Raw genomic sequence first — 144179 nt, 5'->3', positions numbered from 1 at the left:
AAGAACCTTCATTACTTACTAAACAAGAAGTGTACAAGTTATCCAGTCAGGGTTGTTTCAGCAATTGAGTGATGCCTTCAAGGCCCCGGCTGTTCTTCCCATCTGCCTTGTCGCCCTCAGCCCACTGGCTTCTGACAGTGTCAGTTTATGACTGCGAGACCGCTGCTACAGCTCTAGGCATCACAGCCACAGTCAAAGGCAAAGCGGTGGGTGAGGAAGAGCAAAAGCAAGCTCTCCTCTTGCACTTGATTCTTTTATCAGAAAGCAAAATCTTGGGGTTGGGGGGAGGGATAAATTTGGAATTTGAAATAAACTGATACACACTACTAAATAGAAGGTAGATAAACAGCAAGGACCTACTGAGTAGCACAGGGAACTATATTCAGTATCTTATAATAAGCTATAATGGAAAAGAATCTGAAAAAGAATATATATATACATACATATATATATATGTAGCTGAATCAGTTTGCTGTATACCTGAAATATTGTAAATCAACTATACTTCAAAAAAAAAAAACCCACAAAGAGATATCATCTCACGCCTGTTAGTATGTGTATAATTTAAAAAAAAAAAAAAGATGTTGGCAAAAAAAGAAAAAAAAAGAAAAATCTTTCCCAGAAGCCCCTAGGAGACTTCTCCTTCCACCTCAGTGGCTAGAACAGTCAGAGGCCAATCCTAGCTACAGGGGGTCTGGGAAATGCCATCACAATAAGTGACTTACATCAGTTGTGATTTATCCCCTGGGGCTAGGGATGCACTGTCTCCCAGAGCAAGATTGACGTTCTGTTAACAGAAAAAGGGGAAATGGCAGCTATTTCCCATTTGTTAAACATATGCTCTTTTTCTCTAGAAAGGATATGGTTCTGCTTTACTAGGTAACAGAAATGATTTTAAATGAAAGTAGAACCAAAATTCATTCTTCACTATATCCTGTTGCTGTTTAACAGGAAAGTAAATGGTGCCCAAAAGAGACTTTAGCTTTCTTGTCTTCCTGGACAGGGTCTCTTTAGTCCAGTGAAATAGAAACTCTAACCAGCCTTGAAATCTATCTTTTGTTTCACTTTCAAGTTTTATAATACATTTCAATATACAGTTTGCTTTTAAAGCTTGTCCTCATTGTGATGGACATGAGGCAGCAGGATAGAATATATACTACCGCTCATCCTATTTTTAGCCACAGTTGATCTAGTGTCCTCTCTTTGCAAGGATTTGTGATAGGTGAGTTACATGTTCTCTCATTTGTGTAAGAAGGATGTGCTTGCCTATTGCAAAAAGCCCCAATTCAGTCTGAGTCATCAGACTTAATAAAGAGAAAACCAGAAGCTTTCAGCAACTGTTCTAACTTCTACTTTCTCCTCAACCTGTGTGAGGCCAATATAAGATAATCTCGACATCTGGGCTGTTTAAATGGAAGTCCTGATCAGAGCAAGTAATAGTCCTAACTAGAGTTCCCTCCTGTCCTCTTCCCTAGCCCTTGGCCCCAAAGTAGGCTTTCTTTTAGAAAGAATGCTGCACACTCATTGTAGATGGATTAAAATGAATCCCCAGACCAATAATAGCCACCTAACCATCACTGGGAGCTGTAGTCATGTGTCCTTGGGAGGCAGACATAGCCTTGCCTGGCCTGGGCCAGAAGGTCTTTGCGTGTCCGGATGTCCCTCAAGACCACATGGCACATTTGTCTGATGATTTAGCATTTGGTGTTAATGGCTGGCATTGTGCTCAGGTATATCATGGCTGGCTGTCCCCTGTTTCTGGGTACCTTCTGGATGTGGCTGACTGTGACACTGACTGCTACACCAGGGCTCTGTGACAGGGCTGGCTTGGAGCAGGCCCAAGAGCCCCCTTTTCTCTACTATGTCAACCAGCACCAACCCCATCCCCCCACCCAGGGTCCCTGACTCAAGTATCTTATTGGGGCTGCACTGTAGCCTATGGCTTGCCTGTCTCCCTGCGGTGACCCCTGGGAGACGTCCCATTGCTGATAGAAGCCACGTGACTATTCTACCTCCAAACTTAGATTTAACGCTTAGGATAAATATTTCAGTGATTCTCTCCAGTGTTTTATATGAAACATTTCTCTCTGTTTTTGCATTCTTATTTATTTATTTTTGGCTGCACTGCGTCTTCATTGCTGTGCACAGGCTTTCTCTAGTTGTGGCGAGTGGGGGCTACTCTTGGTTGTGGTGCGCGAGCTTCTCACTGCAGTGGCTTCTCTTGTGGAGCTCTAAGTGCACAGGCTTCAGTAGTTGCAGCATGCGGGCTCAGTAATTGTGGCTCGCGGGCTCTAGAGCGCAGGCTTAGTAGTTGTGGCACACGGGCTTAGCTGCTCCGTGGCATGTGGGATCTTCCTGGACCAGCGATTGAACCTGGGTCCCCTAAATTGGCAGGCGGATTCTTAACCACCGTGCCACCAGGGAAGTCTGAAACATTTCTCTTTAACTTAAATATAGTAAGGGCACATCACTTAAAAAAAAAAAAGGATCAATGTCCTGGAGGATGGGAGAGAGAGGTGTGGTGAGGAGTGGCTTTGCTGGGCGCCCATAGAAACAGGAGGTAAAGGTGGAGCCACAGGTGTGGGCAGGTGGGAAGGTGTAATGGTGGGAAGTGAAGGAAGTCCTCTTCCACTGCTTTTATATCTTTAGTGGCTTAGCAAACAGGCTATCAGCGCAGAGTGAGGGTGGGAAATGTTCCAAGAGAGAAGAGAAATCAGGAAAGTAGGAAAGTAAATGGACGAGAAAAACACAGTGTGAGGGTGGGCAGCCTAAGGCCCCGCTTATGTTTAGTGATAACGTATTTGAAGGGAGATCAGCCAATGGCGAGTAATGTACCCCCGGCCAGAACCTCTCCTCTCACTGGGCCAGATGGAAGATCGAATAACAATCCAGAGAATTCCTGATATGAGGGGCCAGCTCGCAACAAATTCTTGCTAGTAGCTGGGGGCCAGCAGGGCCGGCCTAGAGCAGACTGGGCTACCAGCCAAAGACCCTGCTCTTCAGTGCAGTAACCGTCACTGGAAGATTTGTCCATTGCTGGGCTGTGATGTGGATAGCAAAGTGCTGATGCCTCAGGCATTGCTGAGGTGGTGAAGAGTGGAGGTGCACCTGGGGAAAGGCCACAGGGTTGGTGATATCTGCGCATGTGAAGACCCAAGGCACTAGTTTTCCAGCACTGAGCTGCGTGGCTGGGTGGTGCTCCTGTGTCAGGAGATGGTATGTCCAACTTTGACAGCTTCCTCAGTGCCTTCTGTTGCCCTTTGGGTTCCAGAAAGCCTCCTAAGTGACCTGCCATAGTTCCTCCATGACTGGCTTGTGGAGTGACTGGGTGATACCCACCCCCGTCTAACAGGAAACTCATCACACTAGGTTATAAGTCATTGTCTGTTGTTTGTTATCCCTGGATAACAGAAGAGTGAGAACCCTAACATTTTTTTACCACTTTATCTCTAGTGCCTGGCAGAATACCTGAAAGATAGTAGATGCTCATTAAGTTTTGAATGTGTGAATACATAAAAGAGGGCTGGCAGGAAGGAGGGATGGAACGGAGGGAGGGAGGAAGGGAGGAAGGAAGGAAGGACGGAAGGAAGGAAGCAAGGAATTCTTGTTACTATATCAGGGCTATTCTGGAGGAGGGTTGTTTAAATTGGTGGTAGCCTGTATAGAAGTTATAGCAATGCAGGTAGGTGGAGGGTGGTGGGAGCTGATGAAAAGGGCTTTAGCAGGGCTCTCTAAAATGAGGAAGACACACTGGAGGTTGCAGCGAGAGACCAGAAAGACTGGGACGTCAGTGGCTGGCACAGATGGGGATCAGGTGCTATTTTGGTGAGGGTGTCAGAAAGGTGAGAATAAAGAATGATGGTCAAGATGGGCAGGAGGGAAGCAGGAGAGGGTTCCTGGGTGAAGAGCTGAGACAGACCCACAGCTCAGCAGGTGTAGTGGGTGTGTTTGAAAGGCCCCTGCAGAGATGAGGCCCCTGCAGCTGGGCATCCACAGAGGAGCCCAGTGGCTTTAATGATCGGCCTCTCTTTCCTATTCTTTCTGGAAAGAAGGGATCTCCCCTGCACTTGCTTCATCCTCCCCACTTCCTACTCTCTCTGACTTGGTACTTTACACCCCAGCCTCTGGATTTTCTTGTTTGCAGTTTGCTTTCTCTTTTCTCCAGACCTTCGAACCCATGGTTCTCCTGACCTAGAAAGCTAGCTCCACCCTCAAACCTCCTTCCTAGTGACTCCCTCTTGGCCCTCAGATTTTGCTGAGGGGTAACGTCCCCTTGAAGTCCCTGCTCTGCCTTCCCAGGTTGAGTGGCTGCCATTTCTATGTTCTTCATCACACTCTGGGCTACTTCCTTTAAAGCACATATCTCAGTGCAATAGCTTGCTTACTTCTCTGACTCCATCTCTAGACGCGAGAAAAGGGATATGGTTAAATATTTCCCTAGTGGTCACTCAACGGCAAATAAATCAAAGGAAAACAAAGCAGAAGCCTTGAGAATCCTCTCACTTGTTGAACAAAACCATGTGCTTTTCTGTTGCCTGTGTTTTTATTTCGCACCAGGCTAGTGTCTGAAAGCAAACTCATGCCAAACAGGATTTCACTTTCTCTGAGTTAACAGGCAAAATTTGCTTTAAAGAAATATAAACACATATTTCCAAATGATAAACATTATGAAATAGTAAAAAAATATACATATATAATTTTTTTTTTTTTACTATTTCATAATGTTTATCATTTGGAAATATGTGTTTTAGGAGCAACTTTGACCTACCTCATCAGTCCAAGATTTTTGATTTATGTAAGCTGTGCCTTATCAATACGGGTAAGATGAATCAAAATGAAATTAATATATTTTGAATGGTTAAGAGAACTGTAATAGACAATTAGAATGTCTTGAAATAACTGATGCAAAATGTGTGTATATTTTTGTTAAAAAATGTTTTGAATTACAAACTCTAGCACAAATAGAGGAAAGTGCATCATGTATATATATCCATATATATATGGAACAATTATAATAAATACTTATAAAGTGAATACATGAAACCACCACTCAAGTCAAAAGCTAGGATGTAACCAGTACCCAAGAAGTCCCTCATAGGGTCCTTCTCAATTATACCCCTTCCTCACAAAGGGAAGTAGCCAGGAGCCCCACTTTTCTGGCATTTACTTCCTTGCTTTTGTTTATAGTTTCACCACTGATGTAGGCATCCCTAAATGATATAGTTGAGTTAATTTCAAGTTTAGTTTGCACTTTCCATAAATGAAGTTCTACCGTATATATTCTATTTTATCTTGCTTCTTTTGCTCAACATTATGTATGTAATCCCATGTTTTTGCAAACAGCCCTGGGTTGCTACTTTTTATTGCTGTGTAGTATTTCATTGCATAATAAACCACAGTTTATTTTATTAGTTTTTCCAAAGAGCCAGATTTTGGCTTTATTAAGCTTTTCTATTGTATGTTCATTTTCCTAGTTCATTGATTTCTTCTCTTACCTTTATTATTGCTTTTCTTCTATTTTCTTTGGGTTTAATTTGCTGTTCCTTTTCTAACTTTTTAATATAGATACTTAGCTCATTAAACTCAGCCTTTCTTTTCTAATATATGCATTTTAAACTATAAATTTCTCTTTAAACATTATATCAATAGCATCTGACAAGTTGATATACTCTGTTTGAAATATTTTATAATGTCCTTTCTGATTGCCAGCTTGACCTATGGATTATTTAGAAACGAATTCCTTAATTTACAAACATATGAGGAATTTCTGATTTTCTTTCTTATTGATTTTAACTTAATTGCCTTGAGGTCAGAGAACATTCTCTGTATGGTTCAGTATTTTGAAAATAAGATTTGCTCTAAGATCCATTATCTGGTCATTTTGTTGATTTGTACAAATGTTTCATGTGCTTAAAAAGCAAGTGTATTCTAAAGTTGTCAAGTACACTGTTTTTTATGTAAACTTTACATAGAACACACACACATATATAACATATAAGATATATATAAGTGTATATTCTTACTATATATATTTTTTGTTTATTCTATCAATTACCAAGAGGGAGATGGTGAGTTAAAATCTCCCACAATGATTGTCTATTTCTTCTTTTAACTCTACAGATTTTTTTTTTTTTTCCTGTGGTTGATTTTTGAGTCATATATTTTGAGCCCTTGTTATTAGGTACATACAAAATTGGAATTTTTATATCTTCCTGATCAATTAAGCCTTTATCATTATGAAATGATTCTCTTTATTTCCAGTAATCTTTTTTTGCCTTAAAGCCTACTTTTGTATCAATTCAGTGACATGGATTCTTTTTGGTTAATTATCTGTCATTTTCTTCAATCTTTCTTATTCTTTTGTTTTAATGTGTCTCCTGTAAATAGCATCTAGCTGTATTTTTGAATCCAATTTGTCACTCTTTATCCTCTAATTTGAACATTTAGCTTATTTATACTTATTGGTAGCTTATGATATATTTACGCTAAATCTACCATGTTATTTTGTGTTTTCTATTTGTCTGGCCTGTTATATCTCCTTTTTCATTTTTGTTCCTACCATGTTTCCCTCAGTTTGCCTTTCTGTGTTTTATTGTGGGTTTTTCTTCATACGTATCTACAGTTAACTAATTTTTCTTTAATTATAACCTCCTATTGAACCTATCGATTGAATTTTAAATTTTAATTTCTATTGCTATATTTTTCAGTCCTAGAATTTCTCTTTAGTTCTTTTTCAAACTGACTACATCATTTTTTACAGTTTCCAATTCCCTGCTCAGATTGTCAGAATTGGCATTTATTTATTTAAATAGAGTAAGCATTATTATTTTACAGCCTGTGTCTGGTAATTTAAATATCTGAAGTCTCAATTGGTCTGTTTCTATTGTATGTTATTTATTGTAGATTTTGCTCATAGTGTTTCATTTCCTTATATGACTGGTTATCTTTGTGTGCTGGGCATTGTGTTTTAAAATTATTATAATAAATATTAAACATACCAAAAAATAAATAAATAAAAATAAAATTATTGTAGAAGTATTTTGAAGCCTAAGATGATAGTATTTTCTTTTAGAGAGGATTTTAATGCTTTTCCCAGATGCATAGTGAGCAGTAGCCATTTGGAACCAGTTTAATTCAAGCTCAAGGCTTGAGGTTTTCTGGGTCATCAGATGAGGTAAAGCTGGACTACAAGTCCATGCAATGGTTAGCTTACTTGTAGTTTACTCTGACTTACCCTAAGGGTGGAGTTATAGCTCAGCCTAAAGTAAGAACTATTTTTATCTTTGTCTTTGGTGAGCATAGACTTCCATCTTCTGACTTTCTGAGGCTGCTAAAACTGCAGTTCTGTTTCACAGTTGTTTCTTCTGAATCAGCAGATACCTCAGGGTAACCTAGGCTTAATTCTTGGGCTTCTCATGTTCTCCAAGTGTTCATCTGACATTCTCTCCTGGGCTTCTTGACTTTTTGGTGTTTTAAGATTTTAAAATAACATTCTGTTCAGTTTTTTTTTTTTTCTGTTCAGTTTTTTAAAGTATAATTGTATTGCATTAAAAATTATGGGCTTCCCTGGTGGTGCAGTGGTTGAGAGTCCGCCTGCCGATGCCGGGGACACGGGTTTGTGCCCCGCTCCGGGAAGATCCCACATGCCGCGGAGTGGCTGGGCCCGTGAGCCATGGCCGCTGAGCCTGCGCGTCCGGGGCCTGTGCTCCGCAACGGGAGAGGCCACAACAGCGAGAGGCCCGCGTACCGCAAAAAAAAAAAAAAAAAAAGTTATACTTGTACTACATAAAAGTGTAACTTTGTACATTCTGGTTTTAAATTCTGCATATTACATGTCATTTGAGAGAAATGCATCTTTCTGGATTTTAACTTTGTTCCATCTTTTAGGTCAATGATTAAAACATGCTTTGCTTCTACTGCCTTGCAGGGAGACTGAATGTGGCACTTTGCCATATCTGTGGTCCTGATAAAATTATATGGATACAATCTTCTACTAACAGCAGTGTTTGGCTTAGTGGTAGCTGGATCTGTATTAATATTTAGGGTATTAATTGGTGATTGGATCAACAGGAAACCAAGAAAAAAAGGTAATACATATATAATGATACGGTAAATTATGACCTCACTAGCTTTTTTGGTCTACTTAGTGAAATAAAATACAGATATGAACTTAATAATGACAGGGCATAAGTTTTAAAAACTAGAAAAAGCAGTATCCAGCTTTCTGTCATTCTCTGGTACTATATTTAAAATATTTTATTGTAGTTTTTAGATATTTATCCATCACAGGTTTTTAATATTAAATTCCGAAAAACATGTTTCATTTTAATACTCTGGTATTACCTATGTATAATATACTCATGTAATTTCTATTAAAGACAATTTCTATGTGTAAAAGATAACTTTTATACCAAGTAATCTGTCTAAACTGGGAATTACTATCTGGAGACTTATTTGTTCAAATGTCAATCCATTTTTAGCTTTTCCCTCTAATATCTCTTTAACCTTCCTTTACCCAAGCAGAATGTAGGATTTCCCAAGTTTTTCCAAGTCTTTTGATTACCAGTCAGCCTGATTGTTTTCATTTCACCTAGGAGGTTTGGCAAGGCATTCTCTGAAAGCACAGCACTGAAAAGGCTAACTTATTTAAAATCTGGACTGTTGGTCCTTAGGCCGTGTTGATAACTTCAGTCACAAATTAAAGAAGAGTGTGATATATCAGTAGAAAAATGTAAGTGCTTTGATTTATCTAATATCCTGCTTTTCATATCGTCTTACTCTCAAAGCATGTTTTCATTTGCTTGCATAACCCAGCTTTTTTTTCTTCTTCTTCTTCTGGTTGTAAAGGCTTTGCCTTTAGTGAGCACACAAGCCTGCTCTTTGCTTCCTACTCAGCCTATGATTGCTGATGGGAATGATAACCCTGGTTGGCACAGGGGTTTGGTCAACTGCAGTCACTCTGCATTAAACGATGATGTAATTGTAACCTGTCTCTTAAAACCAAGAATAAATATTGTTTCCCTTTGCAGTTGGCCATGTCTTGCTCTTCACTCAGAGTGCCTCTATCACCACCGGCTGTGCGGTCCTGATGCTTGTGTTCTCATACAGAAGGGAGCCGGAGCAAGTATGGCAAGGCTAGTTCACTGTGAGTGTCTGCCATCTCCCCCCTGTGCTGTGAGAGTGAATGTCACAGGCAAGACCAGAATGCCCTTCAGTGAGTCATCTCTGGATGGCCCTGCTCACTGATCTGGGATCTGGCTAATCTTTCACCAGTGTTCTCCTTACCCCTAATTTGTTAGTCAGAGTCTAAATCTCACAGTCATGAAGGCAATAGAACAGCAGAGTCTCTGTCTGCAAGGTACAGATTAGCACCGGATCTGGTGCTACTGGGGTGGGAAGAAGAAAACACTGAGAATAAATACAACAACATTTGGCTTCAAACCTGCATTGAACCTCTTTCTCTCAAAAGTCTTTGGGTTCATTTAGATGCTCTTCAAACTGTCAGATAAGTAACTGTATGTATTACAATGGGCTGAGAAAGTCTATCCCTGGGTTCCAAACTCCGTTTACGCTCCTTCCTTCAGTGGTCTGCTTCACAGCTGTGATCACCCTGGCAGCCCTGGCGAACCTGGCCAGCACAGCACTGACCAACACCATTCAGAAGGACTGGATTGTAAGCCTCACAGGTGACAACAGAGGCCAGCTGGCTGGTGAGCTGTGGATATAACAGGGCATCACATGTTCTCTAATCTGCTGAGAAGTAGACCTGATTTAGTGAACAGAGTTGATGAGACAATTAGCGCTCCGAGAAAGGCAGGAAAGTAGCCTTTAATAGAAGGTATTTGGAGTCAAAGAGACCTGCATTTGAATGCAGCTAAAACCAGCTATGGCTCTTACCAGCTGCAAGTTACTTAACTTCTCTAGACTTTACTTTCCTCATCTGTAGAATGAGAGAAATTATGACAACCCCCCACCTTGCCGCCAGCTCACTTTTGGGAAGGATTATGTGACATACAGGATTTGTAAAGCACTTAGCACTATATCTGCACATGGGAAGCATGTAAGAAATGGATGAGACTGTTATTATCAGAAGAATATATAGACCATACTTTCGGGAGAGAAATCCCTCTGAATATACTACAGAGGTTCTTTGGTCATTTTAGATTTGAAAAATAAGTGAATTAAAAGATTTCTTAATTTTTGTCTGTGATAAGCTTCTACGTTCCCCAGAAAATTCATCCCCAAGTGTGACTTGATTATCACCTAATCACTAGTAATGAGAGGTAGAATCATTTTTTTCAATAATGGAGCCAAATGGAAGAATCTGGCATCTTTTTATTTTTTCTTCCATTTATAAAACTTGGATCATTTTCATTGTGAGATATTCAAATTGCCAAACTAAAGCAGGAGATCTTGTCTTACCCTATATTTGTGCAGTTGGTACTCTTGGCTAGAAAACGTTCATGAGAGTTGATAGCCAAGATAAAGGAAGCTATTACAGAGGACTCTATTAAAATATACTCCTTACAAAGTGTAGAAGCCCCTTATAATCATGTTTTCTTCTAAACTACACTTATTTGGATGTACTGTGGCTTAAATAACAACACCCAAAATAAAACAGCTATGTGGGTACAAGCCAGGTGACATGGTGTTGAAAGTGTCCTGTCTCTGGGTAAAAGAAAATCTTCCTGCTTGCTGTTAATTAATTTTAAAGAAATCTAAAATAAAGCACAGATTCAGATCTGAGGTTTATTCTAATTTTAAAAATCATCTTGTAAATATGTTCTTTAATGATGGTGGAATAGTTAAGAGAATAAGCTTTAGGGTCAGACTGCCTAGGTTTGAATCTCTGCTCCACCATTTACCTTCCCTGTGACCTTAATTAATTTCACTTCTTTATGTCTCAGTTTCTTAATTTGTAAAAGGGAGATACTACGGACCCCTTAGAGTTGTTGCGAGGGTTGAGTGAGATGAATATGTGTAGAAGGCTTAGAACTATGCGTGTGGCAAAGAGTATTCAACTATTTCTGTCCTTCGTCCCCTGTTTTTTCCCTCTCTGTCCTGTCAACGTGTGAGTCATAATGGCTATTAATACTATTGTTGTTCGGACAGTGGGATGTGATAGAAAGAGTGCTGAGACAGGAATTGGAATAATTCCAAGTTACCTAATCTCTCTAGCCCTCAGTTTACTCCTTGGTTAATTGTTCAAATTCCAACAGAACTGATCTCAAAGGTCTTTTCCAGGTTGAAAATCCTATGATTAATCTATAGTCAGACTAAAAGGGATCTTTCCTGTTTTCACTGCCATTCACCCAGTGCGGGCTCGCAAATCTAGCAAATACACGACATTAAATTCACCAGGAGGAGAGACTCATGCACTGAGTTGCAGTGTTTCCGTCCTGTCACTTACAGGGATGAATGCAGCTGTCTGGCGGCTGGACCAGATCATCAATATATCTGCTCCCCTGTTCATGGGCCAGGTGATGACATGGGCATCTCATGTGATCGGTTGTGGTTTCATTCTGGGATGGAGCTTGGTTTCACTTCTTGTTGAGTTTCTATTTCTATCCAGGGTTTTTCAACTAGTTCCCCAATTGGCTGTAAAACCCCAGCGACAAACGGGGGCACTTCCTAGAAAGGCGACAGGAGGCTGTGAACATTCAAGGCAATGTAAACTCAGAGACAGCGCTTGCTTTTTTTTTTCCCCCTCCTTTATGTCAATGCTTCATTTCTGCTTTTCAGAGCTTGTGTCTAACTATAATCTTAATATTCTGTCTGCAAATGTGCCTCAAACAGTGAGAAGTGAGAAGACTCCAATAGTGCCATTTGTTATTCAGTTCATATGGTTGGTGGAAGCAGGGGGGTCTGCCATGTACAGTTACACAGATTGTACACTACACAACTCCAGGGGCTCCATTAAGTGAGTTTCCACTGTGAGTAGCACTCCCTGGAGACCGTGCAGTTTACAGCCTGCAAAACCTATTCCATGGTCCTTAGGGCATACTCCTTCCTATTTTATCATAAGCCTCTTTCCTAAAGACGCTAAACTAGAGAGACAACTATGTCAGGGAATATGGGCTGTTTTTTGGTCAAGACAATAGATAAATTGGCCATCCCTGCTATCAGCAGTGTTTTTTAAATCAGAAATTGCTTATCATCAGGATGAGGATGACAGAAAAGTAAACCTGCCAGTAAATATGACCCCATTCTCTCAAGATAAGAGCTATACCTGCCTATTGACAATGTTGCCCATCTGCCTGGGCAACACAGCCCAGGCATTGCTTCTGACCTCAGTTTCTCTTTCTGGAATTCTTTCTTTTTTTTTTTTGGATTGGTATATCTCTGAAAATGGATGCTCACTTTATTTATGGTTATTTTTACCTATTACTTTATTTTAAGCATGAGAATTTTAAAGAGAAATGTAATACAGTACCAAATGGGAGAACAATCATGGAAAAAATACAGCCAGTCGACTAATAATTTTTCAAAAATTGTATCTTTAAGCAATTTTGCTTTATTGTTGATTATGTGAAACTAAGTTGCAAATCACAGACATTTCAGGTAAGCACAGAAGTTGAGTTGGTAAAGTCAGTTTCAAACAAAAGCTAAGTTTAAGACAAATGAAAATGAAATCATATTTTTATCTCAATCAATAAACTCAAGAATCCTAAAAACAGATAGAGATGAGGGTCTTGCAGTTGTGATGTCTAATACTGTACTGAAAGCTAGGGTTGATTTTCCCAATTTGGCCAGTTTAGATAGCTTCCCATTATTCCCACATTCTTGATCCATGGTCCCCAAATTGTGCTCTTAAGTGACAAGAAAAATCCTCCTTCTTGATGGTCTCCTGTCAGGCATGATTGAGTAAGCCTGGTATTGACACCTGACTTAAACTGGACAAGTGAGATTATCACTTTGGATAGTTGTAATTAAGATGAGGAAATTCTAATTCAGTTTGGTATAGTTTCTTGAGGAAAGATGGGTAGGCTTCTTTTTTTTTTTTTTTTTGGGTAGGCTTCTTTTACCGACTGTCCAGACTCCAGAACTCCACACTCCGAGGCCCCCCTCAGGCTGTGATGCCTTTCCTCCTGCTGTGCAGGTCCTGGACTTCTTATAATTATATTTTCTCTCAAGTTGTTTTGCAATTAAAGCTCACCAGATCTCACTGTATGGATAAAATATAAGTATTTATAGATATAGGTAAATAGATATACATATTTAAGTGATGGATGGATGGATAGATAGGTAAATAGATAGATAGATAGGACGAGCTATATCTTCCCATCTATCACTTTTAGTTGTGTGACCATGTGTGGCTAATTTATTCAAATTCGCTGTGTCTCACTATCTGTAAAGTAAGGATAAAAATAACAGAACTGATGGCAGGGAAGCGATTAGATACGATAGTCTACATAAAGCCCTAGGGAAGCGATTAGCTAAGATAGTCTACATAAAGCCCTATTTCCTTCTGCATAGAGTAGAACTTAAGGCAATGTTGGCTGTTTTTTTCATTGTTATTGTTATCTTTACCAAAAAACCCTGCTATGGCAATAAATTCTTTTCTATAACCAAATTCACCCTTCCCACAGTTCTTGGGCTAGAGTCGATTTAGCATACCTGACCCTCTCTCCTTCCTTCATGGAATGGCCTTATTTGGCTCTTCTAGTCCTTTTTGGAGTTTGTCTTAATTTGTGCTAAATACTTCTTACAACTTGTTATGTACTTTAAAAATCTGTTTGCAATCATTGCCTATTCTGTCCTGGAAGATGGAAAGGTATTTGTCATTTCCTTTTCATGAATATCTGCTTCTTCAGAAAAATAACCAGAGGAAATATCCACCACTCTTTCCAAGAGTTCATTACCACATCTCAAGCATGTGCAGTTTTGTCTTTTACTCTCTCCCGTGTCTTCCCTCTCCTGTCAATGTCCACCTTCCTGAATTTACTGTTTGTCTTAGTCTGGGTTCTTTCAAGAGCAATTCTGGGACTTCCCTTACATCTCCATCACCTTGCTCTTCTCGGGTGTGATCCTGGCAGGAATTGTGAGCGGTGGGTCATGTGTGGCACAGGATTCTGCAGCCTGTGATGTTGCTAAGTAATCGTAGAAGCATTTCATGGTCTCACCACTGTGTCGTTGTCAGTCTTCATCATTCATTCACTAAGAACCCATTATGTGACAAGAACTGTCCTAGACACTGGGGATACATGAGTGGTTTAATCAGACAAGGTCTTAGCCCCACTGAGTGTACAGTTTGGATGGGAGACCAAAGAGTGAGTAAATAGCAATGGCCAACAACACAAAGTGACAGGAGCGATGTTAGAGAAGGACAGAGGATTGGAGACACATAGGAGGGATACCAGATCTGGTCTTGGGAGCCGGGGAAGCCTTTCCAGTGGGAGGCACAATTAAGAGATCCCTGAAGGGCAAGCTCGGCAGGTGACATGAAGAGGGAAGAGTGCTCTAGGCGGGGTGGGAAGTTGTGCAAAAGCCGAAATGTGGAGATGTGGAGATCTGGGGAAGTGAAAATAGTTATTTCCAGGAGTTAAGCATGTAAATGCTACAAATGGCATCCACATTGAAGGAATATTTTGACCTGGGTCCTTTCCCCGCGGAAGTGGGATGGGAGAGGGGAAAGAAGACAGCTTGGTGGCGCCAGAGCTTTCCTTAGCTGCCTGGGGAAGGGGAGGGAAATCCTTTCCCAGAGACAGGGTGCCTGACTCTGAACATCTGCAAGCTTGTCTCCCCTGAGAACTTGGTCTTGGAACTCTGCCACCAACCAAATGTCATTCATACCTGGCAGTGAGGACATATATGATTTGGTTAGGGTGTTTAAAAAATTGTTTTGGTCATTTTATGCCTGATGAATTCAGCAGCAACATATTGGGTATCAACACTGATGGGGATTAACAGCATATTGGCCCCGAGTGATTCGACCTGCAGATGCCCAGTCTGGGAAGAGTCTGGACCTTGCTCTTAGACATGGACTCCCTGTGATCCGGTTTCCACCCAGGAGCATCATTTCTTTGCCCAAGCCCTGCTCCCTCCCCTCAGTCCAACCTCAAGGCCACAGCTCAGAGCCAGGGGATCCCCCATCCCCAGAGCAAAAATGAGGGAGCGGAGAGTGTCGTGGCGGGTGGTGGAAGGAGAGGATCAAAGGCTGAACCGACCGTGTCTTCCCCCTTCATTCAGCATCTCCCTGCCTGCCTCTGCTGTGAACCTCAGCCCCGACTCCAGGTGTTGGGCTCCTGCAAGGTCCCTGCCCTCCTGGGGCTCAGAGCTTCCCCTTCTCACCCTTGGGCCCACAGTGGGGTGGGGGCATGGGGTTTGGGGATACCTTTCTGCTTTCTATCAAGGAGACCCAGAAGCCCTTGGTCCACAGAATCTTGAGAATATTGGGAGAGGAGAAATGAGAGTTTTGTCAGTCCAATTCCAGAGGTTATAAAACCGCGGGCTAGCTTGGGAACCTCTTTCCTCTGATGTAATGTGCATGTATGAGAAAGGAACTGTTCCTAATTCCAAATAGCTGATTTAGAAACCTGTTCTTTCATCTGGAGATGACCCAACCTCTAAAATATTTTAAGTGAAGGACCTGACAGGTGAATTATCTTTTATTAGGCTATTTGGCTTGTACTTCCCAGCCTTTAATTGCATGAACGACAGAGGGCAGGTTGGCCATTTTTAAGATTTACACAATTCACATAGTATTATGATAATAAACTAGTTCTAAGGGGGGGAAAAAAAAGAAGAAGTCCAACTGGCTCTTCCTGACACAAAGGAAACATCACATTTAGAGAACGTGAAATCTCATTGGCAATGCCTACAGTCTGGAGAAGCATTCAGTACGAGAGAAACTTCGGGCTTTTCTCTATGGCAATAGCAGTTCTTTTTGCTGACCCTTGATAAGGATGCCAGACACACCATAACACCTTTGACACTCACAAGGGAGACAGCTCAGGATGTGGAGCCAGGCTGCCCATGATGTTCGCACGTTACCTAAGCTCCCTGTGTCCCTGTTTCCTTGTCTGTAAGACGGGATAGTAATGATAGTACCTACCCATCAGGGAGAGTGTTGTGGCGGGTGGTGGAAGGAAAGGATCAAAGGCACAGGTATTGGAGCTATTTGTTAAAAATGAATATTAACTCTCATCTTCAGTCGTCATCATCATTTTTATATCTTGGCTGTGATTGCGGTGCTTTCACAAGCGTTGTTGTGTGAGCGTGGAGTGTGGTGTGGACAGTGAGATCAAGAACCACGATGCCGAGTGACACGGATGCTGACTGAATCCCGCACACCCACTGCCAGCGAATGCCATTCACATTTATTCCCAGCAGAATTACAAATCACTCCAGGGTTGGTGGTGTGGTCAAAACTGCACCCGATAAAAGTACCAGTGCCCCCAAAGGATATAGTATCGTCCCTGTGTTAGCGTGGTTAGCATGGTCAGGCCTGGTGGCCGTGATGACGTGTGTCTCACCAGGACCAGTGGCCTGTGGCCACCTTGCTGTCTACCACGGATCCCCAGACACAGAGCTCACCCGAGACATTGGCTCAGTATATACTTGTTGCCATTCTTAGTGGAAAGGAAGTTACAGAACTCTGGCTACAGCAGGATTTGACATATTACCCCAAAGTCACTTTGCTTTTGAAAATCTAAGAACTGCGACTCTGTATGCCCTCAATTTACAAATAATTCTGTCAGTGCAGAATCAGCCCTCACTTCCAGAGCTGCACATTGTGCAGCTGCAGCGTTTTATAAATACCTCTGACCTGTCCGCACTGCTTGTTAGGGGCCAGGCGTGTGGGTTTTATAGGTGAGCTCCAGGTCAGAGTCCTTTGGCAGACCAAACCCTGAGGCTTCGAGGCCATGCCGGGTGGTTGGGACGGCCTAGAAGAGTGGGGAGCCTGGCCCAGGGTCCCAGGTGCGGGCTACCGCAGGGTGACAAGGGCAGCCTAGGAGGACAGAAGGCCTGGCCAATGCTCTGCAAAGGCAGACACTGGAGGACACGGCATATTCAACCCAAATAATTCTTGAGTTCAGAGCTCAGTCCAGAGATCAGGACAGCGGCACACGAGAGGCCTCTGCAGGGCCAGCGCTGGATCTCAGGGAGAATCCAGAAGGAAACCAACTATAGGGGGAAGCTGGGAGCAGGCACAAGAGCCCCCGGGACTGGCCCTCAAGGACAGCATTGCCACCTGGTTTCTGACTTATGTGGTGCCTGTACGGCAGGTCCTGAGGCTGCTTCTGAAGTGTAATCAAATGTAGCCTCTTAATGTGGTTACAGGTGGGGGAGGGGAGAGGAAGCTCATTCCTCCTCTGCCAGATCAGGAGGGAGGAGGAAACACGCGGAACTGGAGCAGGATGTGAAGCTCAAGACTTTGCTCTCTGTCCGAACCATTTTTGGAGTGGAATGGAGACATACATAGATACATCTAAAATGAAGTTATATCGCTACCTAGTGATAATGGTGGTGATGGTGATTCAAAAATACAATTTACACTACCACAAATTATTGACCGTGCCAGGCATGATGCTGCCCACTTCACAGCACCGTCTCATGTAATCCTCCAGTGAGATGGGATCTAAAGAGTCCCATTTCACGGCTGAGAAACTGAGCCGCCGAAAGCTTCATTGACCCAGCGTGACCGTGCCAGTCAGTGCAAGAGCCAGAATCCTCCCCGAGGTCTCTGACATCTCTTTCCATTTCTTCTCCCCCCACACTGCTGCCCTGTAGGTCTTTGGTCCTTTGACCTCACTGTGACCCAGCTTCTTCAGGAGAACATTCTGGAAACAGAGCGAGGAGCTGTGAACGGTGTGCAGTGTTCCCTGAACTACCTCACGGACCTCATCCACTTCGTCCTGGTCACGCTGGCCCCGCAGCGTGTTCGGCATGCTGGTCTTCACCTCCATCCTGTTTGTGCTGTATTTTTTTAATGCAAGGAAGAGTAAGGTTACAAATGCCCATGCTCAGAAGACAGCGAAGAAGAGCACTTCAACCTGAGAGGTAGGCAGCACCTCTGACCACTCAGAGCCTTACTAACACTGGCCCCATCTCACTGTTTCCGGTGATTTCCCCCGAGTTGCTACTGGGTGCTTACCTTGTTCCACTGCTACATTTGAGAGCAATTATGTCACCATCACCTTTGGCAATAGCATCAACTGCTTTAAATGCATCTTTGGGGCGATGGCTACTAGCCAGAGTTTGACTGGGGTCTGACTCGTGGCATGCCCATTAACAACTCAGATTCCACTCCAGACAACTTGAAGGGGCTTGTTTTAATTTTACCAACACAATTCAACGTTTTCAGGTTTTTATTGTTCTTTGGGTTCTAAAATTAGGCAGGATCTTCTGGTCAGTATTAAAATTAGAGTTAGATCACGGTCAGTGATGTTTGGTCTCAGTTCCTTGGGTTTTTGTTCTACAGCTGGTTTGTGAACGTCCTTTTGATGGGCTGTGTGCCCCTCACAAGGACTGAAGCTATCTGTTGAATTCAATCATGGTAACAACCTTTGGGTGGTTTCTGGGGTCTAGCGTCAGGCCATGGATCTGAGGATCCCTCAGCTGACGTGGGCAGGCTTCGTCTCAGCAATCAAGCTAAGACATCCAGTTTGACCATCTCTGATTAAGAAAACCACTAGTTTGTGATGAGTAAAATTTGAGTTTCTGGCTGCTTAGAAGCAATCAATCAACACTAAAACTATCTTCTGGGGAGCCTAGAAAACCCATATAGCTCTTTGCTTTAAATAATGAATTGCTTCTTTGTAAATGCTGTGGAATAGAAATTCACTTAGCAGTGAGAACAATGAGGCTAGCAATGAAGGCTCCTCGGGCCTCAAAGTACAGAGAACCTTTCTGGGGGTCGTGGGGGAGTCACATTTGGGGAGTAGCCTGTAGCACACTCAGTACCACCTTAGCAGGTTGGTGCTGTTGGGAATGATTTTCTAAGACAGGGTTTCTCAAGCTCTGCGCTGTTGACATTTTGGATTAGATACTCCTTTGGTGTCGAGGCTGTCCTGTGCATTGTAGGACACTCTGCAGCATCTCTGGTCTCTACCCACTAGATGGAGGGAGCAGCCCCCAACCACACACTTGTGAGAATCAAAGGTGTCTTCAGACGTTACCCAGTGTCCCCAGGGAGGGTAAAATACTCCTCCCCCCATACCCCCTCTTAAGAACCACTGCTTAAAGGAAACGTGAAACCTAAAGGAAAAAATCCACCTATTGTTAAAAGACAAAAATGACCAAAAGTCATTCATAGTAAGGAAATTACAAAAGGGAATTTTACACAGACCTGCTTCTTAGAGCTGAGTTGAGTGAAAACAAGGGAAGGAGAGAATTTTGTGAACATTTTGCTTAACATAAGGTACTTTGAAAAAAATTGTGCTGTATATAAGTTCTGGTAGTACTTATGGTGCCACCTCCCCCAATCTTTCCTTTTCCAAGAAAAAATCTGAAAGGCTACGTTACTACACACACACACACACACACACACAACCAACTAGGTCGGGAAACCAGAACTGTTCCTCACATGAATTCTTCACTAAGGAGACTGTATTTTGAGGAGGTAGCACATCACATCTCCTGGCCCTTGATTATCCCAATGAACACACAAGTACTTGCACAGGCGAGTCTCGGAACGAGTGTTTAATAAATCCATCCTGAAGTCTTTTATTTAAAACCTCCAGAAGTGCTAGCAGCTTGAGTGTAGAATTTATGTCAAGTCTTCTATGTAGAATTTATGTCAAGTCTTCTAAGTACCACTGGCTCCCTACACCTGCACCTCCTGCCCTTGAAAAATTAGCTGCTTACCTGTAAATTCTGCATTTTAAGCGCAAATTTTACTCTTGCTTTTCCTCCAGGCCTTGTATAGTAGGACAGCAACATGTTTATATTGGATCATGGAATGACTATCTCCATGTTTCCATGAATATTTCATGTTTTAGACCAGTACTACCCAACAGAAATATAATGCAAGTCATTTATATAATTTTAATAATATATTTCTAAAATACTATCATTTAACTTGTAATCAATATAAAACTGAGATTTTACGTTCTTTTTTATTGAAGTATAGTTGATTTATAGTATTGTGTTAGGTCCAGGTATATAACATAGTGACTCGGTATTTTTGCAGATTTTATTCCACTCTAGGTTACTATAAGATAATGGGTATAATTTCCTGTGCTATACAGTATATCTTTGTTGCTTATCTATTTTACATATAGCAACTTGTATCTGTTAATCCCATACCCTTAATTTGTCCCTTCCCACTTCCTTCTCCCCTTTGGTAACCACAAGTTTTGTTTTCTATATCTGTGAAATCTAAAAAATAATACAAATGATTGTAGATGCATCTTTAAAAAAGATTAATTCTTCCAAAGCTGATGTTTCTTACACCTCAGCACGTCAGTTTGCACTAGATACATTTCAAGCGCTCAATAGCCACATGTGGCTAGTGGCTACTGTACTGGAGTACAGTTTGGGAATCATCTGTGATGATTCCCAAAGTTCCACATATTTCTCCACTATAGGAAGCCTATAAATGATACAGTGGGCTCTCTTCTGCCGGGTAGTGGAGGTAACATGCCAGAGCATTTGTCCAACTGGAAAATCATTCCATCAACTACAACATTCTGATCTGTTTTCCAGAAACAAATCATGGTGACATACATCAACCTGAACTGACTGGATTTTGTCTGTTTACCTCTGAAACAGATTGATGTGCAGCTGTTCTGGAAATGCAGATGGCAACTGGGAAGGGTACCTCAAGATAATTGGCCCTTGCCGTACAGACAAACTCAAGCAGGGGGCTTTCTAGCCGTGGTTGCATAGTCCCAGATAAGTCACAATTTTATAACAAAATATCAGAATCAGAACTTTTCAGTTTATGAACACAAGGTAAATTTTGGAAAGGCAATCCTTATGAGTACAAAATTAAAATAAGCCTTTCACACACATCTCTGGCTGTTTATTTGTTCTCAACATGGCTTTCCTCTTGAGGTGTTATCCCTGACCTTGGCTCACAGGGGTCACTGGTTGACTGACCTTACTACCCTGGTCAAATGCCTCAGTCTTTACTATCTCTAGATCCCCCTGTTTCGTTATCTGGACACCTTCTCTGTTCTACTTCTTCCTTCAAGGTACTTCAGATCATGAGGGAGAAAAAGCATCTTCTCACTTGAGTTCCAGGGAGCCTAGAATGTAAATGACCCTGCCCCCTCCACCTTGTCCATTTAAAATTTATATTCAAGTGCCAAATGACAAATTTGCCAACCGGATTTCCTCTGGCTCCTAGGAAGCTCAGAGCCAAACTGGCGGGAGCCTAAAGCATGAGGTCTAATGGTTTGGTTTTATACCCTGCTCTCTTCTTGCTGAGCTTTTATTCCCTCCTCTAATTATTGTACTGTTTGCCATTTGTTTATAAGCCACCCCAAGTCATTCTGGGAATGTGGTGGGGGTATACATAGATATAATAGTCTCTTTATAGTTTGTCCTAACAATTGAATCTTTCAGATATTGACTCAGATACTGAGTGAAGTTATTCCTTAAAAGAGAAGTTGAGGGAGGCACATTCTAACCAGCTTCATCTTACAAAGTGTCACAGATAAACCACACCGTGTAAGTTCCATAAAGGCAGGAATTATCCATCACAGGACTTAACACACAAGGGAAACATAGTAGATATTTACCAAATTATATAAATATTTGTTTGTGGAACCTCAAAAAAAAATACATACCTTAGTTTGGAATATTCTCTTGAACTATAAAGACCTGTTTTTTAAAAAAAATATTTATTTATTTAATCGCACAGGGTCTTAGTTGTGGCATGTGAACTCTTAGTTGCAGTATGCATGTGGGATCTAATTCCCTGACCAGGGATTGAACCCGGGTATCCTGCATTGGGAGTGCGGAGTCTTATCCACTGCACCAGCAGGGAAGTCCCAAGACCTGCTTGCTTTTAAGAAACAAAAACTACTTGTCTTTAAAAATGGAGTATGCACATTCTTGAATCTAATTATATGACTCAATCTACCTGAACTGACATAGTGATGGCACTACTGCCAATACCAGGCAAGTCACATCTGGGGAGGTTAGTGACTGGAGTTCTTACATAAGATTTGACATTTTCAGTGAAACCATAACCATTGAATAGAATTATATTCCAATCACATTTTCTTTTATAGTCATAAAGATTCTCTTCATGACCATAACTCCTCCCTTGGAACTAATAAATCCTCTGAAAACATTTCATTTAGCTCCAGATTTGCTTCACTTCTCCTCTTTTGCACCTGAGCACAAAAGAATGGCCTGGTAATTTTAATAGTCATGCTGGCCATCTTTTCACTCTTGCTTTAGCTCTTCTCAACATGCAGGCATGTGCTATGCCAAGGAGGGCAAGTTGACTGCAGCCCTGGGACTGGCTGCAACTCACTTTGGTGACCCTGGGCTGTACTTAATCAAGGTGCTAGATAACTCTGTATTGCCACGGTACAGGGAAGGGAGTTGGGGGGAGATGGAACAGGTTAGGTACCACACCTGGAAGCACAAGGAGGCATCTGAAGGCACTGCTTCATCCTACAGGCAAGATGGCCCAAGGGTGGCCCATCGTTCTTTTTTTTTTTTTTTTAAGGAAATAACATCTTATTTAACTGTTTATTGCTTTAATTTTTTTTTTTTGGCCACACTGCGCAGTATGTGGAACTTCCCCAACCAGGGATCGAACCAGTGTCCCCTGCAGTGGAAGCTCAGAGCCTCAACCACTGGACCACCAGGGAAGTCTCCATCCCTCTTTTCAAAAACACCCTTGAATATCCCCAGAGAAAAAGTAATCCATGTGACTTATGCATCAAGCTTTGAGATTAACCCAAACCCAATTACTCAGCACCTAGAACCTCACTTACTCCTTAATTCTCTCACTTAATTCCCTGTTTTAGCCAGTATTGGCCAAAGCCCTTCTAAATTTTGTTGGGTAACAATTTTCTCACTTCATTTTCTGCTACCATGTCGCCACTAGTATACATTGTCAGGAGATGCAGAGAAGTGCCAGACCGCTCACACCCTGCCAAATGGGATTGAAAATGCAGCTGTTAAGACAATGAGTATGTGCTGTTGCCTGAACCATCCATAGAGAGAACCTGTGCACCCTTGATAGGTGAGGATATACACTGATTGTTTCTTGAGTATTTACTTGTGCACGAGTCACTTACATGACCCCAAGGTAATTTTGATGTTTTTGCCACTCTAATTTCAGTAAACCATTCAATTACTGACCTAAGACTGTCTTCCCACAGATTTCATTGGAAATGTCATTAAGATGCCAGAAAGGGTAAGTTTTTAAAGCCATGTTTATTGAAGTTGAATTTACATTCAGTAAAACTCACTCCAAAATTTGACAAAGGCAAACAGCACCATAATCAAGGTGTAGAGCAGTTCTTCAACACCCACCCCCGACCAAACCCTATGCAACAAACTCCTCCCTGATCCTTAGGAATCCACTGATCTGTCAAAGGGGTCAAACTTAATCAAAATAATCTATTATAGGAAAAACTGTAAGCACAAAAAAACAAGTTTTTAAAAGGATACTTTGAAACATACAATGTTTAGAATAGTCAAAAGTATGGGATTTAGAACTAACCTTTGTAAATTCAAGCAGCTGACAGTTTTCTTAAGATAGCTGTATTGATAGAATAGCTAGTCTAGTTACTATGTTGAGCTGCAGGCTGGGGCTGGCTGGCAGAAAAATGATTGTAAATAGTTTAAATGGAGTTGAATTCTACAGAAATTCTCTATGGGGCAGATACATGTTCTTGCAGATATTTGGCACCTTTTCAAAAGTCCTCCCCTGCTACCACCATGAAAGGGACAGTAAGCGAACACCTCTACTCTGTATATATCAATCGTCACATGTTCAAATACACCTTGTCTCCTCGAAAAGCTTTCAAGCACCAGCCCTGTAAGAGAAGTATCACAGTAGGTAATTAGAGCAGCAATTATAAGATGCTATTAAGAAAATACAGTGTCTAGACTATGTTCACAAAAGCAGTGCAGGTTAAGGAAAATGAATTCCCCAATGTACTACACATTGTCAACACAGGCATAGTAATGTTCTGACATAAAAATGAAAAAAAAATTTTTTTTCAACTCAAAATCCTATTTTACTAATGCTAGCAATTCACCCTCTGCCTCTGGAAGATTCTAACTCAAAATGGCCACCATTGCCAAAGATAAACATCTTGAAAGATTAGATGCCAATCACTTAAAAATCCTCCCCCCCCCGCAACCACCTTTTTCTGGGCATAATAAATTATTACCTATTTACTAGAGCCCCCCACCACCATTTTATTTAAAACATACTTTTTAAAGGTGGGGAGGGGTGTGATTGTACTTAATAAATTCCTACCTATCAAGTTGGCCTCAGGTAAATCCTTTAACCCATCAGAGCAGGATATCCAATCAGATTAGAGTTCTCATCCTTGGCCAAGAATTCTATTCGTATTTATTAACTCAAGCCAAATTCTTTCCATTTGGTCCATACCTGTTTGCCAGCATCTTGAACTGGACTGAGCCTGGTAGGAAATTGAGAAAAACAATGTTAAGAATATCATATGCTAACTTTTTATGGTTTTGTGTGTGTGTATATGTGTGTGTTTGGTAAAGAGTCTTTTATTGGGCTACCTACCAGCTAGCTACCTTTGATGAATAAAAAGCTACCTTTAAGTAGAGTTCCTTTAAAACAGCTACATTCTCCAAACTTCCTGACACTGGGAATCTACCGTCATTTCCAGCCAGGAGTAAAATAAGTAGTGAACTAAGTGCCAATACTCTGGGAATCCATTTTACAGAAAGCCAGCAGTCACCAACCTTCCAATCTCCCTGTTACAGTTGCATGGAACATTATCAATTTGGAAAAAATAAACATTACTAGCAGCAGTATTTACCTAGGAAAGAGGGAAATAAACTTTAACATTAAAAAAAACCAAAGGAAGCCTGAGACTTGCTTACCCAGAGGCAGAGCCCGGGGAGTGTACAACAGTCCTCAGCACTTGCTCAGTTTCCAGTCCTTAAACAGACACTGGCTCAGGCTGCTGCTTCCTTGACCTGCTGCCTGGCTCTCTCAGCCCATGTCCCTCTCCCAGAGGCAACCATTTGGCTCAGCAGGAATCCCCAACATCTAAACCAATTGTAAAACAAAACCTGACCACTGCATTTCTCTCTGTGGTAGTGCCATTCACCTGAGATCCAGGTAGTCGGGGCAGGGAAAACTGTGTGCTCCCACCCCATATATATGGCTGGAAAGGGGGTGCCTAGGACAGTTTGCAACGCTGCTCCTTGTTTCCTCTTTAAAAGCAGGATAAAATTGATGTCCCATTTGGTTTCCTAATTAGTAAAACAAGTTATTTTCTGATCAGTAAAACGGTCTTTCACCACTGAGGCAAATATGTAAAACATCCCACAAGCCTCACATTTCAAGAGAAGATTACTAAGCGGTACCAATGATACCTATAACGATTCCTTCATTTCATTCGCTCAACTCTAAATTTAGATCTCTACAAATTTTATGGAATTTAGAGAGTAATCCTTTCTATAGGAACGTATAGCAGTAAAACACAGTAAAAATGCCCACTGATGCCGAAGAGAGCCACACCGAAACTTAGAAACTCTTTTTTCAGACAAACTTTCTCTAGGGCAACCCTTCCTCTTTATCTTGGCGGACACAAAACCCCAACGGTGCCGACTTTTTCCCAGGACAGACAACCATGACGAGCCTCACAGCCTGAAAATGTTGGAAGAGGGTCCCATGCTGCATAACGCACTGTCAGTCCTGAAAAGTTGGGGGAGAAAATTGCTCCCTCATTAAGGCTCACAGTAGTTAACCGCTTCCGCAAGACTCAACGCCAGACCTTTTAAAGAGCCCAACCGCCGGGAGAAGTGGCAACTGTAAGGCACTTGTGGCAGGGGAGTGTCTGTGTGGGCGAAATTCCCTCCGTTTCTCGCCAACACCGGAATTAACACTTCTCTGCTCTGAAGCTTAAAAGTGTTTCAGGCGCGTGATCTTAACCCGCTTCCTAAACTGGCCGTTCCGGGGTCGTCAGAGCCACCGGGCAGGCGGGGGCCCCGCGTGCGCCTAGAACACGGACACCGTCCCGGGCTCTGCGCCTCCGTCCTGGGTCAGTTTCATTCTCGAAGTTTTGTTTGTTTGTTGTTTTCTTTTTTCATTGCAAAGGAGCTTGAAGCTCCCTGTGGCCTGGATCCCTTGGGCGTCGGGGTCACAGGTACAGAAGGTGCCGGGCGCCTCGGTCCCTGGGAGGTAAAGGGGGTCTTTAGGCGCCAGGAGGGTCATTCCCGGGGAGGAAGGGTCCCCGGCACACTGAGGACGTCCCCGCCCCAGAGGGGCCCTCACAGGAGCTCCCCTGGGGGCTGGGAGGCCTCTCCCGAGGGGGTGCCGAGCTCCGCCCCGACGGAGCGGGCCCGGGGACAGGAGGGGCGCGCGCGCCCGGTAAATGCCACTGGAGAGACCCCCCAGGCCACGTGGCGGGCTCTAACGTCGAGCTGGTTGGAAACCACTTACCGAGTCGTGCGCCGAGGCCGAAAAGGGAGGGGAAGGGAGAGACCCAGTTTAAGAGGGGCCTGGGCGGTCAGCACCCAGCGGCAGCCAACCAAAAAGTTGCCCCAGCGCCCCGCCCGGCTCGGGACCCGGCCCAGCACCAGGCCCAGCACCCGCCCCGCCAGCGGCGCGCGGAGTCCCTCGCGCGTCCCCTGCCGGCGGCCTGGGGCAAGCGGGGCAGGCGGCGACCGCCCGGGTCTACCCTAGCTCGGGCCTCGGGCCGACCGACCGAACTTTCGCCTCAGAGCCCTTCCTAAGCGTGGTGTCCATTTACCTCGCGGCAGGTTCGACGGAGCTCCTGGCACCCTAATAATGGTAGATATTTATGCCCGTCTCCCCTTTCCCCACCTCAAGTATCCCATGTTCTCCCCCAGGGGGGTCTGCAAGCCACTAGAAGTCCCCAGCCTTGCTTTTTTTTAAAAAACTATTTTTTTAAATGAACTTATTTATTTTTGGCTGCGTCGGGTCTTCGTTGTTGCACGTGGGGTGGGCTTTCTCTAGTTGCGGGGCGCGGGGGCTACTCTTTGTTGCCTTGCGCGGGCTTCTCACTGCGGTGGCTTCTCTTGTTGCAGAGCTCGGGCTCTAGGCGCGCGGGCTTCAGTAATTGTGACTCGCGGGCTCTAGAGGGCAGGCTTAGTAGTCGTGGCGCACAGGCTTCGTTGCTCCACAGCAGGTGGGATCTTCCCAGATCAGGGCTCGAACCCGTGCCCCCTGCATTGGCAGGCAGATTCCTAACCACTGTGCTACCAGGGAAACCCCGAGCCTTGCTTTTATATTTGGTTTTATCCTTAATCTGTCCCTGGAATTTTGAGATTTGAGGCTTCCTAGGTACTGGAGCACTTGAGAGCACTTTTGGTTGGAGGGACTGTATAGGGCAACAAATATTTACTGAGTGCCCACTCAGCGGTAGGCACCGTGATCCGTGCTGTGAAGTTGAATGAGAAACTGCCCCTGCCCTCAAGAAACATAAAGTGATAAAAGCCTATGCAACGTGCCAAGGGCCTAGCACAAAGCCACGAAGCCCAGCCTGCTAAGGGGATCAGGGAAGGCTTCCTGGATGAGGGGTATACCTAGGCTGAGTCTAGCACTACTAGCAGGAGGTTGGCTTCACAATATAGAAGCCAAGAGAGTTAAAGAAGGATCACAGAGTAGAGGGACTTTTAGATCATACAGAGCTTCTGGTGGAGTAGAGCCCACCTTAGGGTGTTCTCCAAAAGCAGACTTGTCTTGATCATGGAATGTAAGCTCCATGCAGACTTGCTTTCCCAGTCTCCTGGATCCTCTGAATTCAGCATAGTGCCTGGAGCATATTCAGGTAAGTGGGAAATGACTCCAGGGAAAGAGATTCGCCATTGAGCCCCTGCAGTAGTTGAATATTCATACTATAAAACTCTTCAAGGCTCATAGTGAGGATAGTGGTGGGGTCTTATCCCAGAATGTAGCTTTTTTGGGTCACCTTGAGTATGAATTTATCCCTGCATTCCCGGCACATGGCCTAGAGCTTGGTGCACTGTCAGTAATTGATAAAACCTGCTGTATTTCCTTTCTTGGTGTGTATTTGGCCTGCCTTTCACACACGCGATGAACTACTTGTAGAACAGGCATCCCGAGCCCCCGGGAGGTGTTGGGCACTTCTCTGGCTAGTTTTGCTGCTGCTAGAGGGGAGCCCTCACCCCCAACCCCGGCTCCCCATGCCGTGTCTCTTTGTGGAGGAACATCTGTGGGATAATGCCCTGAGCTTCTGTCCACCCTTTCCTCATTCCCTTCCAGCAGAGGAAGGCATTTCAATAAAATCCTGTTCTAACATGAATTTGGAGAGCATGCAAACCGGGGCAGGCTTGTTGGCATCTGTCCTCCACCTGTTTCCTGTTTTCAAGATTCTAATGTTCTCTGATGGGAGGGGGAGACGGGGGTAAGAAGTGACCATTTGGAATCCATTGAGGGTTTTCTTGGTTCAGTGTATAGTCACTCGGGAACATTAACTGTCACTCCCTTAAACTTTGTGCTTTTTCAATAGTCCAAACTGAATAAAAGATAGTATTTCTTACTAACCCTGCAATAACATGGTCATGCATTTTACTCATTTTAAATTTTTGGCCCGCACGTATGTTATGGCAGGTGATATCCAACGGCTTATCTTTCTCAAAGAAGAGCAAGTCCATCAGAAGGCTGTGAGCTGCGAAGATTCGTGTTCTTTTTCTTCCCTCGCTGCCCAGGATCAGTATAAGGTAATGGTGACCCAACGTCCAGACGGGGAAAGGGAGTAGAACAGACTCAGCTCTGAAGTCACTATCTTGTCAGTAGTAAAGCTAACACCTTCATTTCCCTTCTGTATCTTATCTTGAGTTGGTTCTGAAGGTGGAAAGGGAAGAAAGCACATTATTTGTCACCCTCCCCCAACCCTTATTCCCAGGAGATCCTAAGACTCATTTGTTCTCAATGGACTAACATCACACACAGAGCTGGGACATTCGCTCTCACAGATTAATTGGCCCATCCATTTTCTTTTGTCTCTGTGTTTAGTGTGCATTTTATTGTGTCATTGTAGAGTCAGGAGATAAAGCAACTGCAGACATCATTTATGATTTAAACGGCAGTTCCAGTTGGGTAACATTTTAATTGGCGTCGTTGGGCCATTTGCCACATGCAGGTCTCTGCCCAGCAGCCTGCCTTTTCCAAGCAGCTGTAGGCTTGTTTTCAAGCCAGAGAGAATGTCTGCTCTCACAGAGGCCTATTGGTTTCATTTGCCTAAATAGAAGTGGATGATGGCTGAAATGTGGCTGATTTTAGCAATCAGAGGGTGTACAGGTAAGCATCCTGGAAGCACTGGGATACAGGTGTGCTTGTTTCTGACCCCTTACATCGGTACAAAACAGACTATTAAAACAATGCCCTCTCGATTGCCATGTACTCACTGCCATATTTAACATGAATAACCAACAAGGATCTACTGTACAGCACAGGGAACTCTGTTCAATATTACATAACAACCTAAATGGGAAAAGAATTTGAAAAAGAATAGATACATGTATATGTATAACTGAATCACTTTGCCGTACACCTGAAACCAACACAACATTGTTAATCAATTGTACTCCAATATAGAATAAAAAGTTAAAGAAAAAAAATGCCCTCTCAGGTGTGTTGCCTACAGACCTGAGCCTTGTTGTTCACAAGACTTCTAGGAAATATAGGAATAAAGGTATAAAATACATTTCTATTTCGTATTTATGTTCAATATATCAAATATATCACCTTTATTGATAAGCATGATCTAGTTGTAAAACAAATAATTAAAAACATCCTTTAACTCCATATTCTTCTGCAACTAACCCTTCATTTCTTTTTCTCTTGAAAAAGACTCCTCAAAAGCACTGTCTTTATTTGTCTCAAATTCCTCTCCTCCATTCTTTTCTGGATCAAATTATGTTGGGCAGCCTCTGAGATAGTCCCCAATGGCCCCATCCTCCTGCTCTTCATGCCCTTGTATAATTCCCTCCCCTTGAGTGTGGACTGGACCTGTTGAATTTCTTCCAATGAATAGAATACAGGAAAAATGACGGGATGACATATGAAAAGATGCTCCCTGTTTTATATCACTAGGGAATTGCAAATTAAAACAGCAATGAGGTACCATTATATATCTATTAGAATAGCTGAATTCCAAAATACAACACCAAATGGTAGTGAGGATGTAGAACAATAGGAACTCTCAGTCATTGCTGGTGGGAATGCAACATGGTACAGCCACTTTGGAAGACAGTTTGGGACAGAGAATAATTGCAGATGAGCTTTGTTTAGTTGTATACTTATGGGATTGTTCAAATCAACATTGCCAAGTTTAAGTTTCAAGAGGTAGAAATTATGACCGCTTAATTTCTGCATATATATTCCAGGCTGCCTGAACCTCATGTAGGAGGTTGCTAATACATGCCTTTCATACGAATGATGATAAATATGTGAAGCCACTTGACTGCAATGTCCTTTCTGATTAACACATATTTATGACCCACATTTGGAAGCCTGGAGATTGCTGCCAGGCCCATCCAAATCTGTGCTGGGTAACTGAATGCCGCCATGCCACAGACAGCTTCTCCTAAATCATGCTTTAAGCTTTAGAAAAATGGTAATGGAACAGTGCATAATCCTTTTGGTCTCTCCAGTGATGTACTTAAACATGTGTTTCCTTCCTACCCTTTGCCGTGACTAAACATCTGTGCAACCATGACCGTACCATCTTAAAGGAAAGCAACAGATCCTTTTAGCTTCTCTTGCCGTTCATCCTGTGTCCTCTCTCCTCTCCTTCCCAAAGTAGCCTTCGAGTGGGGGGGCAGCAGCATCACAAATGCTCAGTCGAGAGCAGAGTCAGTCTAGATTTTTTCCATTGCTGATCTGTGTTCCCTTACGAGCCCGTGTCTGCTAGATAGGGCTCAAGGTGCCAAGGGGGTTTTACATTTTAGTCGAGTCAAGTAAATTTACTCAGATTCAATCATTTAAACAGGATTTTAGGGGGAATGTTGAGTCTATTTTTTTTTGTTGTTGTTGAGTCTATTTTTGTAGAAAGGCCCCGTCTTTCTGGTTTCTGCTCCCCTTCCCTTCTCTCCATGGCGCCTGGAGAATGCATGTGGGGAGGTGCTTATGGCCCAGGAAGGGAGGCAGATGACACAGATGGATCTTCTGCATTGCAGCTGGCCTTTGCTTAGACAGTGACCACTGTAATGGGACTGTTTCTAGCCCTGGTCTTCTCCGGGGTTTGCTGTTGAAGACCTGGGACCTGGTCACTCATGATCATACTTGCTTGTGGCTTAGCCAGGCCTTGGGAATCTGCCCTGGTCAACTCCAATGGTACCTGCCCTGGCCACCCTGTTCCAAGGCCAGCCCCCTCCCCCCACTGCTTTCTATTTTTTTTTTAAAAAAAAAACACCGCTTTCTATAAAATAGAAATAGATATATCTATAATAGAAATAGATAGCATGTATCTATTTTCTATCCATCTATCTTTCTCTCAGCTGGCTTCTAAGTCCCTTTCAAGATGGTTTACGTAGAGGTCTCCTGTCCTCTTCTCTATCTCTGTCTGTATCTCCCTCTCCATCTCCACACCCAAACCTAAACCCATACCCATACCTGTACCAATCTATGTCGATCAAAAATATGGACTCTAAAATTCAACTTCCTGGGTTCAAATTCTTGTTCTGTTACTTATTAGCTGTGTGTACTTGGACAAGTTACTTAGCCTGCCTATGCCTTGGTTTCCTTATTTGTAAAATGGGGATAATAATAGCACCTACCCTATAGGTTGTGATAAAAATAAAATGAATTACTATATGGAAAGGGTTTAGAAATGGATCTGACATGTGGAAAGCACCACCTAAGTATTTGATGCTTTTTAAAAATTATTGATTGCCTCCCCAGCAGAATATAAAGTCCATGAAGGCAGAAACTTTGTCTGTCTTTTTTTACTGTTATGTCTCTTTGTCCATCGGCAATGCCTGACCCACAGCGGGTACTTAGTAACTATTTGTTGGAAGAATGAATAAATGAATGTATGGAGAAACAAAAAAGAACAACACAATCTACTTCAAAAACTATTACCATCCTTTCACACTCCCTCTAGCAAAAGTTGATGTCCCTCTAAAGGTGACTTCCTCCTCTTTAGGGTTCTCCTATCCTCTGGGAAGCTGCGAACTAGGTTTTAGCTTTTGTTTTTGGCTGTACCACATGGATTATGGGATTTTAGTCTCCCGACCAGGGATCAAACCAGGCCCTTAGCAGTGAGAGTGCAGAGTCCTAACCACTGGGCCACGAGGGAATTCCCTTGGTTTTGGTCTTTAATGGAACTTTCTATCACCAAACTACCTTATCCTAGGGCCTCTGATCTTTTTTTTTTTTTTTTTGCGGTACGCGGGCCTCTCACTGTTGCGGCCTCTCCCGTTGCGGAGCACAGGCTCCGGACGCGCAGGCTCAGCGGCCATGGCTCACGGGCCCAGCCGCTCCACGGCATGTGGGATCTTCCCGGACCGGGGCACGAACCCGTGTCCCCTGCATCGGCAGGCGGACTCTCAACCACTGCGCCACCAGGGAAGCCCAGGGCCTCTGATCTTGTTGGATAACCTGGTCCTGGGGAAAGTCTCCCCTCTTGATCCTCAGAGGTTCCTCCTCTTTCTTCACAAAGTTTTGGCTACTTCCTCACATTGATACTAACACTATTCTTTCCTGCTCCAGGTGGAGTAGGGGGTACTTAGAGTTATCACATCTTGCACGTGTGTGCGCATGTGTGCGTTGTGTGTGTGCGCGCGTGCGCACGCGCGCGCGCGCGCTGTGTGTGTGTGTGTGTGTGTGTGTGTGTGTGTGTGTTAGTGAGGGAAGGCAGAGGATAATGAGCAGCTCTCACAGCTTAAAAGCAGCCATTTTCCCACCCTGCCTTCCTTCTTCCTCCTGCGATGGTATCTTTCTAGTTTCTGGCCTTACCTTGCCTGGCTTGAGAGAGAATTGGAGCCGGTTCTCCCCAGAGTCCTGTGGCATTAACCGCTTAGCTCTCCTGATGCCCTAGGTCCTGCGTTAGTAGCTGGAGGCTCTCATTTCAAGTAAGCCCCAGATCACTCCTTTAGTGGTGGGAGTTGCCGCTGATGGAAATGAGTTTCCTTTTTGGTTAAGAGGCTCAGAATTCAACTGAATGTGAATTGTGATGAATTCTACTCTCACCACTCTTTTTTCTGCTGGCTTTCCTCTCTCTGTCTTGGCAAGACACACCCCTTTGCAGGACTGGGTTCAAGATGACTTGGCTCTTTAATTTTTAAACTAGGAGTTTGTAATCAGCCCACAGGGCATGGAAGTGAGCCCCACGTGTAGTAGGGGAGGGTTTGACCACCATCTGGTCCCACCCTAGCGAAGCGTTAGGGCTCTACCTTCTTGGGCATTAAGGGTGCCAATTCTCTTAAGGGGTGTCCTGGGGCACCCAAGGTGAGCTCACACATGACAGTTTGGAAAGGCTCAGCAAAGTCTTGGTGCATGCGTGGGTTTTCTTCTGCTGGAAAAACCACGGGTATGAGGCAAGCCCCTGCTGACAGAGGCCCTCGCCCTACAGCAAAAAAGGAATGATTACATCGACTTTTCCATCCACGTGCTCCCAAGGGCGTAGGCTGGTTTGCAGATGTTGGCCTGCTGTTTAGGTTCCTGTGGCCTGAGCTGGAGAGGCCCCCCTCTTCTCGTTGCCAGGGTTTTATATTGTTAATTAATTGGTTCTTTTTAAGGCATTGAGAGAGGGGTTCTCTGGGAGAAAGATATATAAAATTTTCTGCCATTAAGAGAACATTTTTCCCTTCTGAGGGATTGCACATACTTGCTACTGGGAGAGATTTCCATTAGAAGATGGAGTAATGGTTATTTAATAAGACGTTACTCATGCCAGCTTCTTAGCTCTCTGTTGAGGTCACTTATGTTTCAAAAGTCTGAGTGGTGGAGAATCCCTGCCCCTCCATCTCCCTGTCTTAGGAGGGGCAAACAGAGGGTCTTCTGTGGTGGAGCTCTGTGGATGTAACATGGCCACTGCTTCCCATCGGATGAGGTGACCCAACCTTGTCTTTTAAAAACCAAAACTGCTGACTGTGTTGCCTTCTAATTTCAACGTTGCTTTCTTCATTTGGCGTCCTGAAAGGGGAACTTCCAGTAGAAATGTTACTCTGTAGCAGACATGCAGTAGAAGAGAGAGAAATGTATTAGTGATGTTGAAGAACCTTTTATATTTTTGTTCATCTCCCTTAGTTTTATTAGAAACAGAAAACAGGATCTTAGGAACTCTGGTGGCCATGTATCCCCTGACGTGTACTGTGTATGTTAGGAAAGTAAATAAAATCAGGGAAATGGACTCGAGGGAGATAGAGGAGGGGGGGTTCTATGTTAGACAGATGGTCAGGGCATGCCCTTCTGAGAGACAGTATTACTGAAGAGACCTGAAGGCAATGAGGGGCTGAGCCGCGGGAGGAGCATTCCAGGTAGAGGGCACAGGAGTGCGAAGGCCCCGAGCTGGGAAGGTAGGAACACGATGATCTCCTGATAGGATCCCTGCAACCCTGTGCCCCAGAGCAGGCCCTCTTTCCACTAAGTCAGGGTTCCTGGCCCCCATCTCTGACTTCCTTCCCCACCCATCAGACCTCGTCCGGGTCTCCTGGAAGCCGGGCCTCTTCCTCTTCTTCTCTCTCCCAGACTCCACTGCTTTGGTGTTAGCTCTGTACCCTGGTCCCCCTCTTCTCCCCACACCTGATTTCACTAAAGCACTCGTGGAAATTTTTTCTAAATACCTGAAGTCGACTGTTGCCATTTCTTTTCGCTTCAGCCGTAACAATCGTGCTTCTCTTTGAAGCGGTGTGATTCTCTACACCCACAAGGCAAGGGGTGGGAGGTGGACATAAATAATAAGAGTTGGGGCTTCCCTGGTGGCGCAGTGGTTGAGAGTCTGCCTGCCGATGCAGGGGACGCGGGTTCGTGCCCCGGTCTGGGAAGATCCCACATGCCGCGGAGCGGCTGGGCCCGTGAGCCATGGCCGCTGAGCCTGCGCGTCCGGAGCCTGTGCTCCACAACGGGAGAGGCCACAACAGTGAGAGGCCCGCGTATTGCAAAAAAAAAAAAAGGAATAAGAGTTGCCACTTTGGCTTTTCACCCCACTCTCCACCCTTAGTGCCTGAAGGGCTGGTGTGTGTACCTTTACGCTGACAAAACTGTCTTCTGGAATTGGGACCTGTGACTTTCCAATTTCCACGAGCAGCCGCTTTGTTCTCACTCCTCATATGATTCACGTGCAGAATCTGACACTGTAAGGCTTCCGGAAAGTGCCTCACCGACTAACTGGTTGACTTGTTAATTCACAGTGTGTACATTGAACGCCATGAGAGGCGCTGCTGCAGACCCTGGGTATGGAGGTGAATTACACGGTCCCCGTTCCAGGAGGACTTATAATCCCAGGGCGGTCACAGCCAGCCATGGGGCAGTGGAGCCGACAGGAGGTGCTGAGGGAGTACATGGAAGGGGCCCCTCGCCCGGCTGGGGGGCTGGGCTGCGAGGGTCTCCCTAGACCTCTGAGTGCAGGCGTGCTCTGACTGATTTCACACAGCCCCGGTTCTCCCCCTGCCTGAGCTTCCTACTCCACCTGGCTGCCTCTGTCTCATTGTCCTAGCCTCTCAACTGGGCATTGAAAAGAATTATTTTATTCAAGTATAGTTGATTTACAATGTTGTGTTAGTTTCTGGTCTATGGCAAAGTGATTCAGTTACACATATACATACACATTCTTTTTCATAGTCTTTTCCATTATGGTTTATCAGAGGATATTGAATATAGTTCCCTGTGCTATACAGGAGGACCTTGTTGTTTGTCCCTCCTATATATAATAGTTTGCATCTGCTAATTCAGTTGGGCATTTTATGTGAGTCCTTCTCTCTCTGCCTTCTGTCCCTTGCAGATCTTACCTTTTCTTATGACTTCTATGCTGGACGAGGCCCACGTCCCTGTGTGGGGTCTCTCCTTATCTCCAGAGCCAGCCTCTGACTCACCTGCTCTCTCCAGCACCTCACTTTTGCACTTCTACAGTCTCCTTTCTTTTGACTTAATTCCACCTCATTTTTGAATTCACCCTGACTGAAGTTTCCATCCTGGTTTAAAAGGGTTGTTGGAAGAGAGCATGTGCCATGGGCACTGGGCCTCCCCGTCTGTTCCTTCTGAGAATGCCAAGAAGGCAAGGCCCCGCTGGCTCTTCGTCCAGGCCATTATTCAGGGTTATGTGTGCAGCAAGCGACCTTCAGGGAAGAGGCAATGCCTCCTCCCAGACAAAGGTTTGCTACTGCTCACTATGAAAACAATGAATCCCTCCAGGTCAGTGTTCCTCTCCCATGGCAACCCTCTGCATGTGCAGGCATCCTGGATGGGTCCTTTGCGTCATCATTGTGGGATTCGGGGGACATGGGGAACCACTGCAAACCAACACAAAGCTCTGGCTACTTCTTTTGCCACATGTAATAAAATCCTCAGTCTCTGGCCAAGAGGCTCATGCCTCTTACCAGTGTCCATGAAAGAGTAACTTGCAAGCTTGGAAATGGGGTAAAACTTTAGACCGTGCACAGTTTTTAACAAGTGTTATCTAAGCTTCTAACTCCAACCTACCATTTGATGTCGCCAGGTAACCAGGTTTCTTCCTATGTCCTGAATGGTGCTGAGCACTTTTTTTTCTATTATATCCTTCCCCCCCCTCGCCCCCCGCCCCGCAACTACCACCATTGTTGGCCTGCTTCAGTTCTCTTCTAGGGTTAAGCTGAGTATTCTCCAGTTATTTCCTGTCCTGGCATCCTGCCCCTTAAACTCAACTTTGAACATTCTCTAGGAAACCCAGTGTGAGCTGTTGCTCAGATCTCCTCTGACCTGTTTACTTGTCTGCCTGCATGTCCAGGCCCTGGTGTGGCTTAGGCTGCCTAACTGGACTCTCCCACGCTTGCCCAAAGGTCCCTAAGTCATCCCTAATGCCTTGACCTGGAACTAGCAGTCACGGCAAGTAGTCCTGCCTTTCAGTTGGCTAATAATAAGAGCTGACATTTATAGAGCACCTACTACGTACCACCTGAGACTCATCCAAGAGTTCGTAGCTAGTGAGAGCTGCAAAGCTAAGGTTTGCCCCAGCAGTCTGATTCCATGTGCTATAGTGCCTCCTGCTGGGAGGAACTTTCATTCCTATGTCTTGCCCTCATTTCTAACTCTTGACCTATCTTGATTAGAAAGGAAACCATTTTGGGACTTCCCTGGTGGCACAGTGGCTAAGACTCCGTGTTCCAAATGCAGAGGCCCTGGGTTCAATCCCTGGTCAGGGAACTAGACCCCAGGTACATGCCGCAACAAAGACCCCATGTGCATGCCGCAACAAAGACCCCATGTGCATGCCTCAACAAAGACCCCATGTGCATGCTGCAACAAAGATCCTGTGTGCTGCAGCTAAGACCTGGCGCAGCAAAATGAAAGAAAGAAAGGAAATTGTTTTAAAATGCTATTTGGTCAGTTACCTGAACAACTTGTCAACCTCCATAATCACTTTATGAAATCAATATTTTTAAATAGCAGTGTTTCTCAGGGAAGAATCTGACAATGAAATGAGAACTTAATTTATCAATAGGTCAATGAGGAAAGGTCTGCAAATCAAACCTATTATATCTTGGCTTTAATCCAGTTTTTGTATATTTTTATGAAACAATGGACAGTATGGTGTATATATGAAGTTCACTGGCCTTGAATTTTAAGAGCCTGGATCTGATAAGTCTTGCTAGATGGCCTTCACCTCTGGGGACCTCGCGTTTTCCATTTGTAGAATGAAAACCAGAAGACCTTCAGGTTTGTGTTCAGATGTGATTCTGTGTCTAACAAAGCATGTTAACTCTCCCACAATAGCAGAGCCCTTGTTCCAGGACTGTTATATTCCTCTTTTCCCTCTTTCCTTTCTTTTGTTTTTCCCTCCCTTTCCTTCCTTCCCCTTTCTTTGCTATTTGTGTTACTATCACCAAATACCATCACCCAAACTTGAAATCTCATAGCTGATTTGAATTGCCGCCTTTCCAGTCAATGTTTCGTTCAATAGGCCATTCACATCCTCACTTTCATTTCCATTCCCAGTGCCATGTTCAGTTTTATGTATTTATCACCTCATATTTCCACATCTACTTTTTCTGCTCTGTTTTCTCTTCTCTTCCAGCCTTTGTCCATCTTTAGACATATTTTGTATATAGCTGTAACCCCGGTGCTCATAAAATTTTGCTTTATCCTTGTATCAGTTAACAACTCTTTAATCCTGTTGCTACATGGTCTATGTAATCTGTGTTTTAAAAGGCTGCACACCTGTGTATGGCAGCACTGACAATGATTCTTCTGCTGCTGAACATTGAGGTTGCTTCCAAGTCTCAAATCATGCTGCAATGAGTATTTTGGTGAGCTATTTTCCAGTTAAATTCTTTAGTTGCAAGAGACCAATTCAGGTTATCGTCAGCCTTTCTTTTTTTTTCCCCCCTTGGCCGCACTGCACGGTGTGTCTTGTGGGATTCCCCGACCAGGGATTGAACCCGGGTCCTCAGTAGTGAAAGCACGGAATCTTAACCACTGGACTGCCAGGGAATTTCCTATCGTCAGTCAATTAATGGACTTTTGATGATGATAGAGGGAGTGTCACAGAGAGGGAGGAAAGGCGAGGGGCCCAGGGAAAGGAATGGACTCTGTAGCCAGGTGGGCCTCTTCTGGGTGCTTCCCTCTGGGTGGGCTTCATTTTTCTCCCATTGCCCAGCTTCTTCTGTTATTCAAGCCCCATGGTGGGAGAAGATGGGTCCCTTTGCTCTTTCAACATTATATCTCTATCTTACAAGAGTCTATTTTTGACTGAAGTGGAATCTCTTTGTCCCAATTCCAAATTCTGGGAGAAAGACTCCGACTGGCTCTTTTTGTGTTGGGAATCTATGCTTTGTCCAATCAGCTGGACCAGTGGTGGGTCAGACTGGATAGAGCTGCTGGCTGCTGGGGACCCATCCCTATAGGTGGGGAGTGCAGCTAGGATGATCCGTAGTGAGCAGATACCTCCCTTAATGCGTCCATCCTTTCCTTAGGGTAAATTCTGAGAAGTAGAACTCCTGGATCCCAGGGCATAACCATTTACCTGGTTAGTATCATCAGTTCAGTCCCAGTGAACAGCAGGCCATGGAAATTTAAATAAGCTGGTGTTGCCACTGGGATAATAGGCACCCACTGTGAGCAGGCTGTAGGCAGCAAGCAACTGCACAAGGAGCCACACATTTCCTCGGAAAAAAGACATTGAATCTTTCCCAGTTCTGCTCCATAGAATACTGAGGAGAAAATGTTTAGCTTGAAAAATTTAAACATAGGTGTTGGCTACATTGTCTGGTTCTTGGAGAAATTCAACATGAAGTTCCCTTTCAGGGAAAACAAGAAACAAAAATAAAACCTGCACTATGCTTTCCAGCCCAGGTGAGCCAGTGTGGGTGTGTCTTTTGGTGCTATTCTGATTGGTGGAAGCTAATACTTTGACTATCGCCCTTGAGTGAGACCCCTTTAGAATGTCTGGGTGTTAACTAAAATTGCTTCTTGATGTGTCCAACAGGATGATTTACCTGCAAAATGTACTAATACCAAGGAGTCAACCTGTTAGATGGGTTATTAAACTGTACATTGAAGTGAGGCAGAATGGCTATTAAATGCAAAGGTTTTATTTATCATTATTACTGTGTGGCACCCCCTCTGACAGTCATTAGTGACTGGATTAGAAAACAGAAGCGCTCAGGAAATAATTTTATTTTAAATCAAAAATAATATGGGGTAAGACGCACCTTTCTTTGGCACTCAAAGGGAGACTAAATCTGCCATGAGATAACTCCTATTTCTTTTTTTTTATTGAAGTATAGTTGATTTAAAATGTGTTAGTTTCAGGTGTACAGTAAAGGGATTCAGCTTTATATATATATTATGTATTATATATATAATATATATGTGTGTGTGTGTATATATATATATATTTATTTATTTATTTATTTATTCTTTTTCAGATTCTTTTCCCATATAGGTTATTACAAAATATTGAGTATAGTTCTCTGTGCTATACATTGTTGTTTATCCATTCTATATATAATAGTTTGCATGTGCTAACCCCAAACTCCCACTCCATCCCTTCTCCACCCCCCTTCCCCTTGACAACCACAAATCTGTTCTTTATGTCTGTGGAGATAACTCCTATTTCTGATTGTAGGTAGAGGATTCTGATATAGGTGACAGTCATACTTGCCAAACTTTTATTTTTATAGTGGATTCAACTTAAGTAAGTCATGTTCCATTTATCATCTTGTCTAACCCTCAAGATAATTGAAAGGTAACCAAGGCAGGTAATCCCAATGTTGCAGATGAGAGAGCCAAAACAGGAGGGTTAAGTGACCTACTCCAAGTCAAACATTAGTGAGCAGAAGAGTAGGATGAGAACTGCATGCTCCTGATTTCCCAGCCCCTGATTTCCCACTACAGTCTTTATGGTTACATAGTTTGGTACCTAGCCCACTCTTAACCATCGAGTCAAAGTCTGAGTACACACGGTTGGACACTTATTAATTTTCAGGAATTTAAAGGAAATCTGAGATATTTGGCTTCACAGGGGACAAGTTAAATATTTTATTCATGAAAAGTATGACTATGCATCTGTAAATAGGGAAGCTATTTATGTACTGATCTGAAATAATTGCCAAGAAATATTCTTAATACTTTTTATTTTGACATATTTTAAGACTTCCAAGAAGTTCCAAAAATTGTACAGAGAGTTCCCGTGGGTCAGGAACTCTCTCTTTACCCAGCTTCCCCCAGTGATAAGATATACATAACCATAATCCATTGTTAAAACCAGAAAGTTGAGATTGGTACAATACCATTAATTTAAGTAAAGACTTTATTTGGGTTTGTAAGAAATATTTTAAAATAAAGAAAGAAGGTGAGATAGTGTATATTATGCATCCTATTTGTATATTTTTAAAGGGGTGAGGAGGATGCGTGAGTTTGTGTTTATTTGTTTCCATATGCGTAGAATATCTCTGGAAGGTTGTATATGAAACTAGAGACACTGGGTTGCCTCCAAGGAGAGGATCTGAGCAGCAAAGTGTAAAAGAAATAGAATTATGCTCTTTTGTACCAATCCATCTATTTTTTAAAAAGGTAATGAGAAATCTTTTTATGTGTTCATATAAAATAATCTTTAAATTACATTTTTAAGGTAAGTAAATCTGACTGTATTCCATTTGCAAAACATATACATAGATATCTTTGGAAGAATATATAGGAAATCGGTAACATTGATTTGCTTCCAGGGATAAAAATGGGCAGCAGGGGACAGAAGCAGAGGGAGACCTTTCACTGAGTACCTTTTGTACCTTTTAAATTTACACGATGTGAATTTATTTCCTTTTCAACAAAATTAAGAAAGCTGAAAAAATTAAACCCTAAAAATAAATTGCTTTTACCTTGTAATTTTTTTTTTCCTCTAAAATATTCAGTAGCTTTCTAGCTACTCTCTGGCTAAAATCCAAATTTCTTAACATGACATTTACGTTCTTTTTATAACTTGGTCTCATTATTTCCTGCCTGGAGCTTCTGTTCCACCTAAATCGTTTTATTACTCTCTCTTTCCAAATCCTGCACCTTCTGGCATTTCTTTATTCTTGTCTCCCTCTTCCTCAGCCATCAGAAACTAGCTCAGGCTCAGTTCTGTGACGTTCCCCCCGAACAATCCAGCCCTCTGTGGCTTGTCTCTCATCCAGATTTCCATAACAGTATACTGTCTGCCCTACACATTTGGCTCTTATCCCATACTCTCTTGTCTTTCAAGGGTATGTGCACTCTGTCCCCAAATAAGATTCCCAAATCCTTGCAGGCAGGAGCTGAGAAGGACAGTTTTCTGAAACTCCCTTTTCCTGGCAGAACCCTACACTTGGTAGATGTCCCAGTGATGCTTTTTGGCTAATCTCTTCTTTGCAGAAATTTATTCCATGCATATGCTCGCTTGATATGCTTAAGAATCCCAAGCTGTATCATGGCAGTAAGAAATTATCCATCCACCCAAAACACCCTAGCAGAAAAAAAAGAGGACAAAGTAAGAGTTAAAAACTCAAGAAAGCACATGGTGTTTGAATACTGATATATTTTTAATATACCATTTCTGGAAAACCAGATGCATGCTAAATTTTTTTCCTCTTTTTCATTTTGGTGCATATATTTGGCTGCATTTTGGAAAATAGGCCCTGTTTTCCTGGTAACCATGGTGAATTAACTAGTTTTTCTGATATATTATCAATTAGTTCTTGCAGTTCTTGTTTTGGGGAAATGACAGAGTTGGATTCAAAGGTTGACAAGTCTGCTGTCAGATCCACGTGACTTCTAACTCTGTGTTCTTTTTTTTTGCGGTACGCGGGCCTCTCACTGTTGTGGCCTCTCCTGTTGCAGAGCACAGGTTCCGGACGCGCAGGCTCAGCGGCCATGGCTCACGGGCCCAGCCGCTCCGCGGCACGTGGGATCTTCCCGGACCGCGGCACGACCCCGTGTCCCCTGCATTGGCAGGCGGACTCTCAACCACTGCGCCACCAGGGAAGCCCTGTGTTCTTTTCTTTATAGCAATGGATATATGTTAGGCTCCCTCCATGGCACAGCATTGTATTCAGATTTAATGGGCACAAAGTATAAACTCTCTTCCTTGAGGAGCTTACATTCTGTTGCAGGTTGTATTAGTCTTTGTGCACTCTGTAGCTCTGTATGTAGTAGGTGCAGCCAGTTCCTGGAAGGCTGTTGATAGGTAGCCTTAGAACTAGAGAAAAAACTTCTGAAAAAGGTTGATCTTTGAAACAGAAACCAGTAAGAACGAAGACGCAAACAACAAACAATGATAGAAATAGCTTACCTTTGCCTAAGTCTTTTAGTTAGGCCCCATATTTCAAGCATATTCTCTCTTCAACTTTACAGTAACTGACTGAGGTGGATATTATTGTTATCTTCTTTTGTAGATGAGAAAAGAGACTCAGAGAGGTTAAATAACTTGACCATGATCACACAGCTAAGTGACAGAGCCAGGTATCAAATGCAGAGCTTCTGCCCCTGGGTCCCTGTGTTTAACCTTGATGTGATGTTATTGTTTTTCCAAAGATTAGTCACATGGACAAGTAACTTATTAATATACTTGTCTTACTCTCTCTAACTAGATCACAGAGTCTCTAAGTGGAAGACTGTACCTCATTTTCTTATGGGTCTCCACACATAATTATCCATAGCACAAGGAGCTGGACATTGTCAGTACTCAATACGCCAGAATCAGTGAATGCATAAAAACAATTATGGCTTATAAATGTTGTGTTAATAAGACCATGATGTTCAGATTCAAAATTCAACAAACCAACTACACACCAAGCAGTGTGAGAGGTGCAAAGAGCATGAAGTTTTCGAGGACTGGAGATGATGTCCATGAAGGGCCTGGCACAGGGAGGTGCCCAATACATGGTACTTTTATTAATACATTAACATGATCTAATTTTCCTTACACACAACCCTGTTAGGTAGTATATTAGTCTGCTCAGACTGCCATAACACAACACCACAGACTGGGTGGCTTAAACAACCAAAGTTTGTTTTCTCACACTTCTAGAGGCTCAAAGTCCTAGATCAAGGTGCTCTCTTCTCACTGTGTCCTCACATGGCCTCTGTGTGCACGAGGGTGTCTCTTTCTTTTCTTATAAGAACAGGCCCTATCAGATTAGGGTCCGCTCTTAAGACTTCATTTGATCTTAATTACCTCCTTAAAGGCCCTTTCTCCAAATCCCTCCACAGGGGGTTGAGGCTTCAACATATGAATTGGGGGGAGGAGGACAGAATTCAGTCCATAACAAGTAGTTATTCCCTTTCCATTTTACAGATGTGGAAATAGACATTTAAAGGAGTGGTTCCTGTTTTTCTGTGAAGCCTGGCTGTGCTGTCAGAAATGTCTATCACCCATATTTCTGTAGGTTTCTTTCCTCTTAGCAACTTAAAGCGTTCAACCATCTAACCCTCTCTAGAGGTTTTTTCCCTAAGAAGACAGAGTTAGTATTATCTTTTCTCTGGATGTTGCTGGTGAAATCCTGACAGTTGATTTTTTCCCCTGAGTTTCTCACCTTCATGCCTTCACCTCTCTTCTGTTATTTTATAATTAGCTGAGACCATGGGGGTTATAATGTAATTGATTAGTTCCACTTTCTTCTACCTTACAGAACAGGAACCATGGCAAGGCCAGGCTTACCAACTCTGGAATAAGGCTGGGGAATGGAAGGCTGTTCAGCTTACAGCAAACTCCAGGTGGGACTATCTTATTGCGCTGTCACCAGAAAGCATGTGTGACTTCCCTGGTGGTTCAGTGGTTAGGACTTCTCGCTTCCACTGCAGGGGGCATGGGTTTGATCCCTGATCGGGGAACTAAGATCCCAGAAGCCCCACGGCAAGGCCAAAAAACAAACAAACAAAAACAAAACAAAAAGCCCCAGAAAGCATGTTATTCTTTACCTGAGGGCTTTAATATCATTATAACTCAATATTCTCTACTTCACTCTTTCTGCCTACTTGTACCTTCTGCCACTTCATGTCTTCTATTCTCTCTATCTTACCAGCTTTGGTCAAATTGTTATTTCTATCTTGAGTTCAAAACTCATTTAGGGAGAGTCTGGTTGGTTCAGCCAGTCAGCATCCCTTTGGGTCACTGGCCAGCATTTGGTCTAGTCGTATGTGTTGCTTCAGTACAATGGAAAGAATTCGTTTATCTATCACAGCATGAGGAAAATATTTTTTGAGAATATACGATTTCTTTTCTTCTGGTCCTGTGTTTACTTCTCTTCTATAACGCAGTCTAGTGTCATGGTTAACATTCAAGTTCTGGAGTAAAAGCGTCTGGGTTTAGACACTACTTCCACCACTTACCAATTCTATGAACTTGGACAAATTTACTTCACTTCCCTGTGCCTCAGTTTTCTCAAAATGAGATTGTTAATACAGTCCCCATCTCACAGAGTTGAGAGGATTCAACGAGTTAAGGCATGTGAGCAAGCACAGTGCACGCATATAGTAAGCACCCAGTAAGTATTAGTTATTTCTAATTGGTTGTCTGAGTGTAGTTGCCCTCTTGGAAGGAGAATGTCAGTTCTTTTGCCAAGAATATCTCTAATCATAAATTTACAAATAAGCATTTTAGATACCTGTTCTGTGGCTGATTAAGTAGCATTATTAACCAAGGCTGTTAGTTCCTGATGACATTCATTCAACAATTCCACAAGTGTTACATATACAGTAACTTTTGTATTGAAACACTTAACACAGGCAGAGTAGACAGGTTGTTATTATCATGATGATGAGCTAAGCACAGGAATATCCAGAAAGCTAGGGGAAATTTTTATGTGCCATTGGGCACCTTAAGAATTTAAAAGACGGAGCACTTCTGGTTTGGAACTGCTCGATTTAAACAAATTTTTGCTCAAATAAACTAAAAAAAAAAAGAATTTAAAAGAAAATATGATGTATCTTGAGGGTGAGCCAGGAAAGGCATCAAGGTCAAAGCCTTAGAAATCTCTTACAGCCTTAGAAATCAAGAAGTCCTCGACCTGGGGTCAAAAACTCAAACACCAACTGCGGCCAGGCAGTTACTGAATCAGAAGTTGGGAACTTCAATGGTAAACCAAAGCCCAGGCCCCACCCCCAAACTAATGATAATTCGTAGGATTTGATTTCCAGCAGCAGTAGGTCCAGCAAGGAGTAAGCCTTTACAACGCCTCACTGATTCTATTGTGCAGCCAGGGGTGAGAACCACTGCAATTCTAAACCAACGAGGGCAAGATGGGTGTTGATTGCAATGAGATTCGCCAACTTCTCTGAAAAAGTCCAGATCTGCATGGGAACTTTCCCAAACTTTAAAATGTTGGCAAGTAATTTAAAATGTAAAAACTAAATAAATAAAAAAAAAAACACCCTGGGAGTCAAAGAAAACATGGATAGGGGCTCTGTTGGGCGTCAGTTTGTAACCTTCCTTGCAGTTCAACCTTCAGCTTGAAGAAGCAAACTGAAACAGAGATAAGTTAAATAACTTGGCCAAGATTAAACGGCGAGTCAGAATAACTGAGTTGGGACTAAAACCCGGTCCTTTTGAATTTAGTTAATGTTCCTTCTATGTTAGGTAAAGAACACTTGGAGATACACTTTAAAAAATGCGTAAGACTATGGGCAGAGAGAGGGCGTTCCGGGCAGAAGGAATCCCAAGACCAGTGCCCCCAGGCATCCTGCAATCAGCGAAACTGGGCGGTTCCTAAATAGACGAAAGTGAACTTGGGCCTTTGAACGAGGAGAATCAACCACGCATGCGCCTTCCACAGGCGGGGCCGCGGAGAGGCAGGTGGAAAGGTGACGAATTACGACCTCCGCTGGCGACGCTCACGTCTCCTGCCGTAAAGGCTGTGTGTTTGGCGCATGCGCATCTCCTTTCTTTTTCGGATTCCCGACGCGGTTGCTGCGGTTGCTGTAGTTTCCTTAAGTGTGTTGCCCGGGCCGTCGCCATGGTGAAGCTGAGCAAAGAGGCCAAGCAGAGGCTGCAGCAGCTTTTCAAGGGAGGCCAGTTTGCCATCCGTTGGGGCTTTATTCCTCTCGTGATTTACCTGGGTCAGTATGAGAAGAATCTGGGAGGAGTCGGGAGGGAAGCGGCTGCGGAGGCCGAGACTCCATTTTTGGTTTGGGGCGGGAGAGAGAAACGCGACCACGCCGCGCGTGCCGTTTGAGGCTATCTTGTCGAGTGGGGTCGTTCTGAGTTCGAGTTCTTGTTCTGCCCTTTACTTTTTTTTTCGGGGGGGGGTCTTTAACATGTCACGTAATGTCTCCCGTCCTGTTTTTACATCTGTAAACTAGAGGTGACCTACTTTTCTGACAGAGTTAGGACGACCTGACGTATGTGAAAACAACGAATTCACTCTTTGGCACTAGGTAGGTTTTCAGGGCGTTAATCCTCACCTTTCCAGGTGGGCCTAAGTGGAAAGAGACCGGTGAACCTCGTGGGTATGCAATTGCTTTGAGGCATGATTAAGACAATAGTTGTTGGTTGCCTCTGCGTTCTCACCAGGAGTAACGGGTTTACTGGTGAGGAAACCGAGAAGTAGAAAAGTTCTGTTCCTTGCTGAAGGCCACACAGCTGTCACGTGGGGGAGTTATGAACTCAAGCATTGGGGCATCAAGGCCCATACTCTTCACCACTATGCTGTAGTGCAAAGATTTGTAAGTGCTCAGGCAAATATTTTCACCTAGGGCTGCACATTGGTAATTTATCCTGTTTCTAGCCTTGGATAGTCTTTTAATTTTAATCTGCCCTATTCAGGCAGTATTGTGGAAAGGAAAGAGTCTCAGCTCTGTCAGTTTGACATTTTCTAAAACCCAGGTTCATATTTCAGAATCCTATGATTTTAACTAGGTGCTGCTTCTTGTTTTTCTTGCCTTTTTTTTTTTTGCTGTAAGATAAAGTACATTCACTCAGTCTTGACAGAGTGTTTGACTGTGCTGGACATTCTCTAGGTAGCTTTGGCTCCCATTTCCCCATGAGTTGCAAGGCAACTGATAACTTGGAGATACTTCAGTATGCAGGACTTAAACAGATCCTTTTCCGCCCTTATTTCTAAAATAATTTTTCTAATATTCTCCAATTGGAGAATTTTAATAAATCTTTTTTTTAAAAGATTTATTATTTATTTATTTTATTTATTTTTGGCAGCGTTGGGTCATAGTTGCGGCATGTGGGATATTTTGTTGCGGTGCGCAGGCTTCTCTCTAGTTGTGGCGTGCAGGTTTTCTCTTCTCTAGTTGTGGTGCGCAGGCTCCCAGGGCACATGGGCTCTGTAGTTGTGGCGCGTGGGTTCCAGAGCGTGTGGGTTCTGTAATTTGAGGCCAGCCAGCTCAGTAGTTGTGGCACTCGGGCTTAGTTGCCCTGTGGCATGTGGGATCTTAGTTCCCTGACCAGGGATTGATTCCGCGTCCCCTGCATTGTAGGGTGGTTTCTTTACCAGCGGACTGCTGGGGGAGTCCCTCCCTGATTTTGAACACATTTTTAACAGAAGCATTACTTTGCCAGATTTTAGTGACTTTGTATAGGTATCAAAGGTTAGGGCAAGTAATTGGGACACCCTGCTCTTACAGGCTATTCCCCTCTTTCTTCCAGACTCATCCCCACCTCAGCTTTCACTTAATGGTAGAATGGCCCAGTTTGGCTAGTCAAGCACTGGGAGGACCTCTTCTTTTAGCTAAGGAAGGTATGGGGGCTTTGATGCTTCCCTGTCTTTGTGCCATCTCCTTTTTCCATTGTTGTGTAGTGTATATCAGGTTCGGTTTTAGTCTGCTCTTGCTTTCTTTGTCCCTGTGGTTTCTTTGTTTCTCTGTAAGTCTTCGTGTACCTTTCCCTCCTCCCCTTTTTGAAATTGCTTTTCTACTGCCAGAAAGCTGTAGCTGGTTGTTACATCTGTGTAGCTGGTTGTTACAATCTGTGTATCAGGGGTTTTGGTCGGAAGAGTAGATAATGCTTTCCTTTTCCACCTCATTTTCTTTTTTGTGCACACCAGCTATATTCTCTTTACTAGGACTATCATTATGGTGATTTTTGGTACCCTAGTGTCCAACTCAGGTGGAGATTGATGTTAAGGCTATCTTTTTGTGCTTCTTCCTTGTTAGTCATTGTCTTTTTCCTTATACTGTATCTAAACTTAATTTCATGTCTAACCTAGTTCCCATGCTTTACTTCTCCACCTTAGCTCTCACTAAAAGCTGCAACTGCAGATTGAATTTCTTGTGTAATTTAGGTTCAAACATACCTTTTAGGGCTTCAGGGAGTATAGTGGGAATATAGTGCTATAATATCGGACAGATAGTGACATGATGATAAAGAATGTGTTTGGACAGTTACCAACAAAAGGATTTTAATGAGTTTACCTGTTGGAAGACAATTCTCCATAGTATCTTGAATTTCTACAAATCTGGTGAGCAGAGGCAGTGACCACCCTTTGTTCCGTATCTTTAAGGATATTGGTAGGGTGAACAGCCTTGGAAAATAGTTCCAGGGCAAAGGGGAGACATGCTCACTGCCCATTATGAAAGATTCTGGTTCCCCAATCTCAGGGTTCGTCTCCTAAATGGTAATACTCTGACTGTAGCTGTTGCTGGGAGTAATAAAGTGTCCTTGTTTCTTTTCTCTTTTTTTTTCTTAATAACTAAACTTTCTCCCTTAACATTTTTTTAAAAAAATTTTATTTACTTACTTTTGGCTGTGTTGAGTCTTTGTTGCTGCGTGCGGGCTTTCTCTGGTTGTGGCAAGCGGGGGCTACACTCTTTGTTGCGGTGCGCAGGCTTCTCATCGCCGTGGCTTCTCTTGTTGTGGCGCACGGGCTTAGTTGCTCCATGGCATGTCGCATCTTCCAGGACCAGGGATCGAAACCGTGTCCCCTGCGTTGACAGGCAGATTCCTAACCACTCCGCCACCAGGGAAATCCTGTCCTTGTTTCTGACTTGGAATCTTGTATCTTCTACCAGCATCTGTGAAACTGGTGGGCCAGTTTGTTGTCTTGAAAATGGGGTGAAATTTCATACTCCACAGTTCTTAATGCCAAGTCCAATTTTAATCAGTTATTTCAGCAAATTAGTATATATGTTTTCTAGTTAATTGATATATTTTAAAAGGTAAAAGTTTTATTTAATCGTATTTGTAATGAGTGTTGATTTAATTAAAAATAACTTGAAATTTTTTCCCCCTCTTTCTATCACCAATCTTTGGCTGCTTTATGAAAAGAGTGGTTCATAGGGGATAAAATAAGATATCTTCAATTGTTTCTTTTAAAAAGTATAGTTTAAAAAAAATCTCTGTGCTTTTTGTAGTTCATCCAGTGTGATTTGGTTGTTGTGATATCTTTTTTGTTGGTAATGACTAATAATGAAAGAGTGTGTGCTAAGGGTTGCTGTGCTAATTGTGTGTATTATAGGAATAAGGTAGTTTGTCTTCCCTACTGATTAGTTCTGCACATAATCACATACTCTAGTGAAGATTCAAGACTGTTCTGTTGCGCAGGTAAATCTAGGTAATTCTGGTAGATCTGGATATCATTCTAGCTACCCTAGATTGATTTAAAAAGAAAAAGTCTTGATTGTAAATTTTTTGTCTGCTAGGGTTTTAATTAGTTTTTATTCTCTTTCTCTTTCTTCCCTCCCCATCTCCCTCAGGATTTAAGAGGGGTGCAGATCCTGGAATGCCTGAACCAACTGTTTTGAGGTACTGCTCTTACAAATAAGCATTGCAGGGCAAACATTCATACATTAGTACTAAGTCATGGCAAGCAAAAGAGAAGTAGTGGTACGTATTGTAACAGAGCTTTATCAGTCAAGTGTAGTTTTGGGCTGTTGGAAAACTGCAGCAGTTTGCAGACCAGTCTAACTTAACGTTATCAGATAACTGCTTTCTCTCCCCTTCCTAATTTTTATTGGGTTGGCCAAAAAGTTCGTTCGAGTTTTTTGTAAGAATGGATAAAGCCAGACGAACTTTTTGGCCAGCCCAGTATATACTGCATTGGTGTTATAACCATAATGAAGCACATTTTAAAAGGAAAAGAACTAACTTATCCTACCACTTTAAAAGCTGAACTGTTTTTAATACCTGTATTCCTGTCTTATCCTTATTCAGATAAATACGGCCTTTTATGTCATTCTAACAAGAGTACGGAGAATTTTGTTTTTTTCACCCAATGTTAGAGTTGATAGCCCATATATTTTCTAGTTGTTGATCACTTAGGTTTTTCAGTTTTTTAGTATTTCAAATAACAATATAACAAACATTTTTACGTGCATAGGTTTTGATTTATTTCCTTATCAAAGTGTATGAACATTTGTGACTCTGAAAATGCATTGTCAAATTCCTTTCTCTGAAACAACCTTGTAGTTGTTGGATAAGCACTTGTGAAAACTTCCACACACACAACACACACAGATATACGGAGTATATATATTCATATACTCAGACGTATGTGTGTGTGTATGTATATACTTGTGAAAGCCATATGTATGCATGTGTGTGTGTATATGTGTATGTGTGAAGGCAGAATCTGGAACAGGCAGGATTGCTCTGTAGAAAGGACTGGCACTATCATGACTAGGACCCCTGCACAGGTGCTGTGGGATTTCAGCTTTACCCTCTGTCTTAAGACATTTATTGATTGTCCTAACAGACTTTTCACTGGCTATTCTAGGTCTTCAGCTTCTTCAGACTTCTAATCTAAGCCACTCTTTTCTAGAATGAGCAGAAATAATAATAGTCATGTTACTAACAGTCATTTACAGTGTGTCAGCCACTGTTTTAAGTGCTTTATGTGCAGTATCTCTAATTGTCACTTCAGTCCTTCAGAGCCGATCACACAGTCAGTAGGTGGTAGAGTATGTCTGTCTCCAAGGCTTACGCACTTTCCACTAGGTCATGTGGCCTCCCTAGGTAATATGACCTGTTACTTAGCACAGTGCCATCTGATATGAATTTCCTCCATCTTCTCTGACTTGCCGGTCTCTCCTTTCTCAAAGCAAGGGTTTTTCCTTCTTAAGGGTTACTGCCACGTTTGCCCTCTTTGTGTCCATTTGTGCTGTTACTCTCTTTTCCCTGATACAGTTCTTCAGTAAATGGTCTTCACTCACTGCTTCCTTTCTTCACTTTTCTCTTTCTTTAACCTTTTATGGTAGAGCTTCTTAAAACTGCTTTCAAAGGTCCCCACCAAGCTCCTTTTTTTAGCCTTTACTCTGAACTATCAGTTTTCTTTTTTGTGAAATGGGGTTTCAGGTAATGTATCTGCTACTGAGTAGCCGATTGACCTCAGACCAGTTATTTCCTTAGGGAAACAGTACCTTAGGAAACATTATCAGAGATGGAACTACCTGGTCAAGCTGTGTGAACATTTTCCAAGCCCTGAAAGTTACCATCAAATACTTCTTCCCAAGAGGCCATTAACCTTTTTAAGATAAGTTTTCTCTTTTATAAGTTGGGCATACTATCTACTTTATAAGATTGCGATGAGGATTGAATAAGAATATTGTGTGTAAAGTATTACAGTGCTTGACAAGTAATGTTTGAGCAGTAAACTATTAATAATAATTTTTAATCTTTTCGATGTCACCTCATTTACCCCACTTCTTTCTCCTGTGAGAACTATGCTCTAGCTACATGACACTGCATGCTAATCCCAGAATAAACTGTATTTTTTCGTGCCTTTGTATGCTTATTCTCCCTCAGCCTGGAATGCTTCTTCCATTCAGTTTTCACTTGTCTAGAAAAGCCCAATCTCAAATGTCACCTCTTCCCTAAATCTTTTCCCCCTTCTCCTAACTGAAATTGCACCATTTTTTGTGTTCCTATACTATTCTTTTGTGTCTGTCATTCTTTGCTTTGTATTATGCTTGTTGCTTATTTGCATTCTATGTTGTCCTGCAGGTACCTAAAGTAGCTGCCAACTACTTTGGCAACACTTTTTAAATGTTGAATTAACTTAATTAAATGATCCTAACCTCTTGGTGGTCTTGGAACAGGAACTGATACAGCATTTCCTCCTGTACAGTTTTTAGACTAGACCTGCATCCTGAGAAATAGTGTTTTTTGAGCCCCAGGTGATCCAGGATCCAGAGGTGGTGCTAGATGTACCCTTTTGTTGTACTGGCTTCAGTTATCCCACCAACAGTTGACACTTGAAAGTTGCAGACTGGATGAAGCAGCCACCCCCCTGCTTTTTATTTCTTCACCTTACTGTCATCTCAGTGCTCTTGTCATTGCTGGTGCTGATGATCATTCTTTTCTGTCATTAGGGACATTTTCTGATTTCTTTCCAGGGATATTTGTGATTTAGGAAGGGATTGAGGAATGCTGATAAGAGTTATCCTGTTACAGAATTTCATATACTGTGCTGCTTGCACTGGAGAGACTTGACTAAGAGGTCTTCCTGGGCTACCTGGTCTGTACCCTGAAAGGAATAGACTTGTATCTGCCAGGCTTTTCAGTAATGTAATTGTTTTATTAATATAAAACTTATTTAGCAATATAAAGTTTATTGTTTATATATAAACTTATATATATCACACTTGTGGAGATAATATGGTTCATGATTTACTGGTCTGTTTCCCTTGTTAAGTTGTTAGATTCCTTGGGATTAGATCCCCATTTGTCTTAGTGTCCTCCTCTTTCACTCAGGATGGTGCATTGTACGTGGTTGGTTGATATGAATGCCTTATTTAAAATGCAGAATTTAATGAATAAGGGACAGTATCTTAGTAAAACATTATTTAGGCAAAATATATGAATACTAAGTAACTGAGAGAATGATTGTTCCCATTATCTTTATAAAGCCAAGGAAGATTTTCTTTTCTCTTTATCTTAGATGCTCATTACCAGTGAGGAAGAGACTTCGATAAATGAATAATTTGTTTTCATAGCTTAACTGTATGCAAAAATACTTGGGGTATATTGTGAGATTTTAATACACTTTTGAAAACTGGGAATAGATGCATGTTGGCTTGTTTTATATGTAGAGGGAAAATAATTTCTAAAAATTAACAATGCTCAGATTGTCATTTTGTAATGCAATTTTATTTAAGTTGACATACTACTAGAAACTACATTTTTAATCAACAGGATTTAGAAGTAAAGCACCTCTTGTCTCTTTCCTGGATCTAGTAATGATACAGTTTTATTTTCTGGGTTCATCAGTCCTTCATATCAATATTTTGATTGACCTCAATTTATGTTTTCCTTTTTATTTATAATAGGTAACTACAATAAAAAGTAATAAAACTATATTTCTTTAAATAGGTCTCTGTTTGTTTGTTTTTTTGCCCAATGAGATTGATCCTTCTGCTAACTGAATTTGATAGATGAGTAAACACAAACATAAATGTATAAAATCTTCTAATTCTTAAGCTATGTTTAAGAAGTTTTACTTTGGGGTTTAATTTATTTTTCCTCTTCACAAACATTTTAGCTTACTTTGGGGATAAAGGACTATTTGGTCATCTGGTTTTGGAAGCAATCAATGCAGAGGAACAACATGGAAGGTGTGCACTCTGGCTGGGATAAGAGATGGGACATCGTTCAGACGTTCACCAGTTGGATGACACAGGGCTCTTACTTCTCAGATGCGTCTGTGGCAGAGTGGAACCTCTACTGATTTATTTATGATAGACTGTATTAAAATAAATGTTTTTTTAACAATGTTATGCCTTGAGTCCTTCTTGAATTGAACACGATAGGACTGTTAGGTAAAAATTTAGCCTTTTGGTACTTTTTCAAAACAGGGAATCTATGTATGTGCCTAGATGCTACTTTAAAAAAATAAGAAAATTTCCAAGTTAATTCCTGTCCATTCACTTAACAAATGGATTCCAGTTTCCCTTTGCAGTGAATTAATAACTCCTTCTGAGATGTTCTGAAGTAGTAAAAGTAGAGACAGCTCTCTGTGACAAACTGAGTCCTTACTTCCTGTACTGCACTGGAGTAACATTCTCATTAAAAGAAATAGGGTTCTTTGGCTGTGTTGGTAGGGAATGGGCGTGGCATTGGCGAGTTGTGTGTATGATTTGTGAGTTAAACGTGAGTCTAAGATTTCCCTCAGTACTGTTAGGAAGCTAGAGGTGGCTGGGCAAGAGCCCATAGTGAGCTACACAGAATAGTAACACTACCTATTTTCTGATAGAAGAAAAGGCATTTAATGGAACTAGTTTTCAGTTCTGCATCCTGGTTTCCTGGGACCTTTATCTGTATTTGAAGGCCCCCCCTTTTAAACTTAGATTTTTTTGTAATTCTAACAAAATAGATCTAGTTAGTTAGTTTTGGGAATTGTAATTAATTATAGGAAAGTAGGCCTGAAACAAAGTATGACACGGTTTGGGAGGTGCCCATTGGATTGAATGTTTCTAACATCCAGTGTTAGAGAATGATCATGAATGTAATCTCCGGTAACTGGAGCTGTCATTCCAGAAATATCTTATTTCTAATGTAAAACCGTCCTAGCTATAAGACTATTTCCTCAAGTTTTGTTACCTTTGCTTAGGAGACAAGGAGACAAGACTATTGTGGAGGCTTATTGCATAAGGGGGTTTTAAAGTGGAATTCTGGAGAGCTAACTGCAGGGAAACCATTTTTGGTATGCACTTAATGTAATTGCTTTAACATTTCCATGAATCGGTACACGTGTGATTTTGCTAAAAGCTCTGAGCAGCTTTTAAATCCCCGTAGAATTGCTTAAGATTGTGGCCTTTTTCCCCCACGCCCTCATCCTTTCTACTAAACGTGTTGTCAGTGAATTTTTGTTTAGTTAGTATTTTGGTGCACATTTTTCTTTTTCATTTAGGGTTTCCAGAAATTGAAATAAAGCTATGGCAAGTGTCCACTTTGATAAAATACTAACATGGATAGGAAATGTAACTTTTTTTTTCTTTCAGGAGCTAACTTGTAGCTGTTTATAAAACCCCAGAAGATTTTAAAGGAAGAAATCTAGAATTAAGTGGAAAGGGACCAGTTCCTTTTTCTCACATCTGAGGAAGCTGAGGAACAGAGTTTAAGCATTTGTTCAAGGCATAGGATAAGAGCTGAGACTAGTACCATTTTAATGTCTGTATCTCTGAAGGTTTGTGAAATGTTTATAACTAAGCTCCTACATTGTATTGAATTTTAGATTTCAGGGCAGTGCAATCCAGTTTAGCAAGCATTGGTCTCTGTTCTGTGCTAGGTACTAGAGAGTCCTTACAAATAAGATTATTTCTGACCTCGATTTTGCTTAGGCAAACACTGAGCTGATAGGACCTGATTTCAATCCTGGCCCTGCCGCTTAGTTCCTACTACCCTTGGTAGAGAAGTCACTTACTCTATAGACTTGAGTTTCTTCCACAAAATAGGAATAATATTTGCCCCAATGTGTTATTCACTAAACCAGTGGCTGTCATAGCTGATCCCAGACTAGCATCACCTAGAAGCTTGTTAACAATGCATGTGTTGAGGTCTTCTTGAATCAGAAACGGGGGATGAGCCCCAATGGTCTGTGTGTGTGATTTAATTACTTCAGCCATTGTTTTGAATTAAACTTGTTGTTTTGAGTTAGTTGTAGAGTTGAATGCAGTGTAAGAACCCATACAGAAAGATCCCTGTAAACTTTACCTAGTCTCCTCCAATGGTAACATCTTGTAAGTCTGTATACAATATCAGGATATTGACCTTGATACAGTCAGAACTTTTCCATCACCTCAAGGATCCCTCAGGTTGCCCTTTAAATAGCCAATCTTCCTCCCTCACACCCCATCCCTGTCCCTAACCCCTGGCAACTAGTAATCTGTTGTCCATCTGTGATTTTCTCATTTCAAGAAAGTTATATAGGGTTTCCCTCGTGGCACAGCGGTTGAGAGTCCGCCTGCCAATGTAGGGGACGCGGTTTCGATCCCTTGTCTGGGAGGATCCTGCGTGCCACGGAAAAGCTGGGCCCGTGTGCCACAGCTGCTGAGCCTGTGCTCTGGAGCCCAGGAGACACGACTGCTGAAGTCCGCGTGCCTGGGGCCCATGCTCCACAACGGGAGAGGCCACCGCAATGAGAGGCCTGCACACCGCAACGAGGAGTGGACCCTGCTCACCGCAACTAGAGAGGGCTGGTGCGCAGCAGAGAAGACCCAACACAGCCAAAAATAAATTAATTAAAAAAAAGTTATATAAATGGAATCATACAGGGAGTAACCTTTTGGGATTGGCTTTTTTAACTCACCGTAATTCTCTGTAGATCAATTGAGGTTGTGTGTTCATCCAGTTTATTCCTTTTTATTGCTGAGTAGTCCGTGGTGTGGATGTACTTAGAGGACATTTGAGTTGTTCCCAGTTTTTAGCTGTTACGAATAAAGCTGCTGTGAACATTTGTGAACTTCTTTTTGTGTGATCAATCTGTTTTAGAAAGTCCTGTAGGTGGCGGATACAACTCAGATTTGAGAATACTGTCCTAGACTTGCAGTAGCCCTCTTGCTTTCCCATATGCATTAAAGTCTTTTCCACATCCTTTTAAAAGCAAGATCTCCTCACACCCTAATCAAAACTTTCCAGTGGTTTCCTATTTCACTGAGGGTAAATGCCCAAATCCTTTCTATGACCTACAGAACTGTAATCTGGTTTATGTGCCTTTGATCTCTTCCTCACCTAGGATTCTTCATCCATGTTCACTTGCACTCTTGCTGTTTTGATCTCTTGTCCTTCAGAAAGGCCAGGCATGTTCTCACTTTTGAGTCTGAGTTAGCTGTCTTCTCTCCTGGAACTCTTTCCCAGATAACCATATGCATGGCTTTATTCTATTCTCTGCCCAAATGCCATCTTGATAGAGATGGCTTCTCTGATCCTTATGTAAAACAGCAAACCCTACACCAGTCTTATGTTCATTCTTTTTTAATTTTATTTTTTTAAAATTGAAGTAAAGTTGATTTACAATATTGTGTTAGTTTCAGGTATACAGCAAAGTGATTCAGTATACATATATATATTTTTTGAATTCTTTTCCATTATAGGTTATAACAAGATATTGGATATAGTTTCTCTGTGCTATACAGTAGGTGCTTGTTTATTTTATATATAGTAGTGTGTATCTGTTAATCCCAAACTCCTAATTTATCCCTCATCCCACCACCTTTCCCCTTCGGCAACCGTAAGTTTGTTTTTAAAGTCTATGAGTCTTTTTCTGTTTTGTAAATAAGTTCATTTGTATCATCTTTTTAGACTCCCCATGTTAGTGGTATCATATGATAGTTGTCTTTCTCTGTCTGACTTACTTCACTTAGTATGATAATCTCTAGGTCCATCCATGTTGCTGCAAATGGCAAAATTTCATTCTTTTTTATGGCTGAGTAATATTCCATTGTATATATATATACCACATCTGCTTTATCCATTCATCTGTCAATGGACATTTAGGTTGCTTCCATGTCTTGGCTAATGTAAATAGTGCTGCTGTGAACATTGGGGTGCATGTATCTTTTTGAATTAGAGTTTTCATCTTTTCCAGATACATGCTCAGGAGTGAGAGTGCTGGATCATATGGTAGCTCTATTTTTATTTTTTAAGGAATCTCCATACTGTTCTCCATAGTAGCTGCACCAATTTACATTCCCATCAGCAGCATAGGAGGCTTCCCTTTTCGTCACACCCTCTCCAGCATTTATTATTTATAGACTTTTTGATGATAGCCATTCTGACTGGTGTGAGGTATGATACCTTATTGTAGTTTTGATTTGCATTTCCTGATGATTAGTGATGTTGAGTATCTTTTCATGTGCCTGTTGGCCATCTGTATGTCTTCTTCAGCCCATTCTCTCCTTTAACCTTGTCTTACTTTTCTTCAAAAAACTTTCACCCACCTGGTTTTCTATATGTATATAAATAATTTTATCTCACCTTTAGAATGCAAACTCCATAAACACAGGACTGTATTTTTAGAGGCTAGCACAGGTACTGACATAGTAGATGTTCAATAAGAATGAATGGGTGAGTTATACGATTATATGTGTTAAGTGTGAAATGCTTTGAGAACTGTAAACTTTTATAACATGAGTCATTGTAAAGGGCCAGTATTTTTCTGTGTTAGTCATAATTGGTAAATGAATCCTGGCCGAAAGATGACATCAAAAGATGTTGGGAGGAGATAATGTTGGAAAGGGAATGTTTGCTCTGACTTGGCACTTTTCATTTAGTTACCACAATGATGCTGTGAAGTAGGACATTATCTCCATTTGACAGATGAGACAGAGGCTTGGGTCATTTTCCCCAGATCACAGAGAAAACTTGGATTTGAACCCACGTCTGCTAACTAAAAGCATATGTTATTACTGATACATGCCACATTTAAAAGTAATTTATACAACGAATGAAATGGTATAATGGATGTTTGCAACACTACAAAATATTAACATTTCAAGTTCCATAGAGAGGGCCCAACTACTTTATCCAGTATCCAGGGCTCTATACACAATAGCACATAGAGTAGTCAAATTCACATTGTAAATTTAACTTGCTTGAAATTATTATGCCAGCTATAGTAAACTAAACTTTTTTTTTTATCTTGAATAGCTTACGTTTCTATCGAGGTATATTTTATATAAAGTAAAATGAGCAGATCTTAAGCATACAGTTTGATGAGTGCTGCCAATTGTTTATGCCTTGTAACCACCATGCCAAGATAGGGACCAGGATCTCCTCGAACTTGGGATCCTTAGTGCATCATACATGGTAGGTGTTCAACAAATGCTTTTGAATTAAATGTAAAACACTTTTTTGAGGTAGACAGAAACTGTATTGGGAAATTTGAGTTGATGTTCTCTTTCCTGTAAGAAGCAAAGATATTAAAAGTTAATAATAACTGGAATGATGAAAAAAAGGTACTGCAGCATTTTCTTTCCTCTTACATCAAGGACAGTCCAGAAGAGGAAGTAAGGAAAAGGGCATGGAGACAGAGAGGGAGAAATACATTTTTTTCCTGAAGAAAACTGTGCCACTAACAGGAAGTGAGCTAAGAGATGTCAGTAGCTCCCTGGTGTTCCCTAATGCCTACTGAGGATGAGGCCATGGGCAAGAAAGAAACTCCTAGAGAGCAAAATTAGAGGGCCCAGAAGGAGTTTCCATGAAAGCAGAACTGAAAGCCCCAGATACTGTCAGGAAAGGAAGTCTCTTTCTGCCCCATGTAAATCTGTATTACTATAGACCAGTGACCACTGCAGGTTTTCCTCTCTCCCCTTTTCTGAATGGCAGTGTTAATGTGGTTATCTTGCTCCTGTTTTACCTTTGTATATTGGGTAAATTGGGAGCGGTTAACTTGTCTTTAAGTTCTTAGATTGCTGGACCCTGGAGAGCCATCCAGTCCAAATGGGAGGTGCACATTTCCCAGAATTCCCGAACTATGACCTGGATGCAATATCTAGATGAGACTTGAGAATTAGTGTGTATGAATATTTGGTCAGCAAATAGTAGACATGTCAGAGAATGTTAGTTGCCTATCAAAAATCCATTTTCTGTTTCTCAAATTGTGATATTTAGCTGCTCCTATTGCAATCAAGCTAAAAGGCTTCCAGACTCCTTGGCAGTTAGGTGTGGCTCTATGACTAATAATTTGATATTTGAGATGTAAGCAGAAGTGTTGTGTGGTACTTCTGGGAAGTCTTGCTAAAAGGGAAGTATCGATATGTTTCTTGGATCTGAAATAACTGGATCACAACTGTTCTGGACCATGAAGATAAAGGCCATGCCCTAGGAATGGTTGAGTGGTGTGCTGTTAGGAGTCTAGTAGGTCTCTGAAGACTAAGCCCCAGTTTGCTCCCAGCTTCACTGCCTTGTGTGTTATCAAATTTTCCGTCTTTCCAAACAGATAATGGTGTATTGTCCTTTAAATATGGTGTATTGTTCTTTAAATTAGCATTTTTCTTATGAGTGCGGTAAAGCATCTTTTCATATTTTAAATAACCATTTGTGTTTCCTTTAGCCCATTTTTCTGTTAGAGTATTGATCTTTTCCACATTGATTTATAGGCACTTTATATTTTAGGGAAATTTTATCTGTCTTTTGACTTTGCTTATGACCATCCTTGCCATGCAGAAGTTTTGAATTTTATTAATCAAGTCATTGACTTTTAAAAATGCCTTTTGAGTTTTATTTCATACTTAACAAAGTCTTTTTCTGTCTTGAGGTTGGAAAAAAATATTTTCCTAAGGTTTCCTTTGGTATATGTTTTTATTCTTATTTATTTGTTAGAAAACATAGTTTTTATTTTTTAATATAAAAAATTAATTATTTTTTATACAATTTTAAAGGTTACACTGCATTTAGTTATTATAAAATATTGGCTATATTCCCTGTGTTGTACAGTACATCCTTGTAGCCTATCTTATACTCAATAATTTGCACTTCCCACTCCCCCATCCCTATTTCACCCCTCCCCTCAACTGGCAACCCCTAGTTTGTTCTCTATATCTGTGAGTCTGCTGCTTTTTTGTTATATTCACTATTTTGTTATATTTTTTAGATTCCACCTATAAGTGATATCGTATAGTATTTGTCTTTTTCTGTCTGACTTATTTGACTTAGAATAATGCCCTCCAAGTCTATTCATGTTGCTGCACATGGCAAAATTTCATTCTTTTTTATGGCCAAGTAGTATTCCAGTGTGTGTGTGTGTGTGTGTGTGTGTGTGTGTGTGTGTGTGTGTATGTGTGTATGTTTATATGTATATATACCACATCTTCTTCATCTTTTGGTATATTTTGGTTTACAGTTTTATATTTTGTTCCATTTGTAATTTATAACTAATATAGTTTCTCATTTTACTTCACCACAACTTCTCTTAATTATCTTATTTACTACCCTGACTTCAGGTTCCAGGGAGGAGATAAGATCAAATAGATCTTATCTAGAATAGATAGGATCAACTAGAGAAGGTGAAGTGAAATGAGAAGAGGTTTTAGTAATAAATTCCAAAAGGATCACATTAGTTTCTTAGAGTCATACCCTCTCTTGCCTTTGGACCTCAACAAATGCCAATTGATTCTCCCTCACTATTCCTGCTCCCTCTCTCAACCCTCCCCATTTTCCTGGCTTTCTTACCGTAAGGGGAAGGACCTAGTTGATTTGTTTGCTGCTATATACCTAGCACCTAGAATAGTACATGGCACATAGTGGGGTCTCAATATTTGGTAAGCAAAGAAGTAGAAATGGCATAGAATGTTAGTTGCCTACCAAAAGTAAATTTTTGTGCAACCTCTGTCCTTCTGCTCAGCTCAGTTCTCTGGTCTCCCAGTAACTGTTCTCTGCTGGGTTTCCTGGAGTCTCACTTACCCTGTGTTCATACAGCTCAGGACCAAAGATCTGGGAAGAGTTTCTGTAAAGATTCATCACTGGATGCATTTTTAATGAGAGGTATATGCAAGAAACAGGCACTGCTGTGATGTGAGGAGAACTGTATATGGGGACTGTAGTTAGAGAGATGTGGTGGATAAGTTTGATAGAAGCAGATAATAGGGGGTCTGTTATGTTAGAAGAAGGAGCTCAGATGTCTTCTGATAGACAGTGGAGAGCTATTATTATTTAGTTGAAAACTAAACTTTATAGAAGAGCTACAAGTGCATTTTAAGAACGTGAATAAAACAGTTTGTGAAATGCTTTGTTCAACAAGTATATGATTATAAGTTCTGTAACATTATGTATTTACTGTCTTGAAGAACTCCCTCCTCTGTGATATATTTAATGCTGAATATCTTTTAACAGGATCATTCTCCACAATTTAATTTTTTTCTTTTACTTTTTGAGTCTTCTAAGTAATAGATTGAAGGAAGGTAAGTAAAATACCTAAGATTATGCATTTACATTATTTCTGATATTGATGAGTTGTTTAAATGCCATGTGGATCAAGAGTTTATATGCAATTAGAGCAAATAGTAGAGGTATTGTCATTTTTGTTATCATCCTTCTCTTCCTCCTCATTACTGTTATTTAAAATAAAGTGTCTCTATCTAAAGTACTGCCATACTTAACTTGCATGTCTTAGAGTACCAAATTCCAACCTCAGTAATTTACTTCTCTGCATTATGTATTGTATTTCCAGGATTATTATGTTGAATGGTAATCTGTAAGGGCTAACAAGTGAATTGCATTATGTTAATTAGCATATCAATTTGCTCAATATCCAGCGCTTGAGGGAATGAGACACAGGGTGAGCACCTTTTCAATGTAGGGTCTGTAAAGGTGATACAAACAGATGGAGAGATATACCATGTTCTTGGATCGGAAGAATCAACATTGTGCAAATGACTATACCACCCAAAGCAATCTACAGATTCAGTACAATCCCTATCAAACTACCAATGGCATTTTTCACAGAACTAGAACAAAAAATTTTACAATATGTATGGAAACACAAAAGACCCCGAATAGCCAAAGCAATCTTGAGAAACAAAAACAGAGCTGGAGGAATCAGGCTCCCAGACTTCAGACTATACTACAAAGCTACAGTAATCAAGACATTATGGTACTGGTACAAAAACAGAAATATAGATCAATGGTACAGGATAGAATGCCCAGAGATAAACCCACACACATATGGGCACCTCATTTATGACAGAGGAGGCAAGAACATACAATGGAGAAAAGACAGCCTCTTCAATAAGTGGTGCTGGGAAAACTGGACAGCTACATGTAAAAGAATGAAATTAGAACACTCCCTAACACCATACACAAAATTAAACTCAAAATGGATTAAAGACCTAAATGTAAGGTCAGACACTATAAAACTCTTAGAGGAAAACATAGGCAGAGCCCTCTATGACATAAATCACAGCAAGATCCTTTTTGACCCACCTCCTAGAGAAATGGAAATAAAAACAAAAATAAACAAATGGGACCTAATGAAACTTAAAAGCTTTTGCACAGCAAAAGAAACCATAAACAAGACGAAAAGACAACCCTCAGAATGGGAGAAAATATTTGCAAATGAAGCAACTGACAAAAGATTAATCTCCATAGTTTACAAGCAGCTCACGCAGCTCAATATCAAAAAACCAAACAACCCAATCCCAAAATGGGCAGAAGACATAACTAGACATTTCTCCAAAGAAGATATACAGAAACACATGAAAGCATTCTCAACATCACTAGTCATTAGAGAAATGCAAATCAAAACTACAATGAGGTATCACCTTACACCGGTCAGAATGGCCATCATCAAAAAATATACAAACAATAAATGCTGGGGAAGGTGTGGAGAAAAGGGAACCCTCTTGCACTGTTGGTGGGAATGTAAATTGATACAGCCACTATGGAGAACAGTATGGAGGTGCCTTAGAAAACTAAAAATAGAACTACCATATGACCCAGCAATCCCACTACTGGGCATATACCCTGAGAAAACCATAACTCAAAAAGAGTCATGTACCACAATGTTCACTGCAGCTCTATGTACAATAGCCAGGACATGGACCAACCTAAGTGTCCATCGACAGATGAATGGATAAAGAAGATGTGGCACATATATACAATGGAATATTACTCAGCCATAAAAAGAAACGAAATTGAGTTATTTGTAGTGAGGTGGATGGACCTAGAGTCTGACATACAGAGTGAAGTAAGTCAGAAAGAGAAAAACAAATACCATATGCTAACACATATATATGGAATCTAAAAAAAAAAAAGGTTCTGAAGAACCTAGGAGCAGGACAGGAATAAAGATGCAGATGTAGAGAATGGACTTGAGGACTTGGGGGGAGAGATGCATAAGCTGGGACGAAGTGAGAGAGTGGCATGGACATATATATACTACCAAATGTAAAATAGATAGCTAGTGGGAAGCAGCCGCATAGCACAGGGAGATCAGCTCGGTGCTTTGTGACCACCTAGAGGGGTGGGATAGGGAGGGTGGGAGGGAGACACAAGAGAGAGGAAATATGGGGATATATGTATATGTATAGCTGATTCACTTTATTATAAAGCAGAATCTAACACACCATTGTAAAGCAATTATACTCCAATAAAGATGTTAAAAAAATCATTAAGGTTAAAAAAAAAATGTAGGGTCTGAGACCAAATTTTGGAAGAGTGGGCAGTCCAGTAGACGTCCTGAACTTGTTGAAGAAGAGTGCAATGGTTTGGCTTTTGGATTCTGGATGTAGAGAGGGTGGGGGCTTTGAAAGGGGGAGATTTGAATTGCCCAGGCATTCTTTCTGCTTAATTTTTGTGGCCAAGCCTAATTCTTAATTGCAGACTGTCTTCCACACCCTAATAAACCCATCGTAAGTTGACAATAATTAAAAAATGCATTTAATACACCTAACCTACCGAACATCATAGTTTAGCCTAGCCTACAGTTGGGCAAAATTATCTAATACAAAGCCTATTTTATAATAAAAGTGTTGAATATTTCATTTAATTTGTTGAATATGGTATTGAAAGTGATAGACAGAGTGGTTGTTTGGGTATAGAATGGTTTTAAGTGTACTAGCTGTTTATCTTCATGATGGAGTGGCTGACTGGGAGCTGCAGCTTCCTGCCTCTGTCCAGCATCATGAGAGATTATCGTACCACATTTCACTAGCCCAAGAAAAGATCAAAATTCTAAACATGGTTTCTATTGAATGCATCTTGCTTTCACACCATTGTAAAGTCAAACAACTGATAAGTTGAAACATTAAGTCAGAGACTGTCTTTATCATGTAGCTATTTCTCACCTTGTATGTATTCTTTTAAATCTCAATCTTACCCTACTTCTCTCAAAAGTAACCTGTTTGGGGAAAAGGAGAAGAAAAAGAAAGGTATATAAGAGAGTATCTTTCCAAAAATGGATTTTAGGTGACTTGTTTTTTGTATTATTATTTTTTCTCTTTCCTTGCTTCAGTGTGGATATATTTACTTGGCCAGTCTTCAAATTCATTAATTGTGTTTTCTGTTGTGCTGTTAACCCCTCTGATAAATTCTTAATTTCTCATATTGAATTTTGCAATTATTGTATATCTACTTGATTTCTTTAAAAAAAATCCTAATTCTCTGTTGATGAACTCCCTCTTGTTATCTTCACTGTCAATCAACTTGTTTTACTTAATGTATTAATTATACTTATTTTGAGGTCATCTCTGCTAACTCCAATATGTGGATCATCTCAATATTCTAACTCTTGGCTATTAGTCTCTTTACTTTGATTCTTCTCATCTGGTAAATTTTTGTTTCATGTGAGAAAATAAAGGAAACTTCATTTAAAATGGAATCAGGAAACCCTGAAGGGGGTGCTCTCACCCATATATCACTCACCACAGCTTACAGACCACAGTAGGAGGAAAGATTTCCTTCTGACGCATCAACAACAGGCTGCCCACTGCCTGCAGCCAATGAAGACCCACCATAGCCCTCTCCAGTTACGTCCTAAAAACCTAATAAAAGCCCACCTTCCCCTTGTGTCCTCAGACTTGCCTGTGGCGTGCCGTAGTTTGCATGTCCTGAACAACAATTCCTTTGCTACTTCCGAATAAACTCATTTTCCTGGTAAAATAACTGGCTGTCTTGTTTTTTTTAAGGTCAACACAAGCTAGATATTGTAGATGATACTTTTAGAAGTTCGGATAGTATTATCTTCCTCTAAAAATTGTTGAATTTTGTTCTAGCTGCCAGTTAATTTACTGGCAAATCACCTTAATTCTGATGAGGATTGGATTTCGACTGTTATGGTGGGTTTATTTCAGTTTTGACCTTTCTCCCAGGGTATAGTCCTTATACCTAGAGCATGATCTTTTTTTGTGACTCATATGAAAGTCTAGGATCCAGTATCCATCTAACCAACCATTCTGGCTGGTTAGATGGCTAGAACTCCACCATCCTCCCAGTACTGTGCTGCCTCTGAAATTTCTTCCCAGCTCTCCAGTATCCCAGCAGTTATTCTCTGCTAGGATTCTGGGAGTCTCACCCTGTACTCAGAGAGGTTGGGGTCAAGGTTATGGGAAGAATTTCTATAAAATTTCATGAGATCTTTTCCCTGAAATTCTCTCCTGTGCAGTTCCCTCCTCTTAAGCCCCTGACCTCTGAATCCCTGCCACCATGGCAACCTCCAACTCCAGTTTGTTTCCTTTGTCCTTTGAAATGCAACTTCTTCTTGGACTCAACTTCCCAAGCTGGGTGAAATGTGAAGCTCATTTTGCTTTCCTTCTTTCAAGTGTGATAGTTCTGTTTTTGATTGGTGTCCAGTTCTGCAAATTGTTATTTTATATATTTTGCCCAGAATATGTCAGTAAGGCTAAGTCTAATATCAGCTATTTTGTCATGGCTGGAACTGCAAGTCCCAGACTATTTTTTTTTTTTTTTTTTGCGGTACTGGGGCCTCTCACTGTTGTGGCCTCTCCCGTTGCGCCCTCTCCCCTTGCGGAGCACAGGCTCCAGACGCACAGGCTCAGCGGCCATGGCTCACGGGCCCAGCCGCTCCGCGGCAGGTGGGATCTTCGCGGACCGGGGCACGAACCTGTGTCACCTGCATCGGCAGGCGGACTCTCAACCACCGCGCCACCAGGGAAGCCCCCCAGACTATTTTTTTTAATTGACACAGTGGTTAATGAGAGGTGGAGTTGGCATATATGCTTGGCTTAATCTTATTTTTTCTTGCTTTTTTTTGTTGTTGTTGTTGTTACACTTCCTTTTAAGTAAAAAGAGGCTCTAATTAAGAGTACTGATGTGGGCGGGTAGCTAGATTATTAGAATTTTCAAATGCTTTAAAGAAAACTCCCACGAGTTATCTTACATTGAAAAGGTCTTCATAGAACTATTAGTTTACTTTCTTTTTCTTAAAGAGCAAGATTGCTGTCTGAAAGGATGCAGCTGTAGGAAATTCGGCATATGTCAATCCTTTTTAAAGAACTTGGTTGGAAAAAAGTATATTATTGGCTTTCCTTTCTGATTAGATCAGAAAATGCCTAGGGTATGCATAGATATAAAGATGATGGCAAATGAAATAGGTCTAATCTCAAAACAAGTTTTTGAAATACAACGAACTAGGACACATCGGGGTGATTCTGAAAGTCTTTAATGTTCTGTAATGTGAGATTACTTAAATTTTGAAGGTTTAGGAATGTTAATTCTAGCAATTGACATCTTTGCAGGTGACGGTGTAAATCACAGAGCTTAAAATTTCCTGGATACAGATTTATTGAAGATTGCTTAATGGCTGTCAGGCTACTTTGCCATGGAGGAGAGTGCCAACTGTATTCTTTTCTGCAAAAGCAGAAGTTCGTCTTAAAAGATTGTTGCATAAAAGGGTCTTGATAGTAAGCTAGGCCAGGGTCTTCTGTGGCAGCTTCTAAAATGGCTTTCAGTGTTTCCCAGTCTCCTGGTATTCATGCCTGTGTTAGTTTGCTAGCGCTGCCATAACAAAATACCACAGACTGGGCAACTTAAACACAGAAATGTATTTTTTCACAGTTCTAGAGGCTGGAAGCCCAAGATCAAGGTCTTGACAGGTTTGGTATCTCTCGTAGGGCTTTCTCCATGCCCTGTAGATGGCTGTCTTCTTACTGTGTCTTCACAGGGCCTTTCCTCTGCCTGCGCGTCCCTGGTATCTCTTCCTCTTCTCATAATGATACCAGTCATATTGGATTAGGGCCACACCCATATGACCTCATTTAATCTTATTACCTCTTTAAAGGCCCTGTCTCCTAATGCAGTCATATGCTAGGATACTGGGGGGTTAGGACTTCAGCATATGGATTTTATGGTGACTCAGTTCAGTCTTTAACAATGCCTTTGTGTAATCCCTTCCCCTTGAGTGTGGGATGGACCTAGTGACTTGCTTCTAATGATTCAAATATGGCAAAAATGATGATAGGTTATTTTTGATATTAGGCTTAAAAGATTGTGACTTCTGTCTTGTTCAGTCTCGCTCTCTGGTTCTTCTTGCTTGCTTGTTCTGATGGAAGCGAGTTGCCAAGTTGGGAGTTGCCCTATGGAGAGGCCCACTTGGCAAGGAACAGAGGGTCTTACAGCCAGCAGCCCCAAGGAACTGAGGCCCTCTGTCCAACAGCCCAGTAGGAACTGAATCCTGCCAATAGCCACATGAGTGAGATTGGAAGCATATTCTTTTCCTCTTGAGTCTTGAGGTGACTGCAGTCTCAGGTGACACCTGATGGGTAAGAGACCAAGCCAAGGGCCCAGTTAAGCTGCACCTAGATTTCTGACCCATAGAAACTGTGAGATAATAAATGTTCTTTTAAGCCACTGAGTTTTGAAGTAATTTGTTACACAGCAATGGATATACTCTCTATAAACTCTATATAAAATGAGGGCAGCTAATATAGTCTCATTTTGTCATTGTTGAGAACAAATAAGAGTTACCACTTGTAGACTATGTGTAGTACAATGCTGTTTCTTTCCATATATTATCTCCTTTCATTGTCACAACAACCTGTTTTTATCCTCAGTTTACAGAAAAGAAAATAGGTTTAAAATGAGTTCAAGGGACTTCCCTAGTTGCACAGTGGTTAAGAATCCGCTTGACAATGCAAGGGACATGGGTTCAATCCCTGGTCCAGGAAGATCCCACATGCCGTGGAGCAACTAAGTCCGTTCGCCACAGCTACTGAGCCTGCACTCTAGAGTCGCGAGCCACAACTACTGAGCCCGTGTGTCACAACTACTGAAGCCCATGCGTGTAGAGCCCATGCCCCGCAACAAGAGAAGCCACCACAATGAGAAGGCCATGCACCGAAACGAAGAGTAGCCCCCACTCGCCACAACTAGAGAAAGCCTGCGCACAGCAATGAAGACCCAAGGCAACCAAAAATAAGTAAAAATAAAGTAAAATTAAATTTAATTTTAAAAAATATTAAAATGGGTTCGATAATATGTCCTAGGTCATGTTCCTAAAAAAGTGGTAGGTGGGGATTTGAACCCATAGGCCCACTCCAGTCCTGACACCAGGACAGGCTCCGTAATTTGTGTGGTCCTGTGAAAAACAAAAATGTGGGGCTTCTTGTTTAAAAATTGTTAGGAATTTCAAGATGGTAATAGCAGAGCATGAAACGAAGTTCTTGGCTCTTTTGAGTGTAGGGCTGTGTGTGCCCACACAGGTTGCTTGCCCATTAAGCCTGCCCTGGCTGGCATTCCTACCTACTGTGCAATAATGCCTTCTGTCTCTATGTAGGAAAAATGTTACAGATGAAGACCCTGAAGCCATTAGACAAATGTAATAATTAGATCAGGTGTCCTCATTCTGAGCCTGCAATTCCTTTCTCTCCATCACACTGCCTTCCTACAGCAGTAATCCTATGTTCTATCAAACAGAAGCTTCTGCAAAGTCCTCTTCCCACTGATGGACTCTTCAGCAAGGATCATAGGAACACTGTTGCCCTTCCTGTTTGGCAGCCATATTTTAGTATCTGTTCTACTGAGTGCACAACGCCTGTGTGGGAAAGGGGCACACAGAACCAAGGAGCTCTGCATCCAAGTCCATTACTATCTGGTGAGCTTTCTCATATCTAGGCAACTGCCTCCTTAATGGCTTCTCATGTAGTAATATGATCAACTCATCAGGCCTGTGTTGTCCAAATCCCATACATTCCAAAGAAAGGTCTTTAGGACTGGTCCTTGACCATCACCTGAGTGATAACTTCTAAGCCCTTGGAATCTCCTGCCTGATAAGAGTGTATCTGTATATCTGGTGTCTTGGACTACGTCAGATAGTTTACACTAACAATGTGATATATAGTGAGCATCTGATTTTGTTTCCCTGGGGCCCTGGGCCACACTGTATCAGCTTGACCTCTGGAGAGGACTGAAGGCTAAATAGCTAATATCAGTCATGTGGGCACTCTATAAAAACCCTGGATATCAACTCTTGGGTGAGCCTTCCCTGCTAGGCCACACTTCATGCATGTCACACTTCATTTCTGAGAGAATTAAGCACTGTCTGTGTGACTCCACTGGGGAGGACAACTGGAAGCTCGCATCTTGTTTCTCTTGGACTGTGCCCTATGTGCTTTTTCCTTTGCTGATTTTAATCTGTATACTTTCATTGTAATAAGTCATAGCCATGAGTATGGTTATGATTTGGCTTTTCTGAATCCTGTGAGTCCCTCTAGTGAGTCATGGAACATGAAGGTGGTCTTAGGGAACCCCAAACACTTCCCCATTCCATTCCTTTCAATAATTTAAATATTTCACTCCGTTCTCTTTTTGCTTGCATGGTTTCTGAAGAAGATATCTGATATAATTCTTATTTTTCTCTATAGGTAAGATGCTCTTTTTCTCTGGCTTCTTTCAAGATTTTCTCTTTGTCCTTTATTTTCTGTAGTCTGGGTGTGATGTGCCTAGGTGTAGGACTTTTGGTATTTATCCTATTCTCTGAGCATCTTGCATTTGGGGTTTGGTGTCATCAGTTTTGAAAAACATCTCAGCCATTATTAATTCAAATATTTCATTTACCTTCTCTTCTGGTATTCTCATTACATGTAATGTTATACCTTTTGTAATTTTCTCACAGTCCTCAGGTAATTTGTTCCACTTTTCTTTCCTTTTTCTCTTTGATTTTCAGTATGGGTGGTTTCTATTGATGTCTTCAAGCTCAATGAGTCTTTCCTCAGCCACGCCCAGTCTGTTGATGAGGCCCATCAAAGGCATTCTTCACTTCTCTTACAGTGTGTTTGATTTATAGCTTCTTAGAGTTTTTATCTCTCTGATTACATTATCCATCTGTTCTTGCATATTGTCCATTTTTTCCATTAGAGCACTTAGCATATGATCATAGTTATCTAAAATTTCTTGTCAGATAATTACAAAATCTCTGTCATATGTCCTGATGCTTACTTTGTTGTTTGACTCTTTTTTTTTTTTTTTTTTTTTTTTTTGCTTTCTATCATGTTTTGTAATTATTTGTTCAGAGCTGGACATGATATATTGGATTAAGGGAAATGAGGTTAATAGGATTTTAATGTGAGGTTGTATGTTTATCTGGCTGGGAGTTAGGCTGTGTTTACCATTTGCTGTAGCTGTGGCAGAGCCTAGAATTTCCTCTAATGGCCTGCCTTTGTCTCCCTTGTCTTTTGGTTTCCTAAAAGACTCCTACTCAAATAGGGTCTGAGGCTGGCCGTTCTTTCAAGCTGTAATCCCTTGTTATTACACAGGGGCCCTGTTTTGTGGTTGTAAGGTGGGGATATGGGGATGGGAGGCATTCTACAGTACTATAGTTAGTGCGCCTGTGCCCCGGGGCTGTGGCCTCCACAAGTGCTTCTCAGCTTTCTTTCCTGCCTCCACCTCCCCACCCCAGGTGAGACAGGTAGTCTAGAGGGGGTTGAAATCGGGTATTTTCCTTTTCCCAGATTGGTTAGGCTCTTGTAAACCCCAAATTTGTTAGGTTAAGGTAAAACAGTTTCCCTTGAGGGCAGGCTTTAGTTAAGGAGAGCAGAATTCTCTGTGTGTATTTCAAAATAATTATATTTCCCCTCCCCCTGCTGGAAGCACTTGGGAATTTTCCTCCAGTCTTCATACTGAGAACCTAGTGGGGCTCTTAGAGGTAAAACTCATGAAAGTATGGGAGCTTTCCTAAGACATGACCCCTCAGAGTTTTTAACTTTCACATTTGTGTACAATGAGACTCCAGCAATTCATCGATTATAGTTTACGTGTTCTTACTGGTACTGGCTCTAGCAGTGGGCTTTCTGTTCCTGGGCTTCTGTTCCTGGTAAGCAGTGATTCTCTATATTTGTTTCTTTTTCCAATTTGGGGGCTGGGGTTTGCCCTGTGACCTTAATTCTCTATGGATCTAGGAAGGGTTGTTGATTATCAGTTTGTTCAGCTTTTTTCTTGTGATGACTTCTAAGCTTTTAAATGTTGGACTGCAAACTGGAAATCTCCATTCACTTCTAAATTAATACAGATTAATTTCTCAGCTTGTCTTCTTAAAGCAATATGGGTTATGAGGGAACTCTTCCAGATTTTAACAATGGGAAAATATTTGTAATGATAAGCAAAATAAAACAGCAGGATGATACACACACACACACACACACACACACACACACATTCTAATCTTAACATGCCTCTTTAAAAAGCACAGAAAGGGGAATTCCCTGGTGGTCCAGTGGTTAGGACTCCAGGCTTTCATGGCTGAGGGCCTGGATTCAACCTCTGGTCGGGGAACTAAGATCCCACAAGCCACACTGTGAGGCCCCAAAGAAAAAAAAGCATAGAAAAAAGACTAAGACTAAAAAAGCATAGAAAAAAGACTAAGCATATTAAAAAGACTACCCAAAATTAATGATACATGCATATCAATCATGGTACATTAGATCATGCTTGCTATTTCTTTTTCTTTTTTAAAAATAATTTTGTGAAGTTTTTTTTTTAATTTTTTTTTTTTTTTTTGGCTGTGCTGGGTCTTTGCTGCTGTGTGCGGGCTTTCTCTAGTTGTGGCGAGCAGGGGTACTCTGCAGTGTGCAGGCTTCTCCTTGCAGTGGCTTCTCCTGTTGCGGAGCATGGGCTCTAGGCATGCGGACTTCAGTAGTTGTGGTGCATGGGCTTAGTTGCTCTGCAGCGTGTGGGATCATCATGGACCAGGGCTCAATCCTGTGTCCCCTGCATTGGCAGGAATATTCTTAAGCACTGCACCACCAGGGAAGTCCCATGCTTGCTATTTCTTTTTTCTTATTTTCTACATTAAACACGTATGACTTCAAAAGAACAACTTGCCAAACCCTGAAAAGTGTGTTTTTGTGTGAAGTTGTTATGTAATAAGCATCTTAATTTGGGGCATATGCTTGATGAGATAGCTTATTTTAATATATGTTAATTATTGCTGATATGTTAGATAGTGTGCTGAAGGCAGAAGAACCCCATCCTTGCTGTTATGAGTTGACCATTCCATAGTGTATTTGTCTTTGTTTTCTCAATTTAGTCAGTGGGGTGAATAATATTTGATGAAATGAGAAGGTTTGATTTGCATTGGTTGATTTCCAATCTACCTTGAAAAAGCAGCAGGGTAAATTCCTCATTGTGCAGGATGATCGTGGAGTTACAGGCAGATAAGCTTCTGCTCTCAGGTAAACATATTTTAAGAGTAATATAATTTGTAACACGTTATGGAACTTTAAAAGTCAAAAGCAGATATCGAAGTATATGTTTACTGAATGCATATTGCGGAGATTTATTTCTGAAACTCACCTACTCAGATGCTAAGTAATTCCACCCCCCCCCCACTTTTTCCCTATTAATTCTAGAAGTCTGTAAAAGAAGCACTTTACAACTTCATCTCACTGCTTCTGTCTTTTTGAAGATTACTTAAGAACAGAACCGGGCTTCCCTGGTGGCGCAGTGGTTGAGAGTCCACCTGCCGATGCAGGGGACCACGGGTTCGTGCCCTGGTCCGGGAAGATCCCACATGCTGCGGAGTGGCTGGGCCCGTGAGCCATGGCCGCTGAGCCTGCATGTCCACAACGGGAAAGGCCACGACAGTGAGAGGCCTGCGTACCGCAAAAAAACCCAACAGGACCAATTTGAGCTTGTGACATTCTTCTGATATTTTTTCTTTGGTATGTGTAAAACCAAGTGATAATATGTGGCCCTCTTTCTTCAATACTCTGATTGTAATGCTTTCCATTTATATTTTCCCCTTCCTTTAAGTCCCTTCTCTCCCCCTGCCCTTGCCAAATCATTTCAAGCCATTGTCTCTATTTGGCAATCAATTCTTTCCTGTTTTCACCTTCATTCTTCCCATATCTTGCCATCCTTCACATTGTCTTCAGTAAAATTCCTCAGACAGGCAGCTCACAAACCTTAGATGGCTCATCATTGCCTGGCTATAAAGTTCCATTCAACAGAACCCTATGGTGTCCAAACCTCTCTTTCTAACCCTCTTCTCTACTCTGGCACCTCATCCCATACTGCAGCCAAACTGGAGTCCTTAGTGTCCCCACAACCTCTATTCCTCTGCGTCTTTGCCCTCACTCTTTTCGGAGTCTGGGAGGCCCTCTCCTCATTTTTGGTGCCGCAAATCTTACTTGTTTCTAGGACCTGGTTCGATTGTGAACACACTCAGGAGGTCATCTGTGATTCTTGTCCCACTCTCCACCTCAGACAAAAACCAATTTTTCTTTCCTCTATGATCCCATTGTTTTTTTCTGTAAAACTAAATATGCCACTTAGACTCTGCTTTGAAACGTAGTTATTCTCACGCAGGCTTATTTCATCCACAAATTTATAAAATTCTGTAAGGATCGAAACTAGCATTGCCATCTTTGTCTCTTCAAAATGCCAGGCAGGTGTTGTCACTGATGAATTAATTAGCAGCGCACCTCATGGTTTACAAAGTGCTTTGACACACATCTGTTATCTCATTGGGCACAGCCAGCTCTTACTAGTAGACTGTGCAGGTATTATCACCGTTTCATAGGTAAAGTCACTAGGGTGCCAAGAGGTTGGGTGCCACTTAGAGGGCACTGGAGAGAGAAAATTGTTGGATGCCTGTCAGGGCCAGGCTGTACTACAAGTACTAGCTCTTATAATCCTTACGGCAACCATATGGGGGCGAATGTTAACATCACATGCTATGGATGAGGAAACTGAAGCCCAGGGAAACTCAGAATAATTTTCCTAAAATCAAATAACTTTTTGCACTGAGGGGTGCTCCCTTTCTCTAGTATGGCATTGACGTTAATGAAATGTGATTAGCAAGTGTGGCCTCTCTTTAAAGTTTAGTCTATACATTCTGAGGTGTAAATATGTGTCAGACCAGCTGGCCTGGGGCTGTGGACTTTGGAAGAGTTGCAGCAGCTACTATATATCCAGCAGGGGACGTGGGAGAGCAGCACTTGGCTGGTAAAAAGGTCTGAGCTGCACACACAGCAAGATCACTGTTGTAACCTTTGCTGTCTTAGTATTTTACTTGGCTTCTAGCTTGTAGTTCAAGGTCAGTGCCTTGTCTTTGTTTTTCTTTTGGGAAAAGAATTGCCTCTGACACTATTGTCTTAGAAGGGGCAGGAATTGATGTCATAGAGAAACACTGTTTTGGATCCCATTATACTTCATAGGGCAGGTAGAAGCCCTATGAAAAGCCACGTGGGTTAAGGATCCCATCTTAGAAGGAGTGGCCAAGGTGGCAGAGTAGGAAGACACTGAGCTCACCTCCTCCCATAGGTACACCCAAATTACAACTACTTACAGAGCAACTATCTATGGGAATGAGCTGAAGACTAGCAGAAAATATCTTCTACAACTAAAGATATAAAAAAAGGAACCACAACAAAATGGGTAGGAAGGGCAGAAATGTAGTATGCTCAAGATCCACAACAGGTGGTAAGTGACCCACAAAGGGGGGTAAAATCTCAATTGCAGAGGTCTTCCCCCAGAAGTGAGGGGTCAGAGCCCTATATCAGGTTCCCCAGCTTGGGAGTCCTGTACCAGGAAGACAAGCCCCCAGCATGTCTGGCTTCGAAGGCCAGCAGGACTTGTGTACAGGAGAGCCAGAGAGCTGTAGGAAACAGATATTCTGCTCTTAAACGGTGCATGCAAAAGGCTCACATGCTCCAAGTCCCAGCACAGAGCCAGTAATTTGAAAGAAGCCTGGGTCAGACCAACTTGCTGATCTTGAAGAGCCTCTCAGGTGCAGGAGGCAACTGGAATTCCCCCTGGGGACACAGACATTAGCAACAGCAGGTTTTGGTAGCTCATTGTATCACAAGGACACTGGTGCTGGCAAGGGTCATTTCAGAATCTTCCCTCTAGCCTCGTAGCACTGAGGGTTTACCTGACCAACAGTGGGCTGGCACCAGCCTAGGACACTCTGAGCACCACAGACAGCCATACTGGGATCTGACATTACCCACCAGTGGGTCAGCGGCCACCACATGAGGCAGGGCCTGGCAGCCAAAAGGGCTGGGGTCAACTCGGCCTGCCAGCACAGCCATGGTAGTCAACCTCACCACAGCAGGAGGGCCCACACAGCCCACATAGGGGACACCCTAAAAGCATATAGGTCTGGTAACCAGAGGGAGTGTGCTACTGGGTCCCATAGGATGTCTCCAACGTAGGGCCACTTTTCCAGGTTTGGGAAATGTGGTGATATACCTAATACATAGAAATAAACACAGAGAATTAGGCAAAATGAGTAGACAGAGGAATATGTTCCAAGTGAAGGAAAAAGACAAAGCTTCAGAAAAAGAATGAAATGAAATGGGGATAAGCAGTAGTCCCCATAAAGAGTTCAAGGTAACAATCATAAAGGTGCTTAACTCAGGAGAAGAATAGATGAACACAGTGAGAATTTAACAAAGAGTTTGAAAATATGAAGAAGAATCAAACAGCTGGAGAATATAATAACTGAAAAAAATAAACTAGAAGGAATAAACAGGAGATTATTTGATACAGAGGAATGTATTAGTGAATTAGAAGACAGAGTAGTGGAAATCATCCAAGTGGAACAGAAAAAATAAAAAAGAATTTTAAAAAATTAAGATAGTTTAAGAGATATCTGGGACAACATCAAGCGTACTAACATTTGCATTATAGAGTTCTTAGAGGGAGAAGAGAGAGAAAAAGGGGTAGAGAACTTTTCTGAAGTACAAGCTGAAAACTCCCCTAACCTGGGAAAGGAAACAGACATCCACTTCCAGGAAGCACAGAGTCTTGAAAAAGATGAGCCCAAAGAGGTCTACACTGAAATGGCAAAAATTAAAGATGAAGAGATAATCTTAAAAGCAGCAATAGAAAAGCAACTAGGTATGTGCAAAGGAACTTCCATAAGATACCCAGCTGACTTTTCAGCAGAAACTGCAGGCTAGAAGGGATTGGCACAATATATTCAAAGTGACGAAAGGAAAAAACCTACAACCAAGAATGCTCTACCTGGCAAGGCTATCGTTCAGATTTGAAGGAGAGATAAAGAGTTTTACAGACAAGCAAACAGTAAAAGAGTTCAGATCCACTAAACCAGCTTGACAACACAACAAATGTTAAAAGGACTTTTTTAAGTGGAAAAGAGAAGACCACAACTTGAAATATGAAATTTATGAAAGGAAAAGTTTCACTTGTAAAGACAATCATACAGTAAAGGTAGTAGATCAATCAGTAATAAAGCTAGTAGGAAGATTAAAGACAGAAATAGTAAAATCATCTATAACCATAAGAAGTAGTTGGATAAATTCCTGGAAATGTACAATCTTTAAATACTGAGTCAGGAAGAAATAGGAAATATGAACAGACGAATTACCAGTAATGAAATTGAATCAGTAATCAAAAAACTCCCAATAAACAAATGTTCAGGACTAGATGGCTTCACAGGTGAATTTTACCAAACATTTAAAGAAGAGTTAACACCTGTCCTTCTCAAACTATTCCACAAAATCGAGAAGGGAGAAACGATTTCAAATATTTTATGAGGCCAGCATCACCCTGATACCAAAGCCAGACAAAGACACCACAAAAAAAGAAAAATACAGGCCAATGTCACTGATAAATATAGATGCAAAAAATCTTCAACAAAATATTAAACTGAATTCAACATTACATTAAATGAATCATGATTAAGTGGGATTTATCTTAGGTATGTAAGGATGATTCAAATCCACAAATCAATCAATATGATACATCACATTAACAACCCAAGAATAAAAATCATATGATCATCTCAATAGATGCAGAAAAACTTTGGACAAAATTCAACATCCATTGATGATAAAAACTCTCAATAAAGTAGGTGTAGAGGAAACATACCTCAACATATTGTAATAAAGGCCATAGATGACAAACCCACAGCCAACATTCATACTAAACGCAGAAAAATTGAAAGCATTTCCTCTAAGCTCAGGAACAAGACAAGGATGCCCACTCTCCCCACTTTTATTCAACATTGTATTGGAAGTCCTCACTGCAGCAATCAGACGAGAAAAAGAAATGAAAGGAATACAAACTGGAAAGGAAGAAGTAAAAGTGTCATTTTTTGCAAACAACATGACACTATGTATAGAAAATCCTAAAGATGCCACCAAAAACCATTAGAACTCAGATGAATTCAGTAAAGTTTCAGGATACAAAATTAATATACAGGAATCTGTTTTGTTTCTATACGCTAACCACAAACCATCAGAAAGAGAAATTAAGAAAACAATCCCATTTACAGTTGCAGCAAAATGAATAAGATACCTAGGAATAAACCTAACCAAGGAGGTAAAAGATTTGTACTCTGAAAACTATAAGACATTGATGAAAGAAATTGAAGACAACACAAAGGGAAAGTTATACTGTGCTTATGGATTGAAAGAATTAATATTGTTAAAATGACCAAGGCAATCTACAGATTCAATGCAATGCCCATTTTTACCAGTGACATATTTCACAGAACTAGAATAAATAATTCTAAAATTTCCATGAAAACACCAAAGACCCTGAATAACCAAAGCAATTTTGAGAAAGAAGAACAAAGCTGGAGGTATCACACTCCTTGATTTCAAATTGTACTACAAAGCTACAGTTATCAACACAGTGTGGTACCAACACAGATACAGACACATTGATCAATAAAACAGAATAGAGAGCCAGGAAATAAGCCCATGCTTATATGGTCCATAAATCTACAACAAAGGAGGCAAGAATATACAATGGGGAAAAGAACATTTTCAGTGAATGGTGTTGGAAAAGCTGGACCACTTTCTCACACCATATAGGAAAATAGGCTCAAAATGGATTTAATTGTAAGAGCTGAAACCATAAAGCTCCTAGAAGAAAACATAGGCAGTAAACTCTTTGACATTGGTCTCATCAATGTTTTTTTTTTTGATCTTGTCTCCTCAGAAACAAAACCAAAAATAAACAAATAGGACTACATCAAACTAAAAAGCTTTTGCACAGGGAAAGAAACTCAACAAAAGGGCAGCCTACTGGATGGGATATTTTTCAAACAATGTATATGATAAGAGGTTAATATCCAAAATGTACAAATAACTCATACAACTCAACCTAAAAAAAAAAATCAAGTAAACTATTTAAAAATGGGCAGAAGGCTTGAATAGACATTTTTCTAAGGAAGACACATAGATGGCCAACAGATACTTGAAAAGATGCTCAGATCACTAATTGTCTGGGAAATGCAAATCAAAACCACGATGAGATACCACCTCGCACCTGTCAGAGTGGCTATCATCAAAAAGAGAACAAAAGGGACTTCCCTGGTGGTGCAGTGGTTAAGAATCTGCCTGCCAATGCAGGGAACATGGGTTCGATCCTTGGTCTGGGAGGATCCCATATGCTGCAGAGCAACTAAGCCCGTGTGCCACAACTACTGAGCCTGCGGTCTAGAGCCTGCGAGCCACAACTACTGAGTCCGTGTGCCGCAACTACTGAAGTCCGCGCACCTAGAGCCCATGCTCTGCAACAAGAGAAGCCACTGCAATGAGAAGCCCATGCACTGCAACGAAGAGTAGCCCTCGCTCGCCACAACTAGAGAAAGCCCGCGCAGAGCAATGAAGACCCAATGCAGCCAAAAATAAATAAATAGATACATTTATGTATAAAAAAAAGAACAAAAAACAAGTATTGGATGTGGAGAAAAGGGAACCCTCATACACTGCTGGTAGAACTGTAAATAGATGCAGCCACTATGGAAAACAGTATGGAGTTTCCTCAAAAAATTAAAACTAGAACTGCTGTATTATCTAGCGATTGCACCTCTGGGTATTTACCCAAAGAAAACAAAAACACTAATTCGAAAAGATATATGCTTGTCAATGTTCATTGCAGCATTGTTTATAATAGCCAAGATATGGAAGCAACCTAAGTGTCCATAGATAGATGAATGGATAAAGAAGATGTGAGATATATATATATATATATATATATATATATATATATATATACACACACACCATATATATATGAAAAATTACTCAGCCATTAAAAAAATTAAGTCTTGCCATTTGGGACAACATGGATGGATCTAGAGGGGATTATGCTAAGTGAAATAAGTCAGAAGGGAAAGATAAATACTTTATGATCTCACATATGTGAAATCTAAAAAATAAACAAAACAAAACAAAATGAAAACAGACTCAGGGATACAGAGAACAAACAGGTGGTTGCCAGATGGGAGGGGAGTTGGGGGGCTGGGTAAAATAGGTGAAGGGGATTAAGAGGTACAATCCTCCAATTATATAAAAAATAAGTCATGGGGATATAATATACAGCATAAGGAATATGGTCAATAATATTGTAGTAACTTTGTATGGGGACAGATTGTTAGTAGACTTATTGTGGTAATCATTTCATAATGTATGCAAATGTCAAATTACTATGTAGTATACCCGAAACTAGCATAATATTGTACATCAACTTTACCCCAATAGAATATAGAATCAGAGTTTATGTTATATTAAGTCCTTTCTGGAATAAGAACAGTAATAAATTAAGAAAAAATAAAAAGAGGAGACAGTGTAAATCAGTCTTTTCCTGGCATGTTACATGTGGGGAGACTGGGCCCCCAGGAAGCAGAGTGTAGAAAGCAGATGGTAGAGATGGTCCAGGAGAGCTGTACTGAAGTGTAGAGGCAGGCTGATGAAGCCATGGGGGTCCAGGAGGGTGACAGTGGGCTGAATGACTAAGCAGTTGCTACTGCATGCCTTGGGAGCTTTGTAGATCCGGTTTGACCTGCAGAGATGAGATTGGAACAGAGCTGGTATCGATGCAGTTATGACTGAAAGCTAAGACTAGCTGGGTAAGGATGCAAAGGTGAACCAAGCTCAGAATTGTGACTGAAGTTTCACAATTCAGTGAAGTGGGAGTAGGGAGTGCAAAGTCTGGAGACATGAATGGGGGCCTGGTCTTAGGCTTGTCAGGGTAGGAATGGGGGAATATTTATGGAATATATTTAGGGGAATATTATGGGATATTTATTTATATTTATCCAGGCAGTGCCTGGATGGAGAGAGCAGACACATGTGTATAACAATCATATATATTATCTCATAGATAAGGTATTTTGGGATAGGGAGCCATGCTTTATACCCCTTCAACTGTGCATTGCTAAATATCCTATTACTCGGGAGGCTGTCATATGAAGAAAGGGGCGTTCAAGACACCTGGTAGCCGTCTTGAATTGTCTCCCAGCAAGATCTGATTTCTTTTTTATTTTCCAGTTTCTGGCACAAATGCATTCTTCTCTTAACTTGTGGTAGGCTAAAAAGAAATGATTAGGTTTCTGCTCCTTCTATTCCTGACTGAGATTCAGGCATATGTTCAACCTTCTCTGATGACCTGGGGAATGGTTCCAGTCATTAGGTGGAAATAAAGTAACTGTTTCAACACATGAGTTCCATAGGATTTAGAAGGGCATAATGCCAAGAACCTATTTCCAAATAGTTGGTAGAAACATTAATCATTTTTGGCTATATACTGATACTAAATTAAGAAACTAACATAAGCCAAGACTTATCATTGTTGGCTTATCAAAATCATAGTTTTGGAAATTCAAAGTATTGAAAATATTTTTTTACTAAAACAAATCTGAAGAAATATGTATAAATGAATTTTTGTGCTACAAAATTTATGGTGTGCTTTAAAAAATAACATTTTTCTAATTCTAAAAATGGTAGATGCTCATTGAAGAGAAAATTGGGAAATGTAAAAGTACAAAAAGAATAAAGAAAATATCACCTATAATCTTCTACTTAGAGATGACTACTCTTAATATTTTAGTGGATTCTTTCTGGGCTTTAGTTTTCAAGGCATGTACTATATAATTTACATAGCTGAATTTGTACTTATAATCCAATTCATAGTCTGGTTTTTGTTTTTGTTTTCTCTTCCGCAATGCTATATGTGAGCATTTTCCAACATCATTAAGATTATTTATATATAAACATGCTTAATGGCTGCATAATTATTGTATGAATGTTCCATTACTTAATTAAAAATTTAAAAAAATTTTTCATCTTGGAATAACTTGTTTTAGCAAAGGTTATAAAAATAATACAGAGATTTTCAGCATATCTTTCATCAAGTTTTTATGAATGCTAACATCATACATTATATATGATGGTCAAAACCAGAAAATTAATTATGATACAGTACTATTAACTAATCTCCAGACCTTATCCAAATTTTACCAATTGTTTTGCAAATGTCCAGGATCATGCATTGCATTTAGTTGTAGTGTCTCCTCCAATTTGGTATAGTTCCTCCATCTTTCTTTACCTTTTATTATCCTGACTTATCTTGTAAAATATCCTTCCTTTTGGGTTTCTCTGATATTTTCGCATAATTAAATTCAGGTTATGCATTTTGGGTAAGAATACCATGGAAGTGATGTTGTGTCCTTCTCAGTGCATCAGTTCAGAAGGTGATATGCCATAAGTTATAAGCCATTCATGTATAGCTGATGATCTGTCCATTGATTTAAGTGGGGTGTTAAAATTCCCTACTATTATTGTGTTATATACTATCAATTTCTCCCTTAATGTTTGTTAATATTTGCTGTATGTATTTAGGTGCTCCCATGTGGGGTGCGTATGTATTTGCAATTGTTATATTTTCTTATTTGATGGATTCATTTATCATTATGTATTATCTCTCTTCTTCTCTTATTACAGTTTTTTTTTTTTTCTTTGCCGTACGCGGGCCTCTCACTGCTGTGGCCTCTCCCGTTGCGGAGCACAGGCTCCGGACGCGCAGGCTCAGCGGCCATGGCTCACGGGCCCAGCCGCTCTGTGGCATGTGGGATCTTCCCGGACCGGGGCACGAACCCGTGTCCCCTGCATCAGCAGGTGGACTCTCAACCAGCGTGCCACCAGAGAAGCCCACAGTTTTTGTTTTAAAGTCTCTTTTGTCTTATATAAGTATTGTAACTCCAGCTTTCTTTTTGCTTTCATTTGCATGGAATACCATTTTTTCATCCCCTCGGTTTTGGTCTGTGTGTGAAGTGAGTCTGAAGTGAGTCTTTTATAGGCAGATCTGAAGTGAGTCTCTTATAGGCAGCATATATTATATATGGCTCTTGTTTTTCTTTTATTTTTTTGAATTTTATTTTATTTATTTTTTATACAGCAGGTTTTTATTAGTTATCTGTTTTATACATATTAGTGTGTACATGTCAATCCCAATCTCCCAATTCATCCCATCACCACCCCTGCCACTTTCCCCCCTCGGTGTGTGGCTCTTGTTTTTTTAATCCATTCAGCCACTCAATGTCTTTTGATTGGAACATTTATCCTGTTTGCTTTTAAAGTAATTATTGATAGCTCATTGAAGAAAAAATTGTTGTTACTTGCCATTTTGCTAATTGTTTTCTGTTTTTTGTAATTCTCTTCTGTCCTTCTTTTGCTCTCTTCTCGTGATGTGATGACTATCTTTATTGTTATGCTTAGAGTACTTTCTCTTTTTTTGTGAGTGTATCTATTAGGTTTTTGGTTTGTTGTTACCAGAGATTTATATATGTGTGTGTGTGTGTTTATTTATACATATATATGTGATTATTTTAGGTTGATAATCTTTTAAGTTCAAGCACATTCTAACCACCCTACATTTTTACTCCCCTCTCAATATTTAATGCTTTTGATGTCGTATTTTACATCTTTTGTTTTGTATATCCCTTTAACTAGTTATTGTGGTTATATATGATTTTACTACTTTTGTCTCTTAACCTTCCTACTAGTTTTATAAGTGGTTGATCTACTACCTTTACCATGTGTTTACTTTTACCAGTGAGATTTGTCCTTTCATAATTTTCATACTTCTAATTGTGGCCTTTTCTTTTCTACCTAGAGAAGTCCCTTTAACATTTTTTGTAAAGCTGGTTTAGTGATGCTGAACTCTTAGCTTTTGCTTGTCTGTAAAACTCTTTATCTCTCCTTCAAATCTGAATGATAGCCCTATCAAGTAAAGCATTCTTTGTTGTAGGCTTTTCCCTTTCATCATTTTGAATATATTGTGCTACTCCCTTCTGGTCTGCAAAGTTTCTGCTGAAAAGTCAGCTGAATATCTTATGGAAGTTCCCTGACATAACTAATTGCTTTTCTCTTGCTGCTTTTAGGAGTCTCTCTTTGTCTTTAAGTTTTGCCATTTTAATTATAATGTGTCTTGGTGTGGAACTCTTTGGGTTTATCTTGTTCAGGACTCTCTGTGCTTAGTGGACCTAAATGTCAGTTTCCTTTCCCATGTTAGGCGAGTTTTCAGCTGTTATTTCTTTAGGTAAGTTCTTACCCCCTTTTCTCTTTCTTCTTCTGCTGGCACCCCTATAATGTGAATGTTAGTACGCTTGATGTTGTCCCAGAGGTCTCTGAAGCTATCTTATTAAAAATTTTTTTGTTTGTTTGCCTTGTGTGATTTCCCCTTCTCTGTCATCCAGATTGTTGATTGGTTCCTCTGTATTATCTAATCTACTGTTTGTTCTTTCTAGCGAATTTTAAATTTCAGTTATTGTATTCTCTTGCTCTGTTTGGTTCTTCTTTATATATTCTAACTCTTTGTTGAAATTCTCACTGTATTCATCCATTTTTTTTCTAGAGTTCTATGAGTATCTTTCCAATATTCATTACCTTGAACTCTCTATGAGGTAGATTGCTTATCTCCACTTTGTCCTTCTTTTTCTAAGGTTATGTCTTATTCCTTAGTTTGGAACGTATTCCTCCTTATCCTCATTTTGCCCAGTTCTTTGTTTTGATTTCTTTGTGTTAGGATGTCAGTTTTGTTTCCCAGTCTTGGAGAAATGGCCTCATGTAGGTGATCTCCTATGGGGCTCAGCAGTATGCTCCCCTCTGGTCACCAGAGCCATATCTTCTAAGGGTGCCCCTGCGTGGGCTGTGTGGGCTCTTCTGTTGTGGCGAGAGCCAACTTTCATGGGCGTGCTGGTAAGCAGGGCTGGCCTCTGTCAGGCTCTTTCTTGTGTGGTGGTTGTGGGCTATTGGAGGATAGGGTAGGCTCTGCATAGTTGGCTGCATGGCCCAGAGGTGCTTGGGGTTGATGCCGATCCACTGGTGGGCGTGGCTGGGTATCCGGTGCTAATAGGCTAGAGGGAGGATTCCACAATGGCACTTTGCAGTACCGGTGTTATTGCAGGAGTACGAGCTCCCCAAAATGTCTGCCCCCGGTGTCTCCATCCCCAGGGGGAGGCTCAGTTTCCTCCTGCCTCTCCAGAAGGTGCTCCAAGATCAGCAGTTGGGGTGATACAGACCCCTTTCAAACTACTGCCTCTGTTCTGGGACTCAGAGCCTGTGAGATTTTGTGTGTGCCCTTTTTATGTAGAGTCTCTGTTTCCTGTAGCCCTCTGGCTCTCCTGAACATAAAACGTGCTATTTTTCAAAAATAGGCACTCTGGGGGTTTGTCTTCCTGGTGTAGCACTCCTGGACTCCTTGGGGAGGACCTCTACAATTGTGCTATTCTTCCTTTTGTGGGTTTCCAACCTGGGGGTATGGGTCCTGACTATACTGTGTCTCCATCTCCCTTTACCTGTCTCATTGTGATATCTTCTTTATGTCGTTAGTTGTGGAAAATTTTTCTTCTAGTCTTCAGGTCATCCTTATAGATAGTTGCACCATAAGTAGTTGTAATTTTGGTGTGTCTGTAGGAGGAGATGAGTTCAGGGTCTTCATACTCCGCCATGTTGGCATCTCCCTCTATCCATTTACTCTTGTGTTAGTAATAATAGAATCCTTCCTTTTCTGTTCTTGCCAGCACTAGATGCTTTTAACAACAAAATTTAAAAATGCAAACAAAAAAACCCACTGTTAATTAGATTACTGTTGAAGCTGGTCAATTTTTCATATATATTCTAATCATTTTTTTCTGATTTCATGAGACATCTATCTAATTGTTCTCAAGCCCTTTTACACAGTGCTAAGTGTTTTACATATATCATCTCATTTAATGCTCCTAACCATTCCCTTAGGATGATACTATTAATATTTACATTTTACTGATTGGAAGCTAGGGTTCATTATTTTAAATAATGTGTCTAGGGGAATTCCCTGGTGATCCAGTGGTTAGGACTCCATGCTTCCACTTCAGAAGGCAGGGGTTCAATCCCTGGTCAGGGAAAAAAGATCCCGCAAGCTGTGCATGGCGTGGCCAAAATAATGATAATAATAATAATAATAATGTGTCTAAGTTCAGGCATCTATAAAGTGGAGACAGAGTTAGAACACAGACCCTCTGACTTAACAGCACATGCAGTAACTCTAATGCTATTCTTGTTTTGGGGCTTACAACGTATTTTCTTTAATGATGATAGTCTTTATATATTTAATACTTCCAACACTTTGCAAAATAGTAACAGAAAATCTGTGGTGAGTGGTTTAATTCATAAAATGTAAAGAGCTTTGATAAAATATGAATTTAGGAGAAATTATTCTTTTCATTTAAATTCTATGATCATTGGATTTCTAAAATTGATACTGGGTCCTTTAAAAATGACCACAATAGAATTGCTCTTTTAAAACTTTGTTCTTTTTTTATTTTTAAAGTTTATTTATTTTAAAAATGAAAAATTCTTCTAAACATGCTTCCTTCAATTTTATGAAGGAATGATACTCTTATGAAAACAAAGAAAATAAATGGCTTGTTTGATTTGTTATCCAAAAGCATAAGAGATAATAGTAACTCTGGACATTGGTTTGCCTTTTCCATTTTCAAAATGCTCATAGTTGAATTACCTACCCTATGAATGAGGTAGGATTTCTATCTCCATGAGGAAATGGAAGCTAAGAAAGGTTTGGTGATACCTCTAGTTATACAGCTAGTTTGTAGCATATTTGGTAGTAAAATATGGGATATGTGAATTCCAGCTCTTTCCACTACATAAAACTAATTTAGAAGTGAGCTGTGAAACATTGAAATTCTGAACACTCCTCAATTTCTATTTGTTTTCTGAGTAAGAAAATCATATCCACTTTGAATATCTTTATTTTGATATCTCACAAGTATATCTTAAAAACATGTCAAAAATGAAAAATTTTTCTCCCTAATCCTATTTCTTCAAAATGTCAGTAAATTGCCTCTACCACCTTTTCATTTGCTTAAGTCAGAAACTTGGAAATTATTCTTAGCTCTTTTCCTCTTTCATTCAATCTCCACACTCTGGTTTTACTTTGTGAGACGTATATATGACATCATACAGGAAAAAAGATACAAGAACTGTACACGCTCACTGGGTGTGTACATACAGGTGGTTAGTATAGAAATTGCTATACACTCAACTTTTTGTCTTCTGCAGTCGTAACTAAACAAAGTTATGAGGGAAATAATGGTTCTTATATTAAATGCCTATGTGAATACTTTGAATGTACACATGTTACTTATTTATTTATTTTGGCCACATCGAGGCATGTGGAATCTTAGTTCCCCGACCAGGGATCAAACCCGTTCTCCCAGCAGTAGAAGTGTGGAGTCCTAACCACTGGACCACCAAGGAATTCCCTGTACACATGTTTTTAAAAAAATTTTATTCAAGTATAGTTGGTTCACAATGCTGTGTTAGTTTCTGGTGTACAGCAAAGTGATTCAGTATTATATCTATATCTATCTATATATCTATATATATATACACACATATACTTATATTCTTTTTCATATTCTTTTCCATTGGTTTTTATGGTTTATTACAGGATATTGAATATAGTTCCCTGTGCTATACAATAGGACCTTGTTGTTTATTTTATATATAGTGGTTTGTATCTGCTCATCCTAAGCTCCTAATGTATCCCTCCCCCCTCTTTCCCCATTGGTAACTAAATTTGTTTTCTATGTCTGTGAGTGTGTTTCTGTTTTGTAAATAAGTTCATTTGTATCTGAATGTACACATGTTTATCAGCATTAAAGATTTTAATGGACAGTCCAGGTTGGATTGCTTGTAATATTACTCGTAGGAGATAACATATATCTAAGTTGTGTCTGTGTTTTGTTTTAATAACTTTACATGTTAGCTACATCTGTGCATATCAATTTGCAATGAAAAAAATATTTTAAAATTTATTTACTTTAATTTAATTTAATTTTTGGCTGTGTTGGGTGTTTGTTGCTGCACGAGAGATTTTCTCTGGTGGGGGCTACTCTTCATGTGGTGCGTGGGCTTCCATTGCAGTGGCTTCTCTTGTTGTGGAGCATGGTCTCTAGGCACGTGGGCTTCAGTAGTTGTGGCACACAGGTTCAGTAATTGTGGCTCGTAGGCTGTAGAGCGCAGGCTCAGTAGTTGTGGCACAGGGGCTTAGCTGCTCTGCGGCATGTGGGATCTTCCCAGACCAGGGCTCGAACCCATGTCTCCTGCTTTGGCAGGCAGATTCTTGACCCTTGCGCCACGCAGTGAAAAATATTTTGCTAGCTTTATTTATCATTAAGTTAGTCCTTCATATCATTAGCCAGTTTCTGAAAACATCAATCTATAGTACCACTAGAAAAAGTGGTACCTGAGCTACTTTTATTTGCTTTACATTCATGAGACAATTTGAAGAAAATTTTTTTGATTCGGTCTTTCACTAATGTCTTTGAAACTGTATATGGTTTGTTAGTTTTAGCAACCTGAAGTGCCATTTTATAGGAAGCTCTCAAAGCACAGATGTTTGTTAAAGAAATGTTAAATGTCTATGTCAACTTTTTATTTTATTTTTTTTTTGCGGTACATGGGCCTCTCACTGTTGTGGCCTCTCCCATTGCGGAGCACAGGCTCTGGACGCGCAGGCTCAGCGGCCATGGCTCATGGGCCCAGCCGCTCCACGGCATGTGGGATCTTCCCGGACTGGTGCACGAACCCGTGTCCCCTGCATCGGCAGGCGGACTCTCAACCACTGCGCCACCAGGGAAGCCCCTATGTCAACTTTTTAATCCAATATTTTTTCTTCCATAATTTTTTTGTTTGTTTTGAACTTTTTTTTTTCCTGATACGCGGGCCTCTCACTGTTGTGGCCTCTCCCTTTGTGGAGCACAGGCTCCGGACGTGCAGGCCCAGCGGCCATGGCTCATGGGCCCAGCCGCTCCGCGACATGTGGGATCCTCCTGGACTGAGGCACGAACCCGCGTCCCCTGCATCGGCAGGCGGACTCCCAACCACTGCGCCACCAGGGAAGCCCCTGAACTTTTTTTTTTAATGCAAAAACTTACCACTTGAGCAACCTTCAAGATCGCAGAGGAGTAAGACGTGGAGATCACCTTCCTCCCCACAAATACATCAGAAATACATCTACATGTGGAACAACTCCTACAGAACACCTACTGAATGCTGGCAGAATACCTCAGACTTCCCAAAAGACAAGAAACTCCCCACGTTCCTGGGTAGGGTAAAAGAAAAAAGAAAAATCAGAAACAAAAGAATAGGGACGGGACCTGCACCTCTGGGAGGGAGCTGTGAAGGAGGAAAAGTTTCCACACATTAGGAAGCCCCTTCACTGGCGGAGATGGGGGTGTGGGCGGTGGGGGAAGCTTCAGAGTCTCAGAGGAGAGTGCAGCAACAGGGGTGCAGAGGGCAAAGCGGAGAGATTCTAGCATAGAGGATTGGTGCCAACCAGCACTCACCAGCCTGAGAAGCTTGTCTGCTCACCTGCCCGCCGGGGCAGGTGTGGGCTGGCAGCTGAGGCTCGGGCTTCAGAGGTCAGACTCCAGGGAGAGGACTGGGGTTGGCTGCGTGAACACAGCCTGGAGGGGGCTGCTGTGCCACAGCTAGCCAGGAGGGAGTCTGGGAAAAAGTATGGAACTGCCTAAGAGGCAAGAGACCATTGTTTCGGGGTGCGTGAGGAGAGGGGATTCAGAGCACCGCCTAAACGAGCTCCAGAGACGGGCGCGAGCCACACCTATCAGCGCAGACCCCAGAGATGGGCATGAGATGCTAAGGCTGCTGCTGCAGCCACCAAGAAGCCTGTGTGCGAGCACAGGTCACTATCCACACCTTCCCTCCCAGGAGCCTGCGCAGCCTGCCGCTGCCAGGGTCCCGTGATCCAGGGACAACTTCCCTAGGAGAACACATGGTGCACCTCAGGCTGTTGCAATGTCACGCTGGCCTCTGACGCTGCAGGCTTGCCCTGCATTCCATACCCCTCCCTCCCCCCGGCCTGAGTGAACCAGAGCCCCCTAATCAGCCGCTCCTTTAACGCCCTCCTGTCTGGGCGAAGAACAGATGACAGACGGCAACTTACATGCAGAAGCAGGGCCAAAACCAAAGCTGAACTGCAGGAGCTGTGTGAACAAAAACAGAAAGGGAAATTTCTCCCTGCAGCCTCAGGAGAAGTGGATTAAATCCCCACAATCAACTTGATATACTCTGCATCTGTGGAATACCTGAATAGACAACGAATCATCCCAAATTTGAGGCCGTGGACTTTGGGAGCAACTGTAGACTTGGGGTTTGCTGTCTGCGATGGACTAGTTTCTCATTTTTATGTGTTTCTTAGTATAGTTTTTAGTACTTGTTGTTATTGGTGGGTTTATTGGTTTGGTTGCTCTCTTTTTCTTTTATTACCTTTTTTACTTTAACAATTTTTTTAAGTTCTTTATTTTAATAACTTTATTTTATTTTACTTATTTTTCTTTCTTTATTTATTTTCTCCCTTTTCTTCTGAGCTGTGTGGCTGACAGGGTCTTGGTGCTCCGGATGGGTGTCAGACCTGAGCCTCTGATGTGGGAGAGCTGAGTTCAAGACAATGGACCACCAGAGACTTCCCGGCCCCAAGTAATATCAATTGGTGAGAGCTCTCCCAGAGATCTCTGTCTCAACGCTAAGACCCAGCTCCACTCAGAAATCAGCATGCTCCAGTGGTGGGTACCCCATGCCAAACAACTAGCAAGACAGGAACACAACCCCACCCATTAGCAGAGTGGCTGCCTAAAATCATATTAAGTTCACAGACACCCCAAAACACACCACTGGACGTGGTCCTGCCCACCAGAAAGACAAGATCCAGTCTCATCCACCAGAACACAGGCACCAGTCCCCTCCACCAGGAAGCCTACACAAACCACTGAACCAACCTTAGACACTGGGGGCAGACACCAAAAACAACAGGAACTGCAAACCTGCAGCCTACGAACAGGAGACCCCAAACACAGTAAGTGAAGCAAAATGAGAAGACAGAGAAATACACAGCAGATGAAGGAGTAACGTAAAAACCCACCAGACCTAACAAATGAAGAGGAAATAGGCAGTCTACCTGAAAAAGAATTCAGAATAATGATAGTAAAGATGATCAAAAATCTTGGAAATAGGGGCTTCCCTGGTGGTGCAGTGGTTGAGAATCTGCCTGCTAATGCAGGGGACACGGGTTCGAGCCCTGGTCTGGGAAGATCCCACATGCCGTGGAGCAACTAGGCCCGTGAGCCACAACTACTGAGCCTGCGTGTCTGGAGCCTGTGCTCCGCAACAAGAGAGGCCACGACAGTGAGAGGCCCGCGCACCGCGATGAAGAGTGGCCCCCACTTGCCACAACTAGAGAAAGCCCTCGCACAGCAATGAAGACCCAACACAGCCAAAAATAAAAATAAATAAATTAAAAGAAGGCTCAACATTAAAAAAAAAAAATCTTGGAAATAAAATGAAGAAAATACAAGAAACCTTTAACAAGGACCTAGAAGAACTAAAGAGCAAATGAACAATGATGAACAACACAATAAATGAAATTAAAAATTCTCTAGAAGGAATCAATAGCAGAATAACTGAGGCAGAAGAACGGATAAGTGACCTGGAAGATAAAATAGTGGAAATAACTACCACAGAGCAGAATAAAGAAAGGATGAAAATAATTGAGGACAGTCTCAGAGACCTCTGGGACAACATTAAATGCACCAACATTCGAATTATAGGGGTCCCAGAAGAAGAAGAGAAAAAGAAAGGGACTGAGAAAATGTTTGAAGAGATTATAGTTGAAAACTTCCCTAATATGGGAAAGGAAATAGTCACTCAAACCCAGGAAGGACAGAGAGTCCCATACAGGATAAATCCAAGGAGAAACACACCAAGACACATATTAATCAAACTATCAAAAATTAAATACAAAGAAAAAATGTTAAAAGCAGCAAGGGAAAGCAACACATAACATACAAGGAAATCCCCATAACGTTAACAGCTGATCTTGCAGCAGAAACTCTGCAAGCCAGAAAGGTGTGGCAGGACATACTTAAAGTGATGAAAGGGAAAAACCTACAACCAAGATTACCCAGCAAGGATCTCATTCAGATTCGACGGAGAAATTAAAACCTTTACAGACAAGCAAGAGCTAAGAGAATGCAGCACAACCAAAGCAACTTTACAACAAATGCTAAAGGAACTTCTCCTGGCAGGAAACACAAGAGAAGGAAAAGATCTACAAAAACAAACCCAAAACAATTAAGAAAATGGTAATAGGAACATACATATTGATAATTACCTTAAATGTAAATGGATTAAATGCTCCAACCAAAAGATATAGACTGGCTGAATGGAAACAAAAAACAAGACCTGTATATATGCTGTCTACAAGAAACAGACTTCAGACCGAGGGACACATACAGACTGAAAGTGAGGGGATGGAAAAAGATATTCCATGCAAATGGAAATCAAAAGAAAGCTGGAGTAGCAATACTCATATCAGATAGAATAGACTTTAAAATAAAGACTATTACAAGAGACAAAGAAAGACACTACATAATGATCAAGGGATCAATCCAAGAAGAAGATATAACAATTATAAATATATATGCACCCAGTATAGGAGCACCTCAATACATAAGGCAAATGCTGACAGCCATAAAAGGGGAAATCAACAGTAACACAATCATAGTGGGGGACTTTAACACCCCACTTTCACCAATGGACAGATCATCCAAAATGAAAATAAATAAGGAAACACAAGCTTTAAATGATACATTAAACAAAATGGACTTAATTGATATTTATAGGACATTCCATCCAAAAACAACAGAATACACTTTCTTCTCAAGTGCTCATGGAACATTCTCCAGGATAGATCATATCTTGGATCACAAATCAAGCCTTGGTAAACTTAAGAAAATTGAAGTTGTATCAAGTATCTTTTCCAACCACAACGCTATGAGACTAGATATCAATTACAGGAAAAAAAATCTGTAAAAAATACAAACACATGAAGGCTAAACAATACACTACTAAATAACCAAGAGATCACTGAAGAAATCAAAGAGAAAATCAAAAAATACCTAGAAACAAATGACAATGAAAACACGATGACAGAAAACCTATGGGATGCAGCAAAAGCAGTTCTAAGAGAGAAGTTTATAGCAATACAACCCTACCTCAAGAAACGAGAAAAATCTCAAATAAACAACCTAACCTTACACCTAAAGCAATTAGAGAATGAAGAACAAAAAGAACCCAAAGTGAGCAGAAGGAAACAAATCATAAAGATCATATCAGAAATAAATGAAAAAGAAATGAAGGATATGATAGCAAAGATCCATAAAACTAAAAGATGGTTCTTTGAGAAGATAAACAAAATTGATAAACCATTAGCCAGACTCATCAAGAAAAAAAGGGAGAAGACTCAAATCAACAGAAATAGAAATGAAAAAGGAGAAGTACCAACTGACAATGCAGAAATGCAAAGGATCATGAGAGATTACTACAAGCAACTCTATGCCAATAAAATGGACAACCTGGAAGAAATGGACAACTTCTTAGAAAGGCACAACCTGCCAAGATTGAATCAGGAAGAAATAGAAAATATAAACAGACCAATCACAAGCAGTGAAATTGAGACTATGATTAACAATCTTCCAACAAATAAAAGCCCAGGACCAGATGGCTTCACAGGCGAATTCTATGAAACATTTAGAGAAGAGCTAACACCTATCCTTCTCAAACTCTTCCAAAATATAGCAGAGTGAGGAACTCTCCCAAACTCATTCTACGAGGCCTCCATCACCCTGATTCTAAAACCAGACAAAGATGTCACAAAAAAAGAAAACTACAGGCCAATATCACTGATGAACATAGATGCAAAAATCCTCAACAAAATACTAGCAAACAGAATGCAACAGCACATTAAAAGGATCATACACCATGATCAAGTGGGGTTTATCCCAGGAATGCAAGGATTCTTCAATATATACAAATCAATCAGTGTGATAAACCATATTAACAAACTGAAGGAGAAAAACCATAGGTTCATTTCAATAGATGAAGGAAAAGCTTTCAACAAAATTCAACACCCGTTTATGATAAAAACCCTCCAGAAAGCAGGCATAGAGGGAACTTCCCTCAACATAATAAAGGCCATATATGACAAACCCACAGCCAACATCGTTCTCAATGGTGAAAAACTGAAACCATTTCCAGTAAGATCAGGAAGAAGACAAGGATGTCCACTCTCACCACTATTATTCAACATAGTTTTGGAAGTTTTAACCATGGCCATCAGAGAAAAAAAAGAAATAAAAGGAATCCAAATCGGAAAAGAAGTAAAACTGTCACTGTTTGCAGATGACATGATACTATACATAGGGAATCCTAAAGATGCTACCAGAAAACTACTAGAGCTAATCAATGAATTTGGAAAAGTAGCAGGATACAAAATTAATGCACAGAAATCTCTGGCATTCCTATACACTAATGATGAAAAAATCTGAAAGAGAAATTAAGGAAACACTCCCATTTACCATTGCAACACAAAGAATAAAATACCTAGGATAAACCTACCTAAGGAGACAAAGTACCTGTATGCAGAAAACTATTAGACAGTGATGAAAGAAATTAAAGATGATACACACAAATGGAGAGATATATCATGTTCTTGGATTGGAATAATCAACATTGTGAAAATGACTATACTACCCAAAGCAATCTACAGATTCAATGCAATCCCTATCAAAACCAATGGCATTTTTCATAGAACTAGAACAAAAAATTTCACAATTTGTATGGAAACACAAAAGACCCCAAATAGCCAAAGCAATCTTGAGAAAGAAAAACAGAGCTGGAGGAATCAAGCTCCCTGACTTCAGACTATACTACAAAGGTACAGTAATCAAGACAGTATGGTAGTGGCACAAAAACAGAACTATAGATCAATGGAACAGGATAGAAATCCCAGAAATAAACCCATGCACATATGGTCACCTTATCTTTGATAAAGGAGGGAAGAATATACAATGGAGAAAAGACAGCCTCTTCAAAAGTGGTGTGGGAAAACTGGACAACTACATGTAAAAGAGTGACATTAGAACACTCTCTAACACCATACACAAAAAGTAAACTCAAAATAGTTTAAAGACCTAAATGTAAGGCCAGACTTACATTTACTAACTGTAAAACTGTTAGAGGAAAACATAGGCAGAAGACGCTATGACATAAATCACAGCAGGATCCTTTTTGACCCACCTCCTAGAGAACGAAATAAAAATAAAAGTAAACAAATGGGACCTAATGAACCTTAAAAGCTTTTGCACAGTAAAGGAAACCGTAAACAAGATGAAAAGACAACCTTCAGAATGGGAGAAAATATTTGCAAGTGAAGCAACTGACAAAGGATTAATTTCCAAAATATAGAAGCAGCTCAATATCAAAAAAAACAAACGACCCAATCCAAAAATGGGCAGAAGACCTAAACAGACATTTCTCCGAAGAAGATATACAGATTGCCACATGAAAGGATGCTGAACATCATTAATCCTTAGAGAAACTACACCTCACACCGGTCAGAATGGCCATAATCAAAAAACCTACAAACAATAAATGCTGGAGAGGGTGTGGAGAAAAGGGAACCCTCTTGCACCATTGTTGGGAATGTAAATTGGTACAGCTACTATGGAAAACAGTATGGAGCTTCCTTAAAAAACTAAAAATAGAACTACCATTTGACCCAGCAATCCCACTACTGGGCATTTACTCTGAGAAAACCATAATTCAAAAAGAGTCATGTACCGCAATGTTCACTGCAGCTCTATATACAATGGCCAGGACATGGAAGCAACCTAAGTGTCAATCGACAGATGAATGGATAAAGAATATGTGGGACATATATACAATGGAATATTACTCAGCCATAAAGAGAAACGAAATTGAGTTATTTGTAGTGAGGTGGATGGACCTAGAGTTTGTCATACAGAGTGAAATAAGTCATAAAGAGAAAAACAAATACCATATGCTAACACGTATATATGGAATCTAAAAAAATAAAACATGGTTCTGAAGAACCTAGGGGCAAGGCAGGAATAAAGACGCAGACGTAGAGAATGGACTTGAGGATGTGGGGAGGGGGAAGGGTAAGCTGGGATGAAGTGAGAGACTGTCATGGACATATATACACTACCAAATGTAAAATAGATAGCTAGTGGGAAGCAGCCACATAGCACAGGGAGATCAGCTCAGTGCTTTGTGACCACCTAGAGGGGTGGGATAGGGAGGGTTGGAGGGAGATGCAAGAGGGAGGGGATATGGGGATATCTGTATACATATAGCTGATTCACTGTGCTATACAGCATAAACTAACAGCATTGTAAAGCAATTATACTCCAATAAAGATGTTAAAAAAATAAATACAATAGGGCTTCCCTGGTGGCGCAGTGGTTGAGAGTCCACCTGCCGATGCAGGGGACACTGGTTCGTGTCCCAGTCCGGGAAGATCCCACATGCCGCAGAGCGGCTGGGCCCGTGAGCCATGGCCGCTGAGCCTGCGCGTTCGGAGCCTGTGCTCCGCAACGGGAGAGGCCACAACAGCGAGAGGCCCGCGTACCGCAAAAAAAATTAAAAAAAAAAATAAATACAATAAAATAGAAAACCTATCACTTAAGTTTAGGAGTTTAGCTGGCTTCATTGCTTCATTAGCTATACGTTTCTACAGATAACACAACTGTGGTTTTAGCACTTGGCCATCACTTATGGCTGCAAAGCAAGGGATCATACTCTGAATAAAACAGGTACAAACTCCTTTAACCTTTCTTTCTTTGGAATCACTCCTATTGTCATCATTTGGTTAACTACTATTTCTACATTCAGAAAAAGTATGTTTGGGTTTTTGTTTGTTTGTTTTTTGTTTCTGGCAAAAATGTCCAGTGAAACTTATTTAGCCATCATATTTTTTAAAAGGCTTAATTAACATTCAAATTAACTGTAAAAATAAGTTATTAAAAATACTTACATTTTTGAGGTTTTTATATACCTTGGGGTTTCAGTTGACAAATTAACCTTAAAATAAATGTTCCTTCTGCTCCTGACCTGTATGCAGCTCATGCCACATGCACCTCATCTTCTGAGTTCACTAATACTGACTGGTCTGTACCTTGGTCAGAGGAGTCACTGATCACAGGCCTGGATAATGTAGCAGTATCAAATTGCTATTTCCAAAGGTTTACTCAATCAACTTTGGTATTTGTCTTATTGCAGACCTGTAACAAAGAGTTCATGGGCCAGTGTCAGTTCATCGACCACACTTTGAGTAGAACTGAGCTAATGGGAACTAAGAAATACAGCACACTGTAGACAAGTAATAGCTCCCATTTGAATACTGCATTATAGCCTACAAGCATTGTCACATGTACTATCTCCTTATCAGTGTAACTTAAAATGAATAATATTATTCTCATTCTTTTGTCAAATCTCCCACAGCTAGGAAGTGGCAGGAGGGACTTGATATCCGCAATCCAATATGCTCTCTCATTTACAATTCCCAAAAAGCTACACAATACCTACGTACCTAAATTACATGTACTTGTTATTTCTTCTTCCCAGCTATTTGCTGTGGCAATTCAGTTCTGAGTGGATATATAGTCTCTTTTGATGACTCATTTTCTAAGTAGATTTGAATTGATTTTGTGATCCTATAAAAAGTGTTAGAGTCAGTTTTGTTCTCTAAGTTTATTATTATCCTAACATAAAATTAGGAAATTAAATTCACTATCACATTTATAAAATGTCACTTTATAAAAAATAAAATTTTTACTCATCTTTCTCAGTATACCTTAAATGTAATATATCCCACTGCCATCATTTAAATGAATGAAAAATAGGGAGTTAAATCAGGTATCCTGGGATTACTATATTACTAGTAGCTTTATAGATTAACTTCTTCATTTCTATTTTTTGAGCCCCTCTTATTAAAGAGCATGAAAACTAAAATGCCCATAGGGCCCGGCAAGTAATATAAGGAGGAAAGTAGGTGGGGTGGGACTGTGGTGAATTGCCTAGGGCACCGTGTTTTAATAGGGCAGCTGCTAGCTCTTACCTTCAGTTCATTGTGACCATGCATGACTGTGAGCCCAGGGCCACTAGCTTTTCTAATTTATTTTTTATTTTTATTTATTTATTTTTTTTGCGGTACGCGGTCCTCTCACTGTTGTGGCCTCTCCCGCTGCGGAACACAGGCTCCGGACGCGCAGGCTCAGCGGCCATGGCTCACGGGCCCAGCCGCTCCGCGGCATGTGGGATCTTCCCGGACCCGGGCACGAACCTGCGTCCCCTGCATCGGCAGGCGGACTCTCAACCACTGCGCCACCAGGGAAGCCCTCTTCTGATTTTTAAGAAGAGTTGGGTGTCTAGATTTTTATTAGTTTCTTTTTTTAATTTTAAAAGTTGGCAGCAAATTAAAGTATTTTGAAACACTGTGCAGCCCAATGAAGCCCAGCTGCAGGCGGACTGCCAGCTAATTACTGCTGGCTTGTGCAGAGATCGCTGGTGTTCAGCTGAAGGTTCTTAGCCACTCAGTGTCATTAGGAGGAAAGTGAGGTCATTGGTTTAAGAAAGATATTCAGTAAGAGGTGAGCAAAAGGTTTTCTGCTCAATTCTAACTTTGCCACAAAATATAGTCAACAGAGCACCCTAATGCTGATCACTCTGGTATGTATCCAATTAACTTTTTTTTTTATTGAGGTGAAATATATCCATATGTAACATAAAATTTATCACTTTAACCATTTTTAAGTGTACAATCCAGTGACATTAAATATTTTCAAAATGTGCAGAACTTTGCAACATCCCTATTTTCTAGAACTTTGCAACATCCCTAACAGAAACTCTGTACTCATTAAACACTAACTCTCCATTCTCTTACCCTAATCTCTGGTAACATCTATTCTACTTTCTGTCTATACCAATTTTCCCATTTTATGTACGTCATTTAAGCGGAATCTACAATAATTATCCTTTGTGTCTGGCTTATTTTACTTGGCATGTTTTTAAGTTTCATCCATGTTGTAGCATGTATCAGAATTTGATTCCTTTTTAAGGCAGAGTAATATTTCATTGTATGATTGTGTATATATATATGTATTTTATGCTTACATTCATATACACCATATTTTGTTTATCTATTGAACTGTTGACGGACATGAGTTGTTTCCACTTTTTGGCTATTGTGAATAATGCTGCAATGAATGACAAGTATCTGTTTAAGTCCCTGCTTTCAATCCTTTTAAGTATGTAACTAGGAGTAGAATTACTGGATCATATGGTAATTCTATGTTTAAGTTTTTGAGGAGCTGACAAACTGTTTTACACTGTGGCTGCCCCATTTTACATTTCCACAAGCAGTGTACAAGGGTTCCACTTTCTCCACATCCTCACCAGTACTTGTTGTCTTCCATTTCTTGATAATAGGTATCTTAATGAATATGAAGTGGTATCTCAATGTGGGTTTGATTTGCATTTCCGTAACAACTAGTGATGTTGAGCATATTTTCATCTACTTCTTGGTCATTTATATATATTCTTTGGAGAAATGTCTATTCTGGTCCTTTGTTTTTGAATTGAATTATTTGTGGGTTTTTTTTTTTTTTGTAGGAGTTCTTTGCATGGTATCATTTAAAAATCGCTTTATTTATTTATTTATTTATTTATTTATTTATTTATTTATTTATTTTGCGGTACGTGGGCCTCTCACTGCTGCGGCCCCTCCCGTTGCGGAGCATAGGCTCCGGATGCGCAGGCTCAGCGGCCATGGCTCACGGGCCCAGTCGCTCCGCAGCATGTGGAATCCCCCCGGACTGGGGCACGAACCCGCGTCCCCTGCATCGGCTGGCGGACCCCCAACTACTGCGCCACCAGCGAAGCCCTAAAAATCGCTTTATTTTATGTAAAAAAAAAAAAAAGGAATGAGAATTTCAGGGTTAAGATGACAGCTTTAATACATCTATTTCATTTTTCTCCCACCTAAAACCTCTCCAGACCTACTGTAAATGGATGAAATATAGTCATAGACCCACAAGTGCAGGAAGGACAGGGAAAGAGAAAACAATGAACTTAGTTTAGAAGCTGGAATGTGAGTAGATGAGTGGTAACTGAATGGGTAACTCAAGGCAGTGGAATTCTGAGCTGGTAGAGAGGAAAGCTGCTAAGATCCGTGAGGTACTAGGTGGTAACTGGCAGCACCAAGATGCCTCTGGATCTTGGCGTGAGTTGTGGAGGAGTGGGGGAGAGCTGTCTGAAAAGCTGGATTCTCTCACTCCATGCTGCTGGGTAACCGCCCTGCCCCACCCCAGTGGGAGGTTAGGGGTTAAAGGGTGGGTCTGCAGTAGGATCACTTTTGTTGATGAGTTCACAGTGTTGATGGTGTGTGGCTGGGACTAATGAGACAATGAAGAGGTATGTTCCTATAAATGATTCCACTGCAGCCTGGTGCTTTTTGTTCAGCACCTGAGCAAGATCCTCACATACCAACATAGAGAAAAAAGACAAATCTGCCCCAACTAAGGGGAATGCTTTTGTCAATCCATGCGTGCTCCTGTATATGTGAAATATCTCTGGGGGCATGTGTAAGAAGCTGGCAGCAGTGGATGCCTCTAGGTGGGGTGAATTTATGACTTGGGGCCTTGATGAGAGGGAGGTTTTTCAGTCTTTACCCTCTTGTGCATTGAATTTTGTACCATGTGCATCTGTTAATTATCCAGAAAGGGAATAAAATAAAATACCTTCCTCTAGTCCTAAAGTAATACATACCAAAAAGATGAGATAATTTAGAACTATCATTTGCTGTGTGGCTCAAGGTAAGTTTTCAATAAATATTTTTTAGTAAATGAATAAATTAGAGAAAAATATATCCCCATCCACATTCCTCAGAGGTTGGCATATACCTTGATATATAGCTTTAAAATTTTTTTTTCTCTCTCTCTCTATAGAAATGCGTATGCTCCCATATATATATATATATATATATATATATATATATATATATATATATGGGAGCATATGCATTTTAAACAAAAATGGCATCATGCAATGCATATTATTCTGCAATTTAAACTTTTCACTTACTCTTATATCTGGCCAAGTGAGAATATGTAGTAGCCCAGGATTTCATTGAGTAGGTGTGTTGCAATTTATTTAATATTCCCCTAATTAGTAGACCTCTTTTTGCTATTGTAAAGAATTTTGCAGTGGATGTTTTCCTCTTGCTCTGTGTCTTTGCAAATACATGTAAATATTACTGGAGAATCATTTCATGGCAATAGATTCATCAGGCAAATGATATGCCAGTTTTAAATGCTCATAGCTTCTGCCAAATTGCTTTTTTAAAAGGTTACATCACTTTTTGTTGGTGTTGCTGAAAAATGCCATTAAAGATACGTCAAATATTTTTCTATTTTATAATTTCTTAAGGGTTTCTTTCTTTCTGTCTCTCTCTTTTTTTTTTAAGAATGTTGAATTTTATCAAAAGCCTTTTTGGGAATCTATCAAGATGATCATATGATGTTTCTTTACTCTATTAATGAAAGGAGTTTTATTAATAGGTTTCTTAACATTTCATCATCTCTGCATTCTTGGAATAAACACTAGTTGTTTGCAAGGTATTATTTTTAATAATCTGCTAAATTCATTTTGCTAAGGTTTAATTTTTATTCTTACGTGAAAATGTATTTTTCTTTTTTATGCTATCTTTGTCAAGCATTGCTATTGAGGTTATTATATCCTCCACATTTTTGTTTTTTGAAATAAGTTAACTAACTTAGGAACTATGTGTTTTTTCAGTTTTAGTAAACAGTCTTTGCCTTTAAGAGAATCTTGTCTTGGTATTTTTAGAGATACACATCTTTAATAACCATTCAATGACTGTTGAGCTGTTCCTTTTTTCCCCTTTCCTTGAGCTAATTTTAGTAACACATAATTTCCTAAACTATAATCCATTTTATTGATAAAAATATTACTGGCCTGACGTTGCACATGACATGTTTTCTTACAATTTTTAATCCTTGGAACTGAAGTGATGTTCACATTCTCAGCACTAATTGTGTGTGTTTTCTGTTTCTTTTTCTGTCTTGCCAGAAATTTATGTCCTCGTTTATTGGTCTTTTTACAGAACCAAATCTTGGAATTATCTATTCTAGGGTTGTAGGATTTTTTTTCCTTTTTCCTGATTTTCCTTTTTTTTCCTTTAATTTATGATTTTGGAAAAACAATTTTTCCCATTAAAAAATTTATATTTCTAGGGCTTCCCGGGTGGTGCAGTGGTTGAGAGTCTGCCTGCTAATGCAGGGGACGCGGGTTCGTACCCCGGTCTGGGAAGATCCCACATGCCGCGAAGCGGCTGGGCCCGTGAGCCATGGCTGCTGAGCCTGCGTGTCTGGAGCCTGTGCTCCGCAACGGGAGAGGCCACAGCAGTGAGAGGCCCGCGTACCAAAAAAAAAAAAAAAAAAAAAAAAATTTATATTTCTAGCTTCTTAAGCTGGGTGTTTGTTTTTAGTTTTTCTTTGAAATAAAGGTTTTTAGGCTCTGAATATTTCTCTTAGAATGCTCCCAGACCTCTCTATTGCTAACTCAGTGCAGTATCATTTCTCAGACTGTCCTGCTGGATCTTCCAGTAGCTTCTGGCACAGCTGATCACTCCTTCCTCCTTGAAATGTTTTCTTCTCTTGGCTTCTGGGCACCACCATGATTTCATCCTGTCACACTGGCTGCTCCATCACAGTCTCCTTTGCTGGTTTCTTCTTTTCTCTTCTATGCCTTAGTGTTAGGGAGCCCCAGAGCCAGTCCTTGGTTCTCTTTGCTTCTTTGTCTCTGTTGGTGACCGCTCTCAGCCTCATGGCTTTGCATACCATGTATGGCGCTTACAATGCTTACATTTATTTCTTCAATCTAGTCTTCTGTGTTGCACTACAGACATACATGTCAGTTAGCTCATCAGTATTGCCACATGGATATCCAATGGGAGTCTCAAAGTTATCATGTTCAAGACTGAGCTCCTCATCTTTTCCTGAAAACTGTTTCTCCTCTCAGCTCCCCATCTCCTTCAGTGGCAGCCTCATCCTTCCAAGTGTACACACCCAAAATTTTGGAGTCATCTTTGACTTCTCTCCTTATGCTACATCTGCTTGTCAGAAAATACTGATGACTTTCCTTTAAGAACATATCAAGAATCCAGCCACTTCTCACCTCCTCCACTGCTACCACCATGGTCCAAGCTACCATCATCTTTCACTTTGTTTATTAGATTAACCTCTACACTGGTCTTCCTGCTTTCACTGTTGCCACCCCTACCAACTCTCACAATTTAACCCAGAAGCTAGAGTGGTCCTCTTAAAACATAAGTAAGATGTCTTTCCTTTGCTCAAAAACCTTCGTGCTCTTTGACCCACTTCTTCCCAGGGCCAGTCCTTGCCATACCTGCCTTCTTGTGAATTAGAAAAAAGGGTCTCCTTTCGCCAGAAGGATACAACTTGGACCAGGTGTATGGCTTGGCAAGCAGACATGGGCTTGATTTTAGCACCTGCTTACCTTCTTGGCTTGGTACATTTTTACAATGAACAACTTGTACAGCCATATCTAGTGGTCATGCTAGAATGATACAGGCAGAGCTATAGCTTGAATGGAGTTATAAGTGGTTAGAGAAGACAGATTCATTGGATAAACTTAGAGACCTGGGCAAAGATACCAAGACCAACATTCCTGGATCTAAACAAGGGTGGATCCTGGAGCTATTGTATGCACTTGTTTTCTCTTATGTATATTTCATTTCTGGGTTTGTAAGTTTCTGAGCCAGACTTAATGTAGCTTTGGATCATGAATGGTAGTGAGAGTGTAGGTTATCCCAGCCATTCTGATTTATGCTCCATGTCCTAGATAGGGCAACAGGAAGTCTCCCAGATCCCAGGTGCCATTGAACATCATGTGGCAAGTGTCCTTGCTGAGGTGGTTTCAGTTTGGAAGGATGCACTAAATCAATCTCTTTCTTTTTCTATTTATTTATATGTATTATATATATACAAATAATTATAAATTATATGAATATATAATTATAAATATATGTGTATATATAATATAAATGGTAAGATTTATATTTTTATAAGATCACATGAAAAGCTGTAGAATGGGACTGTGCAGTGAGAGTTGTGCCTCCACCTGAAATAAACAGCATGTTAGGTCTTCACACCTGTTCACTGTCGCTACAGATGTTCTGGGTGGCAGAGCCATGAACCAGCCCCCAGAGGGTAGTTCTGAGCATGTAGATCCTGGTAAGCTGGCTGCACAGGACATGGGGAGTTGGAAAAACTGGCAAAAGCCTTCGTATGTGTAAATTTTTTTATCTTTTATCAGAGAATGTAGGTTTTTCTAATTCTTTCTGAACACTAACATTATAAATTTCTAACATCAAGAATGAGGATTTTTAACTTGAAAGACAAGAAAGGGATCTGGGGTGGTGTTAAAGTGATGGGGGTGGTGTTTTCTCTGAGGGCAGCTGTGGGGCTCTCTCTCAGTCACCTGGGGAGTTGTTAGTCCTATGGGAGGGAAAGAGGGGACTTTAGAACAAGGATAAAGTCAGCAGACTTGTAGCTCTGAGACTTACTAGCTCTGGGGCCTGGGCTTTGAGGTCCAGCTTCACCACTGACAAACTGGGTGACCTTGTGCAAGTTACTGACCTTCTTTAGGTTTCAGTTTTTCTTGCCCATGGAATGTTAGTATTAATCTTTACCTCCTAGAGTGCTGGAAGGATTAAATAAAGTAACACATGAGAAATGCGCAGCATGGTGCTGGACTTTAGAATGAACACTCAGGAAGCATCATCATTATCATTGTTGGAGCCTGTATTGTCTTCAGCTTCCTCTTATGGGCTCCCATTCTGAGAGGTGTAACACTAAGAAGAATGAGTTGCTAAAGTGGCTTATGTGTGTAAAAATTATTTTCCAGTTATGTTTCTACACCTATAATGAAGATAAAATATTAACAGTAAAGGTAAAATTGATAAAAACAAGCAAGTTGGGTTGGATTGATCACCGAGTTTCTGGGAATATTTTCCCTTCTGAGTGATTCAGGTGGTCAGACACTAGCGAGGCTGCCTAAACTGGGTTATCAGGCCATTCTCGTGAGGCCTGCTGTGCAGCTGACTTGCTGTCTCTTCAGGAGAAAATGAGTTCATTATAAAGAGAACAGTTTGTATATTTCCTTCCAGGAATCTCAAGCGTTTGGCTTAGAATTTTTTTAAAAAATAGATTAACGCAAGTATTCGGAAGTCAGGCTCTGGGAGGCTTCTCTTGAAAATAATTACAAGGCTACATGAATTAAGATTCTTTGGTTCGTAAGTAACAGAAATAGACTCTGGCTAGCTTAAGTAAAAAAGAAGTGTATTGGATGGGCACAGGATTATCTTATTCATTCAAGAAATCACTGACCAGCCAAATCTTGGAAAGCACAGGAACTGAGGGTTCAGAGCAGGAAGTTTGTAGAACTCTGCTATCAGTGTCTCCACTCCAGCAAACCCTAGTCTTAGTTTAATTTCCAGAGAATTGGATAGGCCTGGCTTGAGCCCTTGTTTGAATTTATCCTTGGACCAATCAGCTATGGCCAGTGGTAGGGTCTTCTAGTTCAGACAATGCAGCTGAACACCCAACACACACGACCCTGGCAGCTCCTGGAGAGGTGAGGCAGGGGGTATCTGCCATAGAGTATTTTACCTTTCAGCTACTTTCTTTTTTCTCCTGCCCTTAAAGACCTTGGTGAGTTTTTTTTTTTGAGGTATGCGGGCCTCTCACTGTTGTGGCCTCTCCCGTTGCGGAGCACAGGCTCCGGACGCGCAGGCTCAGAGGCCATGGCTCACGGGCCCAGCCGCTCCGCAGCATGTGGGATCTTCCCGGACCAGGGCACGAACCTGTGTCCCCTGCATCGGCAGGCGGACTCTTAACCACTGCGCCACCAGGGAAACCCCCTTGGTGAGTTTTTTATTCTACTTTTTGTTCGGGGAAGTTAAATGAATTCCTGCGCCTGTCCCTGGACACTTGATCAATGATTTTTGAGAAGTTCTGTGAGCGTCAGCAATTCTATTTAGTCAATCCAAAAAGAGCAGTCTTTGGGTAATTCCTCTGGTGATAACTGTTCTTCACCATTTCTTTGCTTACATTTCATTTTTTCTTTCTTGGTGTTTTTTTGAAAAAACAACGTATTTATGTATACGTTCTACATTGATTGCCATCTGATTACTACACATCTTTGAATGGGCTGGCCATCAGGGGAAGGGAGTGGGTGGGGTGCTGAACTGGGGCAATCTGAACCCTGACTTGGGTTTATTGTCTCAAACATCTTCTCATCATATCTGTTATTGCCTTTGTCATGGAAGAACATTTCCTTTCGGTTGTCTTCTCTCCCCCTGATCTTTTTTTTTTTTTTTGAGAAGGACTGTTCAATAAGAAGGCGTTATTTCCTCTTAAAAATTATGAACTGTATAATTCATACCGAAGAATAAATATGTCTTATTAGACTTTAAAGGCTAAGCATAAAAAGAACGTTCATATGTAAATAGAACATTCCAGTGTCTTAGAAATCCTCTGTGTGCCCTGCCCTGATTACACCATTCCTCCCCTGGTGGTAACCATTTGCTGACTTTTGTGTTCATACTTTCCTTACTTAAAATCAATTTTTAAAATCACCTATGTATATATGTATGCCTAAGCATACATAAAAACATGATTAGTCAGTACAAACCTGGCTGAGCAGGGAAGGAGCTATACTGACTGTGTTAGAAGGAATCTCCCAGGAGAAAATAAGCCGAACAGTCTCTTGGAAGTGATTTACAAGAGACTCCTCTGCAGAAGTCTCTGGGCAAAGGCTTGAATGAGTCCTGGGAAAGTCAAAACATTTGGCAGGCCAGGAGTGTGGGCTAGCGATATCCAGAGGAAAGATGGGTGAAGGGAGTAGGATTCTCTGTTTGTTACTTCCCAGCTCACCGTGACCAACCCCAGAGCTAAAAAGTAAAAAGCAGTGGTTCTCAAGGTTTGGTTCCTAGGCCAGCAGCATCAGTATCATCTGGGAGCTTGTTAGAAATTCCTAGTTCCCAGTCCAGACCTACTAAATAGGCTTCTCTGGGGTTGGGGCACAATAATCTGTGTTTTAAGAGGTTTACCAGTGATTTTGATGCATGCTAAAGACCGAGATACACTGGATAAGGCATATATTCTATATATCCTCTTGATCCCAGTTGTAGCATGGAGGGGAAAGCATGAGTTCAGTTAACTAGCATTTGGTCAAGATGGGCTGAATATAGATGGTAATATGAATCGGGCTCACTAGGTGTTCATTCCTCCGCTAAAAAGGCAGTACAAGGGAGCAAGTATCTGAGGGATGACAGCTCTCAACATGGCTGTCTTTTGGTGACACTGCACCAACCTGGTTTGTTGTCCCCTGAACCTGGTGCACAGCCATTAACCCAGGATCTTCCTTTATCATCCCACCTTGAGATTACCTTCAGTTCTCTCCTCTTTCCTCTACTCCATTTCTTTCCTTTTCTTGGTTTACTCTCTTGCTTTGGTAAAGAAATATTCAATAGTTTCTTCCAAAATGGTGAATGGGATGTAAATTTTTGGAGTCCTGGAGTTTCTAAAAATATCTTCATTTTTTTTCATGCTTGATTAATTGTTTGGCTGAATTTAGAGGAATGCTGAAGGCATTACTCCATTGCTTATTCTTTAGTCATCTTCTAGTATTGCTGCTGAGGAGTCTAAAGCCATCTGACTCTTGTTTCTTTACTCATTTTTTTTTGTATGTGACTTGGTTTTTCCTCTGTAAAGCATGCAGAATCTTCTATTTGCCCCCAGAGCTCTGAAATTTCCCAAACATATGCCTTAGTGTGTGTTTTTTTTTTTGTTGATGTGGGGCATTTTAAAAATTGATTGTACTGTAACCCTTTTACAGTTTGAAAATGTATATCTTTTCATCCTGGGAAATGTTCTTAAATTATTTTGTTGATTTCCATCTCTTCATTTTCTCTGTCCTCTCTTTCTGTAATTCCTGTTTATTGTTTGTTTTGGATGTCGTAACTCTTAGGCTGGTTGCCATTTTAAATTTTTCATGTTTTAGCTCCTTATTTTTCTTGGACTGTTCCCTTTTTGATAGCCTCCAATTCTTTTTTTTTTTAAATTTTATTTATTTTTGGCTGCGTTGGGTCTTCATTGCTGTGTGCAGGCTTTCTCTAGCTGCGGCGCGGCGAGCGGGGGCTACTCTTCGTTGTGTTGCACAGGCTTCTCCTTGTGGTGGCTTCTCTTGTTGCGAAGCACAGGCTCTAGACGCGCAGGCATCAGTAGTTGTGGCACGTGGGCTTCAGTAGTTGTGGCTCGTGGGCTCTAGAGCGCAGTCTCAGTAGTTGTGGTGCACGCGCTTAGTTGCTCCATGGCATGTGGTATCTTCCCAAACCAGGGATCGAACTGTTGTCCCCTGCATTGGCAGGCGGGTTCTTAACCACTATGCCACCAGGGAAGTCCGATAGCCTCCAATTCTTGTTTCATGAATGCAATGTCCTCTCTTTTCTCTCTGAGGATATTGATGATATTTTCAAAATTTTCTTCACTGTAAAGTATGTTTCCTGGAAATTGCTTTTTTCGTGGGGACGGGGTTCTCTATCTTCTATATTAGAGATTAAAAAAATTAACAGAAACCTCAATCAAATAGAGTCAGGAGACCAGAAGAGGGAGCTCTTATGCCCTGCAATGATAGTGGAGCCCAACAGGAAGAAGAAAGTCTCCTCTTCTTTCCTGAAAAGGGCTCAGCCAATGAAAAGCCATAGGCTCTTTGTTTACTATAGTCCTCTCAACTACCTTTCCCCCTCTATGAAAGTGTTCTCTTTCCCTTTCCTTGCGGGGACTTGCATGTGGCTCACGATAGTTGCAGACCCCAAGTTGCAATTCTCGGCTGATTCCGAAGAACCCCATCTTTGTTGGAGGAATATCTGGCTGTCTATCTAAGGTCAACAGAAGTTTCCTTAGATATCTGACTTAGCTGTTTGCTCATATTAAAGAGTTAAGAACGAAAAAGCTAACTGGAAGCTCTAAGCATGTGCCTGTAGGGCTTTTCATTCTTGAGTTTCACAAAATAATGGCGGGGGTGGGGTGGGGGACTTCCCTGGTGGCGCAGTGGTTAAGGATCCACCTGCCAACGCAGGGGACACAGGTTTGAGACCTGGTCCAGGAAGATCCCATATGCCACGGAGCAACTAAGCCCATGCACCACAACTACTGAGCCTGAGCTCTAGAGCCTGCGAGCCACAGCTACTGAAGCCCACGCGCCTAGAGCCTGTGCTCCGCAACAAGAGAAGCCACTGCAAGGAGAAGCCCGCGCACCGCAACGAAGAGTAGCCCCGCTCATCGCAACTAGAGAAAGCCCGCACGCAGCAACGAAGACCCAACACAGCCAAAAAAAAAACCAAAGCAAAATAATGGGGGGGACCATTTGTTGGAGAGCTCCTGATATTAGTATTTTCACATTTTACTCTTTTATCAAATTCCGCAGAGAGGAGTCTTCCAATATCCTGCCTGGCTCCCAGTCTTCTGGAACATGAGTGGGGGATGAGGGACTTAACACTTCAGCTTCTCAGACCTTGTTCATCCACTCTGCCTTATTTGGAGATTCCCTACCCCCACTTCCCTTGTCTGGGATGCATAAGGTTAACAATGCACATGATTTCTCCTTTAGCCCTTTCTTATCTGCCGTTCAGTGGAGCTGAATTAGGACTCTCCATAGGCCTAAAGGAGGTATTTCTTAGGTATTTCTACTATAACACTGTTTATACATTACTGAAAAACCTTGTGTTCTGTAAAAGTCATGCTCTGAAAATAAGGCCTCTGGGAAAATAGGGTTAGGCGAACACTACTCAAAATTTTGTACTTTTTGTAGTCAGTACAATGCCAAACCAATAATAATTCTAATAAGAAAGACAATAGCACAATTAAATCTCCATGTGCATTTGTTCCAGAATAATTCGGTAGCTCCTTTGCAGCCTTAAACTGAGGTATAAGTCCTGGAGAGCATTTGCTTCTAACAGAGATTAGTACCAAAATAAAAAATGCCTTTGCAGTTCCAACACCTGAACTCTCAGTTCCTTCAAATGGTTAACATAGTAGAAAATGTAGAGGTTCTCGAAGTCACTTCTGGCCTTTTTTTTTTTTTTTAAAGGATTTCATGTACTGTTAAGGCTTTATCGTTAATTGTGAGAAATCTTGCCCCTGATAGCTTCAAAATGACTGAGAAAGGTCATTTATGAACCTGTACAATTTCTGAATTGTACCGTATCATCCCCCTAATTACCAATTGTGTTTGAATCAGTTCTCATTAAAATAGTGTGTTATGCCTGAAAGACTGTATACCTCACTTCTGTGGGCATTTCTGCCTCCAGGACTTGTTTCTCTAACCTAAAGGTCCTTGCATAGGCCTCCCCACACACTGACAATTCCTCTAGGGGAAGTATGTATGTACTTGTGCATTCCTCCCACATTTCCATCCAGAATCCCCAGAGTTCGGGCGGTGTACCCGTGGACTGAAGTTACGTCTGTTTCCTTGTTTCACTGATGATATTACTGCTTTTCTTTTTCCCCTCAGATTTTCATGTTCAGGAAAATATTTTCAGGAAACTTTGAGAGAGGGTAGTAGAGTTGAATATATCACTCCATCTTCTTTACCCAGAAGTCTCCCAGGCACAGAGGTCTTTGAGGAAGGTGAACTCAAAGTTAGCTGGAATTTTACAGGTTGAGAAGTCTGCTTTGGCCCCAGAGGCTTCTGTGGAAAGAAAGGCTTTGAGGCTGGGGTGAGTTAGAGAGAGGGAGAGGTGAAGGAAGCATTCTGGAAACAGGGTCTGTGCCTGTTGATCTAATTCAACTGAGCCTGATTCAGGGTCTGTTTAGAGTACTCTCTTGTTTTCTATGTTTTGAATCTCAGAATTGCCTAGGAACTTAAGAAAAAGCAGATTCCTGGGCACCTTTCATGAGGACCCACTCTGGGATATGCTGGCTGGTGGAAGAAGGGGAAGGAAAGCCAGTGTGTGGCTGTGATGTGGCATTTCACATGTAAAGGTGCATATAGTTCCATTTCTAGTTCTGCTGCATTTCAAAGAGATGTAACCCTGTGACCTGTAACCCTGTGATCATTTTATTGGCAGTGGCCCAGTCTAATTAAATTGAATCAGTGACTTTAAGCACAAAAATTAATTGTGTCTTGGGCCCTTAACAATTATTACTGCTTTCTGAACAGAATATTTGACTCTTACAGGAAACTCTCAATTTTCATTTTCCGTCGTGGCTCTTTTTCAAAGGGTGGAGATTTCTAAAACCTGAATTGTCCGCCACATACAGAACTACCTATTATAGCTCTTAGTCTTTATGGCATTCCATAGTTAATTATTACTGTACTAGAATAGAACTTCATTTAAACATTTAAAAGTTTGTGGCTATGTTAAGCAAAAGTTTAATTAACTTATTTGTCAAAGTGTACTTAGTCTACCAACTCTACTGGAAAACCAAACTCTCTTATTTGAATATCTCTGGTCATTTGCCAACATTTCTTTATTATTTCATTATTTCTGTAGTGGCATGAAACTTAGGCTCTCAACAGAGGTATGTAAAACATGTCTATTTATTTTTAAAAATTGAACATAAGTTCTTTGTCAAGCCCTCATTTTATAGATGTTTAACCTCAGCCAAATCAGGGTTTCTTCAGTCATTTCAGGCTCTTGTCTTCCCCTACCGTCCACACACCTTCAGGATTGAGAGTCAGTCCCAGGAGACTTCCTAAGTGTGGACTTGGGTGGGGGGGATCAGCTGACTGCCCTCAAGTGGTTGTCATCTGTTTCCAAGGTATGGACTGTAAATCAGGTCTCCATTCATCAGATACAATGTTGCTCTTGTGTCTGCCCTGTCCTGTCCTAAGGCCTCTCCAGGCTATTCTTACTTGTAACTTTCAGACACGCATACAACATTTGGATACTTTTCTCAGAGCTATTTGATAACAAGTAATTCTTACCAGTTTTTCCAGTTTATGACTGCCTATCTTCCACTGCTAAGGGAATCTGTATTTCTTCTAGGATAGGAAAAACTAGATTTTATATAATCATGCATTCTCTCCAGTCTATTTGGTAATATATACTTTTTGCTATTTACAGTTAAACCCCCTACATACGAACGAGTTCCGTTCCAAGAGCATGTTAGTAAGTCAAATTTGTTTGTAAGTCCAACAAAGTTAGCCTGGGTACCCAACTAACACAATTGGCTATACAGTACTGTACTGTAACGGGTTTACAATACTTTTCACACAAATAATACATAAAAAACAAACAAAAAATAAAACATTTTTAATCTTACAGCACAGTACCTTGGAAAGTCCAGTAGTACCAGCTATATCACTGCTGCTTTTACGCTTGTTTCTGGACATCCTGGGCTTGAAATAAAGATACAGTACTGCTGTACTCTATACAGTATTTTACAGTAAATTACACAAAAGCACAACCACTTGTAGAGGATGCACACACGTGACAATGTATGCCAGACATGTGAATAACTTAGTTGACTGGACATGCGAATGCACATTCGCATCTTTGAAAGTTTACAACTTGAATGTTCGTATGTAGGGGACTTACTGTACTCAAAAGATCAGGCTATTACAACTGAAAAAATGGTCTGCTTTTCGACAGAAGCATCCCTGTTTGGAGGTAGCAGATGCCTTAATGTTCCGTTTGAGTGGGGGAAGGGTTATGGGGCAAAAAGTAATTACTAGAAATGAAAAGAACACCAGTTTAATATATGAAAATATTACCCACAAAATTACATTGGAACTCAGAATATATGATTAATATCCATTGTGCATTCTAGAGTCTTTATTCTATTTTTCCTTTATGAATATTATTTCTTCGTGTCCCTGTGGGGAAATGGAAAGCTGGTGGCAGTGAGAGATGGCTCACTGGCATGGACTCTGCATGATGAAGATGTGGCCTTGCAAATTGAATTTGGGGTCAAGAACTGGGAGTACCTGATATTAGTACATATTCTGCTTCCAGGAAGATGGAATAGACATACTTTCTCCATCCCTTCTACTAAAGACAGTTAACATACATAACCCTGCATGTTATGTATAAAGCAAACATAAGAAGACTCTGTAAAGTAGAGAGAAGAGGCAGACCAACCAGGGACCTGAGGATGTGAGGAATGACACAGTGGTGAGTTCCCTGGGTTTTCTTTTTGCCTCATATATTTCAGACTCAATACTGGGGAAGACAGCAGCCCAGAAAATGCCAGTGGGTGCAGATAAAAAAAGTCCCAAGAAAAGCTTGAGCTCTCTAACCAAAGGACTAGGGAAGAGACTGTCTTGTAAGGCAGAAAACTTTTAGATAATAACCACTAGACTCCAGTCAAATGTCACAGAGAAAAAAACCATCCTACTACCCCTCCTCCGTCTGCGACCAAGTGACGAAACTAGATTTCCACCCTCATGAGGCTTTAACGAGCCCTCCAACAACCCTAGTGGAGTGGTGTCAAACAAGCTAAGTGGGGATCTGGGACTTCCATCTCTGCCAGGCAGTAATGAACTGCCTTCCCCCCTCCCATCACCCCAGCCCTTGTGGTGTCAGTGGACCACATAGGGAGCCTGGACTTCAACTCCCACCTGATGTAAGGAAATGGCTCTTCCTCTCCCCGCTATGATGATGTCAGAGGGGGCCTCATGGAGAGTCAGAACTTTCACCAACACTCAGTGATAACAAGCCCACCTCCATTCCTCACCATGTCAGTGTTGTCCAGATGGGGAGCAGTAAGGAGGCACCCCTCTCTAGCCAACATGGTACCGGTGGAGGCCTACTGGGGAGCCTGAAGTCCCACTCCTGCCTAGTAGTAATGAGGCGTCTCCCACCCTGGGTGTCAACCAAGGACAAATGGAAGACCTAGACTTCTTTCCCCACTTGAAAACTAAAAGACAAAGAAAAATTCTTAAAAACAGCTAGAGAGAAATGACATATTACCTATGGAAAAAAACCCAATTTGAATGACAAGCAGATTTCTCTTCAGAAAGCATAGACAATAGAAGGGAGTGACACAACATTTTTCCAGTGCTTAAAGAAAAGAACTGTCAACCCAGAATGTACATCCAGTGAAAATATCCTTCAGGAATGAAGAGGGAATCAAGACATTCCCAGATGATGAAAAACTAAGAAAATTTGTTGCCCATATACCTATCCTAAAAGAATGGCTAAAGGAAGTTCTTTAAACAGAACAAAAATGATAAAAGGAGGAATCTTGGAACATCAGGAAGGAAGAAAGAACATGGCAAGAGCAAAAAAAAAGGATGAATACAAATAGATTTTCCCTTTACTCTTGAGTTTTCTAAATTACATTTGACTGTTGAAGCAAAAATTATAACTCTTTAATGTGGTTCTGAATGTATGGAGAGGAAATTATTAAGATAATTATATTATGAATGGGAGAGAGTAAAGGGATGTAAAGAGATAAAGTTTCTATACTTCACTTCAACTGGTAAAATGCTGACACCAGTGGACTCTGATAAGTTATGTATATGTAACATGATGAATGCCTGGAGGAAACACTAAAAGAACTGTCAAAGTGTTTCAAAGAGAAACACTCAAAAATTCTATAGGTAAATCAAAATGGAGTTTGAGGAAATGTTCACATAATCTACCAGAAGGCAGGAAAAGGAAAACAGAGAAACAAAACTACAGAGAGAGTAAACATAAAGTAAAATAATAAAATGGCAGATTTAAGGCTTAACATATCAACAATCATATTAAATGTAAATGATTTAAACATACCAATTAAAAGATGGACATTTGCACAGTGGATTTTAAAAAGTTGTATATGTTGTATAAGAAACTCAATTTAAATTGTTCAAATGATATATGTAGGTTAAAAATAAAAGGATGGAAAAAGATAAGCCTTCAAACCTTAAACATAAGAAAGCAAACTGGCTGTATTAATATCAGATAAAGTAGACTTAGAGCAAAAAAAAGTACCAAGGACAGAGAGGGACATTATATAATGTTAAAAGGGTCAATCCACCAAGAAAACATAGTTATCCCAAGTGTGTGTTCACTATGTAACAGAACTGCAAAGTATATGAAGCAAAAACTAATGGAACTGAAAAGAGAAATAGATAAATTTATAATTCTACTTGGCAACTTCAACATCCCTCTCTCAACAACCAATAGAACAACGAGAGAAAAAATCATCAAGGATATAGAAGAGCCTGGTCACACCTGTTGATTGGATCTAATTCGCATATAAAACATTTTACCTGACAACAACAGAAAACACATTCTTTTCAAGAACTCATGGAACATATACCAAAATAGACTGTATTCTGGGTCATAAAACAAATCTCAACAAATTTCGAAGAATTGAATGATATGTTCTCTGGCTACAATAGTATCAAACTAGAAATGGATATCAGAAAGATAACAGATACATCTCTAAACACTAGGAAACCAAACAAGATACTTCTCAATAATCCATGGGTCAAAGAAGTCTCAAGAGAAATTAAAAAATACATTGAACTGAATGAAAATGAAAATGCAGCATATGAAGCTTTGTGGGACAAAGCTAAAGCAGTACTGAGAGGGAAATTTATAGCATTAATGGTTACATTAAAAAGAAGTACATAGATTGTTTGTGGAAGTTCTTCATGAATGGTGATACAAAGGGCAATGGTAGAGTGAGAACTGAGCTTTTAAGATCCTGGGAGACCCTACACCATATGGATAATGTCACCAACTGACATGAACTCTGATTAAAGACCTGGGCATCAAGAGTAGCTGTGCTCCTTAGATATTCTGAATCTGCTCCTATCCTGCATGATTACATTGCTTTCTGCATGTTTTTTTTTAATTTTTAAATTTAATTTTATTTATTTTTTATACAGCAGGTTCTTATTAGTTATCTATTTTATACATATTAGTGTATATATGTCAATCCCAGTCTCCCAATTTATCACACCACCACAACCACGCCTCCACCGACCACTTTCCCCCCTTGGTGTCCATAGGTTTGTTCTCTATATCTGTGTCTCTATTTCTGCCCTGCAAACTGGTTCATCTGTACCATTTTTCTAGGTTCGACATATATGTGTTCATATACCATATTTGGTTTTCTCTTTCTGACTTACTTTGCTTTGTATGACAGCCTCTAGATCCATCCACGTCTCTACAAATGACCCAATTTCATTCCTTTTTATGGCTGAGTAATATTCCATTGTATATATGTACCACATCTTCTTTATCCATTCGTCTGTCGATGGGCATTTAGGTTGCTTCCATGACCTGGCTATTGTAAATAGTGCTGCAGTGAACACTGGGGTGCATGTGTCTTTTTGAATTATGGTTTTCTCTGGGTATATGCCCAGTCGTGGGATTGCTGGGTCATATGGTAATTCTATTTTTAGTTTTTTAAGGAACCTCCATACTGTTCTCCATAGTGGCTGTATCAATTTACGTTCCCACCAACAGTGCAAGAGGGTTCCCTTTTCTCCACACCATCTCCATCTGCATGCTTTTTTTAATCTTTGGTTAAGAATAAATTGTGAGTTATGTTATTTAGAATATAGGGTAAGCTGCTGTAACAAAGATATCCTCAAATATGGTTGAATAAGATAGAATTATATTTCTTTATCATCTAACAATCCATTGATTATTGATGGTCCAGGATGGTGAGTCTATTCATCTCCATGAGGTCATTTAGTAATTAATGTTCCATTCATCTCTGCTCCACTAACCTCTGGGGCTGGGCTGTTCAGCAGAAATTTCTGCAATGGCTACATAGCACAGGGAGATCAGCCCAGTGCTTTATGACCACCTAGAGGGGTGGGATAGGGAGGGTGGGAGGGAGACGCAAGAGGGAGGGGTTATGGGGATATATGTATACGTGTAGCTGATTCACTTTGTTATACAGCAGAAACTAACACATCATTGTAAAGCAATTATACTGCAATAAAGATATTAAATTAAAAAAAAAAGAAATTCTGCAATGCTGCAAATACATTGTATCTGCACTGCCCAATATGATAGCCACTAGCATGAATGAAATTGGTGGCCTTCCTTTTTAGTGTTATATAATTCTAACGAATTTAAATTTAAAATTAAATGCACACAAGTAACTACTGTGTACCATATTGGACATTGCAGCTATGGATATTGCTGTGTTCTGCATGATTAAAGCTGATTCACCACAGTATTTTTTTTCTAATCCACAGAAAGGTGAAAGACAATGGAAAGCAAGTAATATCTTTTTAGGTAAGTGAAAGTAAAATTACAACATCAATTTTACTTACCTTTCATTGGTGAAAGCTCAGCCATTGTGTCGGGGGTTCCCAACACCATCCTGAGCTTCGGAGATTTACTAGGAGGGCTCCCAGGACTCAGTGAATATGAGTCACAGGACTCATACTCATGGCTATGATTTATTACAGCGAAAGGATAGAAAGCAAACTCAGCAAAGGTCAAAGACACATGGGGTGGATTTTGAAGGAATTAAGCACGAGCTTCCAATAGTCCTCTCCCAGCGGAGTCACACAGAACGTGCTCAGTTCTTCCAGCAGGGAGTTGTGACAGTATGTGTCTACCAGGGAAATTCATTAGCAGCTCAGTACGTGAAGTTTTTAGTGGGGTCCCCTCTGCTTAGCACGTGTTGAAATGTCAGATTCTCAAAAGGAAATCAGGTGGTTTGTGTAAACCATATGGTTTGTACAGGTTAGGCACTCTCATCATTTGGGGAAAGTTTTATATCAGTGTAGGGAACTTTTACCAGTCAAGTTCCCAGATGTCAGCCAAGGGCCATGCCTGTAAGCAGCCTTTTCTAAAGCCTTTTCTAAAGTCTTGGGCCTGCCATGTTCTTTTTTTAGCACAGCCATACCTACCTGCAAGGGAGAATGGGAAATACAGCCTCTAGGTAGGTAGCCACATGGCTAATTCAAACGCTATTACTGTGGACGAAGTGGAAAATGGATTTGAAAGGATAACTAGCAGTCTCGGATGGAATTTACACACTTTGTGACTTTGCACAAGTTGTTTAGACTCTCTGCTCCTTTGGTTAATACATGTGCCTCTGAAATAATACATACATTGAACTGTGCTTGGTGCACAGTAAGCGCTCAATAACAGATTATTATTATCATCATTATTATTAGTCTATTCTTAGTCTTTTTTTTTTTTTTTGGCTGTGCTGCACGGCTTGTGGGAGCCTATTTCCCAGACCAGGGATCGAACCCAGGCCCCTGCAGTGAAAGCACTGAGTCCTAACCACTGGACCCCCAGGGGATTCCCAGTCTATAGTTAGTCTTATTATTAGTCTATTTATATGGGTTCATTTATCTCTTCCTCTCTATTCTTAACCCAAATAGAAACTCAGAATTTCATCAGGAGTGGAATCTGGACTGCTGCCTTGCTACCAGCTTTCTCTCTTGCAGATTTGGGGTTATTTTCATAGTATAACCTATGAGTCTCAAGCCCCTAGCCTTTGGAGATCATCCTTTCCTTTAGCATCCAAATATTATAACCAGTATCCCCATCCCAAGCCAACTACAGGGAATTCAAACTTCTCCCAAATCTTCCTGAGTGTTCTTGATTTTAAAAATTATTATTTTTTATTCTTGATTTTCTTGGTGGGGTCTTACATGTCCTGATTGCTGCCTGTCCCTTCTTGCTTTAAACTCTTTGGTTTCTCCTTGATCACTTCACTGAATCTCCCTGTGTTTTCAACCTTCCATTGTCCATTTTAGCCCGTAAGGTGGACAGGAGCCTCCCTTCATTCTTCAGAGCTGGGCTAGCACAAGGCTGCCATATATTTGCTTTATGTTGGTGAATAAAGCTCATTGAAGGTTTATGAGTAAAGGAGAAGATAAATGAAAATTTGATATTAGATATCACAGTGTCTGAAGTTCTTAAGTCATACCTTGGGGTGTGCCTTCTCACCTTCTCTCTTTCTTGCCTCTTACCTCTCTAGTACTATTTGCCGTGTTGCTGGAACCCACTACAGAAAACTAGATCTCTTCTAGATATCCTCTATACTACCTCTGGACTGAAGCCTCTTTACCCCATGCCACCAGAAGATGATGAAAAGTCCCTCAACATTTAAAAAACAAAAGCAGGGACTTCCCTGGAGGTCCAGTGGTTAAGACTCCTCGCTCCCAATGCAGGGGGCCTGGGTTTGATCCCCGGTCAGGGAACTAGATCCTGCATGCTACAACTGAAAAGATCCCGCGTGCCGAAATGAAGATCCTGCATGTGGCGATGAAGATCCCGCGCAGCCAAATAAATAAATAAATAAATATTAAAAATCAATAAATAAAAACCCAAAGCAAACAAACCATAAAAACCCCAAATCAAAAACTCTTTCTAAGAAAATTGCTCTTTATCTTTCTGTTATGTTAACATTTTAATTTAATCCATCCTTCATGCTCCTTTATAATTTAGACCCTATTGCTTCTGCTTCATTTCTACTACTTCTCTACTGCTTCAGCTATGTACAAGTCCTTCAGTTCCTCTAACATGTTCTCTCCAACCTCTGAGCCTTTGCACATGCTGTGCTCACTGCTTGAAACACCTTTCCTTCCTGTCCAAGTGGCTGAATCCTATACATTCTTTTAGTATAAGCTTAATTGTCTTTTATTCTGGGAAGCTTTTCCTGAACCCTCTATTTTAGATTAGACTCTTCTATTGTGTGCTGTCTAGGAGATGTTATTAGTTTTTTAGTGCTTCTATAACAAATTACCACAAACTGTGTGGCTTAAAACAATAGGAATTTATTCTCTCACAGTTTTGGAGGATAGATGTCTGCAGTCAGGGTGTGAGTAGGACCATGCTTTCTGAAGGCTCTAGGAGAGGACCCTTTCTTGCCTCTTCTGGTGGTCGTCAACAGTCCTTGGTGATCCTTGGTTTATAGGTGCACCTCTCCAATGTCTGCCTCCCTCTTCACATAGACTTCTATGTGTCTCTCTGTGTCCTTTCATTCTTATAAGGCCCACCCAAATGACTTCATCTTATCTTGATTACATCTGCAAAGATCTTATTTATAAGTCTTTTGAGGCGGAGGGCTACCTACTTATGATGGTAGCACACATACTTAGCATACAGCATAGGAGTTATTTCTTTAAATTGTTTTCCCTAGACTGTAAGTTCCCTGAGAGCAGAGACCTAGTCTGTTTTATTAACCATTATATCCCCAGGGCCTGGCAGAGAATCTGGCCCATTGCAGAATCTCAGAGAATATTTGAATAAATGAATAAATGAAAACTCTCAAATCCAAAATTCTCTGGATTCTCCATTTAACTCCTACCTCTTCCCTCTCTCAAAGCTTCAGCGTCCTCTAGAATTCCTGAATCTTGGTGAACAATCACCAGATCCTACTGAACTAGCTCCTAGCTATCTTTTGTCAATGACTGCCATTGTCTTCTCTCCTCTAGGCATTATCACCATCCTAATTCATCTCCTCCCTGGACTACAATGAAGGCCTCTGGTATGTTCCTCCAACATTCTCTTCCAGCCTCTTTCCCATCCATTCCCCACCCTGCAACTTGAGTGATCATGTTAAAATGTAAATCCCAGATGTCATTCTACTCCTTAAAATCTGTCAATGCCTTCTCACCACAAATGGGATAAATTCCAAATTTATATGGCTTTTATAAATTATATTTTGATATTAATATGGCTTTATATTAATATGGCTTCTGATGCTGTCGATATTCTGGTCCCAGGCTCCCTCTCCATCCACTGTCAACTACCCTGCTTCTCATTCTTTATGCCCTGGACATAATGTACTTTTCATGGTCTCAACCATAGTGTGCTCTTTGTTGGTTCAAACAGTTGCACGTGCTGTTCCCTCGGACTGGAATTCTCTTCCCACCCATCTTGGCCTGGCTAACGCCACATGTCTTTCACATCTCAGCCCAAACTTCTCCTCCTCAATTAAGCCTCCATGACTGCCCTCCCCAGGCTTAGTTAGGTCCCTCTGCTACTGGGGACCCTGGTATAGGTTCTCTGTGTGCTTCACATTTCTCTTTTGTAAACTTCACCACATTTACATACTTTATTCAACGTCTGTCTTCCTGCCATAGCGTAAACAACACGAACAAACATGTCTACTTGTTCACCCACGCATCCCCAGCATCACCTGACATATATGGTGCTCCAAACATTCTCGTTTGAAGAATGGATGTGTTGGCTGACTGCTACTTCTCTTTGTTCTTTGATTTGGCTCTAATTTTGGGATGCACGCTTGTGATGCATGGTTTCTAGAAAACAGAGTATGTGGTTCTTCTCTTGCTTGACACCTCTCAGTTTTTGACCCCTGTGGACTTTCCCTTGCTCAGCAGAACTCCTCCCCTGGAGGAAGACATCCGTGGTGGTTAGGGTGGGGAAAGCTTTATTAGAAGACAGAACTTTTATATGGCTGGGGCTTAAAAGGGGAAATCTTTGCCAAATTCCCAACATAGCATTGATGTGGGACGCAGGGCCACGTGCACTTACCCAGATTGTCTCTCTCACCACCACTCTCAGCGGGCGTGAGAGGAGAAGGCAGACAGGGAATGTTGCTGGTGGGAAAGAAAACGGAGGGAGGTACACAGGCGCCGACTAGTTGCTGCCTCCTCTGGAAGGTCTTAGAATATTTCTTCCCAAGTCTTGCTAGTTTTTCCTTAAGATAAAGATTCATAAGTGCACAGTACTTGTAATTTCCCCACTCATTGACCAACAGCATGTATCCTTAAGAATGGACGTGTCTTAGATTTGATTATTTATTTGTGGTTTCTTCATTCAGCAAGGGTTTATTGGGGCCTCCTATGTTCGGATTCTGGGCCATGGGCTCCAGATGCAAAGATGAATACAATAGAGTCTGCCTTCTTGAGGAACCCCATGCTGGCTGGAAAGAAAAATCAACCCATTTTAAGATGTGATACAATGTGGTCGGTGCTATGATGGACAGGTCTGTGCAGTGTTTGAGGAACCCAGAGGAGAGAGGTGGAAATTCTAGTTATTATTTGGAAACTTGCACATTGCTGTGTCTTCTGCAAGTGGTTGCACCATGTTAAAGGCTTTTGATTGCATCTTTAAATGTATTCCGCATATCCTCTTGGGATTTTCTACATCATCTGTCAGTTCCCTGGGGGGTAGTGTGACCTAAAGGTTAAGAGTAGGGAGCCTGGAGGCAGGTAGACCTGGATTTCAAATCTGTGGTTTACCTTCCAGCTGGTGACTGAGGGAATCACTCTCCCACATCCAGAGAAAAATATGCAAATGCAAGGCTTAAATATGATGCATGCAACACATTTAGCTTGGTGCCTGACATTCAGTACGTGTTCAATCATATCTTTCTCCAGGTGACTGCACCTTTTTTTTTAGTGGTGGTGGTAGCGATGGAAACTAGTTTATACTAAGCTTCACAGGACACACAAAGGTTTAGTTGCTAATATTTTTTAAAAAGGCCTTTATTGGTATAAAAACAGTTTAAACATTATATAAATACAATATAAATATTTCTTTTAAAAATATGTATAAGTTAGCATTTTTTTATGAGGTAAGCCTACACATTCCAAGAAATGATCTGGCTCTGAAACAGCAAGGGTATTCAAGCCTCATAGCCATTTTTACGTTACTTTTTCAAAACAAGTACATAAAATATTTCAAGAGGCACTTCATAAAAATATAAATATCACTTACATAAATTAACTCGATATCACATATTTAAATATCAATAAATTAAAAATAATTAAAATAGTGTCCTAACGCTCATACTTTTAGTTCTTCATAGAGAACAACATAAGTTATGTGCCCAGTGGACAGGTTTCTGACAAGAGGAGGGAATGCCCATGAACTACAGCAATCTTAGGTGCCCAGCTACTTGATCCGAATAGCCCTCAGGCTGAACTGCAGGAAGCTCTCAAGGCTTCGCAGGATGAGGATAATCTTTGTGTTCTTCATCCAGTCATCATTCTGCGACTGCAGATTATTCATCAGGCTGGCATTTGTGGTTGGGTCAGGGGTGGTTACTTCATCTGGATTCTTGACCTGAAGGGAACAGAAAACAAAAGGAATTGTTTAAATACCGGACAGATCTTTTGCAGTGGAGAGATACTCTGGCCTGTGGGAAGATGTTCAAATTGGGGTGAAGGAGCGGATTGGGGCCACCTGCCTTGGCTTGCCCAGATAGGGGGAGGTGCCTCTCCTCTGAGCCCACAGAGCTTAGGACCCGCTCACAGCAGCTGAGCTCTAATCTTTTTGCTGCTCTGTCTCCGTTAGACCTTAAGCATTCCGTGGGTAGCCATAGTATCTTACGTGTCTTCTGTTATCCTAAACAATGCCTGGCGCGTAGTCGGAATTCAATAGATAAATGAAGAACTTTGAGTTAAAGGCATTTTAATAGGTTCTTCGGGGAACTCTAATACTTTTCTCTGGTTTTGCTCTCACCCATTCATCCTGCATCTGTTAAGAGTCCACTGCTCTGAGGGCTTGAAGAGGACTGGGCAACGCCTTTCAATGGACCCACTCACATGGAGCTAAGTAATTGTGGAAGGCCTTGCACCTCCAAGTGTGATCCTGGAGCACTGCAGCCTCACCAGAACCTTGTTAGAAATGTGAGTCTCAGGTCTCACCCCAGACCTGCTGAATCAGACTCTGCATTGTAACAAGATCCTCCAGGAAGCTCGTGTGCACCTTAAAGTGGGAGAAGCCCTGGTTTAGGGCAACCTGGTTTAGCCCTGGTTTAGAAAAGGCAGAGGCAGGATTAGCACCCATGTGCCTGCCTCTCAGTCCAGGGCCCTTCTCTTTGCACTTTGGCTCATCCACAAATTGTGCCATCAGGCCTCCACCATGTGGCACTTGAATGGCTCGCTGGTAGTGACCAAAACTCTTGGTACCTGCTCTTTCAGCCTTTAGCCATTTCTCTGCATTAACTCTTTGGCAAAAGAGTAAGGGAAAGGAGTTGAAACTACCGTAATAACACGAATGTCAATTGGCAATATTAAAATAATTGTTGTGCTCTTTGTTCTGTTATGAGGATCACTATGTGAGGTTGAATGTGCTTCCTTCTGCCTCTACAGGTATTTTTTTCTTATTTCTTAAGCTCTTAGAAGTTGATGTTAAAACCCTCCCCATTTAACAGAGTTTTAAATACAGCTATTGATGTCTTTTGCAGAAGAGAGCAAAAAGAAAAAGTTTTAACTATCAGGAAATATTTCTCAGATCCTTTCCGTCACACATGGCCATCTCTTTTGAATTGGCGCTGCACTGCCGAGTTGTCTAGGCTGCTTTCTTTGAGCCAAGTGAAGGGATGAGAAGACACCCACCTTTTGCCTCAGGATCTGGGCCAGTGCTTTGCTGCTAATCTGCACAGCCTCGATGCTTCCCTTATCACCCTCATACTCATTCTGGAGGTAGTCCAGGTAGATCTGATACTCCAGAAGGCCGGTGGTGATTCTCATCAAGCAAGTCTCCTAAGAGGAAAGATGGTGGGAAAACTGGTTATTGCTAGGAAGACGTAATCGACTTTAAAAGTTAAAATTGCTCTAATTCAATAACTTCTCCGTCTGCCTCTCCAGGGAACTTCCAGTACTTCTTAAGCATCATGTTTTGAGACATGATGCTGAAGCTGCAGTGCTCCAGGATCACACTTGGATGCTCAAAGCATCATGTCTCATGTTTTGAGATCTGTTGTTTAAGGAGAGCATCAGCTGCCCCATTTAAAATATCTGGACAGTGAGAGGCACCGCTTCATTTTCCCCAAAGCCCAGTAGATGCTAGATTGTGGCAAGGGGCCTTCCTCTGATTCTGTCCATAATGCTCTTCCCTCTGGCTGCACTCCTGCCCTTGTCAATGTCGGGCGGAAAGCTCCTTTTTTGAAATAAAAGGGCTGAAACCTCCTTTTATGAAATAATCAGAAGTCAGTGGAGGTTATGCCACTGTCTGGCAGGAGAAGGGTATAGAGAATGACCTCAGCAGGGAGGGCAGGCCTGGATCCTGCCAAGGGCAGCCAAAGAGGAGAAAGGTCCCTGGACCAACTTACGCAGGATAAACTAGCTAGACCTGTGGGGTTTCCTAACATTTGACTGTTGTGAAAATTCCAGCACAGAGGGGCTATCTCTGACCAAGTCGTTCAAAAATAAGTTGCCTTTAATAGCGTTTAAGTTGGCCTCCTCATGAAATTTACATGATGCTCTTCACGTTTATCCCCTTCTTGATTACCTGCCTGGTCTATATGTGTACAGACACTGCATGCAAGAGGGAGAACTTTTTACTAAGGAGTAGCTAAAAGTGAACGTATTGCATTCGTACCTGATTGAACCCAGATTGGAAGCATCCGTCTTTTTCTGCCATTTTTGGAAGGTTCAGGTTGTTTTCTGCCAGTGCCTCCTTGCTGTTTTCACACTTGTCATACTTCTCACACATCTGGGAAAGAATATCAGAACCGTTATCGTATAAGTGCCCCTAAAGCAAACACCACTAGAGGGCTGATGCCCTCTGGCCCTCATGGCCAGGAAGCTCTCTAAGAAAAGTGAAGTCACAATCCATTAGCCTCCAGGCAAGCAGGGTCTACAGGAGATGAGCACACTTGGGTTCAATTCGAGCCTCACCTGTGACTTCACGTTTATGACCTATTCCAAGTCTCAGTGTCCCTATCTCTCCAAGTTGGGGATAATGAAATACCTCCCCTGTAAGTTTACTGTGAGGATAAGATACAATATCTATATAAAGTGCCTGGCACATAGTAGGTACTTAATAAATAACAGGAATTTTGATGATAATTGGGTGAATATAATTTGAGCCATAGAATGTCCCAGCTGGAAGGACCTTTCAGATCATCTAGTCCAATTCCATAATTTTACAGATGGGTCCCAGAGTTGGTAGAGAATTTGCCCAAGATCACAAAGTTTGTTCAGCAGAACCAGAACTAGATTTGGGGCTCCCAATCCCCTCTCTGCTTTCTACCAAAGCAGAGCCAAACTACCTTACATTTAAAGCTTGGGAGCTGCTTTAACGTACCTACGATTTTGCCACTTCAGTGGGCTATCAGGTATGCATTTTATATGCCAGAATGACTTTGGGGAATCCCTAACCACTGAGCTGGCGTCACCTAAAAGAACTGTGACTGCCCTGAGAAGCTGTACAGTCATTTCAGGTGGTGATTTTTAATCCTCCCAAAGTCCGAAACACGAAAAAGATTGACAGACCTTATTTTTTGGTTGTGGAAAAGGAAGTCCTGAGAGGCAGTGTAGCCTTCAGCTCACACCAAGTGTGGAGCTGAGAATGGGCCAGGGAGCATGGATCCCAGCCCCACTGTAGATTCTCCAAGAGAAAAAGGAACTACCTGGGAGCAGCAGCAGAGGAGAAATTACAGGACACAGTCTGCCCCTTTGGCTTCAAATCCAAATTGCCTCCAAACCCAGCAAAGACCTCCCAGTGCAGGAGCCCCCGTCCACATCCAAGGGCAAGGAAGTAGATGCCCACACAGGCCCTCCATCACCCTCAGGCAAGCCTACGTACCTCCTTTCTCATTGCGGAGATTTTGCCGAGGATGTACTTAATGAGAGCTTCAGTTTTGTCTGGAGAGGTGAGGAGTAGTCTGTCTGAAGTGGTATCATCTTTGAAATCTTCTCCCAGGGGTCCCGGGGTAGGGAAAGCAGTAGCCGTCACCAGGAGCAGCCCCAGGGAGAAGGCGACTGTGCCGGAGGGAAGGGAGAGCAGCCAGTGAGCAGACCGCACCGCTGGGGGAGCTGTGCTTCTGGCTGCTGGCCGCCCGCCAGCCCTCGGGGCAGCGGATACACACCGCCTCCCTGGCCCAGCACGGCTGCCAGCCAGTTCCAGGGCGAGGGATTTCCTTCACTTACTTGTGGAGAGGGAGTTCATAGCTGGGTTCCTGGAGGGCAAATGGAGCTCTCTTTCTCGTTCCTGGTGGGCACGAGGGCAGACTGAACCTCAGACATCCCCGGTCTCATATTTATTGGGGGTTGAAACTCTAATATTGAGACTCATGGGAAAATCCCACATTTGATAAATCTTTGTTGGAGGATGGGGGTGGGACCAGAGCGGGTGGGGCTGATTGGAAACCTTATTAAGATTGTGCAATGTGACGTCCTTTAGCATCACAGGAATCACAACCAGGGGAAAAAAGTCATTACCAAGGCTAGTCCTCAGAAGCTGGATCACTCTTCCTTTACTTTCTGTTTTTTTTTTTTTTTTTTTTTTTTTAGTGACTCAGCACATCGGCATGTCTTGAGAAGGAAAGTAAAGCTGAAATCATGCACGAAGTTTTACGCGGGGTGGCAGGGGGGTGGGGCGGGGATGGAAGCTAAGGCTGACTATGGTTAAAAAATACTTTAATTACCAGATTAACTGGCTGGGATTTAGTATTCCAGTTTACTGGTGTTTGTAAAAAACCTGAGATGAGTTTCCTCAGACCACCGCACAGCCCACCGGCCTGGGGTTACAAATAAGATACTGCGAGCCCTCTGCAGTACTTTTTTCCTGGGCTCTCGCCGTGACCAGCTGTGGCTGAACCGCCTGACTGCCCCCAAATCTCGTGCACTAGTCGCTAGGAGTCTCCAGGTGCAGTGTGGGTGCATACGTAAATGACTCGTTTTCGCCACCACGTGGCATCTGCCGTCTTCCTCCTCACCTGCTCCAGCTCTCTTTGGCCAGGTCAGCGATAGCCCTGCTCACTCCCCAGTGGCCTTTTGGGGATCCTCCCCATGAAGACTTTGATCTCTCGCTCCACTGGCCACAGGGTGACCCTGCTCCCATGGGGAGCCCCGAGGACCCTGGGCGGGTTCTCGGTCTGTTGGAGTCCTCAATTTACTGACACACACACCGGGTTCAGGGCAGAAGTGGGGAGAACACTACTCACCTCTTTGATGGGATGTCAAAGGAGGACCTTGTGGCATTTTCTGGATCTTGTGTTCATAGCACCCCCCTGCTGTATGACTTGATTTGAATCCAGAAGCGGCTGAGAAGAATCTACTTGTAGAACAGTGTTCTAGGTTCGGAATCAGGCTCCCCCTCCAATGCCTCAGCCTTCCAATTTGGGTTGAACTTGAACGGGCTTCCTCAGTCCTTACAAGAGGGTCCTTGGTTTCATGCAAATGGAGTCTATACCAGGGTGCCCCACCAGTCTCCGGAACACCCGGACAGCTCAGAAGATCGGTTCCAGGCTGAGACTAGGACCCTTGTATGGCACCAAAAAAAAAAAAAAAAAAATTTTTTTTTTGTTTACATAACACAGTGTTAACATCACAATCAGCTTCTTTGCTTTGCAAAGAGGATCTTGTCAGGATTGCTAAAACAAGGACCTCAGCCAGGGTATTTAAAATATGAATCGATTTACTCAAGTTTTGTTTTGCGCACAACATGTTGGGACCTGCCTGTTGGGGAAAGTGAGGTCATTCATTCTTTCGCTGACTTTCTAAACAGAGAGGCAGGTCCTGCGGTGGTGGTAGCAGGGTTTTGAGTTTGAAAATGAAAATGGGAGAGGTTGGCCGAATGGTTTCGCTTTTAGTGCTCTTGGGTCTTGAGCAACTCAGACACCCGCAGCCAAGCCTCCTGCACTGAACGAAGCCACCTCTCCGGCTCCCCTGCGATGCGTGTGCTAGGCCTCTGTAGTGCGGGACTGCTTCTTCTCACTTTTCTATTTTTTAGAAAATACGACTCAGTAAATTTCAAAGACTTAGCGACTCAACAACATACAGAGTTTTCTTTTCAAAAGTTTTTAAAATAGGAAGTACATGTGCCTGATAAAATGTTTGAACAGAACATCAGGGCATACAGGGAAAAGTAAGTCTCCTTCCTTTCCAGCTTCTCTCCCCAGAGGTAGCACCTGACCCACGGTGTTTTCAGCTAAATCCTCTGGTACCCTAATCTGGGTAAGGTTTTCTTTGCTACCTAGGTACTCACCTCTGTATTTACATTATCGTGTAGTGTAGACATACACACACTTGTGCACAAAGATATACACACTGCAATTTCCCATTGTCTAGATGCCACCTAGGCGAATCCCTATGGGTAGGCACATGGCAGAGCACGGACTCTTGAGTTCACACAGCTCGGGTTTAAAGCCCGGCTCTGCCACTTGCTGTTTGACCCTGGCTAAGAAACCCCAAGGATCTGTGCCCTTGGTTGCTCATCTATAAAACTGGGATAATAATAGTTCTTCCCACATTGCTGTGGTAAAGACTGAGAGAGATGAAGTGTGAAAAATCCCTGGAGCATAGTAATCCTGCAATTAGCACTTGCTCTTTTTAACGTTCCTAGGCTTGGGGTCTCTGCCTTGGAGAAAAGTCTTCCAGCTCAGCTCCGTCAGGCCGTCCACGTGGAGTCTTGCTTATGAATGAGCCAGACTACCATGGCAGTGGTCAGCTGGTGTCCCAGTCATTTTTCCTCTGAAGAAAGGAGACTCCATGTTTTGTTGAAAGTTAAGTGGAAGATGAAGAAAAAAGAAGTGATTTCCTCTCTCTCTCTCTATTTTTTTTTAAGACCATTAAGACCCCCAAACCTGGTCTCTCAATTTAGATAATGAGCCCAGCTTGGGTCTTGCTGCTACACTGTTTTCAAGGCTTTCTGCTAAGTGTTTTTATGACAGAAGCTCCCAGCCTTCCCTGTCCATGGTCATCATCATTATTCAAAATTTTGCACGTGGCCCTCGAGTGTGAGGGGGCCTGACTTAATCACAGATCTTGTGCTCTGGCAACCAGGCAAGGGCAAATAGTGTGACGGTAGGAATGCATGTGTGTGGCGAGATTGGAGGACACTGCCACCACCTTGCACATTGCTGGCATCTAGGGTCTTTAGTAATATCCTGGCCTTGGGCTGGCATTTGCTTATGGGAGAAAAGGGCTCTCCTTTGCTCCAAAGCATGAATGCAGCATCTGTAGCTCCACCATGATAGCTTCCTTCCTTTGGATCCCAGTGGATTTTCCTCTTGAGCTCATCCCTCATATGTTAATATGTACAAATGGCCAGGAGAGGCCTCGCTGTCAGCTTGATTAACTAATAACCTGAACTACTGGATTGCACCATCAGTAATTGAAGTGACTACCAGCTGAGACCAAGAGAGGTCTGACGAATGGGAGTATCTGGGGAGGAAGAAGGAAAACCAGGGTAGCTTTGCTTCCTCTACCCTTATCTAGGGCTGGCTGGTTCTGTCTGTGCCCCTTACAATTACTGCCCATGACTGCCCTCCTACATGTTGTGGAGTCCAGTTCAGAGAGTCCATCACCGCATTCGAGGTGAAGGGGAAAAAGTAACTTCCAATCAGTGTTAAGCTCTCAGAAGAAGAGGTGATGTCCACATCTCATAGGCTAAAATGTGGGGTTGCGCTCCTCTGTCTTTATTCCGGTGGGTAGGGGTGGGTTGGTTCTGTGATTTAGCAGGAGGGAGTATCCCAAGAAAAAAGAGAAGTCACCGGGTGCTAGGGAACTTGCAGTTGCTGTCAGAATGTTGTTTCACTTGTCACTAAGTCATAAGAAGTCTATAAACTGAAACCGTGGGTTATTTAACAGCTCCTTCCGGGACTGAGTCCTACTCAGCAGATATCAGCCAGGCCTGTAAGGCTCTGGGAAATGTCTTTGCTTTGAGAAAAGTGGTTGTATTACTTGGAGAGAGAATATTAGGGACATGTGGTATGTCTAGTTGGAAAGGGCTGGCTGCTCTTGGAGGGCAGCCAGGCCTGGAGACCAAAGCTCTGGGCAGTTCCCAGGCTGGCCCAGTCTCAGTCCTGGCCCTCACAACCTCAGCTCTGGTGTCCTTTTGTAGTTCCCAGAGACTTCTTGGTCTGGCCTCAGCTTTTTGGAGGGCAAAGGTGTGCTGGGGTTGGGTGTAGCTCTCCCTCTGTTAGGAAGGGGCACGACTGCTGTGCTGGGATTCTGATCCACAACTGTGCAGGGAGGTCATCTGTCCTGCACCCTCGTTGTTTTGCTATGTGCTGAGTTACCGTCCCCTGCTGAAGTGGAAAATCCCATGCATTTTAGGAGGGAAGTGGCTTCTCCTGAGACAACTTCCCTTCCTTGGGGAAGACTCCCCTTCCTTGGGGACCAGCCCTCTCCCCACATCCCCTTTCCTCTGGTCTCCAGGCCTGGAAGAGAGTGCCCGAGCAGCTGGGTTGGTGATGCCATCTTATTTGGCTGGTCCCGAAGGAACCCCACAACCCTGCGTGGCAGGGCTGGGGAGGTTCCCTCCGGCTGAGTTTCAGTGCTTTATCTCTTTTCTATCTGTGGGGTAGGCCTTCTATGTTGGTGGCTGCTGGTTCTGCTTTACAGTTAGGACACTTCAACTTATCAGCAAGGAGAACCGAGTTAATTTATTCTGAGTCATTTGAATCTTTGGTTTCTCCACAGGTCTCAGTTCTCTTGAGTTCGGTGTCATAGACAGAAACTAAGCATGCAAAACTACTGGCTGGTTCCTTCCACTCTTTTTTCCTCAAAATTAAGGTACTAATAACCCATTTGAAAGCATCACAAGTAATGGTAAGACCAGGGGATTCTGCGGGCCTGGCTCTGACGTATTTTACCTCTCTTCCCTGCCCTTTTGGCTACTTATTTGCAAAAAAAGAGAACGTCTTTGTCTCTCTGAACTACACCTCATGTGTGTTCTCCTCAGCAAGCTGAATCCATGAAGGCAGGGAAAGTTTCTTTAGTCTTCACGGTGGAATAATTTCCATGATATGCTTTGGACATGTTGAACACTCTGTAACTGAGCCATTGGGGTTTATTATTCCTGAAGGAAGGTCCACCTGGATTGATTAAAAGTATTACAGAAGATGTCAGATCCAGGTAAGCAGGTCAAAGAATCACAGGTAATTTCTTCAAGCTATTGAGTTCTATGTACCTACGTATAGGTGTGAGTAAATGTAGTGCAGAGTCCTTGACCTGCAGACCATAGCCACAGCTTCGGGGGTGCCGTCCTCACTGTGGCCTTAGAGAGGCCTTGGGACTCAGGAAGCTGGGCTTGTCGTCTGCTATCACTTTGGTCTGCCAGGCCTGTAGCTCCCCCTGTGCTGTGGGGTCTCCACAGTGGTCTGTGTCTGAGCACAAGTATTGTGTCTCTCAAGGGCTCCGTGGGATGATGACCCACTCTGGGGGTCTTGTTTCTTATGTGCTACTTTCCTGTGGGTGAGAGGTGGTGACAGGAGGAAAGGCATGATCTACTATACTTGTATGCATGGAAATGGTGTTCTCCACTCTGGCATTTGAAACTGTATTTTGGTGATACTTTTCTTGGGAGGTGATGAACTTTTAGAAAGGAAGACTGCATCCCCAGAGGTTTGTTTGGAGTCTTGGTACTTAAGCAATTGCTGCTAACTGCCTCAGATTCTCTTGTCCAAGGACAATCAGCAAAGAGGCTGTAATATATATTCCTTTCTCTGTGTTAAATTTGTTCACTGTGGCCCCAGTTAGGTGTCAGAAGAGATTTAGGTTCTGGGCTTTTTCCATCTGATACTGCACGGCCACTCTGTTGGCCAGGCATGTAAAGATCCCTCTGGCCTTCCTGGCTTGTCTTAGATTGCAGGATTCAAAAGGAACTTGGGGCTTTTTGCTACCAGCAAAATCCTTTGGCCAGCTGGAGGATCTGGGGCAAAGTACTCTCCCATCTCAGGGCTCCATTAGAGAGATTTCTGTAAATTCCCTCCTCGCTCCAGCATTCTGTGATTCCATGGATGTACATTAGCTATGCTTAATAATCCAGAGCCTTAATGGAACTATAGGAGTGGGAGACTCTAAATAAGAAATAGTTCTTGAAAGTCCAAAAGTCTGATTCTGTCTTCTAGTTCACACCCAAAGACCTGCTGTGGCTGGTTGGGGTGCCACCCATTTTGACATGCCCTGGATCTTTGTGGCCTCAGGCAGACTAAACTGATTTGGAAGACGCCAAAGCTCAGACATATCAGTGCAAGGAGGTAGCAGATTTCTTAGTTATCATATAAGCAGGAACAGATTTTGAAATTTTAACAATTTTAAAATTTAACTTAAAAAAATTTATTTCGTTGTGCTGGGTCTTAGTTGCAGCAGGCAGGCTCCTTAGTTGTGGCTCCAGGGCTTCTTAGTTGTGGCATGCAAACTCTTAGTTGTGGCACGCATGTGGGATCTAGTTCCCTGACCAGGGGTCGAACCCTGGCCCCCTGCATTGGGAGCGTGGAGCCTTATCCGCTATGCCACCACGGAAATCCCAATTTGTTTTTAACTTAAAAAAAATTACCCAAGTAATACATGTTCAATGTAGAAAATTGAGAAAATAGAGATAGGCAAAAAAAAATTGCACAATAATCTTATCACCCAGGGGTAATCATTGATTATGCTGTAATCACTCTTGTCATTTACACATTGATAGTTATACATCTATCAGTGTATGGGAAATAGCAAAATGCCATACCATACATAGTGTTTTATAACCTGCTTTTTTTTTTTTTTTTTTTTTTTTTGCGGTACGCGGGCCTCTCACTGTTGTGGCCTCTCCCGTTGCGGAGCACAGGCTCCGGACGCGCAGGCTCAGCGGCCATGGCTCACGGGCCCAGCCGCTTCGTGGCATGTGGGATCTTCCCGGACCGGGGCACGAACCCGTGTCCCCTTAATCGGCAGGCGGACTCTCAACCACTGCGCCACCAGGGAAGCCCCCCTGCTTTTCTTTTTTTTTTTATACAGCTTTGAATGCATAACATTCTGGGTTATTCTCTGAGTAGAGATGGTGTAAACCATGGCTACAGCTAAACCAGTCAGAATTGTGAAGGGAAACATCAAGTGAGGTTTATTGATGACTGCTGCAGATGCACACTGTTCCCTGTTCCCTGGAAAAAGAGTTCATATCTTAATGGGGATAAGATGTATTTAAGACATTCACTGAGTTTCCCAGGGGGTTAACTTATCAGTTGTTTGTGGAGTAGCGTAATCTGTAAATCAGTAAGTCGTGCTGATTATTTGGCATCATGAAAGTGAAATTTGCAGTTCCACCGATGCTTGCTTTTTATCTGTTTCTGGTAATTTGACATAGCCAAGCTGCGGTTGGCCCTTGTGCACGGCATCAAGCAGTAGCTCATTGCTCTTGGTTTTAGGATGCCTGGGGAGTCATCAAAGGTGGTGGTGTCATCATCTCTTCTCATCTTGTGTGGCTCATTTCCCCTAGTACCTTGAGATTCCTTACAGGGGTCTGTTCTACAGAGAAAGAAAAATGTACATCTTGATAAGGAGTTTATAGTCTTGCAACATTTCTCCCTTTTCCAACTCCAGTTCTGGTTGTGTTTCCACCTATTGGGATTGTGTTGCTTGTGCAAGGAAACTGCATTTCCTGTGGGAGCTGAAAGTTAGACCTACCGCAAAGAAGATGCCCTCCCTTGATGATGGTTGGGGGATGTGTTTGGGTAAGAGGTAGACAGCCCTGGTCTCTCCTGCGGACTCTTGAGATGCTGGAATTGGCTGCTACTGGGTATTTCAGCATGCCCTAACCCCAACCGCAGCTGCTGATTTCTTTAAAAATACAATCAGAAGCACCTATTTGGGAGAGTTTGGATATACAGGGCGATGTCCTAGGAGGACTCCTGGCCCTTGGATTCCATAACCACAGTATAGTTTTCCTTCTAAGGTATTTCAGGTAATTGAGGATTGACATGGTGGTGGTGGGGGGGATCAATCAGATATTTGTTGAATGCTAAGTACTGGCCTAGATGCTTTACACACATTAGTTCATTTAAATTCCACTCTATAGAACTGGCAACTATTAGCTTCATTTTATGGATGAGGAAACTGAAACTCAGACATTAAATGACATACCTGAGATCATGCAGGCTCCTGGAACTGTGAAGAAGCTTCCTGGTGTTTGGGAGGAGAAGTAAGATGTGGTGGTTAGGTTAGGTGTAGTGTTGCCAGGTAAAATACAGGATGCCCAGATAAATTTCAGATATACGACAGATTATTTTTGAGTATGAATATATTCCAAATATTGCATGGAGCATACTTATGCTATAAATGTATTCCTTGTTCATTTGAAATTCAGATTTAATTGGGCATCTTGTATTTTTATTGGTTAAACCTAACAATCCTTGTTTGTAGACAAGATTGTGGAGGGTGGTTCTGAAAGCTAGGGGGAAGTGAAGGGAATAGGGAGCCAGAAAGATAGTTTGAGGAGGGCAGTGACATGATGGAAGTGTTTAATCTTAATGAACAGGAAGAAGTCTCCAGGGGATTGGAGAGGGAAGGTGGGTTTGAAGGCTGCTGAGGAACCATCTCAGCACAAGAACAGCATGGAGCCCAGGCAGAGGTGTGATGGTTCAGCCTCAAAGGAGCCAACTGTGTTCCTCTCCTCCTCACTCTGCCTTCAGTGATTCCTGTTGGGAATCAATAGGAATTGATTTATATTAGACAGGGCAGTAGTGGTTACACTATGGAAATTGGCAAATGCTAGAAACCAGGGCCCCCCGAAAGCTAGTTATTAAATATCTTCCAGCCCGCCTGTGGGCCTAAGGGGATAGAATGATATTTTAAAGGCCAAAATCAATGCAATCTAGAGACTGGTTATTATATGGGTACTATGTAGGGGGTATAGGGAAAGCATACATCAAAGGTTATTTAAGTTTACATTTCAAAGGCAATTGGCCATAAAGCTTTTTAAGGAAAGAAATTGTTCTGGTCAAAGCATGCTGCTCCTAGGCCCCCAAATGAAGGCTGCTGTATCTATAAACAAGTTGACACAGACTACAAGCTGAGTTTGGGAGAGTAAAGATGTGCACAGGGCAGAATGTTTGTTCTACAGTGTTAGATACCCTTGTGTTTCCCCAGCCAGGTACTGGCTCATGCCTTAGTGGATCAGGGCAGACCCTGAGCCAGGCTCTTGAGCCATGGCCAAGTTAGGGACTGAAGACTGGTCACTTTGAGAGAATTAGACACAGCAAGGCGGCAGCCCATGGGCTTAGGGGTCTCTGCTTTGTCACTGTTCCATCTGAACCAGAGCCGATGAATCAAGATTCTTGCTCTGGGGCATTTAGTGGACAGGATGAAGAAAGCCCTGAAGCATTCGTAGGGTCCCCAAAGATTGCTGCTTATGTCATAAGTTTTGCTCTTAACTACCAGAGTCACAAGGAATCACTTCTGTTATTCTTGGCATTGCATCTTATTGTACTGCATCCTTCTTTTGATTCATCTCTGCTACAGTTCTGTTGCATATTTCTAGGACATTGCGTTAGGAAAACAAACAGTGCCATTAAATCCAACCCCTACTGCCTTCTAACAGAACCCGCCTGATGACTGGAACGTGTTGATACTTGACTGTGTCATAGCCAAACTTCAGAATATTGAGTAAAACATAAAATTCCCTGACAGAAACTCGGTTTCACTACATGGCACAGCTCCCAGGCAGGTCACATTAGGCTCTAGGCTACAATTTCCCCCTTCTCTCCAAAGGATGTAAGTCTTTTCATAACAGTTGCAGTGCAGGGTAGAATGACATCTTGCAGATGCCATGACGTCTCTCTGTTCTGAACTTCCACTAAGACTCAGACCATGCCTTGATCCTCCGGGAAGCCTTTGCTGACCCATTTCCAGGAATAGTGAGGGTTCTCCTCTGGGTTCTCCTGCAGTGTCAGTTACTGTACCGATCAGTTTCCAGGGAGTGTCGTGATGGCACAGGCTCTGGAGCCAAACTGCCTGGGTTCAAATTACTGTTCTGTACTCTGCAAGCTGTGGTCAGCTGGGAAGTTATTGACCATCCAGTTTTCATTTTTCTCATTTACAAAATGGGGGGTAGAAATTGCACCTTCTGTTATACAGTTGTTGGAACCTATGTAAAGTGCTTAGCATGCTGCCTGGCACATTAGAGGGGCAGATAAACATTACTATTGCTTTCTCTGCAATTGACTGAGAATTTCTTCCTTCCTTCCTTCCTTCCTTCTTCCTCCCTCCCTCCCTTCCTTCCTCCCTCCCTTCCTCGTTCCCTCCCTCCCTTCCTTCCTTCCTTTCTTTCTTTTCATCTGCACCACTCGGTTTGCAGGATCTTAGTTCCCCAACCAGGAATGACTGAGAATTTCTTGAGGGCTTCATCTTTCAATGCCAATGAATAGCACAGTTTTAAGCACTAGGTGCTCAGGGCTGATAAGTGAGTGAGAGGTGAGTTCTCCTTTCAAATGACTTGTCAAAAATAATCATCAAGTGTTTAGAAATAAAATACAGTTTAATTTGTGAAATTTTCTTTGTAGGTGTGCTTTTTAAAAGTCATATAAAATGTTATGCTCACTTGATTTTTATTTTTTAAAAAATATTTATTTATTTATTTATTTATTTAATTTACTTTTGGCTGCGTTGGGTCTTAGTTGCGGCACGCGGGATCTTCGTTGAGACATTGCAGCACTCAGGCTCTTTGTTATGGCGTGTGGACTTCTCTTTAGTTATGGCATGTGGGTTTTCTCTTCTCTAGTTGTGGTGCACAGGCCCCAGGGTGCGTGGGCTCTGTGGGTGTGGCGTGCGGGTTCCAGAGTGCGTAGGCTCTGTAGTTTGTAGGATGCAGGCTCTCTAGTTGAGGTGCGCGAGCTCAGTAGTTGTGACATGCCAGGTTAGTTGCTCCACGTCATGTGGGATCTTAGTTTTCTGACCAGGGATCGAACCTGCATCCCCTGCATTGTAAGACAGATTCTTTACCACTGGACCACCAGGGAAGTCCCTCACTTGATTTTTAAATCAAAGACTATAATGCTTTATCCAACAATTTAAAAATATATATGGATGGATATTTGTTCCATATTGCAGGCAGTACTGTTTTACTAAAAGAAGCATGGATTTCACAGACAGACTTGGTTTAAATCCCAGCCCCATCAATTTACTGCTCACATGGCTTTGGGCAAAGCACTTCCGTTCCCTGTGCCTGAGTTTCCTCATTTGTAAACTGCGGCAAAGACAACTTTCCTTCTCACGGTGGTTGTGGGAGTTAAATTAAGTCACACCCGTAAAGCAGGGTTGTTGGTATATACTAAATTGTCAGCAGATGCTAATTTTTTTAAATTTTATTTATTTATTTATTTTTAGTTGTTGTATTTAACAGAGGTATGGCAAGGGAAAGAAGGGAAACAGAGAAAAGGATCAAGGTAGACAAAGCACAAAGAAGGAAGACAGTGAAAAAAATAGAAATGGCCACCAGAAAATAAAGACCATAAAGTGGCTTATCGATTTCATTTTGTTTTAAAATATTATATTTTTACTTTTTTTTTTTTTTTTTTTTTTTGCATGGGTAACACATAGCCATGGCATGAAATTCAAAAGGTTCTAAAGGATACTCAGTGAAAAAGAAGTCACTTCCACATCACTTGAGCCAACTAGCTTACCTCTTTAGGGGTAACTACTTCTACTAGTTTTTTTTTTTTTGGTGATTCCTTCCAGAAATACTCCAAACATACACTGATAAACAAAGTGTTCTTATTTCCCATCATCTTTTTTTTGGCCCTGCCACGTGTTATGTGGGATCTTAGTTCCCCGACCAGGGATCAAGCCCATGCCCCGTGTAGTGGAAGCGTGGAGTCTTAACCACTGGACCGCCAGGGAAGTCCCAATATTTCTCATGATTTAATTTTATTCTTCTACGTAAATGGTGGTGCACGGATGACAATGTTCTGCTCCTTGCTTTCTTTATTGAACGTGTTTTAGCAATCATTCCTTTGTGGGAGATACAGGACTGCCTCCTTCCTCTTAGCCCTCGTATTCCATTTATTAACCAGTTCCCCACTGATGGAATTTTAGGTTGTTTCCAATCTTTGGTTATTACAGATAAAACTACAGTGAATAATTTTTTTCATGAGTGATTTCACACACGTGAGTGTATAATGGGATAGTTTCCTAGAAATGGAGTTGGTTACTCAAAGGATATGGGCAATTTTGCTAGAGACAGATAGAGGCTGTACCCATTTAACTCCCTCCAGCAAGGTGTGAGAACACCTGTTTCTCATACTGTTGTCAGCACGTGATGCTATCAGTCTTGATCTTTGCCAGACTGATGAGGGAAAAACATGTCTCAGTGTAGTTTTAATTTGCATCTCTCTTATTATAAGTAAGATGGACCATCTGGAAAGCTATTTGAGAACCATGTTTATGTCATTTTCTACGAACTCTACGTTTATATCCTTTGTTTGATTTTCTGTTGTTTTTTGATCCTTTTCATATTGATTTGAAGGAGCTCTTGATATACTCCAAAAGGTAAACGTTTGTTCTTCATGTGTATTTTTATTTTATAATTATCTTTATATTAGTTTATAATGTGTTTTTCTTTTGCCATGCAGAAAATTTAGATTTTTATAGAGCAAACTTTATATCCTTTCTTTCTGTATTTTGTGACATATATAAAAAGGTTTAGTATACTCCAATTTATAAGAGCATCCTTCTAAATTTTTCTCAAGTATCTTTAAGTAATAGGTTTTCAAAGTATTGAGCCAATACAGACTATGTTTGTCACATGACAAGATGAGCTATTCTCATCCACACCCTGATGTAAATACACATACACAGGAAAAATGTAGGTCTCTCTGGAAGGTGGAATAAGTGGTACTTTTTTCCCTCTTTGTACTTTGTTTTCCAGGTTATCTAAATTGGTCAGGTACTACTTTGATATTCAGAAAGATATTAGTTAAATGAAATTTACTTTTACCTCCTTTAAAGTTCACTTAAGATACCCCTTGGTTCCTGGATCTTTCGGAATGCTAGTAATGCTGCCTACTTTGCTTTGGAGGTAGTCTGTCGGCTTCCACCCTGAACAGCTGTAGCCCCTAGTGACTTCCTTGTTGCCAAATCCAGTGAAAGCATTTTAGTCCTAATCTGACTTTCCCACTGGCATATCTGAAGCTCCTGCCATGCCTTCCTGCTTGGCCTTCCTCTCTATGCTCTTGGTTTTTTAAGGCCAACAAATCTTTTGGAAGGTTGGTTGCCTTTTCCCCACAGCCCAAAATAAGTTGCTTATCCTGATGGGAAGCCTCATTCATTTCCTTAAAGTGAACAGGGCTTCCTCTCACAGAGTAATTAGCGTTGAAGGTCTGGATCTGTTTAAATCCCCTGAGAGTCTGGGTCCAATCCATTGGAATTAGTAATCACAGAGAGCTCAAGGTATGGCATTCAATTTAAAAACAATTACATTCCAGTGGGAAGAGGAAACTTCAGCCAGAAGAGGTTGGCTTGGTTTTCTGACTGGAAAATTGGTTTTTCTGCCTTTGCAACTGCTGACAATCACTTCAGAAGAGCCCTACCAGTTCCAGTTCTCCAGGATAGTGTCTTTCTTTTCATTTCTCTATTAATTAAAAAATAAATTATGAAACTAACAAACATTAATTGTAACTACAGCAAGACTGCCAGCATACTGAGATGACCACTGTTAATAGCGGTGTTGCCTGCCACGGGCTCACATGAGTGGATACAAACAGGCACCCAAATTACACATACAGGGTTGAGTTACCTATTCATTTATTTTTTAAAGTGATGAAATCATACAATGCACATTACCCTGCAACTTGTTTTTCTCACTTAACTCTATGTCATGAATACCCCATCTAGGTCAGTTAACGTAGCTTTTTTTCTTTTTAATAATAGGTACTATAGAATGTTTCATGATTTATTCAACCAATTTCTTTTTTTTTTAATTTTATTGAAGTGTAGGGGATTACAATGTTGTGTTAATTTCTTCTTTACAGCAAAGTGACTCAGTTATACATATATATATACTTTTTCATACTCTTTTCCATTATGGTTTGTCACAGGATATTGAATATAGTTCCCTGTGCTGTACAGTAGGACCTTATTGTTTATCCACCCTATACATACATAATAGTTTGCCTCTGCTAATCCCAAACTTCCGTTCCTTTCATCCCCTCCCCTCTCCATGGCAACCATAAGTCTGTTCTCTATATCTGTGAGTCTGTTTTTGTTTTGTAGGTATGTTGATTTATATCATATTTTAGATTCCACATACAGTGGTATCATATGGTATTTACCTTTCTCTTTCTAACTTACTTCGCTTAGTATTGATAATCTCTAGGTTCAACCAATTTCTTCTGGATGAACATCTTGATGAACACTCTAATTCTATAGGCAAGATTGCAGGAGACATCCTTATACATACATTCTTACAGAATGAAGAATTTATTTCTTTTTTTAAAAAAATAAATTTATTTATTTATTTATTTTTGGCTGAGTTGGATCTCTTGCTGCGCGCGGGCTCCCTCTAGGAGTGGCGAGTGTGGGCCACTCTTCGTTGTGGTGCATGGGCCTCTCATTGCAGTGGCTTCTCCCGTTGCGGAGCACGGGCTCTAGGTGCGTGGGCTTCAGTAGTTGTGGCTCCCGGGCTCTAGAGAGCAGGCTCAGTAGTTGTGGCGCCTGGGCTCAGCTGCTCCGCGGCATGCAGGATCCTCCCGGACCAGGGCTCAAACCCGCGTCGCCTGCATTGGCAGGCAGATTCCCAACCACTGCGCCACCAGGGAAGCCCCACATTTATTTCTAAAATGTCCTAAAAGTAAGATCGCTAAGCTACAGGGTTGGCTAGTTTCTAAAACTACATTAATATATGAGCAGGGGAAGGGAAAAGGGAAGTGCTGTACTTCTTTCTGGCAGGTACTACAGTAGGTACTTTCCATAAGTTGTTTAGTTTCATCTTGGTCTCCTGCCTCTAGTCCTGCCCTGATCCCTCCTCTACATAACCACAGATGAGTATGTCACTCCTTTGCTTAGAAGCCCTGCATGGCTCTCATCTCCTCCAGGTTAAGGCCAAGCTATTAACATGGCCCACGAGGCCCTCCACAGTTTGGTCTTGCCTACTTCTTCTGTCTCTCTTATGCCCTCTCCTTCTCGCTTTGCATTCTAGCACCGCCAGACTATTTGCTGTTACCCACCTTCCCAGGCCACTGCAATCCTCCAAGCATTTGCTCTGCCTTCCTCTCTGTTGTGCTGATTCTTTCTCAACTCTTCCCCTGGCTCTTCTCTCACTCATCACTTAGCACTCTGTTAGTCTCTGGCTCTTTCAGAATGCCTTTTGCAGGTTGGTTTATGAATGAGTGTGGCTAGATCATGCCATAGTAACTTATAAGCCACAGTCTCAGTGGCTTAACACAAGTTTATTGTTTGGTCAGTCAAAGTCTGCTTTAGGTCTGGGTCATTCTCTTGGGAGTTCCCCTCAGTGACCTGCTGATGGAGACTCCACCATCCTGTAATTGTACCGTCCAGAACACTTGGCTTCTCTGGTTGATGTGGCAGGAGAAGAGAATACTGAGAGCGTCACGCTGGAAGTTAAATGTATTGACCCAGAAGTAACCATGTTACTCCCTTTCTCAGCCCACTGGCAAGCCCTGTTACATAGCCCTGCCTAGCTGCAAGGGGACAGAAGTGTAATCCTCTCATGGGGCTGGAAGGAAGGAAAATGGAACATAGGTGAGCACTAGATGCCTCTACTACGGGTGAGATACCACCATTCTCTATATGTCTATTTGAATTATTATATGGTATTAGAATGAGGGTTTATGTGTGTCTCCCCAGGAGAGTGGGCACTTCTGTTAGAGTAGAGGACTTTATCTTGTTCATCTTCATGTCTCTGGCACCTGGCACGTAGGAGATGGCTAAGAAACATTTGTTGAACAAATCCATTCATACAAATCAATAATCTACATTATATAGATGGGACAGTAAAGTTCAGAGAGGTCAGTTAACTCACCTATGATCACACAACTAGGAGGTAGCAAAGCTAGATTCAAATCTAAGTCTGTCGGATTCCAAAACTCATGCTTTTAGGAAAGGTTCTAAATTCCAATCTGAGGGCAGGAGAAGACCGGTGTTCCAGCTCAAGCAGTCAGGCAGAAAGGGAGAGTGAACTCTGCCTTACTCAGCCTTTTTGTTGTATTCCAGCCTTCCATACATTGGATGAGGCCTACCACTTTGGGGAGGGCAAATCTGCTTCATTAAGTCTACCAATTCAAATGTTAGTCTCATTCAGAAACACTTTCACAGACACACCCAGAATAATGTTTAACCAAATATCTGGGCACCCTGTGGCCCAGTCAAGTTGACACAAAATTAACTATCACACCTAACTTTCCTTACCCTCCCATAATTTTTACTATTCGTTAATCTTCTACAGGACTCCTTTGCTCACAGTTCCTTCTATATTTGGTGTTGTTAAAAAACATTAAAAGACAAAGTACTTTAATTTTGTGGAAGTAATTTTATCTTCTGAAAACACTTTAAAATAAAAATCATTTGCTAAGAGTCCAATGAGAATTCAGTTCAAAATAATCCCCACCCCTTTTCACTGTTTGCCCTTACCTGTTTTTTTTTTTTTTTAAAGAACAGACTTCAGTTTTCAGAGCATTTGTAGGTTCACAGCAAAATTTGCCGAATGTAATCTCAA

General features: G+C 41.5%; 2 protein-coding genes and 1 non-coding gene across 6 annotated transcripts; 1 reads left to right on the top strand and 2 right to left on the bottom strand.

The window, feature by feature from the left end:
- Positions 1 to 24409: 24409 nt before the first annotated feature.
- Positions 24410 to 24480, bottom strand: LOC132525042 (small nucleolar RNA SNORD93). Its single transcript, XR_009542171.1, has one exon. It is a non-coding gene; the product is annotated as a small nucleolar RNA SNORD93 (small nucleolar RNA).
- A 22168-nt stretch (positions 24481 to 46648) lies between these two features.
- TOMM7 (translocase of outer mitochondrial membrane 7) lies at positions 46649 to 120174 on the top strand. 4 transcript variants are annotated; one of them, XM_060157143.1, is made up of 4 exons: positions 46649 to 46825; positions 50411 to 50459; positions 118055 to 118094; positions 119803 to 120174. In XM_060157143.1, the coding sequence occupies exons 1-3, from the start codon at positions 46723 to 46725 to the stop codon at positions 118092 to 118094; spliced, it is 192 nt and encodes a 63-aa protein (XP_060013126.1). In that variant the 5' UTR covers positions 46649 to 46722; the 3' UTR covers positions 119803 to 120174. The 4 variants fall into 4 exon arrangements, with proteins under 4 accessions (XP_060013126.1, XP_060013129.1, XP_060013130.1 ...); XM_060157146.1 differs by lacking the exons at positions 118055 to 118094; positions 119803 to 120174 and adding an exon at positions 54193 to 54427; XM_060157147.1 differs by lacking the exons at positions 118055 to 118094; positions 119803 to 120174 and adding an exon at positions 52062 to 54180.
- Positions 120175 to 123292: 3118 nt separating this feature from the next.
- On the bottom strand, positions 123293 to 127744 carry IL6 (interleukin 6). The gene is made up of 5 exons (XM_060156154.1): positions 127676 to 127744; positions 127332 to 127507; positions 126123 to 126236; positions 125138 to 125284; positions 123293 to 123860 (listed from the first exon to the last, which is right to left on the bottom strand). The coding sequence occupies exons 1-5, from the start codon at positions 127692 to 127694 to the stop codon at positions 123690 to 123692; spliced, it is 627 nt and encodes a 208-aa protein (XP_060012137.1). The 5' UTR covers positions 127695 to 127744; the 3' UTR covers positions 123293 to 123689.
- Positions 127745 to 144179: the final 16435 nt, after the last annotated feature.

The sequence above is a fragment of the Lagenorhynchus albirostris genome, chromosome 8, assembly GCF_949774975.1.
Source record: "Lagenorhynchus albirostris chromosome 8, mLagAlb1.1, whole genome shotgun sequence".
In the NCBI taxonomy this organism is placed as follows: domain Eukaryota; kingdom Metazoa; phylum Chordata; class Mammalia; order Artiodactyla; family Delphinidae; genus Lagenorhynchus; species Lagenorhynchus albirostris.
This window is presented reverse-complemented; position numbering and strand designations above follow the sequence as displayed.

Coding starts and splice junctions, on each gene's coding strand:
- TOMM7 (XM_060157143.1), top strand. CDS start 46,723: ATGGTGAAGCTGAGCAAAGAGGCCAAGCAGAGGCTGCAGCAGCTTTTC. Junction 46,826..50,410: donor TCCTCTCGTGATTTACCTGG/GTCAGTATGAGA, acceptor CATCTCCCTCAG/GATTTAAGAGGGGTGCAGAT. Junction 50,460..118,054: donor CCTGAACCAACTGTTTTGAG/GTACTGCTCTTA, acceptor TCTAATCCACAG/AAAGGTGAAAGACAATGGAA.
- IL6 (XM_060156154.1), bottom strand. Junction 126,237..127,331: donor TCTCCGCAATGAGAAAGGAG/GTACGTAGGCTT, acceptor ATTCTTTCCCAG/ATGTGTGAGAAGTATGACAA. Junction 125,285..126,122: donor TCCAATCTGGGTTCAATCAG/GTACGAATGCAA, acceptor CTTTCCTCTTAG/GAGACTTGCTTGATGAGAAT.